Source organism: Felis catus, chromosome A3, assembly GCF_018350175.1.
Source record: "Felis catus isolate Fca126 chromosome A3, F.catus_Fca126_mat1.0, whole genome shotgun sequence".
Taxonomy (NCBI): Eukaryota; Metazoa; Chordata; class Mammalia; order Carnivora; family Felidae; genus Felis; species Felis catus.
In genome coordinates, this window is record NC_058370.1 from 100805133 (window position 1) to 100927019 (window position 121887).

Consider the following 121887-nt stretch of genomic DNA (forward strand, 5'->3'; position numbering starts at 1 on the left):
ATAGGCAAGGCTGGTGCTAGGGAAAGAACAAGGAGTCAAAAGCATTTGGAGGTTATGATCCAGTTCTTATTAATTATGTAATGATAAGACCTACCATTTATTGGGCACTTAGCATGCCAGGCACCATGCTAAGACTATACAAGCGTTGTCTCAGTTTAGCCTCCCATCGGGCCCGTTGACATAAATAACATGTCAAGGTCAAAAAGCTAGGCAGTAACAGAGAAGGGCAGATAAGACATGTGTACATTAAAAGAAAGAAGAAACAACAGAGCCGAAGATAGGATGTGCTTAGGATACAACTTAGCACCAGAAACAGCATGCGGTGTAGAAAAATCTGTAAAATAGAGACAAAAATAATTCCAACCTCATAGGGTTGTCCCGAAGCCTAAATGAGCTAATGTTTCAAAGGATTTTTTTCTAAAGTGTCTAGCAGAGAGTAAGCTCTCAATATTAGGGAATCTAATTATTTTAAAAAAATTCTTTTTTTCAACGTTTATTTATTTTTGGGACAGAGAGAGACAGAGCATGAACGGGGGAGGGGCAGAGAGAGAGAGGGAGACACAGAATCGGAAACAGGCTCCAGGCTCTGAGCCATCAGCCCAGAGCCTGACGCGGGGCTCGAACTCACGGACCGCGAGATCGTGACCTGGCTGAAGTCGGACGCTTAACCGACTGCGCCACCCAGGCGCCCCTGGGAATCTAATTATTAATCAAATGGGTGGGGCAGAGAGCCAGAGCCCTCCAGATGGAAAGATTATCTCAAGAAAAGTAGAGATTCTGGAGTGAGTATTCCGTCCTGGAGGCAGATGTCTACAATGAGCATGGAGATGAGGAAGGCACACATGTGTGGCTAATAAAACAACAGGCAGTGGGAAAGTGATCGGTGATCTCCTGAGCCAGAGGGCCCACAGAGTTGCTGTGGGAGGAGTGAGCAGGAGGCAGATGTTCTAGGCCCTTCCCTACCTCCCCCACCCTGAGCCAAACTGCACTGAGCTGCTTCGCCCACAGGACTTCATTATGGGATTACGTCTGAAAAAAGGGATTCTGATTCCCAGCTTTGCCCCTCCTAGCTCCACGATGTTGGGCACATCGCTGCACCTCTCTGAGCCTCAGTGTCCCCATTGTGATAATATTAGCCCTTCTCTCCCAGGGTGGTCATGAGCAGTGCTTGATTCAACATGTCAAGAGGGTAGAACACTACCTCACAGAGGAGGAAACTGCTGATCAGAGATGGGAGATGACTTGAGTTGCCAGGCTGACTAGTAGCAAAGCCAAGCCAAAGCAATCTTTGACAAGTCAGATCCACTCCATAACCCCAACCCGTGCCACCTCTATGCCAGACACAGTGCTAAGGGCCTCACAAATATAACCCACTTAAGCTCCTGACAGCCGTAGGAGGCAAGTATTATTATTCTCCCATTTTACAGATAAGGGCACTGAGGCCCAGAACAGTTGAGTCACTTGCCTGAGACGTCAGAGCTGGTCAGTGGCTGGGCTGGGATGCAAACCAAGGCAGGCTGGTACCAGACTTAAATTTTTCCTCAAATGACATAACTGTTTGTAATTAGGAGGGCTGAAATACAAATTCAGGGGCAGAGTACAAGTGGCTTGCTGGGCTGATTGTGGGACAGGCCAACTCAGGCTGCCTTTGGGAAGCAGCCCTCTGGGGACCGTGTCCTCCAAGACCCAAGTGCTCTTGCTGAGTCTCCTTTGCCCTTCCCCAGGTGCCCTGGCTTCCACTGGATAAAAAAAAGCTTTTCAACTCCGGGGTTCAAACCCCAGCTCTTTGTCATGCTAACTGTGGGCAGGTTATGTAACCTACACCCCACTCACTATCTCTACAGTAGGGATGGTTTTCTTGTATTTTCTTTGCTTTACTGGGAGAATTACATTCACAGTGTCTATAAAGCAAGTGGCATATAGTATTCCCAGAATTCTTCTTGCTTCCTCCCTCACCCCCACCCTGCTAAGCCCCTCCTCACCTACCCACACCTTCCCTCTAATTGCAGAATCCTGTGCCCTGGCTCTTTCCTGCAAACATCCCTCCATCAGATGAGAACATACTCAACTCAGATGGAAGTTAATGGATCCAAACTTAATAATAGCAACTTCCATTTAGAACACTGTTATGTACCAAGCTGGTGGTAAGTGCTTTAAATGCAGCTTCTTGTTAAATCGTCACACTAATCCTGCAATTTCCTGAGGTTTTAGGGACGGTGAGTACCTTGCCCGAGGTCGCGCAGGAATTTAGCGTCCGAGCGGGACCCAACAATCCGACCCCCAACCCAGGCAGTGGCCCCGCCCCCAGTGCCTGCGCCCCACGGTCCGTCCCACTGAGAAGCAAGCCTGGGCGACCCAATTTCTCTCCCAGCTAGGCGGTCCAGGCGAGTAGAGGCTTGCGGTGCGCGGCCCAGGGAAGGGGACTCCCCCGGGATCGGCCTGGGGCGGGTGCGCCCCCTGGGGGAGCGGGCGGAGAGAGCCCGAGGAAAGCCACAGCTGCAGGTGGGGAGGAAGCAGGAGGTTTGGAAGCCCCCTCTGCCTTCAGTAGGTTTTGGCTCTTTGCTAGGGATGAGAGTTAAGTGAGGTCCCCAAGTTAAACCCAAGTTCAAACCCAGACTGTTCGAATGCTTAGGACCTATGAAGGGGGTGGGATAGCATGAATCAGGAACAGGTGGGTGAGAATTTTCAAAACAAGAGAGGTTCCCAGAAGAGCCCCCTTCACAAGCGACAGTCCCTGGTGCCGGCCAGCGGACATCATCTTCGGTCCTGGGCTGGTCAGAGGAAGCCGGGGGAGGTGAAAGCTGTTCATGTCCAACTCAGAGGTAGTCAATGAGGGGACTAGGACAGTGCACTATTACAGAGGGAGAAGTTTCAAGTGCAAAGGACCACTTGGATGGGGAAGAGGATTCCTGTTTGGGACACAAAGTTGGAATTAAGAGAAAACTCTGAAGCTTCTCTGATTAAAGCTTCTGTGTCAAGAATCAGTGGTTCTGTGACAGGTACCTCCCTAGGGAAAAGTGCACCTTGGAAGTCTTCCCACACCTGGGCTAATCTGAGCATTACAGAAGCACATTTGGAGGGAATAGTGCGAAAGATGGGTGCGAGCTAGCTTAGCGGTTCTCAAAATGTGGTCCCTGACCAGCTGCTGTAACATCACCTGGAAACGTGTTATAAATGCAGATTTAGGATCCCCTCCCCCAGACCCATGGCATTAGAAAGTCTATGGGTGGGGCCCAGGAATCTGCATTTTAACAAGCCCTTCTCTCCCAGCACCCCTTACCTCCACCCTCTCTACCCCCACCTTGGGATTCCGATGTAACCTTAAGTTTGAGAACCACTTGTCTGAGGTCATCTTTTTCTGGTTGTTTTTGTCCTCTGCCTGTTTATCACTTAGTATCACTTCTGTTACTGGCACTGTAACAATACAGCATTGGTTAATGAGGCACTAGTGATTTAACACAAAAATGAAGAAAACATGGTACCTTCTTAGTAGAATGCACAATCTAATGGGAAACTTGACTGTAACCCAGACAAACTGTGATCTGCTCTGTAGCCAAGGGATAAACACGATAGGGGAACAGAGGAGAGAGGGGATTCATTCCTACCGATAAGTTCAGAGAAAGCATTACTGAGACATGTGATCTGGATCTTGAAGGATGTGTGTGATTTCCAGCAAGCAGAGGAGGAGGAATTTCTTATGACTCAATAGCAGTTCAGATACCCTTCAACTGAGTTTTTGTTTTTGTTTTTAATGCTCAACAGAGCAGAATAGCTATTATCCTTGGTGTCTCTTGTATACCCAACAAGTCAGGGAGCCTCATTTGCTGGTAGCTCTGCATACAGACAGGAAAGGGAAAATAAATGATCTTCATTAGTTTACAAGGTTAGTAATCACATAGGGTCATGGCTGGGGACTGTTAACCCAGATGCCACTGGTTTTGTGTAGAGAAGCAATATGCAGAGATAATTACCTGGTGACAGCCAGAATGCATCGTTGTGCAAAGAGGATTAGATGCCTGAATTGGAGAGAGGGGAACAGAGAGACATCAACAGAGAGAAGGAGAGAAGAAATGGAGACGTAATTGACTGAACTGGTGGCTGCTGCATAGACGCCATCAGAAAAGATAAGCAATAGTTCAGTAGTGGCTACACTGAATTCAATGTCAATAAGGCTTTCAACCTGAAAGCTCCAAAGGAAATTTAAGTCAGAGTTTCAATTATTTAATACTGCAACATAGGCTATTTGGGGCTGGCAGAGCTGAGATCCGAGTTGGCTTGAGGGATTAGGCTGCATCACCCATGAGAGAGATGAGGACAGTCTCGCCCCTGGATCATTCAGGGTCCAATCAGAAAAGAGAAACCACACAGCAAGTTGAACAGGGAAGGTTTAATATAACAAATTATTAACTGCAATAGTGGATTGGAGTAACAAGGGGTTGGCTGGAGGGAAGCAAAGGAACTCTAAAGAATGTGGAAACAGTGGATACAGGGAGAAGCTGCTGGCCCTAGGGCTGCCTGGTGCACAGGATGGCAGGGTTGCTGAGATGCTGCAGCAGCAGAACTTGCCAGGAATCAACCCCCTAGGATGCTAGGGAAAGCTCCTGGAGAGGAATCAGATCTTGAAGCTGATCTTGAAGGAAGCAGATCTTGAAGCTGCACATGGGGAGGTGTCACCGGAGGTGCTCTGCTACAAAACTGCCAGTGGTGTGGGGCCAGCAGAAGTTGCCAGGCTCCCAGTGCTGCAAGAGCCTGGGGCTGGAGAGGCTGTTCTGCTGCGGGAACCTGTCGAACAAGAACACGGGACCCAGAAGCAAAATTCTTTCCTTCTGCGATGTCTCTCTAGAGCCCTCTACTGATCAAGCTTTAATGCCAGTTGGGAAGGGAAAAATGTTTCAAAGTCTCACCCCCATTTTCACAGAGCAGTCAAAAAGGGTGAATCTGGAGCTGAAAAGCAAGAAATTGATAACCAGCACACTCTAGAATTATTTCAGAATATTCAAGATACTGAAAAATGGCATCCTTTGATTTGAATGAGGCTCACATTACATGTAGGAAACAATCTAAACTGTCTACAGTTGGAGTTATGGCGGGTGGAGACTTGCCTGATGAGCCCCTGGCCACATGTGCATCAAAAACTGTTTAGAAAGTCCTGCTCTTTGAGGTAGGATTTCTACTCCTAAAGACCCATGATAAGTGGATGCAAACAAATGATCATTGCTGTGCTGTTTATAACAGGAGAAAAAAGTGCTTAAAAGTCCGACAAGAGGATGGTTAAATGAATTATGGTGACTTTACAAGATGGAATATCATATGATCATGAAAAATGCTATTTTAAAGCAATTAACAGGGTGCCTGGTTGGCTCAGTCAGTTCAGCCTCTGACTCTTGATTTTGGCTTAGGTCATGGTCCCAAGGTTGTGGGATCTAGCCCTGTGTTGGGCTCTGTGCTGAGCGTGGAACCTGCTTGGGATTCTCTCTCTCTCCTTCTGCCCCTCCCCACTCATGAACGTGTTCTCTCTCTCTCCCTAAAGTCAAAACAAAACAAACCAAGGAATTGTAAAATTCTCAGGATATAATGTACAAAGGGGAAAAGACCAAAATAATGTATCTATAGAATATTCTCAATTATGTTAAGATAAAAAGAGTGTGTGTGTATATGTAATGAAACAGAAGGAAATTATAATAGTGCTTATCTCTGAATAGTTATTAATTTTTCTTTTCTTCTTCATATTTATCTATACTTTCCATGTTTCCTAGACTGAACATGTGTCACTTTTATAATTAAAATAAAATATACGGAGGCACCTGGGTGGCTCAATTGGTTAAGTGTCCGACTCTTGATTTCAGCTCAGGTCATCATCTCATGGTTCGTGAGTTCAAGCCCCGAGTCTGACTCTGTGCTGACAATGTGGAGCCTGCTTGGGATTCTCTCCCTCCCTCCCTCTCTGCCCCTCATCAGCGCTCTCTCTCTCTCTCTCTCTCTCTTAAAATAAATAAATAAGCTTAAAAAAAAGAAAGCATAAAAATAAAATGTATGATAAATTTTGAGGAATATACATCTCTCCAGCTTTCAGTAGCTGGAGGGAAGCTTCACAATTCCTTCTGGGAGCTTAACTTCAAGATCTGATTCCTCTCCAGGAGCACAGACATTTAACTGCCTATTTACAGCTCCAGTGGGGATGCAGCTAGGGGTCCACTACCGCCTTTCTCATTTCCTCTTTGTCTCTCTCTTGAATATTTCCTCTCTTTGTGCAAGAGGAGAGAGAGAACAAAAACATGCAGCAGTGTGATAACATGGTCTTAGTAAACTCTGCCTCTGACAGCAGGCAGCAGGGCATCCCACAGTTTGTTTACAGACTGTAGAACCCCCTTCTGTCCTCCCCCCAAACCCCTCTTTCTGTCCTGGTTATGTACCAGTTCACTTGTCTCTGTTTCCTCTGAAGCAATCACTGGAATAAGATGACATGACTTTTTCTTAGATTTTCACTTGCCAGATCCACATTCCAGAATCCTGAGTGGTGTTGTAATTGTTTTTTAAATAGAACTCAGTTATGGTAAAGAAATGCATGCTACATAACAATAAAATCTAATGTTCATTTCAAATAAAAAGGTATATTAATCAATATCCATTTGCATAGCTTCCTGTATAATAAAAGGAATTGCATTTTCATAAGATACTTCAGTAAATCACTGTGTGGCCAGCGCCTTCCTCTTCTTGTGAGTCTGAAGAAAGTCCAGCAATTTAATGACCGATACCACTTAGGAAATAATGGGAAAGCCATGGAGAGAGGTGTTTTAAACTATTAACCAATATGCCCCCCACCCCTGCACACACTCAAGGGGAGATGGAGATTCCCTTTGGCCTATGGAACAGAGGCACCGGGAGAGAAGCAAGAGAACTGAGACTGGTGGGAGTCTCAGAGGAGAGGGTATCATTTCCCACCAAGGTTAGATCCAAATGAGTGGAAAATAATAGTCTAACTGTCCAGGGGAGATCTGAGAGCAGAGGAGCTCTGTTCTACCTTTCCCTCCAAAACTCTGGTACCTCACAGGAATTTCTCATGCTCTCATGCAGTGGGAGCCATAGAGTAAAAATGGGGCATTGGGGTGCCAGGGACATAGAGGTCCTGGGACAACCTCACCTAACTTCCCATGGTTCAAATGGGGGAACAGCCAGCCACATCTTCCTGAGCCCCTCTCCTCCAGAGAGTACAGAAGTTAAATAAAAAGAGAGAAATGCTAACCTGCATGGTCTTTTGGTCATAAGAAGGGAATGTTGCTGTAGAAAGTGGTGTGAGCTCTATGGCTACAGCCGTATGAAGACCGGGCCAAGAGCCTCGCTTTAGTGGATACTGTGGTGCTCCCCCATATTTCCTGTCTATGGGATGCACCTCCCTCCCAAATGCTGGGGATACTGGTGGCTGGTCATTCTGCAATGGGAATTTCCCTGGCTGTGGGAAACTGCCCTCTGTGCGGGAGCAGACCGTAGCTAGAGACCGGCTGATGCAGGAATCCAAAGGTCAGACTCCCTTGCTTCAATTTGGAATAATTCTGAAGGATCATTCCAGCTCCAGAACTCCTCCTAGGATGTGCTAAGGCCTCAGCTGCAACCACATTACAGGCTGGCTTCTTTGTCTGTCTGTCCTACCTTCCCCATTCCTTTACAGATGCACTTCCCACAAATACTTTCCAAAAAACCCTTTGTGTGGGTAGACAGTTGCAGCTCTCCATGTCAGAATGGGAATTTATTCTAGGGTAATTGGTGCTGGGGGTGGTCCTAGGAAGCTGACTCTAAAAAGGAATCTGGCAGGGGTGGGTGCCTGGATGGCTCCATTGGTTAAGCATCCGACTTCAGCTCAGGTCATGATCTCTCAGTTTGAGGGTTCAAGCCCTACATCGGGCCCTGCACTGACAACTCAGAGCCTGGAGCCTGCTTTGAATTCTGTGTCTCCCTCTCTCTCTCTCTCCCTCCCCTGCTCATGCGTTTGTGCACGCTTTCTCTCTCTCTCAAAAATAAACACTTTAAAAAAATAAAAAGGAATCTGGGAAGTGAATCATTTGTTGGCTAGCTGGCAGCGAGGACCTCAGTACTAGTGGTTGGTGGAATACAGATAGTCCCTGGCATGCTGTAGCCACGCAACTGTTAAAATTTTCACCAGTGGTGATCTGGGATGCAATGCCAATAGAAGAGAATACACCAGCAGATCCAATGAACCCAGCACTGGAGGGAGAGGGTGACTGGAAGGACTATGGAATTGGATGACTCTTGCCGAGAGCATTGAAGTTATTGAAGAGAGAAAACGGCCAGCACAGGGGGTCACTCACCAACTCAAGGTGAAATGTGAAAGCCAGGGGGCCTCCTTGGCAGTATTTAAGGAGACTCTAATCTCCTGCAGCCAGAGGGCAGACAGAACAGAAGACCAGACTCCAGCTGTGGACTTAATTGTAATCACGGAGCATCAGAGGATACTGGATTCTCAGCCCCCATGGCCTTCTGTATGGCCTCCCACAGTGAGGGGCCTGCCAGGGCAGTATCGGATTCTGAGACTCACGATGGGGATATCTGGGTAGATGCAGGTGAGAACTTCGAATGCTCGGATTCCCCCAAATGCTTTGCAGAAGTAGCAGTGAACTTTGGCTTAGCCCTTTAGAGTTCAGTTGAGCAAGAATTTTCACGAACAACATCCCGATGCTACTTGTCCCTGAAAATACCCAATGAGATGGGCAAGGCTGGTATTATTTCTCCCATCCTTCAAAGGAGGGGATCGAGGTTCGGAGTAAGAGATTGAAAGAATGACTCTAACCTGGGACTCTGACACCTACTCTAGTGTTTTTCTCGTGAGGAAGGCAGAGTCAGGCTAAGTGGCCATCAATACAGTTGCTTCTGCAACGACACTACACGTCCCAGGCCATTTGCCCTTGGGTTGGCGCCTTGTGACTGAGTTCTCGACAATGGACTATAGACTATTGCCACTTTCAGAGCTGCCTGCCCGGCCTAAAATACCACCTCTGTGCCATCTCAACTTTCTCTTCTCTACCTTGGTGACTTTGGCTGCTGGATACCTATGCATTTATTTGTACAGCTCCTCTGTTTGTGATAGGTAACAAGAAATGAAAGCCAGACGTGGTCAGGAAAAATTAGCACATCATAGGAAGGCACGTATGGGAAAAATCACTGCAGTGGTGCAAGCGTGAGAAACACTGCATTGTAACCTTCCACGTTTTGATTTCAAACACACGCGTAATCACTGGGGACAAGCGAAAGAGCAAAGAGCTAAAGGAGCAGGTGAATCTGGGGACTCATGGTGGGAGAACTGCCCTGGAGCATCCTGTTGGAGGCTATAAGGGTGCGTTGGGTGGGATGGAAGGAGCAGAGCAGGCTGGTCCCACTGACCCAGGAATTAACAACCCATGCAGTTAATGTGTCTGTAACTGTTTCCCATCAGGCCTGGCCCCCAGAATCTGAGTGAAGTCTCCCTGAGGGCAGAACACATACCTCTCTCTGTCTATGTCTCCTTGGCTGCGGGCCTGGAGCCACACACTCAGGAGGCCTTCAGGAATACCAGGTGCAGGAATTCTGCAGAAGAGCAGGTAAGGTCTCAGGTATCATCACTCCCTGAGCGCTGATGGGGCCACATGTGGCTGGCAACCCCAGGTAGGCCATCTGCAGAAGTGCATCTGCAGGTAGGTACGGCTGCGGAAAGCTCTGGGAGGCTGGAGTTTCAGTAGCCTGAGGACACCTCTTTCTCTGCAGCCCATGGCTCCTGCTGCTCTTGGTGTGTGGGGGAGGGGTGGGGATAGGGAATTTCACAGAGTGGGTCTAGTGGGGAGAGGCTGGCAGGGCGGCAGTGGCAGGGGGACCACTCATCTCTGCTCTCGGCACCCAGGGCCTCCTGGGCAGCTGCAAGGTGAGGAAATTTGAGAAGAGAAGATTGGGTTTGCTCTCCCCCCTCCGCTCTCTCGTGGCAGAGCTGGGCAAAAAGAGGCAGGATGCCCTCCCCACACACTGTTACATCATCCTCTACATGCAGGCTACGAGACTTGGCTCCCTGGCTCCCTGAGATGCCCATAGGAGTGTGCGATCTAGCGGTGGAGACAGCAGATGAGTCACAATTACACCTTAAGGCAAAGGAAGAAGAACAGAGGCCCCGGGGCAGGGGGAAGGACCAGACACAAGTGCCATCGTTGGGAGGCAGGCCTGTGAGGTGAGGGCCTTGCCAGAATTGACACAGCGAGATCCAGAGAGCAGCGGGAGGAGGGGCTAAAGGAACTCAGCAGCACCTGCAGGACCAACCTGGCTCTCCCCTGGCCTGTTGTCTACTGCAAAAGTGGAAGAATTGTTTCCTTCTTCCCCTTGGACGACACCCCTTTCCATCTTGTCCCTTCCTGGTTTGCCCAGGCGGCCAAGCTGAGGGGTCCTGCCCGACTTGGCTGCTCTTGAGGCAGAGACAGTCTTAAGAGAGGCCTATTTGCTGTCACAGCAGAGGTCACCAAGGGACTATGATGAGGATGCACGAGGGGCAGGGCCTCTGGGAATCAGGCAGGGGACCCCTCCCCAACCCCCCCAAACTGAACAGGAAGGAAGAGGTCTGGGAGCCTTGAGCTTTGGTCACTCTCACTCTGCTCCACGTTCCATGAGGTGGTAGCCAGGCCTCAGGAGGATGACTGAGTATGGGAAAGAGGGAGGCTGAGACTCCAGTAGGGCATTCCCAACCTCAGAAAAGATCCCACAAGTGACCTTCAAACCAAAAGGTACCATATCTGGAAACACTGCAGGCCTGAACAATGAGGATAGTGGCAACTGTTCTACACTGGAGAGTAAGGACCCTTCTCTGATTCTCAGGGCTCCGTACCAGCATTCTGGAGTGCCAGGACACCCCTGTGCGGGGAGCTCAACAGTGCCCTGAGGGATCCTGTAGAAAGGACTAGGTCTTGGAGCCAGAATTAAATTGATTTAAAGAAAATAAATTTAGGGGCACCTGGGTGGCTCAGCTGGCCGAGCATCTGACTCTTGATTTCAGCTCAGGTCATGATCTCATGGTTTGTGAGCTCAAGCCCTGCCTCAGGGCTCTGTGCCGACAGTGCAGAGCCTGCTTGGGATTCTCTCCAACTCTTTCTGCCCCTTCCCAGCTCACTCTTTCTCTCTGTCTCTCGAAATAATAAACAAACAAACAAATAAATAAATAAAATAAACATTAAAAGAAAAAACCTAGGCCTTTAAAAAAAAAAAGAAAAGAAATTTAGCCAGCTGAGACTTATACACACCATTACATTTGTTTGATTATGTAGCTTCCTCTTTCCTACCTCAGCCCTCTTAAAAGTGGATTATCATTTGCATAAGCTAATGTATGTGTAAACACACACACACACACACACACATACACACACACACACACACACACAAGGTTTCCATATAAACCCATCCCCACACACCCACAGCACCCCCTACTCTCCGTATCCTGCACCAGAGTGGTACATTTGTAGCAATTAAAGAAACTATATTGACTCATTATTATCACCCAAAGTCCATAGCTTATATCAGGATTCACCCTCGATGTTGTCCATTCTATAGGTTTTGACAAATGTATAGTGACATGTATCCACTGTTGTAGTATCATACAGAATAGCCTCATGGCCCTAAAAGTCCTCTGTCCTCTGCCTGTTCATCTCTCTCACACTGCTCCCCTGCATCGCATTGCAACCCCTGATCTTTTTACTCTTCCCCTAATTTGGCCTTTCCTGGAACATCATATACTTGGAACTGTACAGAATGCAGCCTTCTCAGACTGGCTTCCTTCACTTAGTAATCTGCATTTAAGGTTCTTCCATATCTTTTCACGGTTTGATAGCTCATCTATTTTAGTGCTAAATAATTTCATTGTCTGAATGAACCACACTTTATTTATCCATTTACCACTGAAAGGCATCTCAGTTGCTTCCAGGTTTTGGCAACTGTGTATAAAGCTGTTATACACATCTACATGCAGGGTTTTGTGTGAATGTAAGTTTTCAGTTCCTTTGGGTAGAAACCTAGGGGTGCTATTGCTGCATTGTATGGTAAGAGTAGGTTTAGTTTTGTAAGAAGCTTCCAAACTGTCTTCCAAAGTGGCTGTACCAGTTTGCATTCCCACCAGCAATGAATGAGAGTTCTGGCTACTCCACATCCTTGTCAACATTTGGCATTGTCAGTGTTCTGGATTTTGTTCATTCTGATAGGTGCATAGTGGTATCTCATTGTTGTTTTAATTTGCAATTCTCTCATGACATGATGTTGAACCTTTCATATGCTTATTTGTCATCTGTATTTCATTGATGATGTGTCTATTCAGGTCTTTGGCCCATTTTTTAATTGGGTTCATTTTCTTAATGTTGAATTTTTAAGAGTTCTTTGTATATTTATTTACCTGAAATATCTTTTGCAAATATTTTCTTCAGTCTGGCTGTCTTCTCATCCCTTGACATTGTCTTTCACAGAACATAAGAACAGAACATTTTCAATTTTGATGAAGTCCAGCTTATTATTTCAATTAGTTCAAATTAGTTTTAATGTATCTTGAGAGTCCTTTTTTGACCTATGTGTTATTTTTTCTCTATTTTTTTTAAATGTAACTCATTGTCAAGTTAGCTAACATACAGTGTATACAGTGTGCTCTTGACTTCAGGAGTAGATTCCCATGATTCATCGCTTACATACAATACCCAGTGTTCATCCCAGCAAGTGCCCTCTTCAATGCCCATCAGTTGATCCATGTGTTATTTAAAAGTGTGTTGTTTAATCTCCAAGTATTTTGTGATTTTCCAGCTATCTTTCTGTTACTGATTTCTAATTCAATTCCATTGTGATCTGAGAGCATTGTATAGATTCTATACTTGTTTTTTAAACTTGTTAAGGTGTGTTTTGGCCCAGAATGTCTATCTTGGTAACTTTAGCACACTTTTTACTTTTTATTATGTGGCAAACATAGTATAATAAGTTATATTTTCATCACTCAACTTCAACAATTGTCAACACATGACCAATCTTATTACGTTACTGATTTCTCACTTTCTGGCCGTTTAATTTGATTCGATTTGATCTAAGTGTTCAATTTAATTTTTAAAGTAGGCTCCACGCTCAACATGGGACTTAAATTCATGACCAAGATAAAGAGTTGCATGCCCTACAAACTTAGCCAGTCAGGTGCACCCCTCACCCCCACCCGGCCATTTTAAAGCAAATTTTAGACATGATGGAAGTTTATCCATATATACTTCCATATATATTATAATGTAGTCATCACCTTTGTTAATGTGATCCTTTGGAGTTCAACAAAATCAGCCCATACTGAGACCTATTGGTATCCTGCTTTTACCCACCCCACTCCATGCCCTTACCCTTGGCCAAAGCTAGATAAATCTAATTTGGCTCTGTGCATTGAGAAGATGCCAGAGGCTGGTGATGTAAACATGCCTTTAGGTAGCTATTTTGGGTGGGTGAGGGACAGTGTTGCAGTTGGGAGTCTGAGTCCAGCTGTCACCACCTGTGAGCCATGTAAACCAGAGCAAGGCATTTAACTTTAGAACAGTGTCTTAGTTTTCCTCTCTGATTAAATGGAGATCATAAGACCTACTTCACCAAATTGTCGTGAAGCTTAACTGAGATAGTAGAAGTGAAAACCATGTTAGTCATTATTATCCTGGTTTATATGGCAACAAAACCATGTTAGGGAAGATTTTCAATTAGCCTTTGGTACAAGAACCTCTTTTGTACACAGGAGAGCCTGTGCCTCTTTAGAGAAGAGAGTCCAAAACACCCCCACCCCCACCCTCCATGAAACCACAAGCTCCCAGGACACTAATTCTCAGAACAAGGCTGAATTTAGACCCTAGTAGAGACTGAGTCTTAAACACGAGATACTAGGCAACCCAAACTATCCATCATGAATTGAGGTATTATCTGATCCACTGAGTCATAAAGTTGGCTTTGTGAAGATATCCAGATGGCAAACAGACACATGAAAAGATGTTCAACGTCACTCATCATCAGGGAAATACAAATCAAAACCACAATGAGATATCACCTCACACCTGTCAGAATGGCTAAAATGAACAACTCAAGAAACAACAGATGTTGGCGAGGATGTGGAAAAAGAGGAACTCTTTTGCACTGTTGGTGGGAATGCAAACTGGTGCAGCCACTCTGGAAAACAGTTATGGAGGTTCCTCAAATAATTAAAAATAGAACTACTCATTGACCCAGAAATACACTACTAGGAATTTATCCAATGTTCATATCCAATGTTCATAGCTGTGATATCAACAATAGTCAAATTGTGGAAAAAGCCCAATGTCCATCAACTGATGAATGGATAAAGAAGATGTGGTATATATATACAATGGAATACTACTCGGTGATGAAAAAAATGAAATTTGTTTTTTCAACAACATGGATGGAACTGGAGAGAATTATGCTAAGCTAAGTGAGTCAGAAAGACAGATACATGATTTCACTCATATGTGGAATTTGGGAAACTCAGATGAACATAGGGGAAGGCAAGGAAAAAATAAGATACCATCGGAGAGGAAGGCAAACTGTAAAGGACTCTCAAATACAGAGAACAAACTGAGCATTGCTGGAAGGGGGGTGGTGGGGTTTAAATAGGTGACAGGCATTAAGGACGGCACTTTTCAGGGTAAGCACTGGGTATCATATGTAAAAGATGAATCACTAGGTTCCACTCCTGAAGCCAAGACTACACTGTATGTTAACTGACTTGAAAATACATTAATTAAAAAAGGGTGTAACTGACATACAATAAACTATATATATTTTAAGCAAAATAATAATAATAATTAAGTTGGCTTTGTTCTCTTGGACTGGCTGCTCACTGGTTGAGGGGATGTAACTGTGGGCAGTCCCAGCTTTACATCTTGGTAGAATGCAACCAGAGAGGAAATAGGGCTGTTTTCCAAGTTCTAATGAGAAAAATCCCACAGAAAAACTCTGTCCAGATCATGTGCCCGTTGCTGGCCCAATCACAATGCCTTAGAAATCAATTCCCAACTTGTGCCACCTACCCTCATTAGTGGCCAGAAGCAGACTCATGGCTGGGGTGCAAGGATAGTTTCCTAGACGAAGGAGGTTGCTGTTATGGGCAGATGATATAAATAATTATATACCACACAGATACATACTAAATTTTGCTATGGAGGCAGTACATGCTTGTGAAATAATTAGTATTTTTTAAATTCTATTTTCATGGTGTCACCAATATATTGTCTTTTACTCAGAACAAGGTATTTGCTTTTTAATATAAATTAGCAAATAACTTAATTCAAACTCTCAGAAAAAAAGTATTTGATCCTGTTATTTTCAGCAAATTACTGTGATTTTACAACTCAGTTCATGTCCATGAGATGAATGTTTGTCATTTACTTTATAGTAAGCTTTATAAAGGGACTTATTAAGCCCTGGCTTAGGGTGAACAAGATTTAAATTGCCCTTCTTGCCTACTCTATGGTACATAGAGCTTCTTTCTTTCTGTGGCCACAAATGCCTATAATTCCCAATATTATGTGAGATTGTCAAGTGAAAAAGTATAGATGGAAGAGAAGACAAAGGAACTCTGCAGGACATTCCCTTCATGGGTGGAGCAAGCAATTGAAGCTAGAGAAAGAAGCAAAGAGGGAGTTAGAGAAGAAGCAGAAACTGGAGAAACCATGACATAGGCATTAAAGAGGAGTTGTGGGAAGGAGAGTAACCTGGAGGCTAGGAAGTCTAAGATCAAGGTAACGGGAGGATTCAGTGTCTGGTGAGAACTTCTTCCTGGTTCATAGATGGCCTTATTCTCCTTATAACCTTACATTGAAGGAACGTAGAGGGAGCTCCCTGGGGCCTTTTCTTATACGAGCACTACTCTCGTTCATGAGGGTTCACTCTCAGGACCTAATTGCCTCCCAAAAGCCTCACTTCCAAATACTATCACAATGGGGATTAGGCTTAAATGTATGAATTGGGGATGGGGTAGGTGCATACCAACATTCAATCTATAGCACACACCATGGCAATGGGCTCCATTATTGGTGATGTTGAGTTATTTGAGTGTGAGGGAGGTCTTTTTGGAAAACACACCGTGCAACTCACCTTGAGATCAGACAGAACGCCCCTCCCCCCGAGTCTAGACCCTGGAGAGACTTTCAAATTGAGCATGTGGCTGACAGGCAATTTTTGAGATCCCCTAACTTAGAACAGCATTTCCCTGCTGAGGGGTTAAAGGTTGAATTAGTTTGCAACTTTTTCAGAGTCCTGCAGCAGCTGTGACTGTGGCCCAGAGGCTGGGGTATTAGGAGTAGGAGACAATGACAGCTATAGTTTGCTGCTAAAAAAGATGTTAGACTAGTCAAGGGCCAACATGTCAAGCCAACATGAGCAGGAGGGTCTGGGATAGCCTGGCTCTTCTTTCCCTACCCATAAGGGTCCGGTTCTCCTGGAAAAGAGTTTTCTGGTCTATGAGACAACTGAGGTTTGGAATCCCTGTCCAAGAAAGCTACACTATGAGCTGGGGCCAGGCTCACAATGGGGTCTGGAGGTAAATGCATGCTGTGCTTTGCAAGTGTTGTGGCCTTCCAGCCACATGGGCACATGCTGCCCCCATGAAGTCCAGGTATGTGTTCAAAAGGCAGTGAACAAAGCAGAGAAGAGAACATCACCTTGAGGAAGCCTCCTTCCTGTCTGAAGAAGCAGTAGCATCTCGACCTGCCAGCAACATGACACAGGGACAGCAGGTCCTCCATCCTGTTCAGGTCATGTGGCAAACCCTACCCCCACCTCCATAGTGTCTGGCAAAATGTTCACGGAAAGGTCAGAAGCTTTCTGTGACATGCTTGGCCCATGAGCAATACTAACTCTGAGACAATAGAAAATATGTATATTAGTCTCTGCCTCTGCTTTCTGGCACAGGGCTCCTAAAACCCTTCTAACTGCCTAAGTGATAAGAACACTAGGAGCATCATTTGTTCCAATATTTGGTCTTTGACCCTGGTTTCTCCAAAATTTCTTGGGATTCCTGGGTGATAGGAATGTCTTTTGTTCTAATGCGATGACTCTTGATGGACTCCTTGTTAGGGACTGGTCACCAGAAAGACCAAGCCACAGTTAGAAGCTTGGAATTTTGGGGGCACCTGGGTGGCTCATTTGGTTGAGCCTGTTATGATCTCATGGTTTGTGGGTTTGAGCCCCACTTCAGGCTCTGTGCTGACAGCTCAGAGCCTGGAGCCTGCTTCAGATTCTGTGTCTCCCTCTTTCTCTGCCCCTCTCCTGCTCATGTTCTGTCTCTCTCTGTCTCAAAAATAAAATAAACATTTTTTAAAGATTAAAAAAAAGAAGTTTGGAATTTTCAGCCCCATTCTCCATCTTCCAGAGAGAGAGAGGGGCTGGAAATGGAGGTAATGATTGATCATGCCTATGTGATTAAGCCTCCATAAAATCTCAAAAATACAGCATTCGGGTTGCTTCCAGATTGGTGAATACATGGAGGTGACAGGAGAATAGTGTGCCTGGAGAGGGCATGGGAGCTCCATGCTCCTTTCCTGGCCCTATGCATCTGTCCTATCTGGACGTTCATCTGTATCCTTTATCATACCCTTTTATAATAAGCTGGTAAATAGTAAGTAAACTATTTCCCCAGTTCTGTGAGCTGCTCTAACAGACTAATGGATCCCCAAAAGGGGGTCATGGGAACCTCTGATTTATAGCCCATTGGTGAGAAGCACAGGTGAGAACTTGGACTAGAGATGGGCATCTGAAGTAGGGTGAGGGCAGTTTTGTGGGACTGAGCCCTCAACCTGTGGGACTCAACACTATCTCCAGGCAGATAGTGTCAGAATGGAGTTAAATTAAAGGACACAGCTGGTGTCACAGAGTACTGCTTGGAGGGGACAAACTTTTACACACACGTCCAGTGTCAGAAGTGCTGTGAGTATGGTAGCTGTGTGAGAGCAAAGGAGACACACAGGAGGAAGAGTGAGATTTTTCTACACACTAACAAACTACAGTGTGTATGGCCCAGTGTGTATTCCAAAACACTTTCCTAGGTTTTCTAACTCAATGCCCATGACAACCTTATAATATCAATGTCATTATTACTACTATATGGATGGAGAAAAGGAGGCTTTTATAGGTCAAGTGACTTGCCCATCTCCAAAAAGCTAAAAATTATCAGAGCTAAAATGCAGACCCTGGTTCCCCTGCCTTATGAAGCTTAGTTAAAATGAGGGGCTTGGGTGAGATCTGGGGCTACGTGTGCGAGGCTGAGTTCCAAGAGCAATTTTTAATTTGCTGCTTTCTTTTTGATGACAATCTCAAAAAAAAAATTCCTAAACCATTTCTAATGACAAATCTTCCTATTTTCTGTGAAAAATCACTGAAGTGTTCATAGAGTAAGACTTTTTAATGTGTTTTTCTCAAACTGGAACAAGGAATCTGTGGGTCCACAAAACTAGTGTCAGGGGTTTCATGAGATATTTTTTGTGTTTAAAGCAGTTGTAAATAGTATTCAAGTATGAGAAATACTGGATCAGATACTTTCAAAGGGAGACTCTGGCTCTAACATCTATTTTATAGATTTACTGTGAAGTAGGAGTTGAGTGACTGGTTAGATTCACTCACCATCTATTCACTCAGTCTTTTGTTTCATTACCCAACGTTAATTGAGTGCCTAGTATGGCTTGGGGCTACAGATGCCAGAAAATAACAGACTCTATTCCTGACTTTGTGGAGCAATGGTCTGTTAAGTGAGCAAGATGTGAGGAAAAAAGGTACCATAAAAATAAAACGATACAGTGACCTGTGCGCCGCAACATTTACAGTGTTTAGTGACGCACAGAAGGTGAGGAATTGCTTGTGTTTTAAGAAGAAGTCATTGTTGGGATGAAAGTCACAGGTAGGTCTACCAGGGGGAGCAAAGGATGAGTGGTGTCAGGGTCACTAGGATGAGGCACTCAGGGGACAAGACTTAAGTCTCCCATGCTCAGGTGTTGAGTCTACATTTGCACGATGACCCTGAGAGGGGGTGCCTCTTTGAATTTTGCATCCTAGTTGCTTCAGTCACCTCACCCTAGGCCTGGCCCAAGTTACATGGTGGAATTCTTTGTGGCCTCCCCAGATCCCCTTTGTTTGAGCAGGACATCCATCCCCTAGCTGCTGTGGAGTCAGCGACTAATAGCTCACGGCAGACCCTCTCTCCAGAGAATTACCTTCAGCCAAATAGAAGTTATATCACTTGTGATATTATGCCTCTTTCCCACTCCTGACCCAAGGGCCCCCCACAATTAACACTTACTGGCTTGGAGATACAAAAAGAGAGAACCTGAAAGAGGGACTTCTGGAGTGGACCCATTTCCAACTGAAGTGGTGAAAATTATTTTTAAAAACCCCAAAGCCTCTGGAAATGGTCCCAAGGGCAGATAGCAACTGAAGAAATGTTTATGCAAGAAAACCTACTAGAATTCAGTATGAATAGCAAGAGTCAGTAGTATTCGAACCTAGGTGCGCTCCCTGCCTCCACCTTCCCAAGTCAGGGAGGTGGAAACCCCACTCCAGACTGGTTTAGCCAAGAACACTGGTTCCTACCCCTCTTTTTCAGCTCCTGGGTAGAGAGCTGCCTCCCTGAGAGAGCTCAGAATTTGTCATCTGGCCCCCAGCTATTTGTCACAGGTAAGTGTGGCTATCTGGTGGGGGCTACCATCTTCCACCCAGCCTGCACTCCTGAAGAGGAAGTTTTGCTTTGGGTGGGAGATCCCAATTGCTCTTGTCCCTGCTTGTAAGCAAGCCAGTGATTTCTTGCCAGGAGAGGTAAGTCAAGGAGAATGAAACCTGGCCATGGAGGACATGCTGTGTCCCTTCCACTGAGTTCAAAGCATTCAAAGTCTAAACGAGTCACAGAGCCAGAGAAGTGCTTTCCCTTATGGGTACACATTCCAGCAGCTCAAGCTCTTCCTGGGCTCTGGAAGCATCCAGTCATCCTGACACCAGCATAAGGTGCAGGTTGAGACCCTAGGACCCAATCCCTCTCTTATTCTCGACTCTTAGCAGGCACTGAGAATTATGAGAGGGAGCCAATTCTCTAATACTTTTTTTTGTTTTTGTTTTTGTTTTGCTTATCAGCATGGCTGGGAAGGCTACTGGCATTTAATGGGCAGGAATAGTCCTATGCATCAAAGAATTATCCCACTCAAAGAGTCAGTTGTATTGAGGAAAACAATACTAAATCTCCTGAATGCTTATTTCTGACCTTGCTTTAATATGTAGCTAAAGATGGATTTGGCAGCACAGTTAGCCCCGTATCTTTTTTTGGTGCCTCAAACCAGGTACTGGATAACATACTGAGCCAATATTCCTGGACCCCCAGCGTGGGTGGGTACGGGTAGGTATTATGTTCTGTCTCCTCCATTCTCAGAATTTGTTTCATGGTCTGACACTGGAATGGAATGTGTGCTCCCGATCACCCTCTCCGACCCAGACCCCAAAGAAAGGAGGACCTTTTGGTCTAGCTCCTGTCACTGACATGAGGTACGCTTCATCCGACCTGCCCCAAGATAGTCCTTCTCTGGCCTCAGTCTATGCAGAGGTCAGCAAGTAATTTCTATAAAAAGCCAGCTGGTACATCTTCAGGCTTTGTGACCCACACCCCCTCTGTCACAACGACTCAACTCTGCCAGTGTAGTACAATGGCAGCAACAGATAGTTCATAAGCAAATGCACATGGCCATATTCCAGTAAAACTTTACTTACGGACACTAAAATTTGAATTTCATGTAATTTTCATGTGTCATAAAAGGTTATCCTTCTCTTGATTTGTTCCAACCATTTAAAAATGTACAGGCCACTCTTAGCTCGTGGGCCACGTGCTTACTGCACGTGTAACCAGGCACTGTCTTTGCACTTCATGTTTGTTCTCGCAACAATGCTTTCAGATAGACACCATTGCTATTCTTGTTCTACAAATGAGAAAACTTAGGCATAGAGATATTGAATCACTCACTTCCTTGTCTTGTTCTGGAGTAGAGCCAGAATTATCCCACAAGTCTGCCTTGGATTCTAACAGGAAGGAGAAATTCACAGGCATAAACATGGGGCCTTGAAGAAATTTCAAATGACGGAAGGATGATCCCTAAGCCCAAAAAGCCTGTGGGAGAGGAAGCAGAGGAAAGGGAAGAAATGGCCAGGAAGGGAGTGGATCTTTAGGTCTTGAAGGAATAGGTACCCTTGTCTTCTTGTCAGCCTCAAAAAGATGCCCGTGTCTTTAGCAGGCACAGAGCAGGAGCATAGCAGAGCCCCGGCTCAGATGACCGATGACCAGAGAGTCACCCTGCACAGCCATCTCTTGGACACAACTTACGGGTGGGGACCCCAGCCACGACTCCAGTTAGAGTCTTTTGCGAGGCCAGAGACGGAATTTAAGGTAAGCTAGAGGAAGTGAACGGACTTAGGTTTCTCACATACCTGTGTTTATGGATTGAACGTCACAGCTCTTTGCTTGCTGAAGACATGTTTCTCAGGAGGATGGGGCCCAGGACGTGAATATCAGCACAGAATGATCCCTGGTGCACTCCCACCATCAGCCTCAATGTGTGGTTCTGGCACTGCCTCCCTGGCTTCATCCTGACACGCTGCTCCCCAAACTCAGTGACAGGGTCTGTTAAATCCGTGCCCCCCAGCAAGCTGTCCATGGCAGAAAGGCATTTGGAGGGGTGATTTGTTTCTCTGATTGCTATTTTTTAAGTCTCTAGACCAGTGTCAAAGGGCATGTGAAATCTATTAAGAGAAACCAGAGAGACAGCTGTAGCCATAGCCAAAAAAGAAGTCTTCCCAGTTTATGTTAAGAGTTTTTGCTGTAGTCTTCAACTCCTCACCAGTTTCCTAATTATGAAAACAGTGAAAAGTAGAGGTTAAGAATAAGTAGGTAAAGCTATTAAGATGAAGTCATCTTTTCAAGCAGGTAAAGGAATCAAATGAAAGGGGAGGAAAAGAGTTATGGTTCAAATGCCTGAAACAAACTCAAACCAGACAAAACCAGAGCTTAAGAACTCATGTGGTAAACGTAATGGCATGATTTAAATATAAAATTATTTTTAAGGAATTTAAGATAATGTAAATATGAGAATGAATATCGACAAAAAAGGACCAAATGACTTTGGGGGCCCCTGGGTGGCTCAGTCAGTTAAGCGTCGGACTCTTGATTTCAGCTCAGGTCGTGATCTCATAGTTTGTGGGATCGAGCCCCGAGTCTGGCTCTGCACTGACAGTGTGGAACCTGCTTTGGATTCTCTGTCTCCCTCTCTCTCTGCCACTCCCCCACTCGTGCTCTCTCTCTCTCTCTCTCTCTCTCTCTCAAAAATAAACATTAAAAAAAATTTTTAAAGGACCAAATGACCTTTAAGATTAAAGAAATAAATCCTAAGCCAATATAGTATGTTCAGATAGCAAAAGAGACTAAAAGAATAGAAATCATGAAATAAAAATAAGGAAGCTAATTTATAAATTAAGTTTTTATTGAACTATAGTTGATATACAATGTTATATTAGTTTCAGGTGTTCAACATAGTGATTCAACATTTATCTACATTACACTATGCTCACCACTGTGTTGTTACTGTCACCATGCAACGTTATTACAATATTATTGACTGTATTTCCTACGTTGTGCTTTTCATCCCTGTGACTTAGTTCTTTTATACGCCTAAATTTGTAGCTCTTAATCCCCTTTCCCTATGTCACTCATTCTCTCACTGCCCTCCCCTCTGGCAAACACTAGTACTAACTCTATATTTATGGGTCTATTTCTGTTTTCTGTTTGTTTTGTTTTTTAGATTCCACATAGAAGTCAAATCATATGGTATTTACCTTTCTCTACCTGACTTCTTTCATTTAAGGTCTATCCATGTGTCACAAATGGCAAGAATTCCTTCCTTTTTTATGGCTGAGTAATATTCCATTGCATATTACCGCATCTTCTTTATCTGTTCTATTGATGGGCACTTGGGTTGCTTTTTTATCTTACCTATTGTAAATCATGCTGCAATAAACATAGGAGTGCATATATCTTCTCAAATTAGTGTTTTTGTATTCTTTGGGTAAATACCCAGAAGTGGAATTTCTGGGTTGTATGGTAGTTCTATTTTTACATTTTTGAGGAACCTCCATACTCTTCTCCACAGTGGCTGCACCGATTTGGATTCCCACCAACAGTGCACAAGGGTTCCCTTTTCTCCACATCCTCTCTAACACTTGTTATTTCTTATCTTTTTGATACTAGCCATTTTGATTGGTGTGAGGTGTTATCTCATCGTGGTTTTGATTTGCATTTCCCTGATGTTGAGTGATGTTGAGCACCTTTTCACGTGTCTGCTGTCCATCTGTATGTCTTCTTTGGAAAAATGCCTATTCAGGTCCTTGCCCATTTTTTTCAATTGAATTGTTTTGGTTTTTAGTGTTGAGTTTTATACTTTTTTTAGATATATTTTGAATCTTAGCTCCTTCTCAGATATACGAAAGCTGATTAATTTAAAATGTAAAGAATTTCTTGAAGAACATTGAAATAAGTAAAACCAAAAGATCAAAAATGTTGAAGATAAAATAGTAACTGCTAAAGCATAGCAGGATTAAAAAAAGAAAAATATGGGGCACCTGGGTGGCTCAGTCGGTTAAGCAGCCGACTTCGGCTCAGGTCATGATCTCGCGGTCCGTGAGTTCGAGCCCCGCGTCGGGCTCTGTGCTGACAGCTCAGAGCCTGGAGCCTGCTTCAGATTCTGTGTCTCCCTCTCTCTCTGACCCTCCCCCATTCATGCTCTGTCTCTCTCTGTCTCAAAAATAAATAAACGTTAAAAAAAATTAAAAAAAAAGAAAAATATTAAAGGGAAAAACACCAGTAATAAAAAGATTAAAAATCAAACACCATGTGAGAAAAATAAAATATTATTTAAAATGCCTACAAAATAAAAGTCTAAAAAGTTTAAAAAGATTAAAAGCAAACAAATACGAAAAGATTAGAAAGGTAAAACTAGAAAACGGATAAAGACTTTAAAAGGTGAAAAAATAACACCATTTGAAATAATTCAAAGCATCCTAAGTTAGAACAAAAACCAGAGAATTCTAAAGTACAAAGATAAAATTATTTCAGACTAAATTCTTATTAAGGAAAAATATACTCATGACAAATGGTCAAAGGTGAGTGTCTAAGCATGAGTTTTGGGCTGAAGCAGCCCTACAGGGGGGTGAAAGGGGGTCCAGGGTGGGAGCAGCGAAAGTGGGCAGGGCTCGTGCCCTTGCGGAAGCCCCTTGAAGGATGCTGCAGGAGAAGCCACACTGCAGGAATAAGCAGGTGACAGCCAAATCTGTCAAGCCACCTGGGCTTCCAGGAGGCCCCTTCTCCCCCTTATATGTGCCAGTCACAGCTGCAGCAGTCGATAACGGTCTGTGGTGGCGTTGGGCACCTTTTCACACTCAGGGTCACAGACAGCATAGGACAGGAGTAAATGAACACACCAGTTTTGAATACAAATTAACTCACCCTTCTTAGCTACATGTTCTTAGGTAAATTTCCTAAGTTCTCTAAGGCTCAGGCTTCTCATGAGAAAAGTGCGAATAGTATACCTACCTTATGATGCCTTTTGGAGGATTCTACAGCTAAAGCTTACAAATTCTGTTACAAGTAATCAACAAAGGTTAGTATTTATCCTTAATTCACTAGGAGGAAGAAAGTCCATTTGCCTTGCAGCTATACAGGAAAAAAAATTTTTTTAAGGTGTTAAGATTTTTTGAAGAACCAGAAAAGGTTGAACCATGCCATCTTTTTTTTTTTTTTAACTTAAAATGACACAAATTTATTATCTTACATTTCTGGAGCTCAAAAGTCCCAAAATCAAGTTATCAGCAGAGCTAAATTCTTTCTGCAGATGTAGAGAATCTATTTCCTTGCCCTTTCTAGCCTCTAGAGGCATGTGTGTGATGTGTGTGCTCTCTCTTTCTCTCTTTCCCCCTCCCTCCCCCTCTCCCCCCCCCCCCCATCTATCACTCATTTCTATAGTCACGATCTCCTTCTCTGACTCTCCTGGACCTCCCCTTCCCCCCTTCCCACCACCAAGGAATCCTGATTACATCATGGCCACCTGGGCAATCTAGGATATTCTCTCCATCTCAAGATCCTTAACTTAGTCATATTTACAAAGTCCTCTTGCCATGTAAAATGATATATTTACAGGTTATGGGGATTAGGACATGGATGTCTTTAGGGGACCATTATTCTGTCTACCATATCCCCTATGAGGATTAACCTAGTATCCGTCTTAAGGTGCCCTAACTCTTTAAGCCCTAGCTTGTATTAGGGGAGGATTATTCACATCTACCCCGGAGAAACTTCTACCATATCAGACCTCTGCAGTTGAGAATATTCCCCTGACTTTTTACGTATGCAAATGGAGCCCAGTGCTCAGTCCAGGGGCAAACAAGGAGCCCTTCCCAAAAAGGGTATGGAGGAGTGGAGCCCAGCGGTTTGTGGTGAAAGTCAAGGGAACACTGTACTCTGGGCATGTTACTGTCCTAGCTATCTAGGAATTCATAAGAAAGGTAAAACAGTGAGAACTTATTGGAAGGAGGAAGGAAACTCAACCAGCTTCCTCAACTTTCTTAGCTGCACTTATACAGACTCGTGTGTGTGTGTGTGTGTGTGTGTGTGTGTGTGTGTGTGGTAAAATTCACACAATAAAATTCACCATCTCAACCATCTTAAAGTGTACAATTCAGTGGCATTAGTACATTTATAATGTTATTTAACCATCACCACTATCTAGTTAGAGAACGTTTTCATCACTGCAAAAGGAAACCCTGTACCCACTAAATAGTCACTCCCCATTTCCCTCGTCTCCAACCTTTGGCAACCACTCATCTACATCTGCCCATGTAGAATGTCATATTCAGATAGTTCATACAAATGGAGACATACAAAATGTGGTCTTTTGCATCTGGCTTCTTTCACCTAGAACAATGTTTTCAAAGTCCATCCATACTATAGTATGTATCAGTAGTTCATTATTTTTTGTGGCCAAATAATATTCCGTTTTATAGATATACCACCTTTGTTTATCTGTTCATCAGTTGATGGACATTTGGATTGTTTCCAACTTTTGGCTCTTGTGAGTAATGCTGCTATAAGCATTCAAGTATGAGGTTTGTTTTTTTTAACATCCGTTTTCAGTTTGGGGTACACACTTAAGAGTGGGATTGGAGGGTCATATGATAATTATGTGTTTAATGGGCCACCTTTTATTTAAAAAAATTATTTAAAAAAATTATTTTAAAAAAATGGGCCATCTTTTAAAAATACAACATAAATAAAACTTAAGTAAATTCAGCAAAAAAAAAAAAATATTACCATATTCCAGTAGGGAATAAACGCTCTCAAGGAAAAGATGGCAAAAGAGAGAGGGACAAAAGAGGAGAGAAGGAGGGGAAGATGAAAGGAAAGAGAAAAAAAATTAAAGAAAAAACCATGAATTAGTTGGGGTATAGATTCAGTCCTGTAAAAGAAACCAAAATGACAATAGCCTGGACAAAATAAGTATATTTTTTAATGATGTTAGAGTCATGGGGCCAGGGTTGCAACAGTTTCCCAAATGGCAACTCCAATCTCTACCAACACATCTGCACTTAAGGTGGCCAACTTGTCCCAGTTTGCCAGAGACCTTTCCAGTTTTAGCTCAGAAGGTCCTCAGTCTCAGAAACCTGTACAAACAGGGATTGTTGGTCACCCTATAATATTCCATCCAGTAGGAGGCATAGGGGAGGAAGCACAGGTCATGCCTTCCCTTTAAAGGTATGACCTGGAGGTACACTTATTGTTTTTGTTCATATCCTACTAGCCAACAATTAGTCACATGGCCACATCTAGTTATAGGGAAGCCTCAGAAATTTGACCTTGATCTGGACAGCTACAGACCCAGCTAAAACTTAGGGATTCATTACTAAAATAGAATAATGGGTATACAGAGACAACCAGCTGTCTCTGCCAATATACATGACAAAGAGAGATATGGGACACAATGGAAGCAGAGAGAACTGTGCAAGGAAGACAGGGAGATATGTCATTAGGTTTGTCACTGCTGAGGTTTGTAAGTCTAATTGTTAAGAGATTATTTCCTCTTTGAATACTTAGCGATTCCACCAACTGGTAGTAGTACAACCAGCAGGTGATTATTAAATTTGTCCTTTTCCTTCCTTCCTTCCTTCCTTCCTTCCTTCCTTCCTTCCTTCCTTCTTTCTTCCTTTTTTTTAAGTTTATGGATTTATTTTGAGAGAGAGAGTGGAGGAGGGGCAGAGAGAGAGAGGAAGAGAGAGAATCCCAAGCTGGCTCCATGCTGTCAGCATGGAGCCTCATGGGGGGGTTCAATCTCACGAACCATGAGATCATGACCTGAGCTTAAATCAAGCATCAGACGCTTAACTGACTGAGCCACTCAGGAGCCCCTCTTCCTTCTTTTTAATAAGGAACATCCTTTATCAGTCAAGCTCCTGGCAGCAAATGGCAGGTTCAAGTGAGACAACTGAGGAGAATGTAATGAAGGGATTGTCTAGGGGGTGAGGATAATCACAAGGATGGTGCAGTACTCTAAGGCTAGCAACTATGTAAAGCCATCATGCTCCTCCTCTCAAGGGCAAGAGGAAGAAGGGGTTACCGGGGCCTGGAAGGAGCAGCTGTAGTTGTAGGAGAGTGCCACCCAGCAGGAGTTATGACTTCCCCTGAAGGAATGTAGTTAACTCAGGGTCCAGTAGGGAAAGAGGAGCCTGGGGAATAAACACTCCAACCATTCTCTTCTCTTACCCTCCAATCTCCTCCCCAATACAAGGGTCAGCATCCTGGGGCGCAGAAATGGGAGGAGGCAAATCCAGAGGGGCAGATACAAAATACCAAACAAATCCACTTTTCATTAAAACAGCTCAAGTGTACAGAGTTAATAAGCATGATTTAAATGAATTAATAGATAATAAAAAGAAGTAATAGTTACTTTACCTTTTAAATTAGCCTTACTATTATTAATTGTAACTTCATCTAATGCTAGTCTCATATAGAGACCTTGATTTGCAATTCCCTTTGGAACTCATCTTCAATCTTATTTTGAAGACTATTCTAAGACTTGTGCTTACCCACCAGACTCACTTTGTAGATTCCTGTCTCTGTTTTCAACAGGGTATTTTACCATGTTATGAAAAGTATTTTATTTACACCTGTAATTATCCCCTTGACATGGCTTATTAACTATGGATGCATGACTATGAATGCATCCCCCATAATAAAAACAAACAAACCAAACCATCTTTGTGGGCATGTGTTCATCCTGGGATTCCAGTGATATGTTTTAAAAGAGATTGAAGCTTCTGGAAAGTCAGTGATCTTTAAAATTCTACCTTCCGTTATAAAGAAAACATGTAAATGAGTACAACGAGCACTAATTCCCGAACTAAGCAACAGACAAAGGATATGAATAAACGATTTTTAGAAAGAGGATAAGAAATATTCAGTTTTACTAGTGATCAAAGAAAAGCAGATTTTAAATAACCAGATTCAAATTTGGTTACCAGCAAATAAGCAAAATCAGAATTTGTAAATCTTACCTAGTACTATCACGGGTGCAGAGAAACAATGTCACTTGTCCAATTTTTTGGAAAGCATTTTGACAATATGCATCAAGACTCTTTACAATATTAATAATATTTCCAAAACTGAGCATTTGCCATGTGCCAGGCCCTTTTCTTGCAGCGTTTTCACCAAGTTTTCTATAGTTAACAAAACACACATTTCTTCTCTGTCTGGTGTGTGAAGAGGCGTGGCAATGGATAATAAACAAGTAAATAAACAACAGGATAAATTCGGGTAATGATAAATTCCACAAATAAAATAAATGTGTTCGTGGGAGGCGTGGGAAAGCGGGGCTTGTTAGGGAAGTTCGTGGGAGGCAGTACAGAGAGGGGCTTGTCAGGGAAGTCACTTTTCAAGAAATAAATGCTAAGTTGAGACCTACATGAGTAGGAGGAGCCAGTCGTGGGAAGATCTGGGAGAACAGAGTCCCAGATTCGACTGCAGGTGGCACCATTCTGCTTGGGAGCCAGCCTCTGAGTCTAGGAAGTAGCTGAAGGCCTGTGTGGATGGCTGCAGCGGGGGGAAGAAACCAGATGAATGGTCCCCATTCATGACGGTTGGGTTTTACTCTGAATATGATGGAAGTCACTGGAGAAGTCTAAACTGGGGAGCGGTGGGAATCAGGAAGATCACTCTGTAAATCTGTATCTACTAACTTAGAAGTATGTCCAGGATGTAATATTTAAAAAAAAAATTTTTTTTTCAACGTTTATTTATTTTTGGGACAGAGAGAGACAGAGCATGAACGGGGGAGGGGCAGAGAGAGAGGGAGACACAGAATCAGAAACAGGATCCAGGCTCTGAGCCATCAGCCCAGAGCCCAACGCGGGGCTCGAACTCACGGACCGCGAGATCGTGACCTGGCTGAAGTCGGACGCTTAACCGACTGCGCCACCCAGGCGCCCCATCACATGTAATATATTTTAAAACATGAATGCAGTCTTTTTGTTTGCTTTCCTTTTCAATTCATGAAAAAAATATTCTAAGTGTACATTCTGAATGTTATCTTAACAGTTTTCATTGAGCCTAGTTTCATTAAACTCTCATAAAAATGGCATTCCTCATTTACATTTGCTTCAATACGTTTTTCCTATTACACTTCTGAAACCTACACACAGAACTTCATGACATCAGTGGCGTCGAGCAATAATAGATGCATGTTCCTGTGTCCAGAAGCAGCTTTTTTTTTTAACGTTTATTTTTGAGACAGAGAGAGACAGAGCATGAGTGGGGGAGGGGCAGAGAGAGAGGGAGACACAGAATCGGAAACAGGCTCCAGGCTCTGAGCCATCAGCCCAGAGCCTGACGCAGGGCTTGAACTCACGGACCGCGAGATCGTGACCTGGCTGAAGTCAGACGCTTAACCGACTGCGCCACCCAGGCACCCCCAGGATGTAATATTTTAGATCCAACCCTGCCCTGGAGTTTATAGCACCCTGATGGAGCACAGGCTTGCAACAGAAATGAGGTCAAGTTACCAAAAAAGTTGTCTATGTTGCATGTCTGAGTTGCAGTGTGCTATGACTTCTGTGTTTATACAAAGAGGCAGTGTGACTCTTCGGGCCTCTTTGTCTCAGCTCCAGAAGCAAGGTGATGAAGAGAAGGTGATCAGTGGGAAAGCATGGCCATAAGATGCACATGTTGTGCTGCTGCTGTGTCATTAAGGCCTACTATCTTCAGAAGTTGACCTGTGGCAAGTGTGGCTTCCCTGCCAAGTAGAAGAGAAAGTATAACGGCAATTCGAAGGTTGAAAGATGAAACACCACTGGGGCCAGTCAAATGAGGCACCTAAAGATTGTATGCTGCAGATTTAGGCATGGATTCCACGGAGGAATAACATCTAAACCCAAGAGAGCAGGTGTTGCAACATTCAGTTCATCTTAAGGATTTCAATGATTAGTCACAATACCTATTTTGGTTTAAGATGATGATGATGATGATGATGATAAATAAAGAGGAAGTGTTACATATTGCTATGGGTCCAATAACTGCAGCCAGAATGCCCAGGCTTGAGCCCCAGAATCTCAGCAACCCTACTTAGTGGCTAGATATGTATCACTAAGAAGTTAGTGTATCAGTCCGGATAGGCTAGATTATACTACAGTAACAAATGACTCCCAAGTCTTGATAGCTATAGCAGCAAAGGGTATTTCTCTCTTGTGCTATGTGTTTGTTTGTTTGTTTGTTTTAATTTTTAAGTAGGTTCCACGCCCAGCGTGGAACCCAATATGGGGCTTGAACTCACGACTCTGAGTTCAAGACCTGAGCTGAGATCAGGAGTTAGATGCTTAACTGACTGAACCACTCAGGTGCCCCACATGCTACATGTTTTTTGAGGACTAGGCTATGTCTCTACTCCATGTTGTTTTCACTTCAGGACCCATGCTGATGGAGCAGACTGTATATGGGGTATTGTATGCCACTGCGGCAGAGGGGAAGGAAATGTGGAGAATCATGGGCTAGTTCTTAAAGCTTCTACTTCAAAGCGATCCACTTCACTTCTGCCAACATGATGTTACTGCTGAGTTTAACAGTGTGGGATTGGGGACTTTCATAGAAGAAAGAGAAAGGGGAAAGTGCAGGGAGAATAAAGGATTTAAGTATTTCAAGATATTATGCAGCACCTAAGAACAGAAATTACCTGCTTCTTGAGGGTCATGTTAAGGGGATACAGAACATGGATGAATTATTTCATGGTGATATTAAAATAGGCTTTGTGGTGAACCACAAAAGTGAGTACAGCCATGAAGGGAATGCCATTCATGAAGAGCATCTGTGAGTAAGGCTACTGTGTGAAAATGGGGCAGGACGTTGGCCTGGATTGTGTCTGTGACTCTACTCTTTCTCTTTCTCTCACGCTTCACATCCACTCTGCCAGCAAAGACTTCAAAATGTATGTGTCATCTGACTGCCTCCCGCCAGCTCCACTGCTACCCTCATCTCCCACCTGGACCATAGCAATAGCCTCCTAATTGGACTCCAAACTTCTGCTCTTGCCCCACGGAGCATCCTGACCAAACATATGTCAGGTCATCTCTCTCTGAGTCTGAAAATCTTCCAGTGGCTTTCCATTTCACTCAGACGAAAATCCAAAGTGCTTGTAGCCCCTGTAAGGACTAACACTGGCCTTCTGTTACCTGTTAGACCTTACCCCTCTTCACTCACTCTGCTGCAGTCACTCAGACCTTCCTGGGACATGACAGGTACACCCTGCCTCATGGTACTTGTTGATCCCTCTGCTGGGAACACTCTTTCCCCAGGTACCCACATGCATGTTCCCACACATCCTCAGGTCTTTGTCCAGATGTCGCCTTCTCACTTAGAACCCCATTCATAGCACTTATTGTCTTCTGATATTCCATGTAATACCCAAATTTATTTTTCCCTATCTCCCCACTGGCATGTGAGCTCCAGGGGGTCAAGAATTTTTTCTGCATTGTTTATTGCTGTACCCCAGTGCCTAGAATAGAGCCTGGCACATAGCAGATGCTCAGTTAATCTTTGTTAGATATTAAATGACTCCACTGTAGCTGAGAAATAAAAAATTAAGCTGTAAGTGTCCTTAGATCAATTCACATCTGTGGTAAACCAGGTTTCCTACCTGTCTCCCGTTTCATGGCTAAGGTCACCATCCACCCATGGTTCAAGCCAGAAAACCTGGAAATATCCTGGATTCCTCCTATACTTTTAGCCCCTTTTAAGCATCACCAAGTCCTACTGTATACTCCTTATTGTTTCCCAAACCCTTCCACTTCCTCCATCTCTTCTGTCACTAATCTGGACCAAGCCACTATCTTGTCTCCTCTTGATTAAGAGAACAGTCTCCTGGGGCGCCTGGGTGGCGCAGTTGGTTAAGCGTCCGACTTCAGCCAGGTCACGATCTCGCGGTCCGGGAGTTCGAGCCCCGCGTCAGGCTCTGGGCTGATGGCTCAGAGCCTGGAGCCTGTTTCCGATTCTGTGTCTCCCTCTCTCTCTGCCCCTCCCCCGTTCATGCTCTGTCTCTCTCTGTCCCAAAAATAAATAAACGTTGAAAAAAAAATTAAAAAAAAAAAAAAGAGAACAGTCTCCTGACTCATCTCCCTGCGTCTGCTCTCATCTCCTCCTAATTCATGATTTGCTTAAGCTTGCTTCAACCAGTCAATGGCTGGTGTATGCTCTCAGGAGAAAATCCAAACTCCCTGACAGGGCTTAAAAGCTCCTTTTCATCTGGGCCAGTATAACTCTTTAGCCTTATTTCTCTGGGCCTTTACACTTACTCTTCCCTTGGCATAAAACTGTCTCTCTATCCCCTCGTTGCTTGGCTAACAGCTGCAGTGTCACTTCTTCCACAAACCTGCAGCTCAGACAGAACCCTGTACTTCCTATCATGGCATTCGTCACCTTCTCTGCTGACTAACCTCCCACCTCACACACCCACCCTAATCTCTGAGCCCCAAGAGCGGGAGAATGAGGGTTTGATGCTCAGCCTACCCTGGAAGCATCAGAGAAGTGGCACTGGAGCTGTGTTTCAAACGTGAGCAGGAATTATTATCCGCCTTTATCAACATTCCCCACCACAGTGGTACATTTGTTACAACTGATTAGTCTACATTGACACATCGTAATCACCCAAAGTCCATAACTTACATTACATTCACTATTGGTGTTGTACATTTTATGTATAATGACATGTATCCATCATTATAGTATCACACAGAGTAATTTCACTGCCTTAAAAATCCTATGTGCTCTGCCCATTCATCCCTCTCCCTGAGCTCCCAGTCCCCAGCAGCCACTGATCTTTTTACTGTCTCCATAGTTTTGCCTTTTCCAGAATGTCATACAAATGGAATCATACAGTATGTAACTTTTTTGGATCAGCATTTTTTACTTAGTAGTATTCACTTAAGTAGTATGCATCTAGGGGCACCTGGGTAGCTCCGTTGGTTAACCATCTGACTTTGGCTCAGGTCATGATCTTGTGGTCTGTGAATCCAAGCCCTGTGTCAGCTCTGTGCTGACAGCTCAGAGCCTGGGGCCTATTTTAGATTCTGTGTCTCCCTCTCTCTCTCTGTCCCTCCCCCACTCACACTCTATCTCTCTGTCTCTCTCTCTCTCAAAAATAAATACATATTAAAACAAATTTTTTAATAAATAAAATTTTAAAAATAAAATAAAAAACGAATCTTCCCTGTCTTTTCATGGCTTGAGAGCTCATTCCTTTTTAAGTACTGATTGTCTAGATGTATTACAGTTTATTTATCCATTTATCTGCTAAAGAACATCTTGGTGGCTTTCAAGTCTGGGCAACTGCTGATATAATAAAGCAATAAAGCTAATATAACCATTTGTGTGCAGGTTTCTGAGTGGACATAAGTTTTCAATTCCTTTGGGAAGTATCAAGGAGCACAATTGCTGGATCCCATGGTAAGAATATGCTTACTTTTTTAAGAAGTTGTCAAACTGTCTTCTGACGTGGCCATACCATTTTTCACTCCCACTAGCAATGAATGAGAGTTCCTATTGTTTCACATCCTCACCAGCACTTGATGTTGTCAGTGTTTTGGATTTTGGACATTCTGGCAGGTATACAGTGATGTGAAAAACGGTTTTGAGGATGCCACATGGCAAGTAAATGGACCGATGAGAGGATTTTACTTTTCTAAAGCCTCTCATCACATCAACTATGTCCTCAGTTATACTTTATTACTGGTTCTAATAGCCAAGTTCAGTTAAATGAACTAAGTCAAGATATGCTTCTTTTTGGAAGTAAGAAGACATTTAAACAGAAAAAATATTTAAGGTGGTCTATTCAATAGTTTGCTTTTTTCATGAATACTTCTTCAACTTTCCAATGTTACGTATTACTTCTCTATGGCTCTTGTTAAACCAGGAACTGCAAGGATTAAACCTGTGTTTCTCCAAATATGGAAGAGATAAGCCAGTTTTACTTCCCAGAGCTTTTGTGTTATGGGGGGAATGCCTCTCTCACTTCAGGCAAATAAAATGGAGTTCTGAAAGGTTATCACTCTTAAAAATCACTGACAGTGAAAACCTTATACATCTTAATTTTCTTAACCTCTCGATCTCATCAGTTCAACTGTGAGCCCTGGAGAGTTTAAAATGTATGACTCTTTGTGCTTTATATAAATGTTTCTCACAATGCAAACTCTGTCTTCCTTGACATATTAGAAGGATAATTTTCTTCATTTCCAAAGGAAAGTGCTATGATAATTTGCTATTTCAAAATTAATTTTATAAATACTGTTGTGGCATATGTATGCTTATATATGAAATTTATTGACAAATTGGTTTCCATACAACACCCAGTGCTCATCCCAAAAGGTGCCCTCCTCAATATCCATCACCCACCCTCTCCTCCCTCCCACCCCCCATCAACCCTCAGTTTGTTCTCAGTTTTTAACAGTCTCTTATGCTTTGGCTCTCTCCCACTCTAACCTCTTTTTTTTTTTTTTCCTTCCCCTCCCCCATGGGTTCCTGTTAAGTTTCTCAGGATCCACATAAGAGTGAAACCATATGGTATCTGTCTTTCTCTGTATGGCTTGTTTCACTTAGCATCACACTCTCCAGTTCCATCCACGTTGCTACAAAAGGCCATTTTCATTTTTTCTCATTGCCACGTAATATTCCATTGTGTATATAAACCACAATTTCTTTATCCATTCATCAGTTGATGGACATTTAGGCTCTTTCCATAATTTGGCTATTGTTGAGAGTGCTGCTATGAACATTGGGGTACAAGTGGCCCTATGCATCAGTACTCCTGTATCCCTTGGATAAATTCCTAGCAGTGCTATTGCTGGGTCATAGGGTAGGTCTATTTTTAATTTTCTGAGGAACCTGCACACTGCTTTCCAGAGCGGCTGCACCAATTTGCATTCCCACCAACAGTGCAAGAGGGTTCCCGTTTCTCCACATCCTCTCCAGCATCTATAGTCTCCTGATTTGTTCATTTTGGCCACTCTGACTGGCGTGAGGTGATACCTGAGTGTGGTTTTGATTTGTATTTCCCTGATAAGGAGCGACGCTGAACATCTTTTCATGTGCCTGTTGGCCATCCGGATGTCTTCTTTAGAGAAGTGTCTATTCATGTTTTCTGCCCATTTCTTCACTGGGTTATTTGTTTTCCAGGTGTGGAGTTTGGTGAGCTCTTTATAGATTTTGGATACTAGCCCTTTGTCCGATATGTCATTTGCGAATATCTTTTCCCATTCCGTTGGTTGCCTTTTAGTTCTGTTGGTTGTTTCCTTTGCTGTGCAGAAGCTTTTTATCTTCATAAGGTCCCAGTAATTCACTTTTGCTTTTAATTCCCTTGCCTTTGGGGATGTGTCCAGTAAGAGATTGCTACGGCTGAGGTCAGAGAGGTCTTTTCCTGCTTTCTCCTCTAAGATTTTGATGGTTTCCTGTCTCACATTTAGGTCCTTTATCCATTTTGAGTTTATTTTTGTGAATGGTGTGAGAAAGTGGTCTAGTTTCAACCTTCTGCATGTTGCTGTCCAGTTCTGCCAGCACCATTTGTTAAAGAGGCTGCCTTTTTTCCATTGGATGTTCTTTCCTGCTTTGTCAAAGATGAGTTGGCCATACGTTTGTGGGTCTAGTTCTGGGGTTTCTATTCTATCCCATTGGTCTGTGTGTCTGTTTTTGTGCCACATATGTATGCTTTAAAATATGTATAGCTAAACATCTCTTCTTTCATGAAAATAGTATTTATCATGTTATTTTCATTAATAATGAATGATGAATAATAATGAATAATGTAATTTTCATTAATGAATGAAAATAACATATATGTGAATATGTTATTAATTATTTTATCTATCTATCCATCTATCAATCGATTGATCTACTATAAAACTGTGTGATAGGTATTACTGGGGTTATCTTATCTGTGAGTAAACTGAGACCCATAGAGATTAGATAATGTGCCAAATCAAACAGTAAATGATGGAGCCAGGGCATGACTCAGGACCCATGCGTGACTCAAAACCCTTGTTCTTTCCACTGTTCAAGTACCTCTCCTTGTGTCTGTTGTTTCACAATGCAATTAAGAGCTTTCAGCAACACTGTTAATAATACCACAAGAAAGACCACTTCACCCCCAGAAAGCTCTTAGAGGCTAAAAGGGCTCTGTGGGAGATGTGCATGATGACAAAAGTAGAGACCTGAGGGGGTAGGACCTAGAAAGACAGTAGATTGGTTGTGGATACTTTGTCATACAGATGGGAAAGTTTTGTAGAGTCTTTGGAATACCTCCCAGATGCTATTCATACAGCTTACTCCTAAGGCAGAGCCATTCGGTTGGATTTGTGTTCATTTTATAGGTCATCAGCATTTCATTGTCTATTTTAATGTTTTATTTTTTTAAATATTTTTAATTTTTTTTGAGAGAGAAAGGGAGAGCACGTGCGCTTGCATGAGTGGGGGAGGGGTAGAGAGAGACAAGGAGACACAGAATCTGAAGCAGGCTCCAGGCTCTGAGCTGTCAGCACAGAGCCTGACACCAGGCTCGAACCCATGAACCGCAAGATCATGACCTGAGCTGAAGCTGGACGCTTAACCAACTGAGCAACCCAGGTGCCCCTAATGTTGTTTATTTTAAATCTGTAAACTCTTAGATAGTTGATTAGAAGATACAGATGCAAAAAAAATAATTATTTAAAAGTTTTCTTAGTTTTCTTTTAGCACTGTTACAGTTTTATTTTTTCCTGCTTGAATCTTTGAACTTCAGGTGTAAAGTATGATGTAGAAATTCACTTTTACCTTTTTTTCAGATGACTACCCAACTTTTGCTGTGGGATCATTTGTCATATTTGTAACCATCCAGTGTCATTTGATAAAACACCATAACAAAGCTTAGTACTATTTATAGGAATACAAAAAGTATCTGGCATCTAGGAAAGCAAAATTCACAATGTCTGGCATCTGATCAAAAAACCACCAGGAGAGAGAGAGAAAGAGAGAGAGAGAGACATACCATCCACGATGAGAAGAAAAATCAATCCATTGAAACAGACCCACATGTCATGGATAATAGAATCAGTAGACAAAAATACTAAAGCAATTATTATTAATATATCCCATATGATCAAGAAGGTGAAAAATGGGAGAGATTAGCAGCAGATTAGATACTACAGAAGGAAAATTAGTAAGCTTGAGATCATAGCAATAAAAATGATCTAAAATAAAACCTAACAGGGCATCAGCTGTAGGACAACTTCAGGTTGGCCCAAAATACGTACAACTGGAGTAGGAGAAAGAAGATAGAGACGAAAACAAAACAAAACAAAAATATCTGAAGTAATAACCAGTTTTTTCAAATTATTTGAAAATTTATAAATCTACAGATCCAAGACTCTCAACACCTTCGAGCATAAGAACATGAAGAAAAATATCTCGTCACATGATAATCAAATGAAACTCACCAGCATAGCCACAATACAAGAAATGTTAAAGGAAGTTCTACAGATTTAAAAAAAAAAAAAAAAAAGAGGGGCACCTGGGTGGCGCAGTCGGTTAAGTGGCCAACTTCAGCTCAGGTCACGATCTCACGGTCCGCGAGTTCGAGCTCCGCGTCAGGCTCTGAGCTGATGGCTCAGAGCCTGGAGCCTGTTTCCGATTCTGTGTCTCCCTCTCTCTCTGCCCCTCCCCCGTTCATGCTCTGTCTCTCTCTGTCCCAAAAATAAATAAACGTGGAAAAAAAAATTAGAAAAAAAAAAAAAGATATCAAATGGAAACCTGTATCTACATCAAGGAGTGAAAACCCCCAGAAATGGCAACTGCATGGGTAAACAATTAAGAGTTTTCTTATTATCTCTTTAATAGAAAATTGAAAACAAAATAATAAAAATGCATTTTGGGTCTTACGACATATGTAAAGGTAAAATGCACGAAAATCAAAAATCATAAAGGACTGAAAATGGCAGAGTAGGGAGGTTTAAAACTCTGTTCCTCTTTTATTTTTTTAGATGTTTATTTCTGAGAGAAAGAGAACAGGGGAGGGGTAGAAGATCTTAGGTTCCCATCTCCACACTGACAGCAGAGAGCCCTGTGTGGGGCTTGAACTCATGAACCATGAGATCATGACCTGAGCCAAAGTCAGGGGCTTAACCAACCGAGCCACCCAGGCACCCCAAACTCTGCTCCTCTTTTAAAGCAACGATTAAGTTTGTAAAAGCCATCTGAATGAACTTTACAGAACTTTAGAACATAATAAAAACTTGTAACAGCCAGGGAATGCTAAATGCAGAAAGAAGCTGCCAAACTTTTTTTTTTTTTAATTTTTTTTTCAACGTTTATTTATTTTTGGAACAGAGAGAGACAGAGCATGAACGGGGGAGGGGCAGAGAGAGAGGGAGACACAGAATCGGAAACAGGCTCCAGGCTCTGAGCCATCAGCCCAGAGCCTGATGCAGGGCTCGAACTCACGGACCGCGAGATCGTGACCTGGCTGAAGTTGGACACTTAACCGACTGCGCCACCCAGGCGCCCCAACTGCCAAACTTTTTTAATAGAGCATTGTTTGGCATTTTTCCTTACCTGCCTACCATCCCCCACCTCTCAGATCAGCAGCAGCCACAAAATAAGTCTCAATAAATTTAGAAGAATTGAAATCATACAAAGCATATTCATTGACAACAACAGAATAAAATTATAAATCATTAATGAAAGAAAAACAAGAAAATTGATGAAGTAGAAATTGAATAACACTCTTAAATGATCACTGGGTCAAAGAAGAATCATAAGAGAAATTAGAAAATATCTTGAGACAAGTAAAAACAAGAACACAACATACCAAAACTTAGGGCATGCAGCAAAAACTGTGCACAGAGGGAAATAAAAGATCTCAAGTCAATAACTGTACACTTTAAGAAACTAGGAAGTGGAGAAAAAACTATATCCCAAGCTAGCAGAAGAAAGAAAATAATAAAGATTTGAAATCGTTGAAATAAAGGTTAGAAAATAATAGGGAGAATTAATGACACCAAATGTTGTTTCTTTGAAAAACAGCAACAAATATGACAAACCTTTAGCTATACTAACCAAAAAAAAAAAAAAAAAAAAAAAGGACTCAATAGAATTAGAAGTGAAAGTGGGGGTATTATCAACCTTATAAAAATAAAAAGAATTATGAGAAAATACTATGAACAATTATACACCAACAAATTAGATAACACATGTGAAATGGACAAGTTCCCAGAAACACACAAAACACCAAAATTGACTGAAGAAGAAATATACAACCTGAACATACCTATAATAAGTAAAGAGATCAAATCAGTAATCAAAAACCTCCCAGTAAAGAAAACCCCAGGACTAGATGACTTCACTGGTAAATTCTACCTGGTTCATTTAGGCATATTGTCCTGCCTTTTCCCTTTTTTCTTTCCAGGTGTTTGTGCCCTGTCTTTGAATGCCAAGCCTTTCTGGTTTTTCCAGCTGTGTGTATGTGCCCAGACTTTTCTGTGGTAATGCTGTGTTTAGCAGAGAAATCTGTCTGGCGCATCTGCTGATCTCACGGATCTGCCTGGTATCTCTGGTTCCTTTCAGCCATGCCTGGTCATGTCCAGTAAGCTGAAAATGGATCCTGGGCATAACAGAGACAAAGGCAAGGATACAGATAATTTGGAGAGAACTGTGTAAAGAAGGAAGTTGGTTCAGAATATACATGAAAGGGGAATCAGCAAGGAACATGGGAGCAATAGATTCAAACTGTCAAGGGTCAGTTCAATATTTATTGAGGAACTGCTATTAACTAGTGCTACTAAGAATAGATTCAAAGAAAATAAGACAGGATAGAAAAATCCCAGGCAGAAGCTTTGAATGAGAATGTAGGCAAGCCTAGTTTAGATGCAGGGAATGCATAAACGTTGGGGTTAAGACTGAGTCAAAGGCAAGTGTATCCAGGATCATGGTCATCCAAGGGTCAAAAGTTTCAAACAGTACATCAGAGTCAGACCAATTTTTATCAAAAGAGTAATATAAGCAAACAAAATTGCCTTTTGCCTTCTACTTTGGATGTAGAACACTTCAAGAGGATTTTGTTCTCACTGTAATGATGAAAATGAGCTGAGTAATCTACAGAATCATGGTTAAGTCCATTAGAAGCTCTGAAGAAATCTAATAAATGAAAAGCCATGAAGTGGAAAACCTTCTTAGGAGAAAAGGAACCCATGGCTGATTTCATTCATGGTAGAGCAGCAGAAACAGCAGAAGGAAGAATCTGTGGATGCAGGCAAGAAGAAAACAGCTGAATTTTATATGAATTTCTAAAGGCAGGATGTGGTCTGTGACAGTTTAGAATTCCTGGAATGTGAAGAAACAGGTGAGTCTGAACCAAACTGCCAACTCTTTTCCGTAGACCTTTTCACTGACTTCTCAGAAGAAAGGTTAAGACGGGCCACTTGAGAGACACCTTCTGAGGCACAGAAGTGTTAGGCCTGTTGATGTCTGAGAGTGAAATGAGCATGGAGAATCACTCCGGGTCTTACACTGAATGTGAGGGAGCAGTTGCCTACCACTGGGGAGAGACAGGTAAGCTGAGAGCCCCCCTGGAGAAACTCCCCCAAGCACTCCAGGCCTTACACTGAGAATCGGGCAGTATCTGCTGCTTGGAGGAGATAGAAAAGCTCAGCAAGACCCCTGAGATACAGTCGCATGGGATCTGCTGACATCTGTGGGTAGAGGAAGAAAAGGAAGACAAATCTTCCAGATATTCAGATACCAAGTCCTGCTAAAAGAAATGTTCTGATACTGTAGGGTCAGGGCTAGTGTGAGGCAAATGTAGCAAATGAGGAACTTGCCCGTGGCACAAAAAAAGGGTACCCCCCCCCAAACACAGCACTTACGATAAATAATATTTTAATGCAATATTTACAAAAACTCAAAGTTATGCAAAAACATCTATGATGAGCAAAATCTAAAAATTTTAAATACAGAAATGGCATTACTGATTTATCCTTCTGCCTCAGGCTCCAAAATAGCTCAGCGTAGCTTTTATGGACCCTGTCTCATTTTTTACCTCAGCAAATGCCTCACTTACCTTACCTTAGTCCTGGCCTTGACTTCCTCTCACATAATTCAAAGTACAATAAGCTGAATCCAATTAATAAACATAAAACCCAGTGCCAGATAATTTGGGACCAACTAGATTGTCCCAATACCACACACTACAGCTTGACAGAAGATATATGCCTTTTTCTGAGCATGAATATTATGTATCCCAGGATCTTCTGTTATTTGACATATAATATCTGTTATTTAATTAAAAAAATTTTTTTTAAAGAGAAATAAAAACAAACCCATTGTCAAGTGATAAAGTACACAGTAGAACCAAACACAGAGCTGTCCTGTATGTTGGCATAATCAGCTCCATGTTTTAAAATAACTGTGATAAATATGTAAAATATTTAGTGGTAAAAGTAGACAACATATATTAACATATGGGGACTTTTCCCTAGAGAGAGGAAAACTATTAAGAAAAAAGAAGTGGAGGGGCACCTGAGTGGCTTAATCGGTTAAGCCTCTGACTTGGGCTCAGGTCATGATCTCACGGTTCATGAGTTTGAACCCTGCATCAGGCTCTGTACTGACAGCTCAGAGCCTGGAGCCTGCTTTGGATTCTGTGTCTTCCTCTTTCTCTGCCCCTCCCCTGCTCATTCTCTCTCTCTCTCTCTCTCTCTCTCTCTCTCTCTCAAAAATAAATAAACATTTAAAAAAAAGACGAAGAACCAAGTGGAAATGCAAGAAATGAAAAATATAAGAGATAATTCTTTTAAAGGGCAGGTTAGACATACGTATCAGCCAACTTGAAGAAAGTCCTTAGAAATTATCTGAAATAAAATACAAAAAGGAGAAAGAGTAAAAAAAAATAAGAAGCATCTGAGTTGTGTAGAGCAATATTGAATAGTTTAATACATGTGTGTGGGGAGTCCCACAGAGAAGAGAGAGATAGAATGGACAGAAAACATTTGAAGAGATAATGACTGAGAATTTTTCTAAAATTAATTAAAGACATTAACTCACAGATCTAGGAAGCTCAGTAAATCTACAGTGAGTTATTTACAAAGAAACCTGCACCTAGGCACCTCAGAGTTAAATTGCTAAAATCCAAAGCTGAACAGAATGTTTTGAGAGCAGAGACCAAAAGACACATCGCATAGTGGGAAACAATGATAAGAATAATGTCTGGCTTCTCATCAGGAATAATAGAGACCAAGAGATAATATATTGCCATCTTCAAAGGTGAAAGAAAAAAAATCCTGTCAATCCTGAATTCTATATCTAGCAAAAACATCCTTCAAAAATGAAGGTGAAATTAAGAGTTTTTGAACAAAAGCTGAGATAATTTATCTATAGCAGATCTGTACTATGAGATCTACTAAAAAAAGTTCATTAGTATAAAAGAAGTGCCAGACTCTACCTGAAGACTTCAAAATTAATGGTTTGGATATATTTATGATAAACTGAATTAAGTTTTCTCTGTAAGAAGAAAAATTAAGATCACTTATTTGAAAACAAACATGAAGCCTCACCTTCCAATTTGCTTTATTAGTAAGTCCTTCCAAAGTAAGATCTTAAAGCTATGAGTGACATTTTTCTCATAATGAATCCTCACAGAACATTGCTTAGCTTGTAGTAAGCACAAAGGGAGAGGAAGACATATTTAAGAGCTTTACTATCAGCTTTACTATTAGTTGAATGTTGTTCTCCTCTTGTTCCTTTAAGTCAAAATACAAACCAAGACTGATACTCAGTTTCCAGTATTTTAAAATGTATCGAATACGGATGAAAAGTATTTCTCATACAATTGTGTATGTATTGCTTACATACCTCAAGTTAAGCTGATGGCTTTAACTATGCTCTAAAGCAAAGTGAATAATGCAAAAATTAATACTACTAATTATAACCATGAGATGAATCCTGACATCAGTGCTAAGTACCTTTTTGTACTTTCCCCCTTATGTTCTCTATAATGTACATATTCCCCAAATCACTGAGCTGTTCTTAAAAACAAAAAAGAAAAACAGCTTGACATTGTGTATGTATTTTCTTTTTGTTGATCAAATCACGCACATGGAAAGGTGTAATAAAGCTAAGTGGAGTATATATTATCAGTCTTGACTTAATATTATAGGGCAGAATTGCACAGTGAGCTTTATTAGATAATCTCTTTGATTGGTCCTTATGCTACCTAAATTCCCAAATAAATTTTTAATCCATTTTAAAAGTTCATTAGGCCGAAGGGAAATTATATTGGATGGAAAGCTGGCTTTGAAGAAGGAATGAGGAATAGCAGAGTTAAAATATTAGAAAATAAAAAGGCAGATCAGATAAGATAAATAAAAATAAAACTTAGTAGCCTTAAAGTCAAACATATTTATAATCATATTATTCATAATGGCCAAGAACTGAAAACTGTTCAGGTGTCCATCAACAGGGTATGGATATAGAAACTACGGCATATTCAGACAATGGAATAGTAACTAGCAATGAAAGGGAATAAACATGTTGTAGATGTAATCACATGGATGGATCTCAAAAAACATGTTGAGTAAAGGAAGCTAGGCACAAGAGTACATACTGTTTGTGTCACTTAAATAAAATTCAAGGACAGGCGAAGCCAATTTATATTGATAGAAATTGGAACAAAGTTTACTATGGGCAGTAGTATTGACCAGAAAAAAGCACTTAGAAACATTCAGGGGTGATGGAATATTCTCTGTCAGGGGTTGTAAGGAGATGGAGAGTAAATACTTTAGGCTTTGAGGCACGTAGGGTCTCTAGTGACTCTGTTCAACTTTACCATTGAAATTAGCCATAGATAAAACATAATCAAATGGGTATGGTTGTGTTATCGTTTTATTTATAGACCTAAAACTTGAATTCTGCATAATTTTTATGGTCATAAAATACTATTATTGTTCTTGAATTTTTTCCAAACATTGAAAAAATGTTAAAAACCATTTTTCAAAGGCTGTAGAAAATTAGGTGTGGGCCAGATTTAGCCGATGGGTGGTAGTTGTCTGACCCCTATTCTATATCTTGATAGGGTGTGGGTTATATGTATGTAGGCCTTTGTAAAACTGATGAAACTGTTCACTTAAGATCTGTGCAATTCTCTAGATGTAAGTTAACAGAAAAAGCCCTTAAAAAATAGCAAGGAGGGGCGCCTGGGTGGCGCAGTCGGTTAAGCGTCCGACTTCAGCCAGGTCACGATCTCGCGGTCCGTGAGTTCGAGCCCCGCGTCGGGCTCTGGGCTGATGGCTCAGAGCCTGGAGCCTGTTTCCGATTCTGTGTCTCCCTCTCTCTCTGCCCCTCCTCCGTTCGTGCTCTGTCTCTCTCTGTCCCAAAAATAAATAAAAACGTTGAAAAAAAATTAAAAAAATAGCAAGGAGCTTACTTAGTACTGATGCTCTGCTTGCTTCACTAATTGTTACAGGTGCACTGCATTAACAGAAATAGCATAAGATATTTACATTTTCACACAAAGACACCATTCTTGTGTTATTTAAGGAAAGGAGATTTAGACAGAAAAGACTGTATTCTAATTGTCTTGCAGTTGAGAAACCAAGGTCCAAACAAATTCCAAATTACTAGTTGTTAACTTTCCTAACGTCTCTTAGAAACTTCTGATGTCCTTTGGGGTAAAAGTCAACTCAACTGATTAGTGGCAGGATTTTGACAGGAATGCATATACTGGAGCTTATTAACCAGTAGAAGTGATGTCTAACAATACTTTCAAGCTAAAATATATTTGTTGGAAGTGTCAATAACCTGATGCTCAGTTCTTTATCTGCCTTGACCTCAGCATACCTTGATCTCTCTGAATGGTTCTCCAAATAGGAATTCTCCCCTGCCTTCTTTCCAGAATGCACCTCTCTCCTGGTTCTCCTCCTGCTTGAAACATCTCTCTTGGCCTTTTCAGTGTCCTTTGCAGGTCACCTTCCTTATGTTCTAATACCCTGTGCCAGGCTTCCCCCCAAATGAGCAGTCTCTTCACCTTGTTGGACTTTTAATATACCACACTAGGTAACTCCCATTCATGGATGCCCTTCTCACCTCACTTGGGTTCTAGATATTCCTTGTTGGGTTCATCTTCTGTGTGTCTACCCTTCTCACCCCACTTGGGCTCTCCCTCCCCATGCCAGGCTACTACTCCTTACTTTTTCTAGTTCAATCATTCCATGCCAGGCAGCCTATCCTTTGCTCTGCATTCCTACTGCCTTCAGGACTAAAATGTTCAGGAAGAGGAAGGGAAAGAGAAGGAGAAAGAAAAGGGAAAGGAATCTTAATTAGTAGATTTTTGTTTAGCTCTTTGATCCATACAACCAAAAGACCATAAAGTATATATTGAATAGTTTATTATTTACACTCACTTGAAATGCTGTTAATTATAAACTATTTTTTCATATATACATGGATTTGTTTCTGTATTCTCAACAATTTTATATTCCTATTTTGATTCTTTCATTCATTGATGTTATAGTTTAAGAAGAAACATTTTTATCATGTCATATAAGGAGACAGAACTTTTCAAATCTTCTTTTATTCCTGTCAGCAAAGTCTCACAGTTTTCTTCACATACATTTTGTTGATTTCACATTATGCTCTTTTCTTAGGATTCTGAGTTTTTAGGATCCTAGACGGTTTCTTTTTTTCTATTGTATGTTCTAACTGATGCTTGTTAAGGAATAGGAATTCTTTTGATTTTCATTTGATCTTTTATTTCACCACCTTTTTGACACATATTAGCTCTAACAATTTGTCACAAATGCTCTTGGGTGTTAATGTAGTAGATTCCATTCATAGGATTTAAAAATTAACTTTCAGTAACATAAGAATACATTTGCCTTATAAAAACGAGAGAATTACAAATGATGCAAAATCACCTTTGACCAATACCCCCAGTTCTATTGTGCACACCCCCAAACCAGTCACTATAATTATGAGTTTAAGTATATATGTTTCATAGAACATATATGGTGTTATTTGTGTGTATTTTCAAATACTACCAACTGCAACTTTCTTTTTCATCCAAAATGTGTTTTGCTAAAATACCCTTATTGGTACATTTAAATATATCTCATTTATTTTCAAATGATTTACAGCTTTCTATTAGATGTATCATATTCCATTTATTAATTTTATTTATTCATTTCCCAACTGAAATGCATTTAGATTATTATGACATTTTCACAACCACAAACAATGCTGAAATGAACAAATTTGTTGATGTCTCCTAGTTCAATATGTGGGTGTTATATTCAAAGGTTCCTAGGAAGTTTAACTTTAAAAAACAAAACAAAACAAAACAAAACATGAGTATCAGTGTATCTTTACATTCCTAACATTCTAGGTGGTTCAGCGTTCAGTGTGAATGCACAGTCTTTTTAGCCTCTACTTAAATTAACATATGATTTTTCTCTCTTAACCTGTTTTGGTGAATTATAGTAATTTTCTGACATTGAAATAGCCTTGTATTTATATGATAATCTACTTAATCCTGGTGATTATTTTCTAAAGATACTAACTTTAATTTGTTGATATTTTATATAAGAATTTTCCATCTATGTTCATGAGCTTCATTTATGTATACTTTCCCTTTCTTGTATTCTCTTGGTTCAGATATGATAATAGGTTTTTGCAAGTTTTATAAAATGCTTCAGATATTTTTCCATTTTTCCTGAGTTCTGGAACCATGAATACAACATAGGAATTATATGTTCTCTGAAAATTGGTACAACTAAGTTATCCCTAGGGATTGTTTTCCAGATTAATAGTTAACTGTGTAATAAAGGTCCTCTATACCCCCACTTACTTTAAAACTCTGAGATGCCTATTTCTGGGGTAGATATATTTGTATCTTCTGCTTCTATTACAAATTGTCAAAATTTTCCCATAGTTCTGATATTTAGTCTTACCAATGTTCTCAGAGTGATACTAGTTCAAGAGTGTTTATTATCTTTGTGGACTTTATCCTTTATTAATATAAAATCCTTTTCTCTTTTGAAGCTTTTGTTTCCAATTACATTAACATTTCTATATTGCTTTCCTTCTATCACTATTTGATTTGTAAACCTTTTCACTTTATATTTTGAAGCTTTTTGTGTCATTATTGAGTCTGCTTGAGGTGAAGTTATAGCTGGATTTTGTTTTTAATCCAGTGTTTCTTTTAAAAATTAGCCCATTTATATTTATTGTAAATACTGATGTTGGGTTTACTTCTCTCGTCTTTTTTTTTCTATTTACTATACTTTCATCTTGCTTCCTTTTCTTTTCTTGTTCTCATTTCTGACTTTTGTTGGACTGGATAAGTTTTCTTTGTTCCATTTCCCCCCTTTTTAATGGTCTGCAAATTACAAACCCAATTTAATTCTTCAGTGTTTATACTTAAATTTAAAAACTTAATGTCATATATTCAGAACATCTATATTAAAAATTAACATCTGGAATTAACCTGTATCTATACTTCTTTGAATACATTTCTGAACTTTTTCTGATTTTCAGTTTTCACACTTGTAAAATTGGGAGTCTGAGTTCTTCACTTAATCTTCATTTAAAGATTAAATGTGATGCCATGTCAAGCACCATCCTTTATTAAGTAAGAGGTCTTCAATTCCTTCATTCATTTCTTTTCATTCAACCAAAAAACTTCAGGTCCAAAAGACACAATCACCTTTCATCTCCTTTGTCCTTCAAAGTCACCTCTTCATATTTCTTGCACCATTATGGCCTTCCTCTAGTCTTTCAATTGCTTTATAAGACTCAATATCATCTCACCCTCCCTCTACATAAAAAAAAATCCCATTCTGCATTGTACTGAATGGACTCTTTTGCTCTAGTTTAACGAACGTCATTTCCCAATGATTCCATGCCTTTCTTCATTTTTCCTTCAAAATGGCGGACTTTAGACGTTCCACGAATAGCACCACGTGCGCCTGCGCCTCCCGCGGCCATTTCGCCCAGCAGCCCAAACTCCAGCCCCCTGCTCCACGAAGCGCCTGCGCGAGAGCCTTCAGAGCACAGTGGCTCCTCCCTCTAGCTGAGTACGCTTGAAACCGCACGTTCCCGTCCCTTCCCTCCCCCGCTGACTCTGCACCGCCCTCACCCCTTTCCTGTGAGATTCTTCCGCCAAGTGGAAAGTCCACCTTCCGTCGACAGCCTACGCAATTGAAGAGCAATCCAATAGGCACCTACAGCCCTGGGGCTTGTCATTCAGTCTTATCAACGCACCACTGCAATTTTTCTCTGGCCCCTAAAGTTGATAAGCGATTTCGCGGGACTTTTTTGCATCCCGTGGGCAACAAATGGAAAGAATGGCTGTGGCGGAGGGATCTCTCGCTTACGCTCTGTGTACTTTAACCTAATGGGGGTCGTCCGGGAGTCGGAAGGGGGAGGGGAGAGGGAGGAGGCAGCCAAGGAATTGTTTTTTTCTCTCGCCCCGCCTGCGCCAGGCCGGCCAATGGCGGCGGGCTGTTTACCCACGAGCCTCGCCCAGCTCCTCCAACTAGGCCAATGAGCGGCGGCAGCGGCTCCGAGGGGGCGGCTCCGAGAGGCTGTGCGTGTCTTGTGAGAGCTCTTGAACCAAGTCAGAGCTAGAGCTGGGCGGCTGGAAACGGCGGCCGCCGCTGGTGACTCAGGGAGGCAGGAGGCGGGGTAAGAGCGCCGCGGCCTCGGCTGAGGGGAGAGGAGGAAGAAAGATGAAGGCGCGGAGCCCGCGGCCCTGCCGCCCCCGCGCCGCGGCGCACGCCGGGACAACGGACGCCCGGGGGTCCGCGGCCGGGAAAGCGCGGTGTCGGGGCGGGGCGGCGGGGCAAGTGCGGAACCGCGGGCTCGCCCCTCCCGCGGGGCCGCCCGGGGCGGGGACACGGCCGCCCGGGACGGGCCCTTGCTTCGGGCCTTTTCTTCCCCGGGGTGGGGAGGGGGGCGAACACTTTAAAATCCGCGTAAGCTGCAAATAATTCTCCCCTCACTCTGTCTGCGTTTAGGTTTAAGGTTTTGGAAAAGCGAAACTTGGGAGAATGAGGGTCACGCGGCGCTTGGGCCCGTGTTTGCGGTGGGGGAGGGATCCGGGGGGGCGGGGGAGGACGCGGGTGTAGAGACCGGGTGTTGGGGTCTTGCCTGGTACCGGCCGCCGCCGTCTGGGGTCTGGTCTTTTCGAGCGCGGTTAGGCTCCCTCCCTCCGCCCTCGCTTCCCCCGCGTCCTCTCTTCCCGGCCCCCTCCCACCGACAGCCCCCGTTGCATTTTGTTTTTGTATTTTTGCAGGGAGGAGCCCTTCCTGCAGGCGTGGAAACCATGGTGCTCACGCTCGGAGAAAGTTGGCCAGTACTGGTGGGGAAGCGATTCCTCAGTCTGTCCGCCGCCGACGGCAGCGACGGCGGCCACGACAGCTGGGACGTGGAGCGCGTCGCCGAGTGGCCCTGGCTCTCCGGGACCATTCGAGCCGTCTCCCACACCGACGTTACCAAGAAGGATCTGAAGGTAAAACCAGCTCCCGGGCCTCAGCTGTCGGACGTTTTGTAGTTACCTTGGTAACGAACGAGCCAGCCAGCGGCCCCACTCCCCTTTTCAGAAAAGGGCGACCAGCAAGTTGGCATCTGATCTGCAGGTGCAGAAGACTAGACCTTGAAAGTCTTTGAAATTGGCCGTGTAGAGCCGAGGTGTGTTTGGCCTCCGGTTGCCCGTGTTTAATGACGGCCTTGGGGTTGCTCAGACATGCTTCGTTACTGCCCGCGCCCGTGCCCTGCTAGGACCGTAGGAGTGTTTCTCCGAAGGGGGAGCATGGGTAATGTTGGATTCGCCAGGTAGGTGATGTTAGGAATCATTAGGAATTGAGGGCTGGTGTTTTCGGGTGGATTTTTTGGTCTGCTCCTCTTAATTTCTTCACCCAACTTGCTAAACTTCTGGCCGTGTTGGAAATGAAGTGTGAGTGAAGAGGGAGGAGCTTAGTTCTGTTTGGCATATTAGGGTGGGTACTTGTCCGTATATGGCGGGTCAGAGTGGAAGTGGGTTCCTGGTCCTCTGATGACTTTGTAGGTAGGTGTGGGCTATGACCGTATATGGAGGGCGGGGGTGGAGCCACCCCTTACGTGGTGTGTGAGAGGAATGGCTTTGAAGCACACTTCGGTGTTCGCGGGGAGGGAGAGAAGAGAGAACAAGTGTGGACAGTGACTTTTAATCAGAACGACGCTCAGAGTCTTTCAGTTAGATCATTTCAAAAAGAGTTGAATTTTGATTATACTCCCTTGTGGAAGTAGTGGTGGCAAAGGATTGTCTGGGAACAACCAGTAAAGAAGCCATTCCACCAACAAAGACTCCTTTGTGCAAAAATAACTGGAGAAAGGTCCCTAACAAAGACTCCAAAGTGGTGGCAACTTGAAGGAAGCTTGTTAGAAGAGGAGAGATTTCCACCCTGGGTAGTGGATGTGTTTCAGTATCTTCACTTGGCCATCACTGCTTTTTCTTGAGAACGATGTTCAAGTTGGGAAGCAGGTTTTAGCATCAGCAGCTGAATACATGTTGATTTCGGACACACCGTTCATTTGAACACTTTAAGGCGACCGCACCTGTGCAAGCCAGTTTTAGTCTGCGGAGGGTTGTTGGATGTGTGGTTCTGTATTTTTAAAGCTTCCAGGGTGCCTTGGCTTCATGTTGAAATGGATGACTGTTGAGCACTTAGCCACGTGCCAGGCATCATGCTGAACACTTCATAGCCGTGATCTGATTAATCCTTACAGCAGCTCTGTGGGAGTAGGTACTAATATTGCCCCGTTTTACAGACAAAAATATCAGGGCTGGGGAAGATTAAGTCACAGAGGTCACATAGAAATTGGCATAGCCTGTGTTCTAACCCAGGAAGTTTTGGTACCTGAGCCCACCCTCTTTACCATTATGTTCCCTGTGCCACCAAAGGACTCCTTCAGACACTGTGGAGTTTGTTTTTTCTCCTCCTTTTCATTACTCCTAGCAAACTGGGTTTTGCTGTTTATAGAAAGAAAGTAGAGTGGCACAAGGATGGCCAACCTATTTGCTTTAGGCTGATAACCTTTTTCCATAAAGTGGGCTTTGTGTACCAGATTTCAGTCATAGTTGTTGTGGTTTATTTCACTTGCCAAGTAAAATGTTCTCTAGTGCATTTGTTTTTATCCGATTTGAATGGAAACAAGATTTGATTTAAGTCCTTAGTTTTTTGGCAGATGATGACAGACTAGGTGTTCCCTTGCCCCACAGGACCCAATTATAGACCTGTTGGATTAAGAAGGCAATCCAGGAGGTCATTTTTATGTGTTCTTTTTAATCTCCCACCTTCCTGCCACCCCAAATCTTTGAGGTGGTGGTAATATCTTCATTTTCAGAATGAGAAAGTAGATTAGGGAAAGGAGTCTTGTCCAGATTTGCATAGTTAGCTACTAAATGATGGAGGGAGGATTTGAATCTAGGTTTGGCTGTGTCTTTTCCATTGCACTAAAGTGCCTCACCTGAGGATAAACAGGGATTTTAATTTCAAGAACAGTTTTAATTATATTTGATTTTTGCTTTACCTGCAGACTTCGTAATTCAGCTTTAATGTAAGATACAAATTCTGTGATTTTTTTTATCTAGTCATAATTCATCATTATGTTCCTTAATTGAGTAGCAGATGGCTTAAGTTTAAGGGCATATTGTATTAGCAAACACAGAATTTCAGAACACTGGAACCAAATTGTGCTGGGGAAATACAGGCAGGAACTAGTAAGTAGCTATGACCATGCTTACACTTGGGCTTAAGGATCCTGGGTTTTGGGGGGGGGGGGGCGGTGGAATGGGACTGGGGGCTAAAATGTATATAAATGAATAAGATTCAAGTAGTATGCAACTGTTTTGGCATCGGTAGAAATAGTTTGTCTAGACTGATTTGCTGTTAGTTGAGGATGATGATAAAGCCAAGGCTTGTTAACTTTGTTTCACCTAGAGAGAGACTTTATAACAAAGTCACTTGGGTACATTATGTCTAGTTGTTGATTATATAGAGTCAAAGTGAAGACATAACAAGGAGTAAATATTTAGTATGTGGCACCTAATTGAATCCTCACAAATATGCTAGATGGTAAACCACATTTTTTAGTGTTAGAAATTGAGGCTTGAAGAAGTTAAATAACTTGACCAAGTTTGTCTCTAGACCTCAAACACTAGGCAGTTAATAGAGTGAGATTAAAGCACTTTATTTTGCTATCCTTAGCACTTAGCTCGCTTGGCATGTAATATTTGCTGAAATATTTGAATATATGGAAGGAATCAAAACTATTCTACACTGAAAAGCAGCTTTAGAAATGTACTGATGGAGCAGTGGCATTCTCTTTCCCTGGAATAACAACACATCTTTATTAGGTGTGGTTATAAGAACCTCTTTTTATACTACTCTTTCTACAGGTGGCTTTGGGTTTGTTCATTATGTGTGTTGGGAATGGCCTCCTTCCCCAACTTGTCTGTCTAGGTCTTTTCCTTCCTTTGAACTTACCTTATCCTTGAGTCTTCTGCTCTTAGTCCCTCGGGATATCCTTAGCAGATGAGTAGTACTTGCCATCTCCATATACTATTTCCTGCTGTTAAACCTTTTTGGCAGTTGGGTGCTTTGACCAGTGTCTAGCCTTTTCATCCTTACATACAGTTGGAATTTGCATGTTGATAGATTCTGCTGCCAGTCAAACCATGTAAAATGAGAAAGTCCTAGCAGTGTAATAAAATCTGTTTATCTCCCATAATTGAGCGCTAGACTGGGATTTTAAACGCTTATTTACTTATTTTTGAGAGAGAACACCAGCAGGGGAGGAGCAGAGAGAGAAGACGACACTGAATCTGAAGCAGGCTCCAAGCTCTGAGCTGTCAGTGCAGAGCTGGACACAGGGCTCAAACTCATGAACTGTGAGGTCGTGACCTGAGCCGAAGTCAGATGCTTAACTGACTGAACCACCGAGGCGCCCCTAGACTCTGAGATTTTAGACAAGTATTATATTTAGGTGTAAGAAGACCTAATCAGAAGCGTAATGAAATAATTTTCTAATTTGTGGAGTAGTGAAATAAGTGGTATTCTGCATTGTAGTGCTGGGCATAGAATAGATATGTCAAAACTTGCCTATAAACCATGCCATTCTGTAAGTACCTACCGTTAACTTAGAAATATTTCACTTGGCCTTTCTGATGGTTTTCTTAATCATATACTCAGGTGAGATTAGCTTGATTAGATATAAAGAGATTTTCTGTTGGGGAAAAATAAACTTGAAATAATTAGTTTGAAATAGTCCAGTTTCTGGTCCAGATATTTAATAGACGAATAAGGCACACATTTACAAAATGCCGTAATTAAAAGAAGAGCAAATTTGTTAATGATTTGTAGTGAGTACTGATAGGCCTCTTTTTGGCTTTTGGAATCAGATAGCATAAATAACATCTCCTTTGTGGACCAAAAGAACATGGGGGAATAACAATATAAATAACTAGTTATATCGATAAGTTTGCAGAAGCTTGGTCAAGTCACTTTAGTTCCCCCCGAATTTGAATTTTTATTGGTATGTCTTTTTATATAAATTTTTGCTTAGGAGGCTTTGGTGATAGAAGGTCCCTTATGTAGAGAACCTCAAGCTTCAAGGCACAAATGAAAGGTATATGTGGTTATGAGAAGAAACTTTTGAAAAAATGTTGAAAAGAGCTCACAACTTACTGGTTTCATTATATTTTAAGTCGCCTTTTAAGCTAAAGTTAATATGAATTTTTGACCATGTAACCTAACACTCCAAAATCACAAAGTAAGTTATTTTTTAAGGAGCTAAACTTAATTTTTTAATTAGTCAAAAATTAGGAGGGGCCCTGTCTAAATTTTGGGTTAAGGTTGATTGTAAGCTTTATAGGTGGTGGTTGGATAAGAATTGTGATGTTGCTTAAGTTTTGGGAAGCCACTGAATATCTTAATCTTTTACTTTTTTTTGTCTTTGTTTCTTAGTTTTTTGCTGAATAGATACTGGATAATCATATTTAAGATCTTTCCACCACTACTAAGTGAACTGATACCTTGATAAATTAAGATTTGAATTCCCATGGAGCTTTTAAGGCTACCTAGTCTCCGTGGCAGATGCTTTACATACATTGTCTTAAAAATCTATATTAAAGTTCAGTGATGGGTAGATGTTAGTACTTTCATTTTGAAGCTAGCAAAACCAGTTTCAAAGAGCTTAGATTTTAGTAAGGGTTCTTAACCTGCCAGGCAGGTTAATTGGTTTTCCTTGTAATACTATGTATCTTATTTTATGCGAGTAAAATCATTCTAAGAAAGCTTCAACATAGCTGGGATTCAAACCCAGATTTCTCTGGCGCTGTAGTTTATATATGCTCATTCCTCTTACACATTGATGGCAAAACTCTGCCATCTAAAGCTAGTTTGGGTTTGGAGTTGATGTGATGTGGGGCAGAAAGACTATCCAATTTAGGGGAGCTATCAGAGGACCTGGATTCTGGTGGCTGGGGAGGCAGGAAGATGAGCAGTCTCTGAACAGCTCTGAAGGACCATTTGATTGGGTATAGTGATGGATGGGGTGGGTAGAACCAAAGAGAGAGTACACACACAGGGCCTTGGCACATAGTAGGTGTTCACACATTTGGATGTATTCTGTGATAACTGCAAGATTAAAAGTCTGCCATGCCAAGAAGATATGCATCTTCTCAGGAGAAGTTGCCTGGGAAGTTAGGGATGCAGATTTTACTGTTGGGGGAGGAGGATAGGATGGATTTTAAATTTCATTGATTTTTAAAGATTGATATTCTAAGGCCATGAAACTGGAGAAGGTTTAGGATTGGGGCTATAGTGGTATACCAGTTGGGAATGTCCTGCCTGCTAAGTGGTTTAGAGTAAACAGAAGGTAAGAGCCCAATTCAGAGAGACATTTATTCATTCAACAAGTATTTGAGTACTGACTGCGGACTGGATACCAGTGAAATACAACAGTTAAATAAAAACAGATGCAGACTTTGACGTATTAGAATTTATGTCAATCAGTCAGCCACAAGTAAATAATTCAAAGTGTGGGTAAGTGTTAGGAAGGAAAAGTATAGGGCTTTGAGTGCAATGAACAAGGGAACTCTCTTCTGAGGGGTGGAGGAGGCTCTTTGAAGGTAAGGTAAGGCTTCTTGGAGGAAAGGATTTTTTTAATCGGGTTCTGACAGATGAATGGAAGTTAACTAAATTTTTTTTTTAATTAAAAGTTGAAAAGGGAGATATGATTATCTGTGAACTTATGAACAGAGTTGGCATGTTTATTAACTAGTTCTTTGAAACAAAAAACGAGAGGCTGCTTTAGTAGGAGAGGGGATTTTAAATCAAATTTAAAAAAGTGATTTTTACACCACATATTGAGGAAGTTTAACTCTGGGGTCAATTTATCAACTATTTGCTTCTATATTTAGCAAAGTAGTCTTTGACTCCAAACTCCCAGTTTATTCAACTGAAAGGGATATTGAGGATATGCTCTCTACTAGGCCTAGTGTTAAATCCTGTGAATACCAAAGGGATTGAAAAGCAAGTTGTGGATTATGGTGAATGGGTGGGGGGGCTCATCTTAGGCCCACAAGCAGCGTCAATTTAGAATTACAATGACCTGCAGTGAGTACTTTTTTTAGGGTTTCAAATTTCTTTCTTTTGGTTCTTAAAGTTCTGATGTCTAACATGTGTAAAAACTTTCCACATGGGGGGTTTTTGTTGTATGTATGGGCTTCCTAGAAGTTACTTTGGGGGGCAGAGATTGGCCTCCAAAACCCTTGGCTGCTGCTTCCCAAAGTGATTTGGGAGCTAGAGCTTGATGGTTAGATTAACATGTCGGACTGGTTTATGTGGACTGCGAAGGGAAGTAAGAGTGGGAAAGAAGGACAGCAGACACTCAGATATTCAGATTAAAGATTCAAGTAGAATAATGGCATAATTCAAAGTCGGCATTTTTCGTGTTTATTTTTGTTAATCAAATCTGATTTTTTTTTTTTTTTTTTTTTTTTTTTTTTTTACTTCTGTTTGTCTAGGTGTGCGTAGAGTTTGACGGGGAATCTTGGAGGAAGAGAAGATGGATAGAAGTCTACAGCCTTCTAAGGAGAGCATTTTTAGTAGAACATAACTTGGTTTTGGCTGAACGAAAGTCTCCTGAAATTTCTGAACGAGTTGTTCAGTGGCCTGCAATAGTGAGTAGAACTTGGGCTTATGAGAAGAGGGTATTGGTTATGTGTGAAACAAGGGAAATGGATATGTAGTGCCTATATTTGGCGTCTGGAGAATAATAGTACAGAAACATGACAGTGTAGGGGAGTTAGAAGAACATCTGGGATCTCCTGTCAGCCCCACTGCGAGGAATTCTGGAAGTCTAGGCCCTTGACTTTCTCAGCTCTATTTCTTCACTTGAAAAATGGGGATGGTCATATGGGTAATGTCTAGGTCAGAAGTCAGAAATCAGCAGTTGTATATGGACATACAGATCTGTATGGCTTGACCCTCATAGTGTTTTAAGAAAATTTGAATTAGTTGTCTGCTTATGAAATGGGGAGAGTATACCTTAAAATCTGGCTGTTGCCTGGCTCCTGTAGAGAGTTGCCAGTCTTGGCCTCATGATCCCTAAGGTTCTCTCTGAGTCATAATATTCTTTGGCTCTGAAGGTACTGGTAGTCAGTACCATTTCCATATCATAAGTCTGGTGTAGTTGGAATACGAGAGTGATCACAGGGTCTGGAGAAGACAGTTCAGGTTTTGTGAGACATAGAGCTTAATGGTGGAAGGGTCAGATTTAGACAGTTGGAAAGGCCAGGAAGGTGACTGAAAGGCTGACCAGATTGTGAAGAGCCAAGTCTGCTGTGTTAGCAAAGTTAAGATTTTGTCTGTAGGTGAGAACAGCTAGCTACTGGAGGTTTTTGAGTAATGTAGGGTTTTGGTTAAAGTTATATTTTGTCTTTGTATTTTTCCACCCCAGCTATTAAGAATTGGCTAAAAACATGGTTCTGTATCCTCAGAAAAATGTATACACACAATTTTTTGCATAAATTTTAGAGAAGCTGTATATCTTTGGACCCAGACTTCTATGTTAATGAGTCCCAAATGTGTATCTGGTTTAAATGATTGACTTTTGGATAAAAATTATGTGATGATATGGTTGCATAAATAGTCGTTATTGGGATACTGGCAGTAAATAAAAAAAACTTAATGGTTTTATCTCTTTCTGTATGTGTGGAAAATTGCTAGTCCCCATTTTCAGAGTTATGCTGATAGCAGTTGTGATGCCAAAACATTTTCTTTTGTTTTGCTATAGGTGTACAAGTCTCTGTTGGACAAAGCTGGTTTGGGATCCATAACCTCTATTCGCTTTCTGGGAGATCAACAAAGAGTATTTCTTTCTAAAGACCTCCTGAAGCCTATACAGGTAAAACATAAAAACAATATTAAACTCTCAAGATAGAAATACAGAGTCTTTTAAGACGAGAACTAAAATACTGATGTTGATTGCTCTAATTCGAACACCTATCTAACAGAAAAGGACCCATCCCAGCAGTTAGTTGTTAGACATCATCCCTCAGTGTTAGCCATTCAGTTGGTGCTATCCATTTGGTCTTGGAAGGACAGAGAAACTATGGTTGGAGTGTGTGTGTGTGCGCGCGCGTGTGCGCACATGCGCGCATTTGTATGGAAACACCTAGGTGATACAAAAATAATTTTAAAAAGATTGGCTCTCGTTCATATATATATATATATATATACACACACACACGTATATATATATATATATATACATATATATATACACACACACACACACATATGAGTATATATCCATATATGGCAGTTGTTATTTTATGTATCCTGTATTATTTGGGAAGTTGCCTACTTGCTAAAATATATTTGTAACATTCAGATCAGTACTTCGGCACTTTCATGGTCATCAGACATTGGCAGGGTGGCAAAAAATTTGAGTTGCCTGACAAATGTTCCCAACTGAGGTTGAATAAAGTGATGTTCTGCCTTCTTGTTTCATCTCTTATACTGTAAACAAGTATCCTTTCTGAGGTCTAATTAGTGCTGAATTTTTATGCTTTTTTTTTTTTGTTTGTTTTGGTGGTTTTACTACACCAACTATAGTGCTGAAGTACTGTCTAGTCTTCCTAAGTGCAAGAAGGCTGTGATGTGTCTTAGGGAAGAAATACATTTGTTAGAGAAGTTTTATTCAGCCTTGAGTTATAATGCTGTTGGCTGTGATTTCTAAGTTAATAATGCAGTAACATATTAAATAATGTGTTTTCTAGTACGTGCATGTGAGCACACATACACGCACACACACACACACATAAAACAAGGTTATATATATAGGTCGGTTGATGAAATTGTGACTCAGAGGCTCAAAGGAACCTAACCTTATCTTTCCACTAGGAGCAGTGGTTCACTATTCACTATTCCAGTGTTTGTGTGGACTTAATAAACATAATTACAATGAATAATGAGAATTGAGAGCGCATGCATGTGTGTTCTTTCCCACTAGCTTGCAAAACCCCCACCCTTTTCTTCACAACATTTAGGCTCTTGGGTCTTGCTTATATGTGATTATTTTCTTCATGAAAATGTTCGCAGAGAGGGGGAAAGAACATACAGATTATTTCCAGATTACTACCTTGGGAATAGAGTTGGTCATGTCATATCATTTGTCTTTTAGAGGTCATTTATGAAACTTAATCCCTTTTATCCACATCCATTTGGTGACCTGACTTGTTTCTGTGAACTGTTGTTAAAAGACAGTTTAGGGTCAATGGTCACTGCCATTGATGTGCCTGTGTTGGAAAACCCAAAGCACGGGCTTTCTCACTAAAGTCTCATTTCTGTATCCTGAAGGTGAGTGAAAACAAGGTCCACATTCTGAACCTTATTTTACAATGATTAAACAGAACAAAAAAAGGTGCTTTTGCTTAAGTTAATTTCAGATGCAGGTTACCTTCGGGATGTTCAGATAGCCATGTTGAGGTTTTATCTGCCTTAAAAGGAAGAATGCCTTGCTCTTAAGGACCAAGGAACATACAGGAGGGGCTTTGGGTATCTTGCTTTACTTAGTGATAGAGTAGTTTTTACTTCTCAGCATTGTTTTCTGGACAGTTGTGTTTTGCATCTTTTGTATATCCAAGCTTTTTAGTCAAAGCAGAACTCATAATTTTGTTTCTTAAGATGGAAAAAGCAAAATCTAGATCAGTAAGTTTTTATTCTCAGGAAGGTGCACCATGGCTATCATTGTGAATATTACTAGTAATATTAATTGAGGTAGATTATGATGTGTGCTCTTGACTTTTACTGGTGATAATAGTGGCCCAAGCTTAGTGCTTCAGGGCATTCTCTTGTAGATGTGGGTAGTTACATCCAGTTGCTACTGTATGAAACTGTGTTGGGAGATGTGACTACTGCAGTAGAATGCTTGCCCTATATAATACACAGAGAACCTGAAAATCATTTGGCATATATAGAAGTTGGAATTGAAACTTAAGGTCTGTTTTTTGGATTGAATTTGACTTATTTATCTGTGGGTAAGAAGACAAAATACCCAGGTTAGTCATCTGGCACTAAAACTTTCCTTGGCAGAGTAGAATTATTCTACCTTGTTTAAGAGCCATTTGTGACTGTCCCTAGTAATGTGCATTTTATCTCTTAATAAGAATTGGAGCACACATTTACATTTTTTTTTTTTTTTGAAACTGCAGCAGCATGAGGGGGGAAAAAAACAACAACCGTAAATGGTTCATTCTGATAATTAATGCTGAGCTCTTCTGAAGACCCTAGGTTAAGTCTAATGTTATTTGGCTTAAGAAATGCATTTTTCCAGCATGGCCTCTCTAAAAGACTAGTTAGTTGTCCCAGTGGGAGGAATGGATGAACTAATTTTGGCCACTGTGTATCCATTTCAGTGTCAGAAAAGTGTGAAGCCCTGATATTAGAAGAGCTTCTGTGCTGTATAGTTTGTGTTCAGCAGGTTATTTGTATTGACATTTTCTGTATACATTTGTCATAACTTAGTGTGCACACAAAGCCAGAAGACTGTGGAATAGCGCCCAAAATGGAGCTGCTGCCAAGAATTGAGTGTTTCAAAACTGGCTTGCTGAAAACTTAATGCTATTCATTCAGATTTTGTCTCTCCCATACCTCCCTTTACCATTTGTAAACAAAAATGCATTTGGAATTTTAGTTGGGTTAAATCAATCTGTGTTGTGATTTGTTAAAAACAATTTCAGCAAATTGACTTTACATATCCGTGTGTTTCTATGTGTGTGTCTTTTGCCCCTGGGAAATCCTTGGATTGACCATCTAGTTTATTATATTTTCCGTAGTCAAAGTTGTGTCAAAGTTATGCTTTGAGCCACTCCTTAGTATTTGTCATGCTCTTAGCTTGGGGTGACTTCACTTTAGTCTCCCTATACCTGTGATCATTTGATGGATTCCTACTATTTGACCTTTTCAGTTCATTGGAGCTGCAGTGGTTTGGTGCCATCAAATGGCTACTGACAGTACTTAAACATTAAGCTGATTGAAATATCCACTGGAATTTAACGCTTCTTATTTGTTACCTTAAAATCTTCCATTTTTCAGGATGTAAACAATCTTCGACTTTCCCTTATGGATAATCAGAATGTCAGTAAAGAATTTCAAGCTTTGATTGTGAAACATTTGGATGAAAGCCATCTTTTACAAGGTATATAGATTATCTGTTGATGACAGTTCATGAGTTGACAAATAGTTTGTAAGAAGCTACATTTTAGTCCTCATTCATTGAAATTTCTAATTTTTTAGTAATTGCTTTCTTCATCAACTAGATGATTGAAGGACTTTATATATCCAAAAGCCTCTGAAATTTGGAAAGCTCAGGGCTTATGTGAAAACTAGTAAAGTAGGTATTAAAAAAGCTCAGGTGTATTTTGACATGGAATTTGATATGTTTGAAATTTCAGTCTTATAAAATTGATGAAACATGAATGTGGTAATCCTGATCTTCCCATATACTGTTACTGAGTTTCCTGGTCAATTTTACAGTTTTTAAAGTTCTGTTTAGGCAGTTCTGTTGGGGTTCCTGAATTTGGATCCCCTAAAACTCTGCACAGGAAAGTAAGTTTGGGTTCAGTGAGTTACCTGGATTCTGCTTGGTCTCATACAAATGGTAGAATAAATATATTGCCACTTTTAGGTAAATTAATAGGAAAATGGAATAAAAAGTTTAAAATAAAATTAAAAATTTCTCCTAGCTTTTCTGAAATGTCTGTCTTCTCGTGTTTATAGCAGTATCTTTTACTGTTTATTTTTGTCTACTGCTTTTTTTAAAGACTTGAGAAAAGATTATCTTGGATGTTGGTGTGTTGGGAGATAATGCAGATTGCTCTAAGGATTTTTTTTTTCAGGTGACAAAAACTTAGTTGGTTCAGAAGTAAAAATTTATAGCTTGGACCCATCGACTCAGTGGTTTTCTGCAACAATTGTAAACGGAAACCCAGCATCAAAAACTCTGCAAGTCAACTGTGAAGAGGTAAAAGAGGATGCTAATTGCATGTAAGATAACCTGACAGAGAAAGATAATTCTAAAAAAGAATTATAATATCTTATAGGAGTTAAATAGTTTTATTATCTTTGTATTAAAATATTTGAGTAGAAAGAGAAATATCATGATTGTTTTTAAAAGAAATTATTTGTAAGAAGCTCTTCTTGTATGTTAACAGAACTAATTTCTGGTATGTTTCTGAGCGTTTTTAAGTTTCCCAGTATCTTTGTTTTATTTATTTTTAAGATTCCAGCACTGAAAATTGTTGATCCATCACTGATTCATGTTGAAGTTGTGCATGATAACTTTGGGACATGTGGTAAGATACTGTTTGATTAAAGCCTTTATTCTCCTTCTGACCTTTCCTCTTTCTCCTTTCCATGTTAAGAGAAACAGGGAAGCCAACTTACTTATTTTTAAATATTTTAGGTAATTCCACAAAAATTGGAGCCGTAAAACGCAAGTCTTCTGAGAATAATGGAAGCCTAGTTTCCAAACAAGCAAAATCTTGCTCTGAGGTAACCTTATGTTTGTCACTTGTGTCAAAGTTTCCTGAACTCTAATGGTGTGTGGCCAGTTTTTTGGTGGTTATAAAGCTTTCTTCTGTGCTGTTCTGCACTGTGTTGTCTGCTCTTCTTTGCTGGTTCCAGATCTTGGCCATAATTTCTACACTCAAGCAGATGGAGATAATATAAGTTTCTGGTTAACTATTTTTTGTGTAAAACGTGTATTATTTTTTGATATTTGCTGAAAATGCTCAATAGATTTGACAGTTTTCATCCATAAGGAGTGTTTTTGAGGGTAAGCTGAGTTGTGTGTATCAAATTGGAAGAAGGCCTGGCACGAGAGAAGGGGAGGAACCTTAGAATTCTGAGTAGGTGTTGAAATAGGACTCCTCACTCCTCGGTAATAGGTTTGATTGGTAATTTATGATTGGTTAAACAGACATGCTAGATTTTTAAAGGAAGTGTTGGTTTGCCATAACAAATTTCTGCCCAGAAAAGTATAGGCTTGTATGAATGCCACTGTGAGTTCAAGTAATGGATTTTATTCTGAAATAGTAAGGATTTAGATCAAGAAACTTAAGACTGTTTGTCTTTGAGGTGAGTTGAATCCTTAGGACCTATTACAATACACATAACTTTTTTACAGCTTAGGTAAAAGCTTACACAGCTGTGTATCCAAATGCACTCATGTTACAGGGACAAAAACACCTTTGTGATGCTCTGCTCCAGGCTGGAGCTTAGATTTTAAAAATGGACCAAGTTGGTATTAAGATTGTTGGCAGCACTTTAGAGGGAACTTTGGGGTCTGCAGGAGTAAGGCAAGAAGAAATGGCATGGTAGTGGGCCAGAGTCAGTTAATGCATCCAGGGTTCTGTATCGGGGCCCAGTGGACTACAACAACATCAAGTAGAACCAAAGCAAGTGCTGTGCTACACAAAAAAATTTAAGAATCTGAGTGGCTAGGATGATTGCCTTTCCTGAGTCTTAAGGTTGTGAGCAGGCAATAGGAACTTTGACACTTGACCAAAAACTTTGTAAACCAAGGTATATAGTATTGTCTTCCTTCCAAGTGTGTAGGCCTGACTTTAGGTTGTTCAGGAAACAATGAAGAGGTAATTATTGGAAATTAGTATTACTACTTTCATTTTTGCTTTTAAGTTTACAAGGGGGAAGTAACGTAGTAGGGAGTGATTATTATATCTTAGAGTTAAGCTCACAGAGGATATTGTCGAGTAATCCACAGTATCAGCAGCTGAGAGAGAAACAGAGTAGAACCTGTGAGGTTATTAGCAGTCTTGGGTCCCAGAGGTAATAAAGGCCAGTTTGGAGAAGTTGATTGGGTGTAGCCTGACATGGAGAATACATCAGTATAAATAGTTGGTGAGATGAAAAGGAGAACCACATGATGTTGTGTTGAGGAGAGGCCAGAGAATAGGAAATGGCATCCTGACAGATTATTGAAGAATCAGCCTGGGGTGCAGGCAGAGGACTGGGGTCAGTAGGGAACTCCTGTGGAAGAAGGTGCCAGTTCTGAACAATGTCAGGTTTATCAGTGATGGGACAGATAGGTGAGCAAGTAGATGTATAGCCTTCAAGGAGACACCTGTAAAATGTGGTAACATATATGTCTATAAGTGATCCTGGCTGCCTGACTCCTACTGTTCAAGGGCAGGAAGCATGTCTTTTTGATCTCCGTTAGCATTTTGTCCAGCTCAGTAGGTTTGTGTGCTGCTGAACTGATTGTTGGGCACAGTACAGGCTATTTTTGAAAAAAGCCTGAACGTTGGCTAGGAGATAAGTTCCCATAACCTATTTGAGCTTAATTTCTGCATCTAAATTGAAAAACTAAATTTGATGTTTTAAAAATGTCTGTTTCAGCTCTTAAACTTTCTACTAGTCAAATTCTCATTTTAAAGGAAATTGGGATGATAGATTTGGCTGGAGATGGGTATTGGCTTTTTATTATTTTTATTGTAACACTTTTTCTCCCCCTCATACTGCATTTATTTGTCAAATGAAGATTCTCACATTAAAAAAAAAAGTTATTTAAAAATAGTTAGCCCAGAAAAACGCTAAAGAAATGTCACTTATTCACATTTTGGAATACCTGTCCTACTGTTTTTTGTTTTCATTTTTTCCTGTATAATCATGGAGGCCTTTAAACAAAACAAAACAAACTAAAAACCATAGCGTTTTGTAGCCTCCTTGATTCCTTTCCAGTGTGTTGTGAATATTTTTCCGTATCTGTAAATATTCTTTCTTGTTCTGGGTGGTTCTTGTAATCAGGCAAATTTTGGAAACAGTGGCTGGGGCTAGATTTTAAGAGCGCTAGAGAGGTATAGGAAGAAGTGAGGAAAGAAAGAGTTCACTTAAATGTGGGAGTGAAAGGTGAGTATAGTAACATACTTGGCACACATCTCACCGTGTTTGCACTTTCCAGATGTGTTGGACTGGCACAGAGTTTACTTTTAGGGTGGTCTTTGGAAAACAGGAGTTTGGGATTAGGTAGACGAGACTCTGGATTGCGTTGGTGAATACTTTTGGATAGAATAAACCTGTTTGCCAGTAACAGCTGGCTCCTTGAAGGTCTTCTCTGCCTAGCAGACTATTCCTCAGAGTTAGGACATTGCTTGGTTAATTGAGAGAGTCTGCTGAGTAGTGTGAGCCAGCAGTGTCCTTTTTAGAATACCATCATACACTCAATTATATTATCTCCGTCTGCTGGCAGGGAGGAACTATTGCCATGACTGGTATAGAAGACCTTCAGGGAAAACTCTTCAGGTAAGAAGAAACCTTGACCCTTGTCAAGTCAGAGGCCAGTGCAGTGATGTGCACGTGAAGATGGGTTTTGAAATTGGAGCCCTATCCCTGTTGAGCGTATTTCAGTTTCTAAAAGGAAAAGCTTCCTAAGTTATGTATTTGTAATACATGGTGACTGCACTGAGAAAATTTTCATCTTTCTGCTTTCAGTCAGCTAATCTGTGTGCCAGGCATCATGGTGAAGGACAGCCCTGTAAAATAGGCTTCATTATTCTCATTTACAGTTGAGGAAACTGAACTCGAAGAGCTTAAATAATGTGCTAGGAAGTGTCAGAGACCAGATTCAGACCAAGGTCTGCCACCAAAGCCCAGTACCCTTAGGCACTGTGCTGGTGTTGCCATTCCTCTCCAAATCTTTTCCTTGGTATGGTGAGTCACCACTGTAAAACAGCAGATTCCTGCTTCATTCCCTCTGTCCTTCCCTCCGTCTTTCCAACAGATATTTACTGAATACTAAATATGTGCTAGACATTGGTGAGTATTACTGTCAGTCATAGGACTGACCTAGCTGTTTTGAAATATTAAGTCCTAACGGCATCATTCATTCATGCATTCCACCAGTCTTATTTGAGCATCTGCTGTGTGCCTTGTTTTATAAGGTTTAACAGTGGACACAAGATCAGGGTCTGCCTGTAGGTGTGTATGATTCCTTGTGAGAAGACTGACAGTAAAAAAGTATCTTAAATGAACTTTGACAGTGCAGTGTCCTAAAGCAATGGCGGGTACAAACAAACATAGAAATATGATGAAGCACAGCGGGATGCTTTTGGGGGCACTGCTTTGGAAAGAGTAATCAGAGGTTCTGAGGAGGTGACAAGAGAACAGATTTGAGAGTGAAGGGATGGAACCAGTCAGCCACATGAAAACTATGCAGAGGGAATGAATGGCAAGTAAGAAGGTGCAGGCAAGAAAGAGTTTAGAGCGGAAAGGAAGCCAATGTATTTGGAACACTGTGAACAAGTAGAATGAGAGGATCGGGAAGGTTGGTAGAGACCAGACCACACAGAACTCTTCTAGGCAGTGGAGTGCCATGATCTGATTGATTTATATGTTACAGATTGGTCTGTGGTAGAATACATTTTGGGTAGGAGGCAGACCATTTGGACAAACATGGAGGGAAGTCAGGCCAGTTAGAAGACCCATTGTAATCCCATGTGGGGGGAAAATGGTGGTAGTGGTGGAATGTAAAGAAATTGGTTAGATTCTGTAAATATTTTGGAAATAGAGGCAGGATTTCCTGGTCCATTGATTGGATTTAGGAAATGAGATGGAGGGTTTTTGTTTTTGTTTTACTTAAGCAGCTCAATGGCTGTTGTACAGAATAAAAATTTATGCAATCTAAATTTCTTCAGTGTGTTACTCTAGGTTTGCAATCAAAATTTCTCTCAAGAAAGTAGTTTAAAAAAAGGTATGTATTAGCATATCAACTCTAAACATAATTCAGCACAAGGAAGGCGGTATGAGGGAAGATCCTTGGTAAAAGTGAGCCTCAAGTAAGCATTTTGAAATGACTTGGCAATTAAACTTTGGGAGGGTAATCGTTTTATAGGTGATTACTAGAGAATTATGAAACTGAGTCAAAAAGGACGTTCAGGACTTCTCTAACTTCCTCAGCTTAATGATTAGGAAACTGAGGCTCAGAGAGCCGAAGTTGACCATCCCAAGAATATTCTTAGAATAGCCAAAGCCTCCCCACCTCCAAAGAAATTTTTCTGGGGAACACTAAGTTAATACTTAACCAAAATTGAGTTGACTGAAGTAGTATAATATACGAGCAGATAATTTTATATTTTCATATAGTTTGAAACTGTGCCAAAACTTTGACAGTGATTCAGTAGATTTTTATTTTTCAGATATTTCTGTTTAGCATATATTAGACAGTTTTTTCGAGGCTGCCAGAGTTAAATGTCTGAAAAAGATTCATGAGTAGACTGAATGTAAATCAATATATTCAGAATTGGGAAGTTTTAAAAACTAAGGGAGGTTGTACCTCAAATTTTAGAAGCTAATCTCTAGAAGATGAAGAAACTTTGAAGATTCCTGCGGTTTAGATTTGGTGGTAAGATAAATGTAGAGGTCATTGTGGAATGAAGGAGCTGTGCTGGGGAAGGGCACAGGACTTAAAGTTTAAAGCCCATGCAAAGAGGCTGGTGAGTAAGCGGAATAATTTCCCCTGGTTTTGCTGAAGACTGGTCACGGGAGTTGAGTTTAATCCCTTCCTTTTTCCCTGGTGGGAAGTTGACGTGTGTGGATAGTAGAAACTGGAAAGAAGAGGGTCCATTGTTATATTTTTGTGAAGATAAAACTTCTTGAGAAGAGAAGGTGTCCCAACTTTGTCCCACAGGCTTGTCACGACTTGATATTTTTTGCAGCTTACGGTTGCCCTTGTGACTTGAAGAGCCACATAAGAGCACGAACCATGTTCTCAACCTTTATTGCGTTGTAGAGGCTTACCCTGGTACCCAGTAGGCACCACTGCCTACAGGAGTCCTAGTGGTCTGGTCCCCTGCCAGCCTGTGCAGTAAGTGCGTGGTAGGCACTTGAGTCATGCGAAACTGAACGCATGTGAAGCTGCCACCGTTTAAAGACTGTCACTTGAAAGCTCACTTTTGTGCATCGCATTTTTAAAGTAATTGCCACATGGCTGCATTTTCCTGACATCATGATTCAGAGGTCTGTGAAAGATCAGCCGGTGATCTTTTATAGGAAGACTCTAGCTTTATGAAAAGCTGGGATGATTTAACAGCCTTCAGATACAAGTCCTTAATTTTGTGACTTTTCAGTTGTTTTACTGTTTTGTGCTTTATGTTTGGAAATGATGTTGTGCTTGTTTAGTACTAAACCAGGCAAATAAATGTGAATCTTGCTAGGACTTCACAATTCTCCAACTAGGTACTTTCCTTTTAATGTCTGTTGGTTTGCTATCTTTTTAGGCCTCTCCTAGTATGTGTCCTGTACAGTCTGTGCCCACAACGGTTTTTAAGGAGATCCTGCTTGGCTGTACAGCAGCAACCCCACCTAGTAAGGACCCGAGGCAGCAGAGCACTCCTCAGGCTGCCAACTCGCCACCCAATCTTGGAGCAAAAATTCCTCAAGGGTAAGTAGGGATATTTGTTAAAGATGTTTAGTCATAGTAGGAGAAAAATGATTTCAGCCGTAGTTCGCTGTGTCTGAACTTAACCATTGCTGGTGGCAAGACTTAACCTGCATTCCGTGGTTCATAGGGTGTTAGTACAGCTACATTCGGCGTCATGACCTGCCGTTCCTCACATCTCAGGTTATCCACAGAGGTTTTTCATTAGAGTTTTCAAATCGGTCAGGTGCCTTTTTGGAGGTGAAAAGGGAAATAGGCACGTAGAACAATGTGGAAAACATTTTTAAAAAGTGAAGATGTGAGGAAAGGGCAACTTTCTTCACTTGATACAGTGAGAATGGTCAATTGAAATACTGTAGACAGTTGCAGAATAAACGTCTGCTGTGACGAAAAGGGAGCGGAGTGGTTGTATGTGGAAGACTGAGGTCAGTGGGAGTGTGCAGAACACGGAGACATGGTGATAGAGAGTAGTTCTTACCAGTCCAGACCTCAAGTATAGGCGGCGGCAGGTAAAATATTAAGTCATAGAAATGAGGATGTGCTAGCTGTAGGAGGAATAGGTATCTAGTTTATAGGTGAAAAAAATGAATAAGAAATGTAAAGTGTAATCAGAGAGTTGAAGTGGCTACAAGGTTACGGAGAAAAGAGTTTTAAAGGAAGACTCTTAGAAGGGGTGGCGGCCTGTGCAGGCAGCTGATAAAGACCTAAGATACAGGTCAGAGAGACAACGATGTGGAAAGGTGGGTTTGGAAGACTGTTGCAATAAGGTGGAAGACTGGTTGAGCACATTGCTTCCTTGGGAGGAAAGTGGGCTGCCTGGGATGAGCTTGGAAGGTGGCCACAGAGCAGTCAGATGGAAGGAGGAACAGTCTTTGGGTAGAAAAAGGGAACAGTAAGAAGTTCGGTGCTACCCAAGCCAAATGTCTCATGTGAGTACTTAAATGAAGAAGTTCTTGGGGCACCTGGCTGGCTCAGTCAGTAGTGCCTGTGGCTCTTGATCTCAGGATCGTGAGTTCAATCCCCACGTTGGGCGTAAAGCTTACTTAAAGAAAAGAAAATCTTCTCAAGGAGGAAATCCTGTGTTAGAGACAGAGAAAAAAAAGTATAATAGGAAAAAAAGCACTTTATGTTTTGCTGGGGAAAAAACTTTAAGATGAATTTCAGAGAACAAAAGTTCTTTAAGGATGCTTCCTATTAAGGTAGGGGATAGGAGAAATACCCCATCATTTTGTGAGCAAGCACGTAATTAGTTGGCTTTTCAGTTGCTTTGGATCTTGATCACTAACCAAACAGGAATGGAATTATCCAGTGTCAGAGCCAGTGACATGTTGTTTGTAGCTGGACTGGGTTTTGTGCTGCTGGTGGTTTTGGTTCCATGAGCTACTGTGTGCTTTAAGAGAAAGCTAAGTTTCGTTATACTGTGATAAATAGAACTAACCTGAAGTAGTTGGAGATTTATGAGCACGTACAGATAGGATTTAGGATTGTATTTTTCTAAGTGTTTAGGATATTTTTGCAGAGCCATTGACTGATTACCTTTAACTCCAGCTCACGGAAACCTATCCTTCATTCTCTAAAATAAGCAGTTTCTTTTCTCTCTCAATATAGTGGTTGCCTTAAGGTACCAAACAATTGTTTTTGGGCAGTAGAGGAGCGATAAGAGAGACCTAGATGCTAGTTTTTTGTATTCTCTTTTTCAGATGTCATAAACAGATTTTACCAGAAGAACTTTCTTCCTGTCTAAATACAAAGCCTGAAATACTGAGAACAAAACCAGATGTTGTCTGCAAAGTAGGATTGCTGTCTTCAAAGTTCTCTCACATTGGAACTGGAGACGTAAAACCCCTTAGTGAACCAAAAGGTAGCTGTACCCAGCTGAAGACTAGCACTGATCAGGAAAACCAGTCGGAATCTGTTTCTCAATCATCGACTGGCCTTCCTAAGGAGTGCTCACCTACAAAGCCTTCTTCTACGGCAGAATTGGAAATTGCCAGTACTCCTGAACTGCAGAAGCACCTAGAATATACGCCTTCCACATCTGATGTCCTTTCAGATAAGCCAGAGGAGAAAGCAGGTGTCAATAGTAATAGCTTTAATAGTTGTGTGGAAAAAAAGATAGAATCTTCAACTTTAGGATGCCGGTCACAGAATTTGAAGGAATCTTCAGTAAAAATAGATAATGAAAGCTGTTGCACAAGAAACAACAGTAAAATCCAGAATGGTGAGTGTTTCTACATGTCTTTATTGGTAGAAGCTGAGAGATGGTAGTGGGTACATATATGTCTCCTTACTTTATGAGAAGATAATATGAAAGTGACTATAGCAAAAGTTCATATAATTGGGAAAGTTAAAGGAGAAAAGTAGCATCCTAAAATCTTCTTAGAAATGATTACTATTAATATTTTAGTGTACCTGGTTCCATGTGTATTAGAAGTATAGATAAACTATAACACAAATGGGTTTATACCAACAATTTTATCCTGTGAATTAGTGTAAGTGTCTATCAACCTTTCAGAGGCTGTAAGGGTTCCATTATATATGCATTTATTAGATGACTTAACTGGTTCCTACTAGATGGGTAATTAGGCGGTTCCCAATTTCTGGTTGTAAGAAAATAATTTTGAAACACAACCCAAAGTAATCTGATGATTATTTTATCTTAAGCTTATCACTGATTTTTTGGTAGCATCCACATGGAGTGTTAGAGATGATCGGCACTTTATGCTCATGCAGGTAATTCAGATCTGCAATGTATTTTTAAAGACAGAATTTATACCAGCACCTCTAGAAAAGGGACTTTTGGTTAAAGATTTTAAGGACAGGGCTATAACACTGGGCAGTCTCCTTGCCTAAGGGGAAATCCTGCTGCACCTACAATTTAAAACTATGTGCTAGCATACCTTATTTTTTTTTTTTTTATTTTTTGTACTTTGCTTTATTGCACTTTGCAGATACTGCAGTTTTGACTTATTGAAGGTTTGTGGCAACCCTGTGTCAAGAAATCTGTTGGCACCATTTTCCCAACAATATTTGCTCACTTCTAGTCTATATGTCACGTTTTGGTAATTCTTGTGGTATTTCCGACGTTTTCATTATTACCATATTTGTTATGATTGTGATGAGTAATCTTTATGTTACTGTTGTAATTGTTTGGGGGCACCTCAAACTGCACCCATATGAGATGGCGAACTTAGTTGACAGCATGTTGCGTTTGTTCTGACTGCTCCACCAGCCAACCATTTCCTCATCTCTCTTCCTCTCTTCAGGCCTGCATATTCTTTGAGACACAAAATTAGTGAAATGAGGCCCAATAATAACCCTACAGTGGACTCTTCAGCGTTAAAGGGAAAGGAAGAGTACACGTCTCTCATTTAAATCAAAAGCTAGAAATGGTTAGGCTTAGTGAGGAAGGCATGCTCAAAGCCAAGATAAAGCTAGGCCTGTTGTGCCAGACAGGCAAGCTGCAGAACGCAAAGTGAAAATTCTTGAAGGCGATGAAAAGTACTACTACAGTGAACACAAATGATAAGAAAGTAAACCTTATTGCTGACTTGGAGACCGTTTTAGTGGTCTGGATGGAAGAGCAAACCAACCACGACATTCCTTTAAGTCCAGAGCAACGTCATTATTCTCTTTAATTCTCTGAAGGCTAAGAGGTGTGAGGAAGCTGCAGAAAAGTTTGAAGCTATCATAGGTTGGTTTGTGAGGCTTAAGGAAAGAAGTCATTTCCATAACATAAAAGTGCAAAATGAAGCAGCAAATGCTGATGTAGAAGCTGCAGCAAGTTAGCCAAAAAATCTAGCTAAGATAATTAATGAAGGTGGCTAGACTAAACAGATTGGAAGAAGATGCCATCTAGGACTTTGAGGCCTAGGGAGGAGAAATCAATGCCTGATTTGAAAGCTTTAAAGGACAGGCGGACTCCTCTGTTAGGGGCTAATGTAGCTGATGACTTCAAGTTGAAGCCAGTGCTCATTTACCATTCTGAAAATCCTGGGGCCCTTAGATTATGCTAAATCTACTCTGTGCTCTATAAATGGAACAACAAAGCCTGGATGACAGCACATTTGTTTACAACATGGTTTACTGAATATTTTAAGCCCATTGTTGAGACCTACGGCTCCGAAAAAAAAGATTCCTTTCAAAATATTACTGCTTATGGACAATGCACCTGTTCACCCAAGAGCTCTGATGGGAGATGTATGAGGTTAATGTTGTTTTCATGCCTGCTAACACAGCATCCATTCTGCAGCCCACGGATCAAGGAATAATTTTGACTTGCAAGTCTTAAGTAATATATTTTGTAAGGCTATAGCTGCCATAGATAATGTTTTTGTTTTGTTTTGTTTTGTTTTTAATGGATCCAGGCTGTTGCACGCTTAGTAGACTACGGTATAGTGTAAATATAACTTTCATGTGCACTGGGAAAACAAAATTCATTTGATTTGCTTTGCTGCAATAATTTGCTTTATTGAGGTAGTCTGGAACCACACCCACTGTGTCTCCAAGGTATGCCTATACTCTTTAGGGAAAATGGTACACGGTATTTCATACAGCTTCTGTTAAGTTGGAGGATGCATTCCACTGACGGTAGTTAGCAGAAATTCCCTTATTAGAATTAGTAGAACTAAATGGCTTCAGTATGTCAGAAAGTTCAGAGCTATTACAATTTAAAAATACCTTTGATAATTGTCAGCTGTGTGGGAAAATGAGCATGAATTTTTGATAGCTTTAAAAAAACTTAATGAGAAACACTATTCACTTGGATAAGTAAGACATGAACATATCCACAATTTACCTTTTACTTCAGGTCTGTGAAGCTAGAGAGAAAATGGGTGGATTTGACTTGGGCTTTGGATGCAGAGTTGGAGGAGTGGGAAAACCTGTCTTTGACTAAGGATACTTCTAGCCCGGCTTCCACGTTCTTGAGGTTTAAGTTGATAGAACTGTTGATTTGCATAAAATTAATTGCATAATATTATACTTTTCCTCTTGAGTTATGTAACTCCCCAAAGAAAGTGAATATTCATAACCATATTTCTGTTCTATTTTTTTTATTCTTTTTGAGTCATCAGGCCTTACATTCAGCTAGTTTTTGAGGCAAATTATTTTAATATTATGTGAAGAAATAGTAACAATTCTAGATCGATAAGCACATTGTAAGTATATTAATGAGTTATGGAGTCTCACTTTGTCTTAGTATGTTGTACAACTGTGCACCAGCTAAAGTGATTTTAAGAGAAATGAAAAACCTAGTTAAGTGTCCCAGTGCATACTGTCTACTGGAACTCTTGGTTGAAGAATGAGAGGCTGTGATCAGGATCTCTCCACTGTGTCCACTGATACTGCTTGTGGGTATGGAAAAACCTGACTGGAAGTTCTTCTGTCCCCTGCATTCCTTCTCCGCTTAGGGACTAGAAAACAAAAGCAAGCTGAGTGCAAGAACAGCTCCCTTTTTTCCGTTAGGTAGATATATTCCTCCTCAGAAGTTGGCATTGCCTTTTTCCCTTAGCTCTGCTCTGAATTGAGAGAATCAGTTATTGGGTCAACTATTATTGCTCTCCTCACTAAAGAGCTAGATATAGATAGTTCAGCTTGCTTATTTCTACGTATTTCCTCTCATAAGCCAGCGAAGAACAGATGACCTTTGGACTCTTTGCCCATGATCTGTGAAAAACTGGCGCAATTTAAAGGATGATGTTTTTTCAGTATCTGAGTAATTAAAACTCCATCCTTGAACTATTGATCTCTTTATTTTCTGTCCTTCCTTGCTGTACCTTCTCTTTACTATAACTGAATAAGAATGCTTAAGGGATCATGGCTTGACAGCATCCATTTAGCATTTTACAGTGTGCTTTGGTTCGGCTTTAAGAGAGGTAAGATTGGAACACCTCTATGATCGTTATTAGAGATGTTTGTTTAAAACCATCTTTGCTTTGAGATCTTATGGTTTGTTCCACAACTACTAACTTCTCCCAGCTGTCTCTCAACTGGCTCCCCAAAAGTTGTTTCTTGGTTTTTGTTTTTTGTTTGTTTGCCAAAGAATCTACTTCCCTGCTCCCTTGGATCCTGAGGAAAGGTCTTTTCTTTCTTTTTTTTTTTATTTTATTTTATTTTATTTTATTTTAATTTTTTAGAGTGTGAGCAGGGGAGGGGCAGAGAGAGGGAGACCCAAAATCCGAAGCAGACTCCAGGCTCTGAGCTGTCAGCACAGAGACCGACGAGGGCCTTGAACTCACAAACCTTGAAATCATGACTTGAGCTGAAGTCGGATGCTTACTTAACTGACTGAGCTACCCAGGCGCCCTCAGAAAGGTCATGTCTGTCAGTTTCATATAAAATACTCCTCAAGGCTCTTGATTTATAAATAGGTTCATTTCTGTGCTGTTTGGGCTGATGCAGTGGACACAAAGATCACTCTTTCCTGTCAAATCTCTACTTTTTCTCCCTTTTTTCTTTATGGTGGTTATTTATTTAAGTAACCTTTATATCCAATGCAGAGCTTGAGCTCACAACCCCAAGATCAAGAGTTGCATGCTCTATCAAGTGAGCCAGCCAAGTGCCCCTCTCCCCTTTTCTTTAGAAACTATGTTAACATTTCCTTTAAGTTATCCTGCCCATTGCAAGTTAAAATTTAAAAAATGCTTTTACTTAAAATCATCATCCTGTCTGTAGTCACTGCTCTTAATCCTGAGTGGAACATACACGTGAAGGAAATTGAAGACCTATCAAAGGTCAAGTGACACCCCTTGGAAGCATTTAGAAGGTAGCTCCTATTTTATATACCCAGGGACCTGTGTGGGAAAGCTGTTTGGTTATATTTAGAATGGTTAGCTTTTGCACAGTGCTTTGGAAAACACACTTAAACCAGTCTTTTAGTGTGAAAAGTGACAAACTTGGCTTGCACACAGACCCCTCTGTTGAGGTGAACCTGTCTCTGTGCATTGCTAATGGAATGAGTTTAAGTATCTGATTTGGAAGAGTCTTCCTAAAATAGTTTTCTTATCTAGGGTTGTGAATAGAAGTACACACTAATTTGGAATTATGAGTCTAGTTGGTGAATTTGGGGTTTTAAGTTGCCTTGCCAAATTGATTTACCAAATGAGAATTATTTCATTTGAGAGAATGAGAGTGTAAGTGGGGGAGGGACAGAGGGAGAGAGAGAATCCCAGACAGGCTCCACACTCAGCGTGGAGCCCATTGTGGGGCTTGATCTCACAACTGTGAGATCATGACTTGAGCTGAAACCAAGATTTGGAGGCTTAACTGACTGAGCCATCCTGGAGCCCTGAGGATTGTTTTATAAAGATAGTAAAACTTTCCAGTTATTCTGATAGTTATGTTAAGCCATTTTTAGAAATTACAGTTGAACCAGAACTTAAGGAGTTCTCCATTTGGGGAAACTGGTCTTTGGAATAGATTTCAGTCAAATGTTGGTGACTTTTAAAAATTTGAGGTCTCATTTTTTTAATCTTGTGTTTTCCTAGCCCCATCCCGGAAGTCGGTTTTGACAGACCCAGCCAAAGTCAAGAAGCTGCAGCAGAGTGGTGAGGCCTTTGTACAGGATGACTCCTGCGTGAACATTGTTGCACAACTGCCTAAGTGCCGGGAGTGTCGCTTGGACAGTCTCCGCAAGGATAAGGAGCAACAGAAAGACTCACCTGTGTTTTGTCGCTTCTTTCACTTCAGGAGGTGAGGCATTTGGAGAAAAGCTCAGATAATCTGGGCCCGATAGCATACAGTAAATCTAGAACTAAAAAGAGTGCAGATTGTATTTTTAGTCTTTGGGTTTGAGCATCTAGATCTTACTGAAAGTTCTTTCCTTCTCAATCTCCCTTTCCATTTTTTTTAAAGTAGAGAAACTTAAAAAAAAAAATCTTATTCTAACACTAACATTATAGAAAAGTGCTGAAGTTTTTAAAAAAAACCAGTACAAGTAACCACTGTTACTTTCCAGTGCAATTTAGTATTTGATGTGGTCATAAAATATGTTTGAGCTTATCTACTTGGGTATATTGCAGATACTGTTTTGAATCTTAGTTTTCCAGCATGTAGTAGGAACCACTTGATTGTGTTAGCTTTTTTTTTTTTTTTTTACAAAATCTTTGAAAAAATAGGTGGGTGTGACAGTGTTTGAAAATTCACTTAACCAGTTTTCTTATTGGCATTAAGATCATTTTGTGGTTTTTGCCACTGAAAATAATACAGTAACAATCATCTCCTTGGCCCCATTTCTCACTGTTTACTTTGGAAGGATTACTGAAGTGGCATTACTGGGTCAGAAGCAGTGTGTGTTTTAAGACTTTGATACGTATGTTCTGCCAAATTGCCCTACAAGAGGGCTGCACCTGTGTCCGTGCCCCATGGCATTAGTTGAGATTTCCTATCTCTGTGCAGTTTTGCCAGCAGGAAGAGGTGTATCTTTTTAAAAAATCTTTTCTAATTGTATAGGCAAAATCTTTTATTTTGACATTGTATTTTTAAGTCAAATTAGTTTTCTCTAAATTTTTGTATCCTTAGTGAAGAAAAAGTCTGTTTCTTCTTGATATATCAGTGAGCAGTGTTGTTCTGGATGTAGATTCACTTTAGGTAGGATTCACTTTCTCAGAAATGTAGACACTCTTAGGCTCAACTAGTTCTGATCCTAAACAGGTGTTAACTTGTATTTCTTCCTATTCACCCCCTCCTCTTTAGTTTTATCAAGATTAAAGAGTGATGAATAACTGAATTAAATGCACAGGTATTTCAGGTCATTGACTATATCTGTTCTGGTAACTTTCAGATTCAGTCTTATTTAATGAACTCTAGCGTTTTTTAGGTGGTAGTTTGCCCCATTTGTTCCTGAGTAAATTGCAAAAGCACCATGATAAGGTGTGTGTCTAGTATTTAGGACTGTAATAACTGTTAGCATGTTACCATACCCATATATTAGTGTATATTTTAAATAACACCTGGCCCAGAATAAGTTCTTAATACAGATTAGCTCTATTCTACTTCCTGTCTGGAGAGTTTTTTTATACAAGTAAGTGTGTGAAGATGCATATGCAGTGGGTTCTGATATATATTTTTTAGAGAACACAAAATATGCGTTGTACAGATCTTTGTATTTCCTTTTTTTTTTTTTTTTTTAATGTTTACTTTTAAGAGAGAGTGTGAGCAGGGGAGGGGCAGAGGGAGAGAGGGAGACACAGAGTCTGAAGCAGGCTCCAGGCTGTGAGCTGTCAGCACAGAGCCCCAAGCAGGGCTCGAACTCACAAACCATGAGATCATGACCGTGCCGAAGTTGGACGCTTAACCGACTGAGCCACCCAGGCTCCTCAGGTTTTGGTATAAGTTGCAGAGGCCTTATAGGGAGGGGATAGTTTTTTCTTTTGAATACTACTGGAGCTTTTTTTTTTTTTTTCCAATGTTTGTTTATTTTTTGAGAGAGAGAGACAGAATGCGAGCAGGGGAGGGGCAAGAGAGAGAGAGAGACACAGAATCTGAAGCAGGCTCCAGGCTGTGAGCTGTCAGCAGAGCCCGATGCGGAGCTTGAACCCACGAACTGTGAGATCATGTCCTGAGCCAAAGTCGGATGTTTAACCGACTGATCCACTCATGTGCCCCTGGAGCTTTTTTGTAACCACTGTTTTGTAACCATCTAGAAATCACTCATTTTATGACTTAGCTGTTTTCCTGTTTTTGACCTCTTTGAAGGGGAAAGTGCCTTTGCTTAATGTTGCATGGTAGAAGCCAGTCTAGTAGAAATTAGAACAAACCCACTTCTTTGCTAGAAAGAATATCATACTTTAGAGAACAGAGTCTTTTTTCCCCCTGATGTTTAGAGAGAAGTTAAGGCTGTCATTAGCTTCCTCATCAAGTTTGTTTCTCATTAAATTTTCCTGCAGATAAAATAGGAGGGTTAGAGTTACAGTAGTAAGGCCCAGTTGCCAAATCCTGTTTGCCATCTCCCCCTTTGAAGAGCTTTTCAGATTCATTTTTTAGTATTATGACTATCTGTAATTTGGGCAATCAATTAAAAATTTGCATCTCTCCTTTGGACTGCTTGAAATAAATTTGCCTCTGTTAAGCGACTCTCAGTGTCCTTCCAGTTCATTCTACACTCTTCTGGACAAATGGTTTTTCTAAAAATACAACATTAGGTATGTATCATGGACTCAGAGATTTTTGATAGGTGCCCAGTGATCAGTGGAGAAATCAAGATCCTTCATTTTTTTTTCTTTTGTGTGAAATATAGTTTCTTTGACGTGCTTTCTCTTACCTAATATCCACCTGTTCTTAAAGGCCAATGTTAATCACTATCCCTACCACAAAGTCTTAGTATTAGCCCCACAAAACTCCCAGTCAGTACTTCCTTCCCTGGCTCCTATAAGATTTAATGATTGTTACGATACCTAACATATCCTACTTCTCTGTGTATATTATGTCTACTTCTGTGTCTCCAACTCAATTGACGTAGAATGTCATTTTGAATAAATTTTGAAAAAATTCAAAACTAACACTTAGGAAACACACTTGGGTGCTAAAGATATTGTAAGAAAATCCTGAGAATGTATTCTGCCTTTTGCTTCACCTTCAGGTACTTAGGTCTGTCTTAACACTGCCTCTCATTCCAGAAGCTTACATAATAATTTGTAGCTCGTATTCATATGGGTGCTGAATTCCTCAAGGATCTATGTGGGCATGGCTTCAGTGACTGTCTAGAGTTAGCCTTCCTTTGCTGAGCATTATTCTTGAAGCAGTGTTTGTATTCAAATCTGATCAGATTATCTATCACCTGCTGTTTGGTTTCCGTTTTCTTCTGTGGTGACTTGTGATGGTCCTTGCTATTAAGTCCCAAGTCTGGAAGGTTCAACACCTGCCTCTGGAGGCAGTATGATTATATCTTGGTTGAAGTAAATAGCACTTCTCCCCCACCTCCCTCTCCGCATCTTCTGAGGGAAAACTTAGAAATTTAAAAATTTTTTAAATCTTTCCACTGATGTTGCTAAGTAACAATTGGCTGTAATTAGCCATGGAGATTATAGAAAACTGGGAAGGAATTTGATTTAAATAGTCACTATAAGGCGTAAATCATTTCTTTGTATGTGTGTAACATGCTTTTCCCCCCTCCACTTCCTCTAGGTTACAATTCAACAAACATGGTGTATTGCGGGTGGAAGGGTTCTTAACACCAAACAAGTACGACAGTGAAGCAATTGGCTTGTGGTTGCCTTTAACCAAAAACGTTGTGGGGACTGATTTGGACACTGCAAAGTATATCCTGGCCAACATTGGAGACCACTTCTGTCAAATGGTGATTTCTGAAAAGGAAGCTATGTCAACTATTGAGCCACACAGTAAGAGCATCTCTTAGGGGGTAGGATTTTTGAGTCCAACTTGATTTGTTCCTAAATGACACCTAAGTTCTAATTTGCATGGGTTTCATTTTCATCCAGAGGTTTAGATGACTTTGGTATAGTGAGGTTGCGTTTTCCCTTTTATAATTTTTATAAGGTTCTGCCTGTTGGTCAGAGTCCGTCACTTGTTGTTGGGGTTGGTTTTGGAGTAGTTACCAAAGGAGTGGAACTCTTTGTTAAGGAAGGTGAAGTAGTGGTGGAATTTGCACAGCCTTATCAGCAGTGTGGGCTCATCAAAAGGTGATGAGGCCTCTCTGGTTGGGTTATTTTTCAGACAAAGGCTCTTCTTTGTTTTTAAGTTTTGTTTTGAGATAGAGTGCACGTGCACAAGCAGGGAGGGGTAGAGGATGAGAGAGAGCGAGAATTCCAAGCGGGATCCACACAGTAAATGCACAGCCCAACATGAGGCTCGATCTTAACTGTGGGATCATGACCTGAGCTGAAATCGAGTCGGGCACTTAACCGACTGAGCGGCCGAAGCGTCACTAAGGCAAAGGTTCTTAATCAGGAATTCATTTCAAAGAAAATAGACTTAACTGAAAAATCAGAGTCTGGGGAGCTGGGTCCCAGGCATGAGAATGGGAACAAGTTCAGATGAAAAGGATTCTGTTAGAGTCAGGGTTTTAACAGAATATATGGAGGTTCCAGCTGGATGAGTGCCAGTGTCTTCCACTCTCTGAGAGCACTCTCACACTGATCTGGCGGCCCAATAAATCACAGGGATCAGTGTAGGTGACATGAGAGCCAGACCTCCCTCATGATGTCTCAAGATATAATGTCTGGGAGAACAGCAGCACATCCTCCCTTTTTTATGCCTCTGTAGAAGTGAGACATCCCGCCAGAAACACCAAGAAGCAGCTATTTTATTTAAGTCTCACACTTTCTTCCATCATTTTGTCTTCCCCAAATGGTTGCAGTTTAAAAGTGAAGCCTTTCTGTTTCTCTGTAGATATCTTTTCAAACTTTGCATAACCAAATATGTTTCAGTACTGGCATCCACATATACCAGCCTTAAGAATTTTGGTTCTAGCTACCAGAAACTAAAGCTACTGGTTTCAGCACCAAAGCAGTTTGTTGGATAGGTACAGATAGTGTTAAATTGCCAAGTCCAAGGAATGGAACTGAGGCATTCCAAGAAGCAGGAGGAATTCAGAGCTAGAAGGAGAATAGGATTGTGGGTTCCAGGAGGAAGCCAAAGTCACACTAAAGAGAGCTGTAGACTCTGTTCTGTTGAAATAATAGAGACTCTTATGAGTCAAGGATCTTATTAAAGTTGTTTTTCCTATAATCTTCTATTTAGGACAAGTGACACTGGTTTCCATTTTTAGTAGAGATAACGGAGTTTCCTTAATAAATACATTTAAGTAAAAGTGGGGTTAAAGAAAAAGTCTTTTTTTTTTTTTTTTTTTTACATGTTTTATTTTAAAATGTTTATTTTGAGAGAGAGAGTGTGCATGCACGGGGACAGGTAGAGAGAGAGAGAGAGGGTGAGAGCAAATCCAAAGCAGGGTCTGGGCTGTCAACACAGAGCCTGAAATGGGGCTCTAATCCCACAAATTGTGAGATCATGACGTGAGCCGAAATCAAGAGTCAGTCACTTAACCAACTGAGCCACCCAGGTGCCCCAAGAAAAATTGTTAGTAGTCTAGAAGTATTATATAAATGCCTGGAATATAGAAACACTTTTTTGGAATATATTAGTAGCTTCACTCATGAATTAGCAGGACTGTTATAAGCAACTGATGTTTTTTTCTTTGCTCAAGAGAAGTCATTTGAACAATGTATAGAAAAAGGTACAGATAGTTTTCTTTTAAGAGCATAACTAAGAGTCTCTGTCCTTGAAGATTTAAATATGATTAACCTTTCCTCCTTGCCTTTTTGATCATCCTGTTCTTCTCTGTGACAAGTTGGTCAGTTGGAGAGAGGAACTCACTGTGAGTGATACTGACAGGTGGACCACAAGTTGTTCCAAAGAGGGTTACCCTCTGATCCTGAGATTGGGAAGCAGGTCTCAACCTTTATACATTTAATCCTGTCTCTTCAATGACAAATAATCCTGTCTCTTCAATGACAAATCATTAAATGGGTGGCTGAGAAATGTAAGAATACTCTGTAATAAAACAGTCTACCTGAATGACCAAGGTGAAGTTCATAAAACCTCATTTGTAAAACGCCTAAGGCTCTGTGTATCGTGCACTGAACTATGACATTATAATGAAATGGCACAAGTTCACTTAGCAATTGGATTAATTCGGTAAAAGCTGAAGTTGATCATTTATGTTTTGGCCCATCAGAAGCAAGAATGAATAAACCACAGATTGGATTAGGAAAAAGATATTTTCCATAAAATAAGAACATGGCAGTATTGATCCAGTCTTATTCAGAAGAGAGAGACAGAAAAGTTTTCTGATTAACAGACATTGGGCTTTTGTGTGATCCAGGAAAATGTCCTCCTTTTGCATATACTCCTGAAGCTTTCTGGTACCTGATTTGGCACTCCTCCTTACTAGGGGAGGGGAATGATGGTCTGCTCAGTCCTGTAAGGCTGCCCCATCCAGTTATCAGGGCTTGGCCACTGCAACAGAAAATACTAGTTTGTAGAATCTTGGATTATGCTTCAACCTGTTGGATATTTGGTTAGTGTGAGTCAGACCTGGATGCCTGCATCACTACTGGCACTAAAAAGATCAAGTTTCTGATTCTGGCCATTGAAGGAACCAACTGTGTACTGTTGTGCCCCCTTCAAGTTAATGTTCCCTAAGGAACAGGTTCCCTAAGACCTTGGGGCTTTTTCTAGGCTGTATGAGTGGATTCAGGGCCTGTGTGAATAACCTGACAATCTATGTTGGGCTGGCGGATCTGAGTCATTCTTGTTTCCTTTGGAGAAAGTATTGTCCACGCTGTCCTCAGATTCGGAAAGGGGCTCACGATCCAAACAAAAGGTGAAAGAACCACTGCTCTGTAATACCTGTGTCCTATTGCAGCTTCTGTAATTACTCATGCTTTTTCCATTGATTTATTCAGCAGTACTTATGTGCTAGCGGTATGCAGAGTGGGTTTGGTATAAGGCACAGTCCAAGCAGGGATTCTGCATGGACAGAGTTTAGTCTCCTAGGAGGAGGTAAAACTACACTTGACTGTATACAGTGTGAAGAAGCTTGAGTCTGAAATACAAATACAAGTTGATGCGAGTGCTGAAGGAATCCAGGAGAGCGTCATGGTGGAGGGTGGAGAGGTTGGGGGGGCGTTTGAGATGGTGTTTGAAGGCTAAACAAAGTTGATGAGAACTCCAGTGAGAGGGAGGAATGATGTCAGCTTCTCTCCTCTTTCATGTTTTACTTCAGAAGCACTCTCCTCCCCAGGACTAAGTGATTTATTGATTTTTGTAGGACAGGTTGCTTGGAAGCGAGCTGTCAAAGGTGTTCGGGAAATGTGTGACGTATGTGACACCACCATCTTTAACCTGCACTGGGTGTGTCCTAGGTGTGGGTTTGGAGTGTGTGTGGATTGCTACCGGATGAAGAGGAAGAATTGCCAACAAGGTTAGAAATGACTTGATTCTCTCCTTCAAGCCCCCCTTACACAAATTAAGCCGTTTATTGATTTGTGATTGATGGATTTCTGAAGCATTTAGGGCCAGAGTCCATGGGGAGCAATTACTACAAATCATTTCTTTGTAGGTGCTGCCTACAAGACTTTCTCTTGGCTAAGATGTGTGAAGAGTCAGATACATGAACCAGAGAACCTGATGCCTACACAGATCATTCCTGGAAAAGGTATTTCGTGCAGTGCAGTGGTTTTCTTTTCCCCTTGTTCTGGTTAACTCAGGGGCTGGTGATTGGTTTTACTTTCTGTAGTATAATTACCTGCTAACTCACTTTAGTGTGTATCGTAAATTGTCCAAAAATGTGTTAAGTAATGCCCCCAAAACGTTTTGATTAAGGTCTTGTGAATCATTTTGTAGAAGGAAGGAAAATAATGCTTTTGTGGGGGAAGGCATACTTAGTATGAAAAGGAGGAAATATAAGCACCATGCTGCTAAAAAAAAAAAAAAAAAAAAAAAAAAGAAAGGAAGAAAGGAAAAAGTAATTCTGTTGGAAGTACCAGTTTCTACTTTGTAATATTGAGGTTGATAGTACCTAATACCTTTGTTCAGATGTTTGTCTCTGCCCCCCTCTCCCCTTTTTTTGTAGCCCTCTATGATGTTGGAGACATTGTTCATTCAGTGAGAGCAAAATGGGGAATAAAAGCAAATTGTCCCTGTTCAAACAGGCAATTCAAACTCTTTTCAAAGCCAGCCTCAAAGGAAGACATAAAACAGGTATTACTGTTTATGCTAGATTCACCAACCTTGAGATTGTTGTCTGTCTGTTCAAATAACCTAAGAATTCCTATAGTGTATTTGAAAGGAACATGGGGACAGTGGTCTGTGGAAAGAGGCAAGTCATATATTTCATGTGACACTTCATAGACCCATTCTCCCTTTCCACATTATTTTTGTGGACCTCATCTGTAGTCTCTTTTAGTAGGTTTTAATTTTTGTTCCTTGAAAAAGCAAAAATGTCTATCTGTTGTAGTCTACTTAATGAGTTGCTATTGAATTTTATGTGAGTTTTTTAAAAAACTTTGTGCTTTATAGAGTTAAGATTATTTAGATATTCTTTACAATCTTTTAAAATTACTGAATATGTTTTACCTATATATTTGAGGGGTTGAAGGAAATAATATTGAAATGAACCTTTATATCCCCATTTCTCACCTCAAAAAATGTACATTTCTGTGGTGCCCATGTGACTTTTCCTGGCAGCATCTCTTTCATCTCCACCATCACCTCTACCCCACTCTCTCTTCTTCCCCTTTACCCCAGTGTATCATTCTCTCACATTGTGTTTGATAATCAGAAGTTCTTTCACATTTTCATAAAGCTTTGGTGTCAGAGGCAGTACAGCTAGAAGAGCTGTGCCCCTTAGATTCAGAACTGAATTTGAAATCTTTTTCTGCCACTTTCTAGTTGCATGACTTTGGCTCACGTGGACGGTTTCACATGAGGAGTTCCACTTCCTCATCAATAGCAGAAGAATAATAATGCTGATAATTGGGTATCACAGAAATCCATCACACGTAAAAGAAAGATCAGGACCACAGCAGGAATTTGTTGTTTCCCTCCTTATGTTTGTATAAACTCATTAGCTGAGTCAAGGCAGTTTTTAAGTAACAGAAAAATAAGTGGTGTGCTCTGTCCAGTTTTTTAAATGTTTGAGTTCTTTTAAGAGCTGTTGATCACATTTTAAAGCCTACTATGCTATGCTAAAACAAAAGAGCATTTTGTATTCTGCATCCCATTTCCTTCTGAAATCACAGCTGTACCTTTCCTACCCTGCTTCATTCATTCACTCATTCATTCATTCACTCATTCATTCATCGGCCATGCTGTGAGTGCCTATTCAAGATATTATGAGCTCACAGGGAAGATAGACACAAACTAGTCATTTTAAAGCAGCGTGGTAAGGGGAGGGATAAGGATTTGTATGAGCAAGAGATGGGTGGTAAAGGGGTAGAGAGGGAAACATGTCTTTTGTTTTCACCAGTAATACTTAGAAGCTGTAAGAAAATTAAAATCTCTTTTATCTTGTATAGTTCTGCCCTATTATTGCAAGGTTACTGCAGCTGTGGTGATGTCCAGGACTATTAGGTGGTTTTGTTTGGGGTATTTATCTCTTACTGGTGAGCTGTTAGGGAAGAGGATAAGAAAAAGGAAATGTAATGTTTTAGCTTGTGGAAAATTCTTTTATACTCAACACAGACTTCCTTTGCTGGAGAAAAACCTACTCTTGGTGCCGGGTTCCAGCAGAATCCCTTGGTGTTGGAGCCAGTGCCTGTGGCTGGGGAAGCTGCTTCCAAGCCAGCCAGCAGCATGAAGCCCACCTGTCCAGCCAGCACATCTCCTTTAAACTGGCTGGCAGACCTGACCAGCGGGAATGTCAACAAGGAAAACAAGGGTGAGTGTTTTCTGCTTTCCTGTGGGTTCCTGAGAACTTTAGTCCATTCACGGGAGGAATTGGCAACCTCAGTTGTTGTGAGAACAGAGTAATTAGAAGTGTGTGGAATGGAAAGTATTGGTTCCCTGTAGTTCTCCTGAGTCCTGGTACAAATGCAAGTATTTTTAAAATGCAACCCCAAAGGGGAGAACTTTTGCTGACTGTAGAACTCTAGGTTGAGATTGTGTTTGGCAAGAAAGGAGGGGGCTGAGACTTGTTTGTTTTAATAGGCGATTTTCCATCTTTGTATCCTTACCCTGTGTGTTTTTTCTGTTTTGTCTAATTAGAATGTTCTGGCTTCAGTTTTATTTTTCTCATCTGTGCTTTGTCTCAGGATGCTTGACGACAGTATAAAGAACATGGGCTTTGGATTCAGGTAGTTCGTTAGGTTTAGGCGATTATGCTTTTTAGCCATGTTTTAAGAAAGAAAAATTACAGGTTAATTTCTTCTGTGCAAAGATCCTAATCAAAATTTCAGTGAATAGAATTCAACACTGGGGCGCCTGGGTGGCTCAGTTGGTTAAGTGTCTGATTCTTGATTTTGGCTCAGGTCATTATCTCATGGTTCGTGGGTTCAAGCCCCACATTGGGCTCTGTGCTCACAATGCAGACCCTGCTTGGGATTCTCTGTCTCTCTCTCTCTCTCTCTCTGCCCTTCCCCTGCTTGCTATCTCTCTATCTCTTGCAAAAATAAGTAAATAAACATTAAAAAAAAAAATTCAACACTATGAATAAAGGAATTCTACAGCATGACCAAGTAGGGCTTCAGAAATGCAGTTGTAGTTTAACACTGAAAATGTGGGAGAAAAGTCATGTGACAAGACACAAAGTAGTATAATTCAATAGCTATTCATGATTAAAACAACTCTTAAATAGGAACAAAGGGAATATCCTCAATCTAATGAGTTTCTATAATAAAACTGACAGCAAATATAATGATTGGTTTTTTTAATTGATATTTTTTTTAACAGTTTTCCTCTGCTCAGGAATAAGAGAATACCTGCCATCACTATTTTATTAAACATTGCACTGGAAGTCCTGGCTATTGCAAAGGCAAACAAAAAGATATAAGGATTGGAAAGAAAGATAAAGCTTTCGATATATATATTTTTTAAAGTTGTCGATATTTTAGACAATCTGATTATATGTGTGAAAAATCTAAAAGTATCCATATTTAATAAACATACCTACCAAGATTGCTAGTTACAGTCTTAATTTACATAAATCCATTATATTTTGTATATCAGGAGCACGCAAATAGAAGAGGGAAGTCTAAAAAATACCATTTGCGCCATGTGAGTTCACTCATGTGGAATCTAAGTGTTTTTTTTTTTTACATTTATTTATTTTTGAGAGACAGTGTGAGCGGTGGGGTTGGGGGGAGGGGGTGCAGAGAGAGAGGGAGACACAGAATCCAAAGCAGGCTCTAGGCTTTGAGCTGCCAGCACAGAGCCCAATGTAGGGCTCGAACCCATGCACCATGAGATCATGACCTGAGCTGAAGTCATACGCTCAACCGACTGAGCCACCCAGGCGTCCCTCACTCATGTGGAATCTAAAAAACAAATGAATAAACAAAAAGTAGAATCAGATCTATAATTGCAAGAGGGGAGAGGGGGTGGGCAAAATGGGTGAAGGGGAGTAGGAGATACAGGCTTCCATTTATGGAATGGATAAGTCACAGGAATAAAAGGCACAGCAAGAGGGAATATAGTCATTGATGTTGTAATACTGTTGTATGGTGACAGATGGTAGCTACATCTGAAACTAAAGTAATACTATGTGTCAACTATACTAAAAAAAATTTTTTTTAACATAATATCACCTTGAATGTTGGATATTTATTATTTTAATACAAGTTGGAAATCCTTGTCTAAATCAGTAATTTCATTAGTATTTATCCTCTTAAGTTTTTTGGTTCTAAAGTAAATGAAAGCCAAGTTCGAAAGTAATTCTAATAGAAGACAAATAAGGGATTTGCCTTTTGGAATGCTTTTTCATATGGATGTTTTTCGTTTTGTTTCTAGAAAAACAACCAACAATGCCAATTCTAAAGAACGAAATCAAATGCCTTCCACCCCTCCCTCCTTTGAGCAAATCCAGCACAGTCCTCCACACCTTTAACAGCACAATTTTAACACCTGTAAGCAACAACAATTCTGGTTTCCTCCGAAATCTCTTGAATTCCTCTACAGGAAAGGTATGCATTTGTTTTATTGTTTGTATTCCACCTTACAAAGATGAATACAGTCAGAGCAGGAAGAGACTAGAGAAATTGAAACAGAAAGTAGAAAGAAGGATTTGAATCTTAGGCTTTCCTTCATGGTGCAGGTTTCATTGGCAGGCAGGCTTCACAGGGTTGTAGTACTGGGCTGGGCCATTTTCTCCTGGTAAACTTTTTTCTATACCTGCTTCCTGTGAGTTGTAATGTCAAGTGAGGGAAGGGGACTTACCTGTTTGTCTTAGGGTCCTGACTTGGAATCTTTTCTGGATATGTAATGGCCATCCTACTATTATAGGAATGGGTCTTTTGATGGTGGGGAATATTTAAGACTTGTGTTCTTTCTCAAATTCAGACAGAAAATGGACTCAAGAATACACCAAAAATCCTTGATGACATCTTTGCCTCTTTGGTGCAAAATAAGACTTCCACTGATTTATCTAAGAGGCCTCAAGGACTGACTATTAAGCCTAGCATTCTGGGCTTTGACACTCCTCACTATTGGCTGTGTGATAATCGCTTGCTATGCCTCCAGGATCCCAACAACAAGAGCAACTGGAATGTGTTTAGGGAGTGCTGGAAACAAGGACAGGTAAGAGGGGCCTCTGCTCCTCCAACTCAGTTCAGACCCCCTTTTGGAGGTCTTTTGGCAGGCTTCTGACAGCCCTGCTCCCCCCCCCCCCCCCCCCCCCCCCCCCCGCCTCTACCTCTCAATTGTGAGTGGTATATACTTTATCTACTACTTTTGTACTTTATTGTTTGGGGTGAATATAATTAGGGCACTGTAGCTGTGAGTCTTATTTTTTGCAGTGGACATTCCTGAGCTCTCTACTAGTGAGGTTTTGCTTGCTTCCAAACCAGTTATCACTGGGTTTTTGATGAGTGCTTTCTGGGCTCAGTGATTCTTGGGTGTTGATTCTCAACAGAAGAAGTGAAAGCATGACTAATAGGCTGATGGGGTTTAGGAGATTAGACAAAATACTATGCAAATCATGTGTCCCTCTTCCAGAGTTAAAACCCTTATGCTGAAGGCAATTTTAGGTGGGCCAGAGCCATGTGGTATCATCTTGGAATTGGTGTATAGTCTCCCAGGGGCCTGTTTTTAAAGGGCAGCCTTGTTCAATCTTAGGTTTTGGTTGATGGTTTAGGAGATACATGGCTTTGTAGACCTACTCCTCAGTGTTTTTGTTTTGGTTTTTGTATTTGGGATCTTTGGCTTCTCTTCTGGGCCAAATGGAGTCCTCACTACAGGAACGCTATGTTCTTGGACAAGGCCGGGGCTTGGGGAATTGGCAAATAGAGTTATGTATTTAACCAAAAAAAAAATTTTAAGAATTTTTTAATTCAGCCCCATATACTAACTAATAAGATTTGTTCATGATGGCAGTGACAGGCTGAATACGATCTACCACCCATGTTTTGTTTAGATTACATAATTTTTAAAAAAAAAATTGAATTCACCATTATTTTAGTCAGACCGTTTCACATAAAGATCGGGATTCCTGGGGGTGCCTGGGTGGCTCAGTCCATTAGGTGACGGATTCTTCAGCTCAGGTCATGATCTCGCAGTTCGTGAGTTCAAGCCCTGCATCAGGTTCTGTGCTGACTGCTTGGGATTCTCTCTCCTCTCTCTGCCCCTCCTCCCCTTCACTCTCTCACTCTCTCACCCTCTTGCTATCAAAAATAAATTAAAAAAAAAAAAACATTAAAAAAATTGGGCTTGTCTTGGCCTCTTCGGGTGCCTGTTCCTGCCTGGTAGCAAGCATATTCTGTGAGTAATGGATCTGAGTCGAGTAATGGATCTGATTCTTGCTTGTAGACAGTTACTAATGTAGTTAGAGCAAGGACTGTGTGAAGACAAATGCTTCGGGAGCTCAAAGCGCTAAGCTGTCACTTTGGGATCTAACACTGAGGACCAGCCACAGAGAAACAAGGGGCTGTTTGAAAAGGGGCTGCCACTGGTTTGGGGACAGAGCTGGGGGAGTTCAAACTAAAGTCTTTGTTCTCTTTTAGCCAGTGATGGTGTCAGGAGTGCATCATAAATTGAACAGTGACCTTTGGAAACCTGAATCCTTCAGGAAAGAGTTTGGGAATCAGGAAGTCGACCTAGTTAACTGTAGGACCAATGAAATCATCACGGGAGCCACAGTAGGAGACTTCTGGGATGGATTTGAAGATGTTCCAAGTATGTATTAAAGACCTTCTAAGGGGGTTAGAATGTGAAGGGAGAGCACAGGAGTAGCAGGGGTCTGAAGCCCTTCAGCGGCAATGACAGCATTGTCTGTGATCTTAGAGTTTAAAATTAGTGTGTGCTCTCTTCCTCCCCTTTCTTTTTGCAAAGGTTGTGCTTTCGACCTGAGGCCCAGTCACTTTGTAGTTCCTTAGAGAGGTGAGGTTTTAGTTACCTGTACTTACGGTGGCTCCATGTCTGTCCTGTAACAGACATTCTGTGCCTCCACCTGTGCCTGGCGGGAGGGGAGCACAAAGCCAGGGCGTGGGACTCAAGGCTGGTGGTGTTATGTGTATCTCACTTTTATACATCCTTTCTACGTTTAAAAATTTTAATTATTGATTAATAAGACCTGAAGATGCCAGGGAATGTGAATTCATTTAACACCGGCTGTCCTGGTCACTGCCTACTGCAACTGGGCTAGGGGGGCATTGAGGCAGTAAGGCAGCTTGTGTGTCTGGTGCTAAGGCTTGGCCCTTTCTGTGTATTGGCCAATCAGTAGTAAACTGTTTCCAAGAACATCAAGTTCATCTTTGACCCTGGGGATTCACAGCACAGACATCTGTCACCAGGCCTCCATCCCTGCTGGAGGGTTTGGCCAATTCATTCTTTAGACTCTCAGTAGCTCAAGGTCACTCATTCATCACCCTCACTTTTTTAGACACACTTCCATCTTTGAATCTGCTTCCTTATTTTCTTTTGTCCATATTTACAGATTATGGCTCATACTTTATTTGTAACAAAGTATTTAATACAAGGCACGATGGAGTTTTCTACAAGTACATACTAAGATGGAGTTTCAGACATAAGATGGTTACTTAGGGATCAACATCTGCGAAATAAAGGAAGAGGAAGCAGGACTGAGCAGGCAAAGGAGTCAGTTGCAATGCAGACTCAACAAAGCCTCAGCGAATCTTGCGGAGAGTTCTGAAGCACGTATTGCCCTCCATTGTCTCTGATTAGGCTGCAGTTGGAAATTGTCAGGGTCTTTATTCCCCTGCCTCCCTTATTCTCTAAATGCTGGTGTCCCAGGACGGACACGATCTGGCGAGGCAGCCCTGTGCAGCTGGGGCAGACCTTATGAAGCTTTCCAGTTAGGCCTGAGTTCAAAGCCTGACTCTTGATATGTACTTGTGCATATGAGCTTGGTAACTTCATTTTTCTGAGACTCAAACTTCCTCATGCCGGCAGATGGTAAAAACAGCTAAGAGTCAACTATAGCTTGCCTTTTCTTTACTGACGATTCTGCTGCGCACACCCCCAGCTCACCACCCACACTGACATACTGCTGGTATTCTGAACATACGCTGTACCCTGTGTTTTTCTTTGTTTCCTCCTGTAGTGTGCACTTAATTAAGCTAGGTTATGGGACAGTACTTGGTTGACTACAAAACATTATTACAAATGTTAGTCCTCAAGAGTACAGGGTCTGAAGTCAAACCTGGGCTCCAGTTCCAGTTCTGCCACTTAGTAACTGGTTGATCTTGGGCATCTGCCAGTTTCCTCATCCCCAAATGGGAATATTAAATAGTGCCTAAACTCACTGGGATGTTGGCTTTAGTTGTAAGGATTAAATGGTTAAAACACTTAGCAGAGACTAGAACACAGCAAGAAATGACATAATAGTTGTCATTGCTGTTAATCGTAATTATCAGCATCTTTTTCAAGTAGAGCTTGGTTCTTGGTTCCTTGGCATTACAATGGGTAATAGTGCTGACTAAACCCTGTGGTGCTGTTGACCCTAGTTATCCCTGGACAGAACATCAGGTAGTTTCAGTCTTGCTGGGCAAAACAAGTCATTTATATTTCATGGTGACCTCAGAAAATCTGGTCTACTAAACATCTGTGGCCTCTGATTTTTAAAGTGCACTGCTGTTTATTAGTTGGAGAGCTACTCACTTCTTCCAGAACACTGTATATAGGAGGAAGAGACTGGATCTGAAACAGACAGCTGTCAAAACACCGACTATGTGTAAAGGGCAAAAGGGGGTGGCTGAAGTCTGTAAGTGTGCAGCAGTTTAATAAGCATCTAGAAAAGCTTAGTTCGTAATTTTTATTTTGCTACTCCTGTGTTACCTCCTGGGTACGAATGCATTTCTTGGCCCTATGGAAATAAAATAGGCAATTTTATTGCAATTGGCAGGAGGGGAATATTAAAGAAAAATATTTGTGTACTGAACGTATCGGATTGTGAAGATTTTGCAGAGGTAAATTTTATTGAATTGTTAAGCATAAAATGCTAATTTGCCATTTATTTTGGTCTGTTTCTGAGTTATGAATAATAACAATTCAGTAATTCTGGCTACTTTTCAGACCGTTTGAAGAATGAAAAAGAACCAATGGTGTTGAAACTTAAGGACTGGCCACCAGGAGAAGATTTTAGAGATATGATGCCTTCTAGGTATGATTATTGGTGGGGTGAGGGATGAATCTGTCCTTGACTTGATAGGATAAATTCTTTTTGAGGTGGTGAGAAAACAGTTTTCAGAAGGGAAAGATGAAATGTGGAATAGTTCCACTGGTGCTGATATTTCATTTCTAGTCTTGGAGAAGTGTGTTTTAAATGAGATGAAGAAGTTCCTGACTCTGAGATCTGGCTGACTAACGAAAGGTCCACTAGTTTCAACTGTAGTGCTCTGCTAGAAAGAGGCCAGCTGAGGTGTGCAGCCTCTGGGCTGGAGGCAGTGCTGGGATCAGACACATCAGGGTTCAATGCAATGATACCGTTGCATTAGCAAGACTGCTGAATTGATAGGTCCATTTTCCTGATTGGAGCTTGGACTTTGAAAAGAATGCTTAGAACTAATAATACATCCCTGAGTGTCACTTCTTACCATCAGAAAGTTATCACTCAAATCATTTGTCTGAAATATTCCAGATCATTTTGTTAAAGATGTGTGCTGTAGGAGAGGAGGAAGACATTTTTGTTCCTAACTACTGTAAGTCTCATCTTAAATATTGTAAGGAAAGCTATCTCCATCTTTATCTTCTATTGGTAAGAAGGAACAAAACAGATCAAACAATGTTGGATTAGAAAGGCAGACTTATTTTGCTAACGCTTGGTTCTCTTGTCCTAGGTTTGATGATCTGATGGCCAATATCCCACTGCCCGAGTACACAAGGAGAGATGGCAAACTAAACTTGGCTTCCAGGCTGCCAAACTACTTTGTGAGGCCCGATCTTGGTCCCAAGATGTATAATGCCTACGGTAAGGAAGAAACGGCTAAGTTGAAAACCTTATAATGGAAATAGAGTTAAGTCAGAATGTTTGGAAAATTGCTTTTGGGGGAGATGGAGATGGACAACATTCATAATCCTAATAAGAACACTGCATTTGGCTTCATTTTTGTGTATTTCCTTTCATTTCTTTCCATGTGTGTATTTCCTTTTCGTAGTTACAGTTGTAAGACATATGCAGTTTTTACTTTTTCTTTTTTTTACATCTAATATTATATCTTAAAATCTTTGTGGTGCTTAATTGTTTTTACTGTGATATTTTTTAAATGATTGTATGGTATATCATCAAATCAATTCTGTTACTCATTTTAAAATCAGTCTGCTAGCATTGCAGCTGTTTTAAAACCAGCTATACTTAAATGCAAGTAATCCATGTTGGTGAGTAGTAGTTTGTTGCTTAAGTTAGTATTGGAAGCACACTTTGTTTGTTGTTTTATGTTTATTTTTGAGAGAGAGAGAGAGAGGAGTGCAAGTGAGGGAGGAGCAGAGAGAGAGACACACACACAGAACCTGAAGCAGGCTCCAGGCTCTGAGCTGTCAGCCCAGAGCCTGATGCAGGGCTCAAACCCACGAACTGTGAGATCATGACCTGAGCCGAAGTCGCTGCTCAACTGACTGAGCCACCCAGGCCCCCTGGAAGCACCTTTTGAATTGGATTTTCATTGTTTAGACATGACTCCATAAACTATCCAACGAGGAAGACTGTACAAGATAGAGATTGATTTCCTTGGTCACCAACTAGTTTGGTTTTTTTTTAATTTTTTAATGTTTTATTTTTGAGAGAGACACACACAGAATGCGAGTGGGGGAAGGCCAGAGAGAGAGGGAGACATAGGATCTGAAGCAGGCTCCGGGCTCTGCATGGAGCCCAATATGGGGCTTGAACCCACAAACCGTGAGATCATGATCTGAGCTGAAGTCGGATGCTTAACCAGCTGAGCCACCTGTGTGCCCCTGATCTTGAATAGTTTTGTTTTTTTTTTTAATTTTTTTTTTTCCAACGTTTATTTATTTTTGGGACAGAGAGAGACAGAGCATGAACGGGGGAGGGGCAGAGAGAGAGGGAGACACAGAATCAGAAGCAGGCTCCAGGCTCTGGGCCATCAGCCCAGAGCCCGACACGGGGCTCGAACTCACGGACCGCGAGATCGTGACCTGGCTGAAGCCGGACGCTTAACCGACTGCGCCACCCAGGCGCCCCTGATCTTGAATAATTTTATGTTGGGTCTTTATTTAGGTCTTGGTGATAGTTGGCTGTTTTGAAGGAATTATTTACCCATTGATTGTTGAATGAAGTTTCAGTTTTTTGGATCATTTATTGAATTTGCTTTAGTCTTTTATACTATTTGGATCCCATTTTTCCAGTCCTTCTAGAAATTACTTCTTTGATTTTATTCTTTCCTTCTATAATTACTCTCAACTCCAGTCTCTCAGGCCTGAGGGTGACAGCCCTCCTGAAGATAAGACAGAGTCCTTTAGCACCTTTGCTGTGTTTTCCCGAGACTGTCGGGGGAGGAGAAGAGCAGGGGCTTGGATCTCAGCCCCACAGTTCTTCCATTAGGATGGAGTCAGCTCAGGGATCCACCTGGACTGGAGTCAGGGAACATTTCGAGAAGGGGAAGTTTATGTTGGGAAGCTCCCACGGTCTAGATGCCTGAGATGGTGAGAAATGGTCTGTGGGAGAGAGGACACAGCAGGCAGGGGTCCCCTGGCCTATTCCCTTTGCTTTCCAGGTCTCAGTTTAGAGAACCCTGCATATGCTGTGGGGCTGTTGCATGTTCCCTAGTTGAGTTGCCTTTCTGCAAGCCCGTCGGAGCAGTTAGTTGATTGGAGTCTCAGGGCATACTCTGTTTACAGTGGGGGTTTACGGTGAACTGACATAAATGATTTTTCCACAAAAGGAAATGGTGGAAGTGGTATAATGTCGCATAGTGATTATCCTTGCTTTGTAGACATCCTGAAGCTTTATAGGGTAGAAGTGGTTATCTGAGAAGTTTTCAGAATAAATTGTCTGCTTGGTTTGAATGGCTTGGCAGCATGGACACCCATAGATAGATGGCAGTGTTACTCTTTAAAAGCTTTACCTGTGACAAAATAAGCAGTGAGGGATTGAAAATAATGAAAATGTGTTCGTTTTCAAACACCTTGTACCTTCTCATAAAATTAAAGAGCGGTCATTTTCAAACGTCCAGTGATCGAGCTGTGACTCCTCAGTCAGAGTAGAGTGAAAAGGTTCTTTGGAGAGAGAGAGAGTCAATATCTCTCCAGCTCCAGTACCACCAGCAGTTTTACAGATGTCCAGGTCTTCAGGACAGTAGCAGGGACAGTGACCTTCTCGGGTCTGAGCCTAGGACATCAAGTCTCCTAATTTCCAGGCTAGAGCCATTCTACTCTGCCCCCAACCCCCAGTAGCCCGGATTGTGTCCGCTCACGTGCTTTTCGTAACAGTCCATGGTGCTGTGTTTCAGGATTTTCTATTTTCTGGGAATCCTTTCCCTGGGACCTTTATGTTTTTATGATCTTAGTCTGTTGGAGTTCAGGCTCCTTTTAGAGACTGTTTTATCAGTGTGCAGTCGCCGTGGCCACATTTGGATGGGCTTTGTGCTGATGGCTGGGTAGGTGTCACCTCCTTCCTCGTTGGCACAGCTGTTTTCCCCTATTTGGCACTGATCCAAGAGCAAGCAGCCTGACGAAGCTCTGAGACCTACCTGTTCACGCTTCCTTCCACAGTGTTAACTGTCGCCCTGCAATTTGTGTTTGTCGTTCCCGCATATTTGTGATGCTACCATATAGATTTGTATTCCCGCGGAATATTCTTTGAGATTTAACCTGTGTTTGAGCTTTATAGAAATAGAATCAGGCTTTTGGATATTCATCCATGCTATCATTTATTACTGTCCATTTCATTCATTTTTCTTGTGTCCTATTAATTGCTTTTTCTTCTTAAATTTTAATTTTACTCTTTATTATGGAAAAATGTCCCAAATGTACTCAGAACTTCAGAGTCTAATGCAGTGACTCCCCATATACTTACTACCCAGTCACAGTAGCTATCAGTTTTTTACCATGAGTGTTTCATCATTCAATCCCGTTATGTTTGTCCCTTACCATGTTAAAACAAATCTCCTTTTATGTGTCGCCTTTAAAGCACATCCTTTGATTTTGCCCTAATACCTAATGTTCTCTCCCCACTCTTGGGGCTCATAGGTCAACTGAATGGAAAGAAAGGAAGGCACAGCAGGGCTTTAGGGCCACAGTCCCAGGTGGATGTTATGGGGTGCCCTCTGCTGTGGAGAGCGGCTCCTAGAACCGTAGGCTCTCACAAATCAGAGGGAAGTCCTTGGCCTCCTCCAGACAAAACAGGGCTGTTTCAGGGGCTGGCAGGTTAGAAAATGACTTCCGCTTGCCCAGTACAAGCCAGGCTTCCCTTCACTGCCCATTCAAGAAGCAGAGTCCACATGTCAGGGTGGGCTGTCCAGGGTGACCACAGGGCTTGGTGAGCCTCAAGGTGAGTGCTGAGCAAAGTAGATCTTTTCCAGGGGGTAGGAGATTAAAGTCTCAGACTATGAGCTTGTGCTGTGGCTCACCCTACCCTCCCTATTTGTTTTTGTTTTTACAGTTGAAGGAACCAAGGCAGTGTTTTCTTTCATTCTGAGTGTATAGTCATTTGAGGTCCCAGCTTTATGTGTATGTGAAGGGGATTTCCGTTAGACTCTCCATCCTGAGTGGACCCTGGGCCTTAGGTTTTACCCCACAGTGCTCTAGGCTGTGACAACCTGGGCTTGGATTCACCTGGTCAAGCACATGTCCTTTTGGAGGAGCCACTTTACCATTCCTGAGTCCTGCTTTCTGATTTCTTGGCTTATGAGTGTTTCTTTTTTTTTTTTTTTTTTTTTTTTTTTGCCAGCACACTGATTTCATTGGAAGAAAATTTTCTTCAATAATTTCATCCAGTAGTTTTAGTTCTTACAGGAGTGTGTGTCAAGGACCTACTTTGCCTGTCATCAGAAACAGAAGTCCTACTGTTAGAACTTGTTGTTGTCGTTTTGTTTTGTTTTAATGATTAAATATTTGATGAGATTGCTTTCTTTCAAAGTTGAAAGGATAATTTAATATTAAATACTGTTGTCTTGTACATGATTTAGAGAGGCAAGTTTTAAGTTTGTGACCAAGTATCTCCCAGGGAGTGGGAAAGAGAATGGCAGCCTTCACATCTCAGTAAATGTAAGGTGTTTTCTGTTGGCAGGATTGATTACTCCGGAAGACAGGAAATATGGAACAACAAATCTTCACTTAGACGTATCTGATGCAGCTAATGTCATGGTGTATGTGGGAATTCCCAAAGGACAGTGTGACCAAGAAGAAGGTAGGGTGCTGCTGAGCATAAAAGTGGGGCTTACTCTCTGAGCTGGAGACTTTGGTGTGATATTTGCTTTCTCTTGCTCCAGAAGTCCTTAAAACCATCCAAGACGGAGATTCTGATGAACTCACAATAAAGCGATTTATCGAGGGAAAAGAGAAGCCGGGAGCCCTCTGGCATATATACGCTGCAAAGGACACAGAGAAAATACGAGAATTCCTTAAAAAGGTGTGCCCTTTATCCTATGGCATGTGAGGAGAGAGGCGTGGAGAATAGCAGTATTATAAATTACCACATGTTGAGACTAGCTGGTTACCAGGAAGTCATCACGACCTCAAAAGTTAGACCTGTGCCTGTCAGACTGACGTGGCTGAAGCTGGTTGCTGAGGAACAGACTTCAAAGTGATTAGGCTCACACCTTTGAAAAGAGGAGAGGGGCCTTGCCTTTTTCCTTATGACTGTGTTTTACGTTATAGTGGATTTGGAGATTTTTGTGCTCTACTTTCAGGTTAGTTCCTCTGATCATCTGTTAGTACTGGTTTGTTTTTAATTTTTTTTTTTTAATGTTTATTTATTTTTGAGACAGAGAGAGACAGAGCATGAACGGGGGAGGGTCAGAGAGAGAGGGAGACACAGAATCTGAAACAGGCTCCAGGCTCTGAGCAGTCAGCACAGAGCCCGACGCGGGGCTTGAACTCACGGACCGCGAGATCATGATCTGAGCCGAAGCCGGACGCTTAACCGACTGAGCCACCCAGGCGCGCCAGTACCGGTTTGTTTTTATTGCCTTGAAAATCTAAGTACTGTACTTTAGAGGTTCATATAAAATTCCTTGGCCCTTGATATCTTTGCTCAGAGTGAGTTACTTAGGTCCCTGTAGGTTTTGTCTCCTCACTAGTAGTAGGTCAGGAAAGCCTCAGGCATTGCTTGTGGCCATTAGCTTGTGAAGGGTCATTGGAAAGGGATGCAGGGGTTTTTTAAGATTTCAGGTTTCTAGTAGTAGGCAGATTGTTCAGCAAGGGCTGTGTGTGGAAAGTTCTAGGCAAAATGGACACACTCAGTCTTTAAACCTGTTTGCCACTGAGGCTACTGATTGCAGCCCAGGCATCTGTGACTGACATTCTCATTCTTCAGTTTGTGAGGAATGAATGTGAATACTCCTAGCCTGTTGCCTGGTACCAGGTAGGTCCTTAACCAGCATTGGTTTGAGTCAAAACTGTTTCTTACTTGGGATCATTGGACTCTTTCAAAACCTGCTGGTCACCATATTGTTCCTTTGATTGTGTCAACCTGAGTCTGGGCTGCCAAATAACTGTGTCTAGAATAAACAAATTTATTCTATAGCTATCTTTGGGACTCGTCTGTAACACTGTATTTCAGATTGTTAAATGAATATAGATTTTTAATAACTGCAATACAGCAAGTCTGTTTCTAAGGAACTTGAGCCTGTTTATGTTCAAAAGTTTAGACCAGGGACGCCTGGTGGCTCAGTTAAGCATCCGACTTTGGCTTAGGTCATGATCTCGCACTGTGTAGGTTCAAGCCCCGTGTTGGGCTCTGTGCTGACAGTTCAGACCCTAGATCCTGCTTCAGATTCTGTGTCTCCCTCTCTCTTTGCCCCTCCTCCGCTTGCACTCTGTCTCTCTCTCTCTCTCTCAAAAAATAAACGTTAAAAAAAAAAAGTCTAGACCAAAATATTGTCCAAATATAGCATTTCCAAATATATGCAGACTGCCAGTCAGAGATTATTGGAAATAACAGAAGGAAAGCCACATTTTCTTTCAGTTTTCTCTTGGTTCGTTCAATTAATGTCTTTGAGTATTACTTGTCTCTTTCTGCCAACAGAGTATCTGTTAAGGAAGGCCTGACATCTGTTGACTGCCCACACTATTCAGAGGGGGAAGTGCCCTCGCTGGGCCTCAATATGTTGCTCAGTTTCATAATACTTCAAATGTATTCTAGGTATCAGAAGAGCAAGGTCAAGAAAACCCAGCAGACCATGATCCCATTCATGATCAGAGCTGGTATTTAGACCGATCACTAAGAAAGCGTCTTCACCAAGAGTATGGAGTTCAAGGCTGGGCTATTGTACAGTTTCTTGGGGATGTGGTATTTATCCCAGCAGGAGCTCCACATCAGGCAAGAAACATTACTTTGTTCTTTATTCTCCTTACACTAAGAACTTTTGCATATGTGTTACTGATGTAGCTTGTGTTTTCCAGGTTCATAACTTATATAGCTGTATCAAAGTGGCCGAAGATTTTGTTTCTCCAGAGCATGTTAAACACTGTTTCTGGCTTACTCAGGAATTCCGTTATCTGTCACAGACTCACACCAATCATGAAGATAAATTACAGGTAAAAATATTACTGATTCCTGGTGTTCTCTGACTCTGGCTTCATGACCCATTATTGACCTTATAAAGAGAGTCTGTGAACTTGGCCATATCACACTTGGCACATGAGTTGATGAACTGGCTTATGTCTAGTTCCACTGTCTACATAGGCCAAGGAGGAACAAACATAGAAGAAATCTTACCTTGGTTTGCTGTTGTTTAGATTGTAAATACTGTGCCCCAAGAGAAAGGCTTTAGTATTGAAAATGAATAGATCTGATATCTGATCCTGGCTCAACTGCCAGACATTGGTCTTGAACAAAGACTCTTAATGCTGTGTTGTTATCCCTGAATAGAGCAGAACAGAATCTTGAGGATCCAGAGAGTGGGTTCAAAGATGCTTTTAATAGTGAATTATGTAAAATATAATTTCATACTTGGAAAACTAGGGGAACATACAGGTTTTGAAAAATTGTACCTTGGGACTTGCCTCTCCCTGTATTCACCAGGCTCAGTGCCACGTGGCATCAAAACCTGCATGAGGGGGAAAAGGCATGGGTTTAAAATAGGTATGAAATACTGGCCTAATGGAGTCTAGGGGCCTTTTCAGTATTGACATGTTGAATACTGAGTTTTAAATTTGGAGAGAGGGGCTTCCTGAGCGGCTCAGTGGTTGAGCGTCCAACTCTTGATTTCGGCCCAGGTCATGATCTCACGGTTCATGGGATCAAGCCCCATGTCAGGCTCTGTGCTGAGCATGGAGCCTGCTTGAGATTCTCTTTCTCCTTCTGCCCCTCCTCATGTGTTCTCGTTTTCTCTCTCTCTCTCTCTCTCTCTCTCTCTCTCTCTCTCTCTCTCTCTGACTCTAAATTTAAAAAAATATTAAAAATTTAAAAAAAAATTTAGAGAGAATGGTAGTAAAATTGGTAAGGGAAAAGTTTACTCTTAGGGACAGATTTTAGATTTATTGGTGAACTGACCATGTTTTCTCCTGTCCTTTTAGGTGAAGAATGTTATCTACCATGCAGTGAAAGATGCAATTGCTATGCTGAAAGCCAGCGAATCCAGTTTCAGCAAACCGTAGGGGTCCAAGAGACGCCTTAACCCCTGTACATTGGACGTGAATTACTGGCAGCTGTTCAAATTCTTCAGGCAGGATTCCTGTGGACTTTGAGATTCATGTTACCTCATCTTCTTTTTTAAACTGTACCCAACTGGTAAGGGTACTCTGTCTAATGTATATTTCTAGTGTTTACACACACTAAATGTGTATATGTAGGAACTATTTACAGAACATGCATCCTTAAACTGTGACTTTTCACCTAGTGCAGACCTTCTACCATGCTGTAAAAACAAAACCTCTTACCAGCTCTGGAACAATACCTGCAGTTATTCCCAGCTGTTTGGTTGGACAGCTTAGTCAAATGGATTTATAACTCTTAGGAATCACTGCACGGTTTATTTGGCTGTATTTTGTTTTGTGTCTGTCTGAGTATCCTCTCCCCTACCCCTTAGGGTTCAGATGAGCGATGGAGGAAATGACAGCTAACGATGCAGTTCCTACTGTATTACATTAGGACTGGCATTATATAGCAGAAATCAACTACTGTACAATTCTTGGGTTTAACCATCTTTAGTTAAATGGAGTTTTAATTTAAATGAAGCTTTGCTAATTTTAAGTGTTAAGCATTTTGCATTAAAGTATTCATATAATATTTTGACTCCACTCATTGGCATTATTATCCTCTGGTTATAGATTCAGCACACTTTTCTGCGATGTTCTAGGTATAAGAGGTTGCTCTGGGAATGCCTCTTAAAAGCAAAGAAATTAGATGCTATAGTGATTTGTGATTATTTATAATGCTAACATGGAAATAAGTTTCTTCTTAGCCAAATGGAAGCCTTGTCACACTTTTGCAAAGAAATACTGCCAATTAACTAAATTTAGAAGTGGAAGTTAACCAAGAAATCAAATAATGACTGGTTAAATGGTTCTAAAAAAATATTTCAAAGAGATTGAAATACTTTGTCTTGTCTTTCATAATATAAGAGTTTACGAAGGAAAAGGAAATTATTAGAAATTTTAGAACAGTAGGATCTTAAAACAATCCTTTCTGAAGGAAGAGAATTCATCAGGAAGCCACCTTTCTGTATTTCCCTGGGCTTCTCTCCAAGCCAGGCCTCAAAGGAGTCCCACCGATAGTTACACCACTGTTATTCATAATCAGATAGATTGTAACAAGTGTGAAAACAGAAAGCCACCATGAACAAGAGTCGATAAGAACTTTCAAATTGCCGTATTAAACCTGCAAAGGTTTACAGATTGGAATGATCCAGTATTATTTTATATTCTGAACTGTTTAATACATTAAAAGAAATGAGAGTATTGGAATATGATGAAAGAATGAGATTTCCAGAAATGACCAAATATGGAAAGAAGCTAAATAGAATTTATAGAAATGAGACATGATGGTTAAAATTAGAAATTCAGCAGATGAGTTAAACAGAAAAAATTCTTTTATGAACTGGAAGATTGGTAAAAATACAGAATACAGCATTGAATAACAGGAAACTATAAAGAAGTGTTAACTGAAGCAGGACACTGAAAAATACATGTTTGATAATGAGTGAGTGAAAGCCAAGAGAATGGGGGGGGGGGGGGAGAAAGGTGCTGTTCAGAGATAATTTTCCAGTATTAATGACCTCATCAGATTAGAGAAGCCCACCTAAATCAAGCAAGATAAGTTAAAAGTCCACCTGGATGTTAATAAATTAAAAGACTACTCAAACAAGTAGGTTTTATATTAAAAGCAGCCAGAGTGGGGAAAACATGATCTTCAGGGAAGTGACAGACGAACAGTTGACTTCGTAACAGCAACGGTGGAGGTCAGAAGAAAATAGATTCCATTCTTCCGGTGCTGAAGAACATAGCCAAAAACAGAAATACAGACACAGCAAAATTCTTCCCCTGTTCTTTATGGAAAATTTCAGATGAAAAGCAGAGTGTATTTTCAGGCCCTCGCTGAAGGAACTTTTAAGGATATCCTTAGGAAAGAAAACCTAGAGCATGCAAGAAAAAAATGGAGTACAAGGGAACTTATAAACTTCTGGATGAATTTAAACAATAATAGTGTTAAGCAACATTTTTTAAAGTATGGATAAATTTCCTTAAAAAGTTAAACAGAACTAACATATATGATCCAGCAGTTCCACTCCTAGGCTTACTTAAAAGAATTGAAATTCAGATACCCATACACTCGTGTTCTTAGCATCATCATTCACAAGAGCCAAAAGGTGGAAACAGCCCAGGTGTTCATCAACAGATGAGTGAATAAACAAGATGTGGCATAATACATACGATGGAATATTTTTCGGTCTCAAAAATGACGGAAATTCTGGCACATGCTATAACATGGATGAATCTGGAAAGCATGCTAAGTGAGATAAGCCAGACACAGAAGGAGAGATACGTGATTTCACGTCTATGAGAAATAATCAGGGGCACCAGGGTGGCTCATTTGGTTAGGCGTTTGGCTTCGACTCAGGTCATGATCTCGCAGTTCATGAGTTTGAGCTCCCCGTCGGGCTCTGTGCTGACAGCTTGGAGCCTGGAGCCTGCTTCGGATTCTGCGTCTCTCTCCCTGCCCCTCTCTGGCTTGCTCACTCTCTCGCTCTCTCAAAAACATATTAAAAACAATAATCATAATCTTCGAGAAGTCAAATTTCATAGAGACAGAGTAGAATGATGCTGGGAATGGAAGGGAGTGGGAGTGGGAGTTACTGTTTGATGGGTACAGAGTTTCTCTCTGGGCTGATGAAGTTCTGGGGATGGATGGTGGTGATGGTTGCACAACATTGTAAATGTACTTGCTACCACAGAATTGCACATTTAAAAACGGTTAAAATACTCAATTTTTTCTTATGTATATTTTACCAAAATAAAAAAACAACATTCTTATTTTTAAAAAACTGATTAGAAGGGCAGGAAAGAAGGAACAAATGGGACTTTTCTGAATACTCCAAATGCAAGATACAGATGGTCTGACTGTAATAAAAGACTTGACTATATGCTGCTTATGAAAGAGATGGTTTGTAGATTAAAAATAAAAGTACAGAAAGGAATTGTACCATGTAAACACTACTCATATGAAAGTAAGTATGGCTATATTGATACCAATTTTAAGATTTTAAGATAAAGAGTATTACCGGAGAGAAAAAGCGTTTTGTTTTTTTTTTTTTTGGTTTGTTTTAGAAAAAATTTTTTGCTTATAGTTGACACAATTTTACATTAGTTTCAGGCGTACAGCATAGTGATTGGACAACTCTATACATCATAATACACTCACTACAAGTGTAGCTACTATCTGTCACCATACAACGCTATTACAATATTGTTGGCCATATTTCCTATGCTGTATCATTTATTCCTATGACTTACTCTATAACTGGAAGCATATCTCCCACTCCCCTTCACCCATTTTGCCCATCTTCCACCCCCTTTCCCTCTGGTGATCATCAGTTTATACGTCTAGCTCTGCTTTTTGTGTCTTAATTCATTTGTTTTTTTAGACTTCATATATGAGTGAAATCATGAAGTATTTTTTCTTGCTAAAAAAAACTTAGCGGTCATAAAAGGGTTAACTTGGAAGATATAATAATCTTACTGGCTACATACCTAATTAGGAGAGCTTCAAAATAATATGAAGCAAAATTTGACAGAATTAAAGGGGAAAAGAAATTCACAGTCATAGTTGGTGATTCTACCTCTTTCTGTAATTAATACAATAAACAGACATAAAACCAGTATAAGTACAAAATAATTGAACCTATCAACCAAATCAGCGTTTATTAGAACACTAAAGCCAATGACTGTAAAACACACATTCCTTTCAAGTGCGTATTGATTGTTCACCCAGAAAGGCCATAGACTCTACATTTCAATGGATTATGTAAATTGAAATTGTATAAGGTACGTTCTTGATGTGATGACAGTGGAATTTAAACATCAGTAAAGGGGCGCCTGGGTGGCTCAGTCGGTTAAGCGGCCGACTTCGGCTCAGGTCATGATCTCGCGCTCCGTGAGTTCAAGCCCCGCGTCGGGCTCTGTGCTGACAGCTCAGAGCCTGGAGCCTGTTTCAGATTCTGTGTTTCCCTCTCTCTGACCCCCCCCCCCCATTCATGCTCTGTCTCTGTCTCAAAAATAAATAAAAAAGTTTTAAAAAAAATTAAAAAAAAAAATAAACATCAGTAAAAAGATAACTGCAAAATTCTCAAATGTTGAGAAATTAGGCAGCATACTTCTAAGTAACCTACTGATCAAAGAAAACATCAATTGAAATCAAATTATTGGAACTGAATAAAAATACATTTCAAAAATAGATTCAGTTACAATAGTGCTTAGAGAGGAACGTATAATTTTCAATGTATGAGAAAAAGGTTTAAACTATATGTATATAAGTAATATAGAATATATTTTGGAGATTTTTGCATTTTTTTTAATGAAGGGTATTGATCTAAAAAAACCTTTTTTTTATATTGATCTAAAATTTTGAAATGTCCTTATAATGTTGGGTTATGATATTGAAGTTATAACCTAAAACAAGTTAGGAAGTATTTTCATCTAATTGCTGAAAAAATATATATATATAGATAGATACATATCTATCTATCTATATATATAGCTGATCCTTGAACAACACGGGTTGGAACTGCAGTTCATTTATGCATGGGTTTACTTCAATAATTGGAAACATTTTTGGAGATCTGCAACAATTTGAAAACTCACAGATAAACCCTGTAGACTGGAAATACTCAAAATTTGAAAAAGGAACGTCAAAAATGTATAAAATATATGTAGGCACTAGGCTCTTTTCATTTATTACATAAAATGTACTATTATGAAAAGTTAAAACTTAATAAAATTTAGGAACAGAAACACAGACTATATATATACATGGTGCCATTCGCAGTCAAGAAAAGTAAACAAAGATGCAGTAAGAAGTAACTGCATAAAATCAGTTGTACATATTGTACCATAATAATTTCATAACCACCTCCTGCTGCTGAAGTGAGCTCATGTAAAACACCATGTGACACTAGTCCTCTCTGCATGAGCAGTTCACATCTTCAGTAAATTGCATATTGTATTGCAAACTGCCCTCTTTCAGTTGCCATGTATTTTTGTGTTTAGTGCAGTACCATATACACTACAACAGGGGGCCCACATGAAGTGCCACTAATGGTGCTGGAGGTTCTAAGAAGCAGAGAAAAGTCATGGCATAAGGAAAAGTTGAATTGCTTGGTGAGTACCATTGATGGAGATCTGCTGCTGATGCCTACCATTTCAAGACAAACGAACCCAAGTGTAAGGACTGTTGTTAAAAAGAAAAGGAAATTCATGAAGTCATGGTCGTGGTACGCCAGAAGGTGCAAAACATTTTTTTGTGAAATATTTTATCTTCTTGAAAATGCAGCATTTATGTGGGTGCAGGATTGCTATTAGAAAGGCATATCTATAGACTAATATTCGACAACAACTTAAAAGGCAAAAAATCTAAAACTGGAGAATGTAATGCCAGCAAAGGATAGTTTGATAATTTTAGAAAGGTTTGGCTTAAAAAATAACAAGATAACAAGAGAAGCCGTTTCTACTGACCCAAAAGCAGTAGACGAGTTCCCAGAAGCCATTAAGAAAATCATTGAGGAGAAAGGATATCTGCCTGAGCAGATGAAAGAGCACTATTCTGGAAAAGTCTCAAAGGACATTTATTAGGAAGAGAAGCAAGTACCAGGATTTAAGGTGGGAAGGGGATAGATCGGCTAACTTTACTGTTAAGTGCAAATGCAGTCGGGTTTCTGATCAGGACAGCCCTTATCTTTGAAGCTGCTAACCTCCAAGCTGGAAGGTGAAGGGAAAAGATAAACACCAACCGCCAGACTTTTGGTCTCACAAAGAAGCCCTGGACAATGAGAACCTTTTTCTGGGTTGGTTACATTGATGCCCCCGAAGTCAGGAAGCACTTTGCCAGCAAGGGACTGTGTTTTGAAGTTCTTTTGAAATTGGACAAATACCCCTTGCCACTAAGAACTCCATGAGTGTAACATTGAAGGCACTGGAGTGTCTACATGCCCCCCAAACACAAGGTCTCTAGATCTGGGGTGTCATAAAAACCTTTACGGCTCATTACACCTGGTACTCTATGGAAAGGATTGTAAACGCTATGAAAGAGAGCCCTGATGAAGGGTTGAACTGTTGAAGATCCCTCCATTGTTACAGAAAAAAGCTGTGAAAGCTACCAAGCCCAAAATAATAAATTCTTGCTGGAGAAAACTGTTCAGATACTGTGCATGACTTAATAGGATTTATGACAGCCAATCAAGGAAATTATGAAAGAGATTGTGAATATGGCAAAAGGGTGGGGGCTGAAGAGTGTTAGGGTATGGATATTGGAGAAATCCAAGAGCTAACAGACACCGCATCAGAGAAATTAAGACTTGATAGGAATTAACGGTGCCTGACAATGAGGAAGAAGATGCAGTCAAAGCAGTGCCAGAAGACAAATTGCCCTTAGACAATCTGGCAGAAGGGTTCCCGATCATTCAAGACTGCTTTTGACTTCTTTTCATAAAAGAAGTAACATGGACCCTTCTATGATACTGGCACTGGAACTAAAGTAAATGGGGGAAGAGGGATTGGTATCATATAGAAACATCTTTAGAGACATAAAAAGACAAGTCAGACATTATGATGTATTTCCATAAAGTTACACTGAGGCAGGAGGCCTCTCCTGCCTCCCCTTCCACCTCCACCTCCATCCCTGGGACAGCAAGACCATCTCCTCCTCTCCCTCCTCTTCCTCAGACAACTCAACATGAAGATGAAAAGGAAGACATTTATGATGATCCACTTTATCAATAGTAAGTAATCATGCCATTCAGTTAATAAGCTGATCTGTTGTGTACGTATGTGTCTATATTTGAAAATATAATTGCATGGCAAGAATGGCAAATAAGAATAGCTATAAGGTGAGTGATCTTTAACATAAAATTAATAAGGGTCACTTTTCTTACTGTTTTCTGCTTTCAAACAGAAAAGTTTTTTCTTACTGTACAGTATGCCTCTCATAATTTGAGAAACTGCATATCAGCCCATCATCACAGGTAAGTGGGTTTTTTTAATGTAATATTTCCAGTACTGTAAATATGACTGTAACTCTAGGTCATAAAAATTGTATAGAGATTCATTCATTAGTGTATAGGCTAGGTTACTGTGAAGCATTTGGATCAATTGCACTAGGCTACCATAAAGCAATCCTGTTGCTGCTGCTTCATTATCAGTGCATACATCATTATACTTGTAAATATATATGAATTTCTTTCTTACATTCTTTCCATCTTTTATGTCTAGAGTTAGAGTTATGTCTACAGTGTTTGATGTCACATAAGACAATACTGACGTAGGTGCTGACAAGTGATTCATCTTGTAAACAGACGACGTAAATTTAAGGTATTGATAAATACAGTACAGAACTGCTGGTGTATTTTCCCTTATGATTTTTCCTAAGAACATTTTCATTTCTCTGGCTTACTTTACTGTAAGAATATATTATATAAGACATACACAAAATATGTTAATTGACTTTTTACATTATTGTAAGGCTTCCAGTCAACAGTGAGCTATTAAGTTTTGGGGGAGTAAAAAGTTTTATGCAGATTTTTTACTTCATAGGAGGCCAGTGCCCTTAACCTCTGTGTTGTGCAAAGATCAGCTCTACTAATATTTCTTTCTTGAATATTTATATAGATGCCCTTCATTAGTGAAAATATAGGCTAGAGAGACTTCTAACTATGGATTCAATTTCTTTAACAGATCTAGGACTATTCAGGTTTCATATTTTATATTTCTAGTTTATTTATTTTATTTTATTTTATTTTATTTATTTTATTACTTTATTTTAGCTATTGGCTTGTCATATATGGCTTTTATTGTGTTGAGGTACATTCCCCCTATACACTTTGTTGAGAGTTTTTATCATAAATAGATGTTGAATGTTGTCACATGCTTTTCCTGCATCTATTGACATGATCATATGTTTTTAAGTTTAAGAGAGAGAGAGTGGGGGAGGGGCAGAGAGAGTGGGAGACAGAGAATCTCTCTGCTGACAGCACAGAGCCTGATTCAGGGCTTGATCCCACAAACCATGAGATCATGACCTGAGCTGGAATCAAAAGTCAGATCTTAACTAACTGAACCACCCAGGCACCCCATGATCATATGATTTTTTTTTTTAATTTTTTTTTTAACGTTATTTATTTTTGAGACAGAGAGACAGAGCATGAACGGGGGAGGGTCAGAGAGAGGGAGACACAGAATCTGATACAGGCTCCAGGCTCCAAGCTGTCAGCACAGAGCCCGACGCAGGGCTCGAACTCACGGACCATGAGATCATGACCTGAGCCGAAGTCGGCCGCTTAACTGACTGAGCCACCCAGGCGCCCCGATCATATGATTTTTAAGCTTCATTTTGTTAATGTGGTATATCACATTGATCTGCAGAGGCTGAACCATCTTTGTACTCAGGATAAATCCATTTGGTTATGGTGTATGATTCTTTGAATGTATTGTTGAATTCAGTTTGCTAATATTTTATTCAGATTTTTGCATCTGTGTTCATCGGGGATGTTGGCTTATAATTTTTTTGTGGTGACTTGTCTGTTGTTGACATCACTGTAATGCTGGCCTTGTGAAATGAATTTGGAAGTGTTCCCTCTTCTATTTTTTGGAAGAGTTTGGAAAGGATAGTTATTAATTCTAATTTGAATATTTGGTAGAATTTATCAGGGAAGTCATCTGGTCCTAGACTTTTTTTTTGGGGGGGGGAGGTTTTTGATTACTAATGCAATCTCCTTACTAATATTCAGTCTGTTTGGATTTCTTCCTGTTTCTTCATGACTCAGTCTTGGTAGGTTGTATGTTTCTAGGAATTTATCCATTTCTTCTAGGTTGTAAAATTTGTTGGTGAATAGTTGTTCATAGCAGTCTCTTATGATCCTCTGTATTTCTGTAGTATCCGTTGTAACATTTTCTCTTTCATTTTGGATTTTTGAGTCTTCTCTTTTTACTTGATGAGTCTAGCTAAAGGTGTACCAATTTTGCTTGTCTTTTGAAAGAACCAGCTTTCAGTTTCATTGATTTTGTTCTATTGTCTTTTCAGTCTCTATTTCATTGAGTTTCACTCATCTTTGTTATTTCCTTCCTTCTGCTAACTTTGGGCTTTATTTGTTGTTCTTTTTCTAGTTCCTTAAGGTGCCATGTCAGGTTGAGATTTTTCTTGTTTCTTGATGTAGGCATTTCTTGCTAGGAATTTCCCTCTTAGAACTGCTATTGCTGGGGCACTTTGGTGACTCAGTCGGTTCAGCACCTGACTTTGGCTCAGGTCATGATCTCGCAGTTCGTGAGTTTGAGCCCCACCTTGGGCTCGGTGCTGACAGCTCAGAGCCTGGAGCCTGCTTCGGATTCTGTGCCTCCCTCTCTCTCTGCCTCTCCCCCGTGTGCACTCTGTCTCTCTCAGGAATGAATAAGTGTTAAAAAAAAAATTTTTTTTTAATAAAAAGAACTGCTGTTGCTGCATCCCACAAGTTCTGGTATGCTTTATTTCCATTTTCATTTGTCCCAAGGTAATTCTTGATTTCTCTTTGATTACTTCTTTGACCCACTGTTTGTTCGTAACATGTTGCTTAATCTACAAATATTTGTGAATTTTCTAGGTTTTTTCTTGCAATTGATTTCTAGTTTCATAGCATTGTCACTGGAAAAGCAGCTTATGATTTCAGTTACCTTAAATTTATTAAGACTTGTGGCCTGACATATAATCTAGAGAATGTTCCATGTACACGGAGAAGAATGTATATTCTGTTGCTTTTAGATGGAAAGTTTCTGGTATATGTCTGTTAAGTACATCTTGTCTAATATGGGTCTATCTATTGGTGTAACTTGGGTATTGAGGTCCCCTTCTACAATTGTATTGCCATCTATTTCTCCCTTTAGGTCTGTTAATATTTGCTTTATATATTTAGCTGCTTTTGTGTTGAGTGCATAAACATTTACCAATGTATATCCTCTTGTTGGATTGACCCCTTTATCAATATGTAATGTCCTTCTTTGTCTCTTATAATATTTTTATCTTATAAGGTGCTAGTTATATAATTAATCTAACATATATTAATTATATCTAATCTATGTGTGTGTTACATATAGATATATATAAAGGACAATATGACCATGATTTATTCCAAGAATGCAAGATTAGTTTAATGTTTGAAAATCAGTCCAAGGGGTGCCTGGGTGGCTCAATTGGGTAAATGTCAGACTTGATTTCAGCTCAGGTCCTGATCTCACAGTTTGTGAGTTTGAACCCTGTGCTGACAGATGGAGCCTGCTTGGGATTCTCTCTCTCTGCCCCTCCCCTGCCAACAATTTTGCTCTCTCTCTCTCTCAAAATAAATAAAACTTAAAACAAGTAAAAGAAATAAGTCCAAGTATTTCAATGCATTAACAGAATAAAGAGGAAAAACTTAACTGTCAGTAGATCAGAAAAAGCTTTTGATAAAATTCAACAGCCTTTTTTGATAAAAATTCTCAATAAACTAGATACGATAAAGGGCATTTATTAAAAGCTACAGCTAAAATGATACATAATGGTAAAATATTTTGTACTTTCTCCTAAAGGTCAGGAACAAATCAATGATGTTCTCACTCTAACCACATCCACTCAACATTATACTGAAGACCCTAACCAGTTCAATGAGGGGAGAAAAATATTTGAAAGTAAGAAGTAAAATTGTCTTTATTCCTGGATGGCATGATTGTGTACATGAAAAATCCAAAAGAATCTATAAAGTACCAGAATAAATTAATTTAGCAAGGTCACAATAACAATGTATAAAAATCAGTTGTATTTCTAAATATTAGCAATAAACAAGTTTAGAGTGAAATTTTAAAATAACATTTACAATAGCAAAAAAAGTAAAATTGCTCAGAGGAAATTTAATTGAAAGACATGTAAGACTTTTACATTGAAAACTACAACTGCAAAATGAAAGATGTGTATATAAGGAAAAGTACACCATGCTCCTGGGTTAGAAGGCTCAATATTGTTCAGATAAGTTTCCCCAATGTAGATTTATAGATTGTTAGAAAACAACTCTTTCTGGTTCTTTCATGTTTTTGCATACACTGTGAGTGAGGCACTGACTACCCTTTGTTTTGGACTATCTTCTCAAAGCTGTTTGATAGTAAACAGTCTTATAAGAGATACTGCATCCCTGTGGAGGAAAACTGCCCATTACAAAACATTTGGGTTCCCTGAGCCCAGTATCCCTCTCCTATAATATAACCTCTGTAGATGGAGGTATCATTTGGCCCTCTTGACATCACTGTGGGAATTGGGGCTTGAGGCACTGGCCAAATATGTGAATATTGAGTCTCAAATTCTTTACTAGCATCCATGAAAATGTGGCAGGCTAATTTGTTAGCTTGTACATAGAGTAAGATACTTGTAGAATGCACCTGAAGAATTACACAAAGTGTAGCTTAAAGCATTTATGAGAAAACAAAGACCAGAAAAAAGAAACATTTAACTCAAAAAACTAGAAAAATAAAGTACTCTCACAGTACACAAAAGGAAAAGATTAATAAAAGAAATTTATGAAATGGAAATGATCAACAAAATTAAAGCTGAATCTGAAAAAATCAGTAAAATAGACAAACTTCTGGCAAGACTGATGAAGAAAAAGTACAAATGAATAATATTAAGAATGAAAATGAAAATGTAACTACAAATATGGCAGAGATTTTAAAAATCTTTTTAAATGAATCATTGTTAATTTATTTAAAACATGGAATCTGGACAGTATTCTAGAAAAATTATCAAAATTGACTCTTGAAAATCTGGATAAATAGTATTAAAATAACTAAATCGTTAATTAAAAATATTGCACAATCCACACCCGCAAAAGGCGGCAGGCATAGACAGTTTTTTAAGTGAGTTTGTATCAAGGTTAGAAAATAATCCTTATTTTATGCAAAATTAGCCAAGAGGATAGATAACAGAGAGAACTATTTAGTGGATTTTATAAGGCTAGTATACTTGATACCAAAATCTGACAAGAAAAGGAAATTACAGGCCAATATTATTTATAAACATACTGGCAAAAATCCTAGATAAATTACTGGCAAGTTCAAATCTAGCATGAATTAAAAATGGTGTGTCACTACCAAGAAAAGATTAAGGAATAAAAATCTGGTTTAATATCAGAATATTTAGACATTAACTCATCACTTTTAACAGAAGAAGGCAAAAAATCCATGTGATCATCTCAAATATACAAAAGAATCATGTAGTAAAATTCAACATAGATTTATATTTAAGTGTACAAGTGAGTGGCATTCACAAATCTCTGTAACCAGCACCATTATCCATTTCCAAAATATTTCATCACCCTAAACAGAAACTCTGAACCTATTAAGCAATAACCATTTTCTTCTCTACCTCCAGCCCTTGGTAACCTCTAATCAGTTTCTATCTATGAATTTGTATATTTTAGATATATCTTATGAATTTGTATATTTTAGATATTTCTTATAAATATCTATGCTTTTGTGTGTAGCTTATTTAACTTGCAGGGTAATGCTTTCAAGATGCATCCATTTGTAACATGTTTCCAAACTTCATACTTTTTTATGGCTGAATAATATTTCAGTGTATAACACATTGTGTTAATCCATTCACTTGATGATGGACACTTGAGTTGTTTCCACCTTTTAGCTACTGTGAATAATGCTGCTATGAGCACTTATGTACAAGTATCTGAGTCCCTGTTCTCAATCCTTTGGAGAATATAACCTGAAAGTGTAATTTCTGAGTCAAATGGTAATCATATATTTAACTTTTTGAGGTATCACCAAGCTGTTTTCCACATTCCACAATGGCGGTACCACTTTACGTTCCTGCCAGCACTGCTTGGCGTAGTTCCAATTCATCCATGTCATCACCAACGTGTGCTGTTTTCCATTTTTGTCAAAGTGTAGCCATCTTCATAGGCATAAAATGTCATCCCATTGTTTGATTTGCATCTCCCTAATGATGGTATCTTTGGGTATACATATTGGTCACTTGAGTATCTTCTTTGGAGAAATGTCTACTTAAGTCCCTTGCCCATTTTTTTTTAAAACTGGGTTGGGTTGTCTTTTTGTGGTTATGAATTCTTTATATATTCTGGGTATTAAGCCGTTAACAAACATAATATTTGTACATGTTTTCTCCCATTCTGTGGGTTGTCTTTTCACTCTTTTGCTAGTGTCCTATGATGTAAAAAAATTCTTAAATTTTTAATTTTAGTAGTCTGAGTTACCTATTTTTTACTTTCTTTGGCTGTGCTTTTGGTGTTATATTTAGGAGAACATTGCCAAATTCAAGGTCTTATGATTTCTTCTAGGAGTTTTATAGTTTAACTCTTAGATTTAGGTTTGATCTATTTTGAGTAAAGTAAGGTTCAAAATTCATTCTTTTGAATATGGTATTTCAGTTTTCTAACACCATTTGTTGAAGAGATTGTTCTTTCCCCATTGAAAACAGTTGACTATAGATGTGAGGATTTACTAACTAGACTTCCAATTTATTAGACTATATATCTGTCCTTATGCCAGGGGTGCACTCTTGATTCTTGTAGCTTTGTGTAGCAAGTTTTAAAATCAAGAACCATAAGCCCTCTTTGTTGTTCTTTGTTAAGATTATTATTTTTTTAATATTCAGGGTCCCTTTAAATTCCACATGAGTGTTGAGTTGGGTCTGTTTATAAAAAATAAAACCCATCTAGGTTTTGAAAGAGATTACACTGAAACTACCTTTATGGGTTCGAGTAGTAGTATCTTCACAATGTTAAGCTTTGTAATTCATGAACATGAGAAGTCTTTCAATTTATTGGTGTCTTTTTTTCTCCTCCTAGCTCTATTGAGACATAATTGATATATTGTCTAAGTTTAAGATGTACAAGGTGTTGATCTGATAAATTTGCATATTCCTAAGTGATTACCTAGTGGTGTCTTCAATTTCTTTCAGCACTGTTTTCCAGTTTTCAGTGTACAAGTCTCGTGCCTCCTTCGTTAAATTTATTCCTAAGTATTTTATTCTGTTTGATGTTATTGAAAGGGGAATTGTTTTTGTAATTTTCTTTTTGGATTGTTCCTTGCTGATATATACAAATGCAACTGATTTTTCTTTCAACCAATTTTTGCATGATTCCGTATCCTGCAATTTTGCCGAATTTATCAGTTCTGACAGGCGTGTGTGTGTGTGTGTGTGTGTGTAGAATACTTAGAGTTTTCTACATGAAAGATCATATGAGTAAAGATAATTTTAGATCTTCCTTTTCAATCTGGGTACCTTTACTTTTTTAATCTTACCAGTTGCTCATGTCAGAGCTTCCAGTTCCATGTTGAATAAAAATACCTCAATGCAGTTACCCTTGTCTTGACTGTGATCTTTTTTTGCTTGCCTGCTCATGCTTGTATATTAAAATAAATCCAAACAGCTCTTCCCTTGCTCATTTCCCTGCATTTTCATGACACACTTTCTTATCCATCTCAGACAATTAGGAAGGCTGTTGCCCCTGGAGGATTAATTCTGGACTCCTCTTGCACTTAACTTTGTAATCCGACAGGCTTCTTTTTTACCCCAGACTTACAGTTTCCCTCTTTACCATCTTTTTTTATTTTCAGTGTCTGGTTCAACAATGATTTCTTTTTCTTTCTCTAGGACTTGAGACTGGGATTTTTTTTTCTATTTTCCTTCCTCTAAAGGAAAAACTAGGTTTCATGACTTAAGTGTGAAGATGCAAGGTGAGTAACCTAGTGAAGATACTAAGATACTAGTTCAGATACTAACTGGGTTGAGTGAAATCAATACCAAGGTTTTTAAAAAGTCCCTCATCACTTGTTTTGTTTATTTTTGCTTTTGTTCCTTTTACTTTTGAGGTCAGTTTCAGAAGAATCCTTGGCAAAATCTATGCTGAGGTGCTTACTACTTATGTTCTCTTCTAAACATTTTATGGCTTCTGGTCTTATGTTCAAATCTTTAATCCATTTTGAGTTAGGTTTTGTGTCTGGTGTAAGATAGTTGTTCAGTTTCTTTCTTTTGCCTTTTGCCAGTTTCATTCTGTCCAGTATTCATAACACCATTTATTAAAGAGACTGTCCTTTCCCCATTGTATATTCTTGGCTTTTTTATGATTTTAAGGGGAAAGCTGTTTTTTACTGTTGGGTACGATGTTAGCTGTACATTTTTCATATATGGTCTTTATGATGTTTCTAGTTCATTGAATGTTTTCTGTTCTGAAAATGTATTCGATTTTGTAAAATGCCTGTTCGGTGTCAATTGAGATGACCACATGGTTTTCTTCCTTCATTCTGTTAATATGGTGTATTATCTTGATTTTCTTATGTTGAACCACCCTTGCATTCCTGGAATAAATCTCTCTTGATCATGGTATAGAATCTTTTTAATGTGCCACTGGATTTAGTTTCCCAGTATTTTGTTGAGGATTTTTGCAGCTATATCCACAGAGGATACTTGTAGTCTTCTTGTAGTGTCTTTGTCTGGCTTTAGTACTGGGGTATTGCTGGCCTTATAGTATGAGTTATGTAGTGTTCTCTCCTGTTCCATTCTTGGGGGAGAGTTTCATGATTGGTGCCCATTATTTTTTAAATATTTGGTAAAATTCACCAGTGAAGTCATCTGGTCCTGAAGTGTTCTTTGTTGGGGGTTTTTTGTTTGTTTTTTGATTCCTGATTGTTCCTTGTTTTACAGGTCTATATACATTTTCAGTTTTTCAGTTCCTCAGTCTTAGTAGTTTCTGTGTCACTGAGGCTTTTCTCATTTTATCTAGGTTTTTCCAATTTTTTAGCATGTAGCTCTTTATGTTATTTTCTTATAAACCTTTTTTGTGTACCGTTGATAGTAATGCACCCTCTGATGTTAGTAATTGGAATCTTCTTGCTGTCCTCTTTCTCCTCCCTCTTACAGTCAGTCTAGGTAAAGATCAATTTTGCTGATCTCTTGATAAAACTGTCTTTGGTTTTGTTGATTTTTCTGATTTTTGTTTCCAATTAGATTTCCACTCTAATCTTTTTAGTTTCTTCTTTCTGCTATTTTTGGGTTACTTTGCTTTTCTTTCTCTAGTTCCTTAAGGTGACAGTTTATAGATTTGAGGTATTTTTCATTTTTAAATATTTGCATTTAAAGTCATAAATCTCCCTCTAAGCACTAATTTTGCATTAACTCTTGGCATGTTGTCTTTACATTTTCATTCATCTCAAGGTATTTTCTAATTTCCATTGTGATTTTTTTTTCCTTGACTCTTTAATGTTGAGTTAATTTCCACATATATGTGATTTTCCAGTTTCCCTGTTACTGAGTAGTAGTTTCATTTCTTTGTGGTCAGAAAAGATATTTAGTATGGTTTCATTCTTTTTTACATTTCAAGAGACTTTGTGGCCTTACATGCTTTATCCTGGAGAATATTCCATTTAGAATAATGTGTATTTTTACTGTTGTTGGGTGTAGTATTATGTGTATGTCTATTTGGCCTAATTGATATATAGTGTCCATGTCCTCTATTTACGTATTGATTGTATGCTTGGCTGCTTTCTTTATTACTGAAAGTTCTATTATTATAGAACTATTTCTTCAATTCTGGCAACCTTTACTTCATATATCTTGGGGCTCTATTGTTAGGTGCACATATAATTGTTATATCCTTTTTTTTTTTTTAATGTTTATTTTTGAGAGAGAGAGATAGAGCATGAGCAGGAGAGGGGCAGAGAGGGAGACACAGAATCTGAAGCAGGCCCCAGCCTCTGAGCTGTCAGCACAGACCCTGATGTGGGGCTCGAACTCACAAACTGTGAGATCATGGCCTGAGCTGAAGTCGGACATTTAACTGACTGAGCTACCCAGGCGCCCCCTATAATTGTTATATCTTCTTGGTGGCTGACCCTTTTTCTTCAATATTTCATGTCCTTTATCTCTTATAATCTATTTTGACTTAAAATCTTTGATATACTCATTTTTCAAACTCTTCATCACCTGTTAGTATTTTTTTTATTGTTGTTATTGGATTTTTCTTCTGTAAGATCTATACCCAATGTGGGTCTCAAACTCACAACCCCAAGATAGAGTCGCATGCTCCACTGACTGAGCCAGCTAGGCACCCCAACTTAAAATCTGTTTTAGTCTCATAATAATATAGGTGCCCCATATGTGTGTAACATATGAGTACTATTCATATGCATTATCTTTTTCCATTTTTTTTTTCCATTTGTACTGTTTAAGTCACTGAGTTTTGGTTTTTTTTTTTAATTCCACTATAGTTAATATACAGTATTATATTAATTTCAGGTGTACATTATAGTGGCTCAGTAATTGCATCCATCACCCGGTGCTCATCATGACAAGTGCAGTTCTTAATCCTCATCACCTCTTTCATCCATCCCCAACCCACTCCCCTCTGGTAACCATCAGTTCTCAATAGCTAAGAATCTGATTCTTGGTTTGTCTCTTTTTTCCTTTGTACACTTTTTTGTTCTTAAATTCTGCATATGGGTGAAATCATATAGTATTTGTCTTCCTCTAACTGACTTATTTCACTTAGCATTATACTCTCTAGCTCCACCCATGTTGGTACCAATGCCAAGATTTCATTCTTTTTGATAGTGAATAATATTCCAATGTATATGTATACCACATCTTCTTTATCCATTCATCTATCTCGATGGACACTTGGGCTGCTTCCATAATTTGGCTATTGTAAATAATGCTGCTATAAACATAGGGGTGCATGTATCCTTTTGAATTCGTGTTTTTGTATTTTGGGGGTAAATACCTAGTAGTGCAACTAACTACTGGATAAAGTAGTCCTATTTTAACTTTCTGAGGAAAGTCCATGCTGTTTTCCAGAATGGCTGCACTGGTTTGCATTGCCACCAACAGTGCAAGAGGGGTCTTTTTCTCCATATCTTCATCAACACTTGTTGTCTCTCATGTTCTTTTTTATTTTAGCCATTGTGACAGGTATGAGTGATAACTCATAGTTTTGATTTGCATTTCCCTGATGATAAGTGATGTTGAGCATCTTTTCATGTTTTGGTTGGCCATCTGCATGGTTGTCTTCTTTGGAGAAATGTCTGTTCATGTCTTCCCATTCTTTAATTGGATTGTTTTTTGAGTATTGAGTTGCATAAGCTCTTTATATATTTTGGATACTAACCCTTTATTACATATGTCATTTGCAAATATCTTCTCCCATTCAGTAGGTTGCTTTTGGTTCTGTTGATTTGTTTCCTTCACTTTTTTTGATATTATCCCAACAGTTTATTTTTTGCTTTTATTTCCCTTCCCTCAGGAGATACATCTAGAAAAATGTTATGTCTGATGTCAGAGAAATTATTGCCTATGCTCTCTTCTAGGATTTTTATGGTTTCACATTTAGTTCTTTAATCAATTTTGAGTTTATTTTTGTGTATAATGAAAGAAAGTGATCCAGTTTCATTGTTTTGCATGTAGCTGTCCAGTTTTCCCAAAACCATTTGTTGAAGAGATTGTCTTTTCCCCATTGGATATTCTTTCCTCCTTTGTTGAAGACTGATCATATAATTGTGGGTTTATTTCTGGGTTTTCTATTCAGTTCCATTGATCTATGTGTCTGTTTTTGTGCCCGCACCATACTGTTCTGATTACCACAGCTTTGTAATATAACTTGAAGTCTGGAATTGTGATACCTCCAGCTTTGCTTTGGCTATTTATGGTCTTTTGTTGTTCCATGTAAATTTTAGGATTTTTTGTTATGGTTCTCTGAAAAATACTGGTAGTATTTCTATCTTACTTTTAGAGAGAAAGAGAGAGAGGGAGGGGTGGGGAAGAGGACTGGAGGGAGAGAATCTTAAGCAGTCTCCATGCTCAGCACAGAGCCTGATGCAAAATCCAATCCCATGACCCTGCGATCATGACCTGAGTCAAGAGTCAGATGCACAACTGACTGAGCCACCCCAGTGTCCCACTGTTGGTATTTTGATAGGATTGCATTAAATCTGTAGATTGCTTTCAGTAGTATAGACATTTTAACAATATTTGTTCTTCCAATTCCATAAGCATGGACTGTCTTTCTATTTCTTTGTGTCATCTTCAGTTTCTTTCATCAGTGTTTTATCATTTTCAGAGTACAAGTCTTTCACCCATTTGGTGCAATTATAAATGGGATTGTTTTCTCAATTTCTTTTTCTGCTGCCTCATTGTTATAGAAATGCAACAGACTTCTGCACATTAATTTTATATTCTGTGACTTTACTAAATTCATTTATCAGTTCTAGTAGTTTTTTTTTGTGGAGTCTTTAGGTTTTACTATATATAGTATCATGTCATTTGCAAATAGTGAAAATTTTACTTTTTCCTTACCACTTAGACACCTTTTAGTGCTTTTTGTTGTCTAATTGCTGTGGCTTGGACTTCCAGCACTATCTTCAGTAAAAGTGGTGAGGGTGGACATTCTTGTCTTGTACCTGACCTTAGGGGGAAAGCTCTGTTTGTCCCCATTGAGTATGATGTTTGCTGTGGGTTTTTCATACCCCACTGTGTTGACGGCTTTTATCATGAATGGATGTTATACTTTGTCAAATTGTTTTTCTCCAACTATTGAAATGATCATATGGTTTTTATCCTCTTAATGACATGATGTATCACACTGATTTGCAAATATTGAACCATTCTTGCATCCCGAGAATAAATCCCACTTGATGGTGGTGAAATGTTTTGCTGGATTTGGTTTGCTAGCATTTTACAGAGAATTTTCACATTCGTGTTCATAAGGGTTATTGGCCTGTAGTTCTCCTTTTCTGTGGGGTCTTCATCTGGTTTTAGTATCAGGGCAATACTTGCCTCATGGAGTGAGGCAATTTTGGGGAATAGTTTGAGTAGAATAGGTATTAATTCTTCTTTAAATGTTTGGTACTATTTGCCTATGAAGCTGTCTGGTCCTGGCTTTGTTTGTTGGGAGTTTTTTGATTACTGAATCAACTTCATTGTTTGTAACTGATCTGTTTGAATCGTCTATTTCTTCCTGTTTCTGTTTTGGGAGGTTTTATGTTTGTAGAAATTTATCCATTCCTTCAAGGTTGTCTAATTTGTTGGCATATAGGTTTTCATAATATTCTTTTACAATTGTTTGTATTTCTGTAGTGTTGGTTGTTATTTCTCCTCTTTCATTGGTGATTTTGTTCATTCGAGTCTCCTTTCTTTTTGTTTGGATGAATCTGGCTTCAGGTTTATCATTTTTTGTTGGTCTTTTCAAATAACCAGCTCCTGGTTTCATTGA

General features: G+C 40.3%; 1 protein-coding gene and 1 long non-coding RNA gene across 4 annotated transcripts; one reads left to right on the forward strand and one right to left on the reverse strand.

The window, feature by feature from the left end:
• Positions 1–4372: 4372 nt before the first annotated feature.
• Positions 4373–21843, reverse strand: LOC109498617. The gene is made up of 2 exons (XR_002155450.3): positions 21481–21843; positions 4373–4782 (listed from the first exon to the last, which is right to left on the reverse strand). It is a non-coding gene; the product is annotated as an uncharacterized LOC109498617 (long non-coding RNA).
• A 27350-nt stretch (positions 21844–49193) lies between these two features.
• KDM3A (lysine demethylase 3A) lies at positions 49194–102179 on the forward strand. 3 transcript variants are annotated; one of them, XM_045054525.1, is made up of 26 exons: positions 49194–49324; positions 49935–50150; positions 56709–56864; positions 57980–58090; positions 61285–61387; positions 62088–62212; positions 62471–62543; positions 62654–62742; positions 68484–68647; positions 70345–70865; positions 76132–76336; positions 79769–79983; positions 83433–83585; positions 83724–83819; positions 84237–84364; positions 85847–86042; positions 88109–88281; positions 88658–88894; positions 90316–90487; positions 92846–92933; positions 93610–93740; positions 98016–98135; positions 98218–98357; positions 100092–100268; positions 100352–100486; positions 101468–102179. In XM_045054525.1, exons 2-26 carry the CDS (start codon positions 49965–49967, stop codon positions 101546–101548), a joined length of 3975 nt encoding a protein of 1324 aa, XP_044910460.1. In that variant the 5' UTR covers positions 49194–49324; positions 49935–49964; the 3' UTR covers positions 101549–102179. The 3 variants fall into 3 exon arrangements, with proteins under 3 accessions (XP_044910460.1, XP_044910461.1, XP_023107622.2); XM_045054526.1 differs by having other exon boundaries at positions 98221–98357; XM_023251854.2 differs by lacking the exon at positions 49194–49324 and adding an exon at positions 49481–49614.
• Positions 102180–121887: the final 19708 nt, after the last annotated feature.

What these genes read in the sequence shown, in the direction of transcription:
- KDM3A (XM_045054525.1), top strand. Translation starts at nt 49,965, where the DNA reads ATGGTGCTCACGCTCGGAGAAAGTTGGCCAGTACTGGTGGGGAAGCGA. An exon ending in AAGCAAAATCTTGCTCTGAG is followed by an intron (nt 62,743 to 68,483) that starts GTAACCTTATGT and finishes CTATCTTTTTAG; the next exon opens with GCCTCTCCTAGTATGTGTCC. An exon ending in CAAAGGAAGACATAAAACAG is followed by an intron (nt 84,365 to 85,846) that starts GTATTACTGTTT and finishes TACTCAACACAG; the next exon opens with ACTTCCTTTGCTGGAGAAAA.